Below are 144,179 nucleotides of genomic sequence, written 5' to 3'. Positions count from 1 at the left end.
AAGGTGAATTTCGTCTCTGGGAAAATAAACACTTGACCACCACTGACAACCGTTGCCCTTTTCTCCACTGTAGTATGATCTCAGAGTTGTAATATTTAAGTATGGGGGTATGGGCTGAAGGCCCCACTTCAGTGGGTTTAATTCATTTAGTTTCATTTTTATTATCAGTGTTGGCCAAGTGGTTAGTTTCCCGGAGGTGAAATTTGCCATTCCTGGAGTTTGTTCATTTGAACTTAAGTTGTTGTCGTCTCGCTGTTATGCAAGTCAACATTATGGGAAATCAATGATGTAAAGTAGAACCCTCCTGGGTAGGTTTGACATACTGCAGTGTGTGTGAAGGTTGAATGTTGGCCAACTGCTTTTATTCCCTGTGTAAAAATCCTCTGATGTGAATGTTCTCTTAATTGAACGTTTGCTGTTTTCATCTTGATGAAGAGAGTTTTGTGAAAGTGAGCATTCAGTTATGTGGCATATGTATATCTTAGTGCCTAATGCACTAAACTGCCTTTCTAAATCAGCTAAACCCTGCATGAGATCTTAATAAATAATACCCTTATCTCTCACCATCAATCTCAGTATATTTCTTTGTATGACTATACAATTACTCAAGACACCATTTACTCAACAAAGCAAAAAAACTAATCAAATAAACACACACACACACACACACACACACACACACACACACACACACACACAAATGCATAAATAATGGCAAGAATGACTGAATTCTTGAAAAAGAGGTTTCCTCAATTCTTGAATATTCATAACGTAACTCTCCTGATTAACAGCACATGTTAGTATATTGCATTTTATGTTTCCTGGCTCAGAATACAATATTCCTGAAGGTCAGTTTTGTCCAGGATGCTTCATTTGTAGAAGAAAAATAAGAAAAAAACACACAGGGTCAATGGCATAAAATTTTACACTCTAAACAGATACCAATGTCATACCAGTCATCTGATAAATTGTCTCAGATCTTGTTGCTCAAAGTTTTATTTTGGAAATGCAACTTAAAAAAAACAGAGTTGTGGCAATGGAGCATTTAAAAGCATAGTGGACAATGTTGACAGCAGTCCTTTGGCAGAATACTTTTTCAAGAATGACAAAAAAGGGGGAAGCAGACCATATTTGTGTAGTCCTCATTGAAACAATGAACACCATCTTTGCTGTTTAACACACATTTTATGTAACTAGAGACACATTTCATTTTTAAATAAATTATACTAGAACTATAAATGTTGAAGGGACCATAAGGATAAATATCAATTATAAAATTACACCTGGACATTTAAATATTGATTTTTATATCTTTATGATTGCATGATTCATCTGTTTTCAAGCCTTAAAATAAATGCAACATGGGAAAAGTAGCTTTTGTTTACTTTATTAATCTTTATCTAGTCAAGTTTAAAGTTTTTGTACCAATTTATCATTCAGCTGGATCTTATATAAACAGTAAATGTACATACTATGCTTGACATATCTTTCATTTAAATATAGATCCAGTTTGTTGTTAATTTGTTTTTATATTCTATGAGGAGGGTTGTATCACTCCTATCAGGCTTCATTTATTTATTTTATTTGTTTTATTTTACATTTATTAACTGGGAAGTGTCTGGGCAAGTAGTCCATTTTCAGTGGAGACCTGGGGAGAAAACTTCCATAACAATAGTACAAAAAATATTTAAAACATTTTACAAAGATTTACAAAGAATATATGAAAAGTTTAACGGTTGCCTATAATCACAATTTACAAAAAGAGAATATAAACAGAAAACATTACATTTCCTAAGCCTTACTGTTGTTTGTCGTTCGGCTTTTCCCGGTTAGGGGTCGCCACAGTGGAGCTCCGGTCTGCTAATGATTGGCAGTTAGTTTTTATGGTGTCAAGTTGCCAGCCCGACGCCCAACCTTCAATGAAGGCACGCCCATTCAAAGTATGTCTTTTGAATGCCCACTCGACCGTGGGGAGGACATGCAGACTCCACAGAGAAGGTACTCCCAACCCAAGCCAAGAATCGAATGGGAAAACCTCTTGCTGTGAGGCAACAATGCTACCGCTGCACCACAGTGGAAGTAGTTTTCCTAAGCCTTACTAAAGACAATAATATGAAGCTCATTAGATACATGACTAAAATAAACCACTGTGGTATTTTCATTTGGTAGAAGTAAGACAAGGAGAAGATAGCAGAAAATAAATATTTGATTGAAGGCATGAGAAACTAGCCAGGAGTATTACAGGAGCATAGCCATTGTTGAGTATGGTATTCCTTTAGGAGCTGTTTGAAGCTACGATTATCTGTGTTTTCTAGGATATTTTGGAGTACTAGATTCAACTGTTTGGCTACTTTATAGGAGAAGAGAGAGTCAGTAAAGTAATTATGGGATTTTGTTACCTTGATTATAAGCTTATAATATAATCCTAGGGTTGGTATTTAGTTGCAGTAGGTTGGACAGTGCAGGGCAGTTTTCAGGTTTGTGGGTGATGGAGTGGGCAGTGGTGAGCTGATTGAGTGATAACAGAGTGGGAAATTCAAGTGAGTATAGTTATTGAAGAGTAAGACAATGCTGGGTCCTGTTGGGTATATTAGCAGCAAATGTTGCTATTTTATTATAACAGGAATCAAGTAGATGTAAATAAGACATGCACAGTTAGTGAAAATCTGAGAACAGTAGAGGAGAGTAGATAGAAGTGGGATCTAGCTGTGGCTAGTCTGCAGTTTTGAGTGAGGTAAGGTTTGGCCCTATATAATGCAACAAGTTTGATGTGAACTTTTTTAATTGTGAGTGATATGTGTTCATTGAATGTTAGGTTGTTGTCTATTGTGACACCAAGTAGTTTTCTTTGGTTAACTGGTCCTGTTATAGTGCCATTAGTGGAGTAGATGGAGAGAGGAGGGGAGTTTGCTTTGGATTTCCTGTTGGAGAAGATCATTAACTTTGTTTTGTTTGGATTCAGATGAGTTGAAGTTCATTTAGGTAATTTTCAATATCTAGAAATGATTTTTGCAGTTTATTTTGGAGTTCTTAGGGTGTGGGAGCAGAGCAAATAAGAATAGCATCATTGGCATATTGAATCGTAGAAGCAGATTTAGTAGTAGTATTTAGACTATTTGTGAATATAATAAAAAGGAGAGGGCCAAGGATGGCACCCTGAGGAACCCCAACAGAGACTGGGAGGGGTGGTGAGTTTATTATCCCATTTAGTTGCCTGTTGTCAATTAGTAAGGTAGCTAAAGATTCAATTGAGAACTGTCAAGTTGAGGTTGAAGGAGGCTAGAGTGCTGAATAGTAGTTGGTGGGACACCATATCAAAAGCTTTGGACATATCAAGGAATATAGTAGAGACTAGTTGTTCATTGTTTTTGTGGAGGTTGATGTCAGTGAAACTTATTAGGGCTGTGGAGGTTACTAGTAGTGAGGTGGTCTAGGAGCTGTTTATGGATACATTTCTCTAAGATTTTAGCTAAAAGTGAGAGAATGGCAATTGACTGATAATTAGAGAGATCTTTAGATGGCCACTCTTGTGGAGAGGAATGATATGGGGTAATTTCCAGAGTATGGGGCCATATTGTTCTGTGATGGACTGATTGATTAGGATAGACCCGGTATAGGCGATGGAGCTGGCAGCAGTTTTTAAGAAGTCACTAGGGAGATGGTCAGCTGCTAGACAGGTAGGTTTTAGTTTTGGTAGGAGTTTTTTGATATAAGAGTTTTGTATGTGTTTAAAAGAGAAGTAGTTGGGTTTAGAGTTAATGGAGGTAGGCACTGTAAGTGGTTGGTTAGGTTTGTTGTTGTTTAAAAGTGAGGTGATAGTTGTGATGAAATAAGAGTTAAATTGATATGCAGAGCATTCATTGCTATTTTTTGTAGATGATGCAGAGGAAGAGGTTTTGCCAGGGTTGAGGAGGTAGTTAATGTTTTGCCAACAGTTTTGCGAGTTATTTTTCTGTTTTTGCTGACAGGTTAGAAAATACAATTTTTTGTCAGATAATATTTGCTTCTTAGTTAGGTTTCTTAGTTGTTTGTAAGAGGTGAGGTTTTCTGGGGTTTTGGATGTTTGATAAGTAGCTCAAGCTCTACCCTTTGTTAAATGAAAGATTTAACATCTTTGGTTATACCAGGTAGGTTTTTGGCTTTGGGGCATATTTTTCTTGTTGGTGCGAGGTTGTTAAGGATGTTGAGGAAAGTATCATTAAAATATTGTACAGCTTGGTCTTGGTGGAGCGATTTTAGAGGTGACCAGTTTCAGTTTTGAATAGGGAATTTAAGATGGTATGGGAAAAGTTTATTTTGTTGCGTATGTGTTTGAAAATGACATTACAGGGGGGATTGGATGTGTTTCCTTAGTAGAAAGGTAGGAGAGTGATCACTGAGAGAATTGGGGAGGCACCCAGCATGGTGGGCAAGTTTGGGCTTATTGGTTAGTATCCAGTCTAGAATCAATTCTTTCTTAGTGTGTTTATCAATTCCAGTGGGGAAGTTTACAGCTTGGGTGAAATTGAATAGATTGATAAAGTTGGAGGGATTGTCAGATGAGCAGGATAGTCAGTCCAAGTTGAAATCGCCTAGCAATATAGTTTCTTAGTTGAAAGTAGAGGATGCCCAGGATATGAGACTATCAGTGGTAGGTAGATTATTTTCTGGTGGTAAATAAAGTCTTGATTAAATGTCCCTGTTTTTTGTGTTGGGCTTGGCTGATGATCTGACTGTATTCAAACAGTGCAAGGTATGGGATATATTTGGCCATTGAAGGTCAGCATGGTCTTGGTACCAGTTTGATAACTGGTTGCATTATTGATTTGTCATTCAACAACTTGACAGTTTTGTGTATGTACGTGCATCTTTCAGACAGCTTATTTTTCTACAATTGTCTCTAGATCTTTAATGATAGTATATATCTTTTATGATCTGACATATATTTTCTAATTATAGCTTAGGTTTATTTCACCAAGTTTCATCACACTATATTTACTGAAAGTAAATCTGAGCCTGTTGTTACTACAGCAAGTGTGGAATTTTTGTAGAACACATTCAGCATCTTCTTTTGAAATAATTAAATTACATACTATTGAGTCATCAGCATATTTGGTTATCCAAAGTCATTTTACCACTTTTATATTCTGTGAAGAATAGTCTGGAATGGAGTAGTCATAGAACAACATCCTGCAAGAAACCAGTGGTCACCCCCTCTTTGGATAAACATGAAGCCCCCACCCTTTAACTTGTGTCCTGTTGCTTAGCCAAAGTTGTACTCATTGAATTACACATAACACCTTTAGTGCCTCAGTTATTCCCATATGTTGAATGACATCAAAAGCCATAGAAGGGTCAAGATAAATTGTATGCAATCTTGCTTCAATGGGAAAGAGGTATAAATCACAACTCTTTTCCAAATGACCCATGTTTGACTAGGGGAGCAGGCTAGGAATATGAGAGTGAATAGCTGCTCCCAGCTCACCCATCCTGGTAGGAGTAAGACAGCTTTGATCTTCCCACTTGAGTGGCACCTAGTGATGACACAAGGTGTTACACCTATGTAATTTGGGCCTGTTGAGCAAGTGCTGCTTAACCATGAAATATTCATATTGTAAGCCTTAAACATGCTGTATATATGGCAGCTTTCACATATCCTGTGTCCAAACAGCTATTGTGGAGATCTAGGGAGATGCTAATGGGGATAAGAGCTCCATGGATGTTCATTTGACTTATTAACTGACTGACAAGCAGCTTCCGTACTCTCACCTTTCATAGGGGACTAGGCTGGTGTGCATGTTCTGGGGAATAAATGGTCTACAGTTCTCATCATGAGAATGGAGGTAGACCACACCTCCACCTTGAGCAGGGAAGCCAGTGTGCTCAGACGGAGAGAATTAATGAGTCATATGACCTTGACCCTGCCTTATGACCCAATTATGACCCAATTATTATTAACACTTTGTGTTTTTGCCATTCTACCAAGATAGAGGCTGACTTGGTTCCTGGAGTACCACACATAGTCAGTTAGCAGATAATAAAAAATAATGAATTAAACAGAGAGAAACAGACAGACATATAAATACTGTGCATGTAGTGAACATATGTAATGGCATTTCATGGACAATTGTCACAATATGTGGTCCCTGTACCTACAGTACAAGATATTACACATATAAAATATCAGTCTTCAATTGCAAAGACACACACACACACACACACACACACACACACACACACACACACACACACACACACACACACACACACACACACACACACACACACAAAATATACAGTATATATTTCATTAAATCTTAGATGAATTGGATGAACACACTATCGCATAATACATTGACCGGCTACATGTGCATCCATTTACACAGAAAGACACGTATATCTGAAACACCTGACTGGAAAAGTAAACAATCATTTTTATCAAAAAATGCACACAAATACCAATGAACTCCAAACCACAGCATATCATCTCTATCACAAATGCATGTACTCGGCCTAAGCAAATATAGAAAACATCAGTTTTAATGCTTAACGTCTCTAACTGACCCCTGAAATAAAACCACTGACAGTAACGACTTCTTACATCAAAAATATGCATCTATCCTGCATAACTTCTCACAGTCTTTTTACTATTACACAGACACGCACACACACACACACACACACACACACACACATATATATATATATATATATATATATATATATATAGTCACCATATATCAATACTTCACATGCAGCTGTTTATATGGGTGCTTCCCTTACACCAGCTAGCACTGTAGCTGTATTCCTATACCACCAGAACTTACCTAGACTAACACTATAGTCACACAACTGAAAAACAAGACAAATATCACAGAATTCTCTTATACTCAATGTTCACAACTTGACTATAAAATAAATCAATCATCTTTAACCATAGGTGATTATAACATATAAACCTGTCTGTAATGAAAGAAGGCTTCAGCCAATGCTATAGAAACCTCAAGATACACATTAGGGAAATTCACTCAAGGACCATACATTTTCCACCATTATTCTATTATTTTACTGTATAATGCACATGTATTACATATCTATGCCTTTCACAGAACTCAGAATAGCTGCATTTATAAATTAAACCATGCTTATTTATTTATTTATTTATTTATTTATTTATTTATTAACATTTGTTAACTGGGTTGGTCCAGCTGGGATTGTGGCCCATTTTCAGTGGAGACCCGAGGAGAAAAGCTCCATTAAACACATAGTTTACAGAAAAAGATCTTTACATGACAAGAAAAGAAAAATCTAATCTAATTAATAAAAATACAAGTAGAACATATAACAAGGTGAATGCAAAAACTTACAGTGTAAAGGTAAATAATTTACAGAAGTAACACTGTATTTACATATTTACAAGAAAAGTTTAATCATCAGGAAAAAGGTATCAGAGTATAGAAAGTCTCTGTGGTAGAGACATACAAGTTGTATGTGGGGTAGATTAAGGAGGGGGGGTGAAAGTTTAGGTTGCAGCTTGGCAGGGACAAATTTTAGTGTTAAGTAGGTGAATTTTGAGTTTTTCTTTAAAGTGGGATGGATGAATGATGGAACGTATGTCTCTGGGAAGATTTTTCCAAGCTTGGCTAATGGAATATTTATAGAGGAGCTTACCTATTTTTTGGGGGGGTTGGTAAGTATGTAGTAGTAGTAATTGATTAGAGCAGCAGAGAGTACAAGAAGGAGAATAGCTATAGATGAGGGAAGTGAGAGCAGGGCAGGATGAAGGTTTGTAGAGAATGGTGTCTAGCATCTGAAGTTGAGATGCAGCAGTACATGGGGGAACTCAAGCCAATTTAGAGTATTTAAGGATAATCAGTGATGTGCATTATATGGGGCGTAAGTGACAAATCTGGCTATCTAATGGTATGTTTGCTGGAGTTTATTTAAGGTTGTAGTTTGAAAGTTGGTAAACACCAGGGCTGCATAAGTGAGGGAGGGTAGGAGAAAGCCTTGGGCAAGGGAAAGTCTTAAGTTTGGTGTTAGGAATTTTTTTTATGGTAAAGTAAACCCAGTTTCCGGTGTGTCTTTTTTATACTTTGAAGTATATGCATATTGAATTAGAGTTCATCTTTGATGATTAAACCTAAGAGTTGAGTGTGAGCTTCAGCTTTGATAATAGTGTTATTTGAGGAACTGATGGTAAAGGTGGATTTGTGGAAAGCGAGTACACGGGGAAGAAATAGTAAGAGTTTGGTCTTTTTAGGGTTAAGGATGAGTAGGTTACTGGTTAGCCATTGTTCAGTAGATATAAAGCTCTGTTGAGTATGAGTGTGGAGTTCCAAGATGTTGTCAGAGATGGAGATGAGAGGAGAATCTTCAGCATATTGGGTGAGGGAGGATTGTTGGTAGGATGCATGGAGGTCATTGGTAAAGACATTGAACAGGAGGGGACCCAGGATGGATCCTTGGGGTACTCCTTTTGGGACAGGTATGAAAGGAGAAGAGGAAGAGAGCCATTTAACAGATTGCTGTCTGCAGGATAGGTAGCTGGAGAACCAGGCAAGGAAGAAGGAGGATAGATTGAGATTAGCAAGTTTTGATAGCAGAAGGGGATGGGAGTCTGTATCAAAGGACTTGGAAATGTCAAGGAAGAGACAGGAGATACGTTTATTATTGTCTAGGGCCACTGCAATGGTATGTGTGAAGGATAGGAGGGCAGTTGTTGTGCTATGGGTGGGACGGAAACCATGTTGAGTTTGAGTGAGAAGACTGTGTGTGAGGAGGTGGTTTAGAACTTGTGAGCGGATGCATTTTTTGAGAATCTTGGAGAGGGGTGATAGGATAGCTATAAGGTGATAGTTAGATGGGTCAGTAGAGTTGCCACCTTTATGTAGTGGGATGGTGAAAATGGATTTCCAAAGGGTTGTGACAGTAGATGCCTGTATAGATTGATTGATTAGTATGGACACTGGATAAGCTATGGTGTCTGCAGCTAGTTTGAGGAAGGTAGGAGGTAGATTATCTGTGGATGGAGAGCAGGGTTTGAGCTTATAAAGAAGAGATTGGATGTAGGAGGTAGAAACAGGGTGTAAGGAGAAAGGAGAAATATTAGTTAGGTTGAGAGGGATAGATAGAGGAGTAGTATTAACGTTTGATGGTATGAATGTCTGGATGGCATCTATGAAGCATTTGTTAAGTAGAGTAGCTGTTTCTAGAGGGGATGTGTTGGGGTAGGGCAAGGGTTTAAGGGACAGTCATGGAGTGGACCAGAACTTTTGAGGGTTGTATTTGCTGTTTAGCTGGGCAGAGTTGTAGAAGGACTTTTTATCTGCATTGGTTTGTTTCTTAGTAAGATATCTGAGATGTCTGTGGCTGTGGAGAAAGGGTAGTTCTTTGGTTTTGATCAAGGTTTTCCAGTCTTTATCTCTTTTGAGCATAAGAGACTTAGATTCTTTAGAAAGCGAGGGAGCAAAATTAGATTTTATTCTAATTTGCCTTGTAGGAGCAAGGGAATTTAGAGTGTTCAGGAAGATGCTATTAAATCTGTTTACAGCGTCATTAAGTGGGATTAGTTTAAGGAATGACCAGTCAGTGGAAGATAGTATAGAGTTAAATTGGCTTAGATTAAAGTTAGTAAGTTTATGGCAGTCTCGACAAAGGTGAGATTTGGGAGGTAGGGTGGGGTATTTGAGCACAGAGGTGGGGAGGTGATCACTAAGTTGGTCTGGTAGAGTAGTGGGGTTGTGGTAGAGGTGAGGGGTGTTAGTGAGTATCCAGTCTATTAGGGAGCTAGAGGCTGAATTTTTGTGGAGCCGGCTGTGGGAAGTTATTAGTTGATGGAAACCATGTAGCTTGATACTGGTTTGTGGAAAGTTAGTTTTAACTTTGGCCCAGTCTAGGTTGACGTCTCCTAGTATGAGGGTTTCTTAGGGTATATTAAGGGAAAACCAGGCTAGTATATTTACAAGTGTGGATAAGTTGTTCCCGGGAGGGATACAGATGGAGGCAAGAGCTATTTTCTTGGAGAGGTTGAGGTGGTAGTTAAGGATGATGAGTTCAGCAGGGTGAAAGTTGGGGATGGGGGTGGGGAAGGGTGAGAGGTTGAGATTGTTGGAATGGAGGAAGGCAATGCCACTCCCTTTCTTACGGAATTTATCTGAGTGATAGATATTATACCCAGGTGGGAGAATTTCATTGTTGGTGATATGTGGCTTAAGCCAGGTTTCAGACAAGATAAGGATATGTGGGTTTATGTGGGCAACCGAGGCATGAAAGCATGCAATTTTGTTGGTAAGGCTTTGAATATTCATGGAGTAAATTGGTAGACGTTTGGATCTAGTAGAGTTAGTTATAATAGGCTGTGAAGGATGAGGAGTAATTGGAGATAGAGGGGCAGTAGAGGATAAGGAGTGAGGGTGGTTAAGAGAAGAGGAGGGGCCAAGGTTGGGGTGAATATCTCCAGATATAAGTATGTTATAAGTGTATGCATTTGTCTTAAAACAGCAATTATTATAAGCATTTTGTTTTTGATTGTGGTTTTGTATTTTATGCTCTATTTTTTTTTTAGTGCTTTATTTTAAGTTTTATTTATTCGGTTTGTGAATTAACTTTTTGTTTGCCTTTTGGTTTGCGTTGTTTTTTTGCGTTTTTGCTGGACCCATTTTGTATTGGTTGTTGTTTTTTGGTTTTGTATTCTCAGGTTTGACTTTTATTTTTGCCTGAAGAAGGTGGTGATTGTATTCTCAGTTTTTTTTTTCAGGTATTGAGCTTGACAGGTGCAATTTTGTTTAATTATGGAGCTTTCAGCAGGTGCAGATCTTGGGTCCAGGAACTCTGAGACAGGCAACTCTGCTGAGCTGATTGAATAACCTAAGCGTGTTGGCCAGATCATACCAGACTCAGACAACACACAGAGCTAGTTTGCGCTCTGACCGCTCTGATGATTTAGCTTGTGTGGGGCTTGTTCTATTGCTGGACCAAAACAAAGAGGTTTGAACAGTTCTAAGGTGGTGGATATTAAGTTTGAGAGGGCAACGATGTGGATGACAATATGATGGGAGATTTCAGTGACAAATTGTGATAATAACAAGCGCTCAATTCACATCTGTGAGGGATAACCAAAAAGACAGCTCAGGTACCAAGAGACTTGTCTCGGATATTCTCATTAACAAAAGAGAGACTCTAGATATTTATTGTAAAAAATATTACTCTTTACACTGCATTGTAAAAATATCTAATTTTTCAAACATTTCTTAAAACATTGTAATTTTTTGAATTCTGTTTAAAACATTTTATGTGATTTAAATTTTTTAAAAAGATTTTAAATTCTGCAAAAAACAATGGTTAAAGGTTTATGATTGGTTTTAATAATGAGCTTATTGTTTTAATTGAAAACTGTGGTAATGAGGCCCTAATGGCACAATTAAAAAATGTTTTTCCCCTAATGAAAAAAAAAATAGAAAAATAGAACATGCCCTAATGGAAAATTTTAGAGTGAAATAATGAAGATTAACAAATGCAGAATCAATGACCTTATGAGTTATCTGCAAGAATGAAAGAGAAAATAAATTGAAAAATTTAAGAATGTAGAAAGAAAGAATAAAAAGAGAAAAAATGAATTTAGGAATACATTTAACAAGATTAACAAGATAAGAGAGAAAAGGATGACACAGAAAATAATTCCCACTAAAAAAATTTATACATAGAATTTAGAAAAACACAGGGAGGACTTGATTGAAAATTGGTATTGACAAAGAGAGGGATGAAACAATGAATTCACAGAGGGGAGAAAAGGTCAAAAATCAGAAGGAGTGAGAGAAAAAAAAAAACTAGGTGAAGAGCCCAAAGGAAGCCAATACTGAAACTACAAGTGAGGACTGCCATTAGAGGGGAGAACATAAAGGGAAGTAAGAATGCTACAGGAATGAAAAGATTTGGTTATTTTAACATTTTTTTCATTTCTATTCTCAATCCTTGGTTTAGTTTATTTTCCAAAAATTTTTGGTTCATGACAAGACTTCATTTAGTTTATTTTGTTTTAAAATCAAAATTTTTTAAAGAAAAAGTTGAAAGAAATGACAAAAAGGCATTAAAATCAAAATTAAAAAAAAAAAATAGCAAAAAAAAATATTACCATAAATTTAAAACTAAAACTTTGAGCAAAAACTTGAAAATGAAAAACGTAAAATGAAATTAGTTCCTTCCAAAAATTAGTATTTCACATAATTTGAATGCTGAAAAAAGTAAAGAGAAATAAGCTAGTAAAGTAGTTTAAGTGAGGATTGAATGGTAAAGACAAGTATTTTGAAGGAGATTAGTAATAGTTCAAGACGAGATAGTAATATATGAGGATTGATGATGAGAATGGGTAATGATGGAGGCGATTCAATACTGGAAAAGATATAATTAACTAATATAGCCAAAAAAGATTTAAATAAATATTTTTACAAATATTCAAGAGAAAATACATGATAATTGATTGACAGTAAATAACATAAAATTGATGGATCAAGAAAGGTGACCCAAGCAGCATATGGATCCATGCATTCCACCCAAACAAAGGTGCATAAAAAATTGAGTGGGCAAAGGTTCAAAAACCATTTGTTTTGGAAGGTTCTTTAACCAAAGTTAAAAGAAAGATTCATTTTAAAAATTTTGGAATTTTCAAGAAAGGATTTTGGTTTTCAAGGATTGTGTAAAGAAAGTGGAGCCACCTTTATTTGATGTTTTTGATCTTTTTTGATATCCACATTGACTTTGGTTACAATTTTTTGTGGAAGTATTAATTTCCAGTTAGGTTGGTTTTAATTTCCATTTAGACTAAAGCAGAAATGAAGATGATTATAGACTTTCTGATGGAAATTTTAGATTCAAATGAAAAATATATTTTAAAAAAGAAAATTTGTTTATGGAAAAACATTATTAAATTTTTTATGAGAACATTTGTTGCCTAACACCAACATGGCAATGTAATTATGTCACACTGGTAAGAAGTTAGTACTCCTTTATACTTTCTTTTTTTCTTATTGGGTCTATTTCTTTTAGTGTCTATGTTGATTTATCTTTTGTCTCATTTGATTTTTGTTTCTTTTCAGAAGGTAGTCACATTGAAGATCATTTTTGAAGTTCCACTTTTGATTTTAAGATATTTGTTTAGAAAAGATTTAAATAATTATTTGATAAAAAAAAAAATACATAGAAAGTCTTGCATGTATACATAGAAATACATTTCTTGTAATTAGTAATTTACATCTAAAGAAAAGGACTGCTTGTCAAAAAAGGGAAGGTAAGAAGGACTGCTTAACCCGTTTAAGGAAGGTGTTGATTTTTGGTTATTTTTCATTTTTTGACCTTTTTTCATGGTTTTTTGAGGGGAAGGTGTTATTCACTGGAATTTTTAATAAGATTGTGGAAAAAGTGAACATTAAAAGAAAAGAAATGGAAGGAACAGGATTGACAAAGAATAATTATGGAAGAGAAGGGAATAAAGGAAAGGTGACAAATCAACACATATTATAAACCATAACATATTTATAAAAACATTTAATGAACATAAAAAATATTATTTTTAAAGAATTTTCTGATTTGAATCTTTTTTTTACATTTCATCATATTTTCATATTTTTTTTACATTTCGCATTTGAAAAAAATATCAAGAACATTTTGGAAAGTGGTTATAATAATAAAAGTTAGACCAAAAATTTTTAGAAAAAGAAAGGTTTATTCACTAAAGGCAAAACACAGTGTCTAGTGTCTGTGATATTTTCAGTCCAGTATAATAAAAAAGTCTAAATTTAAAAAATTTGCCAATTAAAATGTTTTGCCAATTGTGACACACATTTAAATAATTATATTGTAAAAATGTTTATAGCAGTTTCATTTTAATGTACATCAAAAAGCATATAAAGAAGTGTGAGAGAAGGACAAAGGAGCATCTGTATGATGTATGAATGAAAATATAAAATAAACAAAAAAAAAAAATCAATGTATTGTATCAATAATTGTATATATCAATTTTGTTATTGGGAGGTTAGGCCCACTAATTGGGGGTGGTGAATAACCCTAATTGAATACAGAGAATTGTACTGGCAACTGCTTTTGAATGCAAAGCAAATGCAAGCAAAAAATGACATGGTATCTATAGCACCTTAAAGCCTCTTAGAGCTACTTTTTAAACTATATATATATATATATATATATATATATATATATATATATATATATATATATATATATATTTATATATACAATTTTCATAGGTCTATTGAATACAATTGTCAAATGAATTTCAAATGAATTTTTAAGTACACTTTACAAATTCATACAAATTCATTCATGTATTCAAACAATTTAAACAATTGTTTATATCATTTTATGATTTACATTTATTTTAGAAACATTATTTAGAAAAACAAAGAATGAATGATTTTTTTTACATTTTACATTTTTTTTTAACAAATTTAATTTTCAATTTTATTTTTTAAAGTTTTTATTCAAAAGAATTAAGTTTTTTAAAAGAGTGTTTTAAGTTGTGTTTAAGTAGGAAATGGTGTTAGTTACTTAAAAAAGCATTCATTATATGTGAAAATTCATACATTTGTTTTAAACAGCAATTATTTTTTAATTCATTGAATTTTGATTGGGCAGTTTGTATTTTTAGGCTCCTATATAAGGTATGAATTTTCCAAAATGGAGTTGTAACTGAAGAAGAAGTTTAAGTTTAACGTTTGGTGTGTTTGCTATTGACTGCTGCTGTTTTTTTTTCGTGTTTGCACATACCGTGGTTTGCTTTGAGTGGATTAAAGCTTTTAAAACCCTTGCTGGACCAGATTTATTTGTGCCTGAAATAGTGGTGATTGTATTCTCTATGTTATAAGTGTGTAGGGGGTGTGTAGGTATACTTAGAAGAAGTTTGCACAGTTGGGTTTAGATTTGTAGGTAGAAGGGAGTGTTTGCATTCTAAATAGTTTGTGAGGACTTGAGTTGGGGAGGTTAAATAGGGTAGGAGAGATATTATAGAAGGAGGGTGTTGAGTGAGTTGTAAAACTATGGAAGGTTGGCGAGTGGAGTAGAGAATAAGGAAGGAGGAAATGGTAAGAAGTAAGGGTAGCAAGAGTGTAGAGGAGTGTAGTGTCATAATGAGGTATATCATTGTGTGTGTAGGATAAGCAGTAGAGGTGTCAGTATGGAGGTAGCTGGGAGGAAGTGATGTAGATAAGACTTTAGTTTGGATAATGGGGAAAGGATGAGAAAGGAAGTGTTGTAAACAGAATAGAGAGAAAGTGTTTTGCTAGTGGATGTTTGGAGAGGAAGGGGAGGGAGTGGATGGTATAAACGAAATTATAATGGGGTTGGGTGGGAATGGGGGTAGGGTAGGAGAGCAGAGAGAACCCGAGCGAAGCGAGGGTGAATGGAGCTGGGCTAACACTCAGGCCAGATCTAGCCCACAGAAAACAATCAGTAAGAGAGAAAGTTGAACTAGTTAGGGAGGAAGCTGGAGGGGTACAGAAAAGCTGGAGTAGATGTAGAAAAAGAAAAAAAATAAGACTTGGCAGGAGCAATTAAAAGGAGAAAGTGGTAGGTTTAGGCTGTACAGATAAGTAACTTTAAAATGGATTATCCATGCTGTACAGTAGTTTAAACTGAAGAGAGTAGCTAAAGAGATGGACAGGGGAAGTTGCAAACAGGAGAAGAACAGGGCAGTAACAGTGGCAGTGATTAAGGGAGATAAACTAAGTAGAACAAAAAGTCCCAGGGAAGGGTAGGATATAGGAAGGAAAAAGACACTGAAATGCAGATTGAGGTGTTTGGAAAATGAGGAAAAAAGAAAGGTTTTTACTGAAATAAACTTATCACAGCAAGATGTAGCATTGGTAACTCGTTTAGATACTTTCCTATAATAATTCTCAAACTTAAATGTTAATTGAAGTGCAATAACTCAACATTCTCCAAAGTTTCATTAATACTAATTGCCCAGGCATTTCATGGCTGTGTTTTTGACCTCCCATCAGGCTGTCCTCCTTCGGATATCCTGGCAAGTCTGGTTTTGGACAGATCTTTTACTGTATATTTGGCTCCTGCCAGTACAACTCTGTTGACCAGCTCCCACTCCAGTCCCCCCTCCCCTTAATCCCTCTTTCTGTTAGAGGCAAACATCTCTGTTACTTTCATCTACCCATTTTCTTTTTATAACATTACTTTGGATCTATCTAGACGCCATTTAAATTTCATTTATGTTTATAGCACCTTTTCATCGCATTTTCTGTTGTCATCTATAACAGCTTATGGAGTCATGCCATTGCTTGTTGTTAATTTACTAAAATAAGTAAACAACTAGTGATTGTTAACATGTTAAAATTTGAAAGGGCAGATTATAGGAAATAAATGAGGTTTGGTAACAAACCAATTTTTCCATGGACATCTTCAGAGGGGGTTAGTTAAAATATATTAGTGGGATCTAAGAGGGTAAGGGGAGAGGAAAGGGTTAAATGGTAATGAGGGATGATTGGGAGGAAATGAGGTAAGGGCAAGGAGGGACTTAAGGGGATTAGGCAAGTGTAACTGGTTAAGGAATCACATTTTGCACTCAACTTGCTATATTGCAGGCTCACGTCTGTGATGGCCAGTGGGTTCTTTGGTTAGGTAGGCCTTGGTTTGGCAGCGGTGGACATGAGAAGGTGAGTAGTAAGGGGTGTATGGTATGTATATATAAATGATTTATTTATTTATTTAATTATTTATTTATTTGATTCTTCTTTCTGTGGAGATTCATGGTTTCTTGAACCTCAACTGGTCTTGGGGAAGCGGGCTTGGCATGCTGGTTAAACCTGATGCCTCTTAAGCACAGGGTACAGGGGTTGATTTGTGTTGCCAATCCACGTTGTGGAGGGAGTACAGGCTCCTCAGGTTCAAACATGGAGCATGAGTGTGTTGCGGGCATTTGTAGGTGTTGCTTGTCTTACCAAAGAGCTGGTTAGGCAGAGCTGGTTCTTGGGTTGACTTTAGTTTATTCGTTCCAGCACTTGTTAAGCAGAGTTCCCCTTTTAACCCACTTTTTTCCCTTTTCTCTCACAGTAATTATGTCCATGGTGGTGGTGGTGCACTACTTGCAGCTTCTGTGGCAGAGGTGCATTTAGTGGAACATGGACTGTCTGTAAAAGCATGTCTCTAGATAGACTGGAAATGCTTATAGAAGTGTTGTGAAATTAACAGAGATTACATTAGTGGAGGGAAACTGGCCTCTTATTCTACTGAATACAAATATTTAAATGTTTGCCTCAATTAACACAAAATTCTATATAAATGGGTCTCAAGAAACTAATCCAGTGTATTGTTTTGCTGTTGCCGTTATACTATTTTATCTTTCCTCCCAAATGCACTTGTCAGGGTTGTTGGAAGCTGTTTTCCTGGCTGGTTGCTGGTTTCCATATCTGTGCAGGTGCTTTCGTGGTCCATGAGGCACCCATGAATAATGAATCTTCACTTCGCATGCGTGGTGAAGCTTTAGCTCTTACTGAAAATTACAAGCCCATTCTGTTTTATAATTGATCAGTGGTAGTGAAAGGTATGGATGATGTAACTTGGTTCCGTGTGGTTTTTGCTGCTCATGCAAGGTGCAGCATCCGCCTGGTGAAAAGGGGACTGGGCATACATCTCATCTGTCTAGATTGTCACAGAATGTCCTCATTTGCCTAATATTTTAGTGTATTCTGCATAATGTTATGATTTTCTGGAACATCCCTAAGGATTGAAGGAATTAAATAGTGACTGTACTCGATTTTCAGGCTTGATATCCTACAGAAGATGCATGTTAACACAAATCTGGTCATTCTGGCAACCTCTTCAGCTTGTAAGAGCAATATGTAAAATCTAGCCTGGTGTGTTGGGATGATGTCCCCAATTATTTTAGGTTTTTGTTCAGATTTCTTGAGCTGTGAAGTTGAGAGGTATGGGACCAGTCCGGTTCAGAACTATACAGGTCATCCTGTTTGATTCACTCAGCTCTTAGAATTGTAGATTAAGTTGTGCTAATGGTTTGAGAAAGTTACAGTGGTCCCTATTCTGGATATCAGTACCATTTTACTTTTTCAGGCTGGAGTGCAATGTTCTCGGAGGTTGAGATCAGTGCATTGTAGTGCTTACTGTGTGTTTGCCATTTATGGTGTGTTCTGGGGTGCATTTTTGAGCTTGAAATGCACTCTGGTGGTGGAGGGTCACACATCTGCTTGAGATGAGTTGGGCTTTCTAAAAAAAAAGTTTGTCAGTGGTTTTATCCATGGGGGATTGCAAGAATGGCTTTGGGATGGCATGCTCCATTGGCAGAGGGTACGGGTGCCTGCTTAGTTGCCTACTGAAACCATTAGTTATTGATGGCTGAAGTAATAGTGGTGAGGATGGTTTGTGGGTTTTTGGGTTTGTGGTGTTGGTGGTGTTTTCAGTTGTTTTTGACGTGGTTATGATTTGTTGGGGGAAAGGTGGATGCTCTGTGTGTTTCGTGGGTTGTGTCTGCCCACGAAGAATGCCTGTCATGAGTGCATGCCTGTTACACATTTAATGGCCATGGGAGAGGATTATGGCAGGTGCAGTTTGCAGCCTGGGTTACTTACTTTTGTGGGGCCATTAGTCTTAAACCCGAGGCATTCTTCATGTAGTGTCCAGTTTCCATCCTTAATGTTATACTTACGGGAGAGATAGAAGGGAAGGAAGAAAAAAAACGTTTTCTATTTCAAAGGGATTCACTAACAATTTCTATGATGCAATCAGATCTGGTTGCTTCTAACGACCAGCGCACATACTCACTAGCTATTTTATCTCTGTGCCCTTCGGTTTTTGCTGCTCACAGCATTTTCTGACAATGGCAGGTCATACATATCAACAGCACTATTTGAGCAAATTGTTTGGGTTGTATTGGAAGAATTTAGGCACTGAAGTTATTCCATAGGGCAGTCTTTTGAAAACAGCCTGCCATTCAGATAAAGGGAAGAGAAGGAGGGAGTGAAGGGGAACAAGGGGGAGAAAAAGAGGAAAAATAAAATCCTCCGTCAGTTTTTAGCTTTTTTTGTCTAAAGTATTTGTGTTATGGCACTCTGTGATGATTGTTAACTGTCATACGTAGGATGGATATCAAGCTTGCTCTGCTAGGGGTATCCCTCAACAGTATAGTAATCTGAGTTTTGAACTGGTGCAGCTGCTTTGTGTTGTACAAAATGGTGGCTGGGACCTTGTGACACAGTTCTAATTTGAGTAGCTGCATGCTGTTCCAGGTTGTCAACTGATATACATCGTCATTCACTTGGTGCAGCAGAAAATGGGCTGCCAGTGCAGGTTTGATCTTAGTGTTAGTCCCTCTGCTTGGCATACCTTCCTTCTGTTACCATATCTCTCAGCTTTACACAGTTTTTGAGATGGAGACCACTTCAGCCGCATGAACACTCAGCCAGACTTTTGATCAGGTGGTCTATATGAGGATATAGAAGTTTTTTGTGGATTAATCCTTGTCCTTGATAATGCAGATATGAGGAGTCTATCAGTTCAGAAAAGACCTTCCTATCTGGTCTGCTGCTCAACATTTGTGTTTTCTGGAAAATCACTGGGATGATCCAAGGACTGTTCTCACCAATGGCTTGCATTTGCATTATGTGAGAGGTGGAGAGGTGTGACGTGAACGCTCTTCAGTTGAGGTGTGGAATCCATGAGTAGGGGACGCTCTTTAACAATGCATGGAGTGACTTTAACCATTATGTGGGGGGGGGCTCCTTTGACATGCATTTGTGTTTCAGTTTTCCTATCTTTCAGGAAATGTCCATTAACACAAAACTTCTACTTATGGCACTTTCTAAGTTTCCATGAGCAACTTTGGGTAGCTTACAGCTATCACCAGGTCTTTTAGTGGACTATTGAGCACCTGCATTCAAAGTGCCATGCCATTCCTGTGAAAAGAGGAACTGTTATAGATCAGGTTGCATTTGGGTCAGTTTTCGTTCTGTATAGATCTCTGTAAAAAAAAAAAAAAAAAAGGAAGGGGTGTGAATTGTGTGTGCTTTGAGGTAGAGTGTGTGTCTCAGTGTCCATACCCCTGAAAGTACTCAGTTTCACTGAAATGTCCATATTTTGGTCCAGGTGGCTTAAGATCAGGTTTTCTTGCAAATCAGTGGTTAATCATTTAAGATTGAGGGTATCCAGTATTGGCAGACATTGTAGGATACTAGTGTTACACTATTACCTCCTTTAGGGGATTGTTTTGCATTTTCCAACTAAGCAACTGGTTTAAGGCTTTGTTTTGCCAGAAGTGGGTTGGTATCATAGTTAAGACATTTGCTTTAACCCAGACATAAGGTGTAAGGTTTTGATTCTAACATGGCTGAATTGGCTAGACTTAAAATGCCCCCAAAGGGCAGTTAGTTCCTAATTATGGATATATGCCCAGGTTACCTAGCTGTAGGATGTGCAGACTTTATTGTAATAATTTCCAGAGGGTGGGATGGTTGCTTGGACCTGTTACTTCTCTTTGGTTTTGGGCTTTCATTCTACTTTTATTTATACCTACTTCAGTTTTTGTTCTCACAGTTTTCCTTTCTTTGTAAGTGGGAAGATCAGCATGGGGTCTGTTCAATGATCTGAAGGAAGCAGGCTCAAAAGGTGATGGACACATTTACAGTGGATGCCCTGTTCAATGGAGCGGTGCATAAGGAGGTCTCAGATGAAGGAGTGCACAGTGTGCATCACTCAGTGGCTTAAAGGAAGTGGATTTGAAAGGTAACTGATTCTACTGGGTGAAGGTCTGGTTGTTGGAATGGCGAACAATAAGGTTGCAGGTTATCTTACTTCCTTCGGTATTCATTATAGCACACCAGAGTGGTGCAGTTGGGATAATGTAGGGGCAAGTGAGGAGGAGGTCTGTTGGGGACTGCAAAATGTAGGGTGTTGATTGTTTATGGGGAGTCTGGGGTTCCCACTGGTGGGGTGGAGGTTAAAACAATTTCAGGATCATAGGAAGTTACTAGGCTAATGGTTGTAAGGCTCTTACAACCTAGCAAGTTCAACCCTTACTTTCACATGAAGCCTCTGTTCCCCTTGTCCAAGAGGGACATGGGTGGGACCCCTGGGGTGAATTTATGGCTACCTATTCAGTCATTCAAATTGTATTTGGAGAGGGCCAGTGAGGTGCTTTGATTGACAAAAAATGAGGTTTATTCCAAAGGAGGGTATCTTCTGGGGGACAAATCTGTCCTTCAAGCAGGTTCCACTAATGTCACACACCAGATTATGGTCTTTAGAGTGAGTAACATAGGTACCAACTGACTTGCACATTGGACTGATAGGAGGTGGTTTGATACATGTCAGACTGATAAGAGTAGGTAGGGTTTGATGGAGCATTCTGGACATGCAGGTGTTGGTGGTATGTGAGAAAACACTTGCCTTGTTGGCTATGCAGAAGTCAGACAGTTGAAGCAAGGCTTTGTTTTCGGATTTCTTGCATATGTAGGCTATGTTTAATTTGTTACCAGACACAGAGGTAACACATGGTAAGTAAGCTTTTAGGGGAAGGCTAAGGACGAGTGGTTAAAAATTGGGTTGCAGGACTTTGGGGCACCTTTTGGTTAAATTTGTTGTACAGTTGCTTGTTGGCAGGAGTTTAATGAGAAATATTTGGTTATTTCTCTGGTTTGGGAACAACGTTAGGCAGTTCAGTCGGTCAAGGAGGAGTTAGCTGTGAGTAGTATAGTTACATGAGAATCATGGGGATAGAACTTAATCCTGGTTGATGGTTCATTTGTTTGAAGAGTTGGGGTAGGTTTGACAGTGTAAAGATTGACAGACATTGGCTATTGACAAGATAGCTTGTGTGTTGAAAGTTGGATTTGGTAAGGGAGGTTTATAGGGCTACAGTTCGTATGGCATTGCATTGCCTCTTATGGATGTATTGTAGTCATTCAAAGGGTGATTGTTGGTTGCAAATGCTATGATGTCATTAAATGATGTCATTAAATGTTTTATTTATATCAGGTAGTAGCTATGGGCTGGATTACTATTATATTGATTGGAAAGTAAGTTTCATTTCGGACATTAATAGGTACATTAGGCAGTAAAATGGTGGCAGTTAGGCTTGATGGTGCAATTGTTCTTGCGTGATTTTGCATGGCATGGGGTTTTAGGGTTTGGTGGTACATTTGGCAGGTAATGACGTGGGAATCATTGTGATGATACTATTCATAGTTAGGTGAGTAAGAAGGTAGCTAATAGACAGTGGTTATACTAGATTATGAGGTTATGGTTTGTCATTGTAGCACTGGAGAGAGATTGGGGTTTAATTCCAGTCATTTAGGCAATTGGCTACTTTGGCTATTTAGGTGATAAGGCTTTGGGAGGTGATGACATGGATCCAGTTTGGTTAGAGGGGATGGAGTATACCAAATGATGCTTGGCTTAAGGCCTTTTTATGAGTGGTTAGGTTGTTGGAAGTTTGGTATGGGAAAAGGGGAACAGCCTAGTCAGGCTGGTGGGCATAGAAGAGGGACAGACTTGCCCACTTCTGTTCCCCCTCTGGTTTGGATGTTCATTTCAATAAGCTGGGAAAGGAAAGTGAGACATTTGGATGCTGCTTGATAAATAAAATAAACGAGTGGAGGTAAGGACACTGTTTATTTGGTTGGATGTTTAATTCAATAAGTGGTAAATGAAGTGAGTGATAGGACACTGCTTCATAAGTATAATAAGTGAGCGGAGGTAAGGATGCTGCTTATTTGGTTGGATGTTTAATTCAATAAGTGGCAAATGAAGTGAGTGATAGGACACTGCTTCATAAGTATAATAAGTGAGCGGAGGTAAGGACACTGCTTATTAGGTTGGATGTGTGATACAATAAATGGTAAATGTAGTGAGTGATAGCACACTGCTTCATAAGTATAATAAGTGAGCGAGGTAAGGACGCTGCTTCTTTGGTTGGAGGTACAATACAATAAATGGTAAATGAAGTGATTGATAGGACACTGCTTCATAAGTATAATAAGTGAGCGGAGGTAAGGACGCTGCTTATTTGGTTGGAGGTATAATACAATAAATGGTAAATGAAGTGAGTGATAGGACACTGCTTCATAAGTATAATAAGTGAGCGGAGGTAAGGACGCTGCTTATTTGGTTGGAGGTATAATACAATAAATGGCAAATGAAGTGAGTGATAGGACACTGCTTCATAAGTATAATAAGTGAGCGGAGGTAAGGACGCTGCTTATTAGGTTGGATGTTTAATTCAATAAGTGGTAAATGAAGTGAGTGATAGGACACTGCTTCATAAGTATAATAAGTGAGCGGAGGTAAGGACACTGCTTATTTGGTTGGATGTGTACTACAATAAATGGCAAATGAAGTGAGTGATAGGACACTGCTTCATAAGTATAATAAGTGAGTGAGGTAAGGACGCTGCTTCTTTGGTTGGAGGTACAATACAATAAATGGTAAATGAAGTGATTGATAGGACACTGCTTCATAAGTATAATAAGTGAGCGGAGGTAAGGACGCTGCCTATTTGGTTGGAGGTATAATACAATAAATGGTAAATTAAGTAAGTGATAGGACACTGCTTCATAAGTATAATAAGTGAGCGGAGGTAAGGACGCTGCTTATTTGGTTGGATGTTTAATTCAATAAGTGGTAAATGTAGTGAGTGATAGGACACTGCTTCATAAGTATAATAAGTGAGCAGAGGTAAGGACGCTGCTTATTTGGTTGGAGGTATAATACAATAAATGGTAAATGAAGTGAGTGATAGGACACTGCTTCATAAGTATAATAAGTGAGCGGAGGTAAGGACGCTGCTTATTTGGTTGGATGTGTACTACAATAAATGGCAAATGAAGTGAGTGATAGGACACTGCTCCATAAGTATAATAAGTGAGTGGAGGTAAGGACGCTGCTTATTTGGTTGGATGTTTAATGCAATAAGTGGAAAATGAAGTGAGTGGTGGGATGCTGCTTCATAAGTAAAGTAAGCGAGTGAAGGTATGGACGCTGCTTAGTGGATCAGAATGAGTGAGGTCACGCTGCCCTGATTAACATTACATGGATGTTTATGCTGTGATTAAAATCAACTATACTATGTTTCAGTTGTAACTAATATTGGTTAACAAAGTTATGTTTATGGAACTTTAATAAAGGTCATCAAAAGTCATTCAGTGTGATGTCTTTATTAAACGGGACTGGGACAAATGAGGCTTGGTAACAAACCAATTTGTCCAGAGACATCTTCAGAGGAGGGTTAGTTAAATATATTAGTGGGAGCTAAGAGGGTAAGGGGAGATGAAAGGGTTAAATGCTAATGAGAGGTAATTGGGAGGAAATGAGCTAAGGGTAGGGAGGGGCTTAAGGGGTTTAGGCAAGTGTAACTGGGTAAGGAATCACATTTTGGCGTGAACTTGCTACCCTCTCTCCTTCCCCTTTTGGTGGAATAGTCGGGATTGTGGTGATTTTATGTCTGGGTAGGGAGAAGAAGATGGACAAGCTTGCCCTCCTCTGTTCTCCCTCTGTTTTGGATGTTCATCTCAATGAGCTGGGAAAGAAAAGTGAACAGTTTGGGCACTACTTGATAAATAAAACAAACGAGCAGAAGTAAGGATGCTGCTTATTTAGTTGGATGTCTAATTCAATAAATGGTAAATGAAGTGAGTGGTGGGATGCTGCTTAATAAGTAAACCAAGCAAGTGAAGTTATGGACGCTGCTTACTGGATCAGGATGAGTGAGGTCATGCTGTCCTGGTTAACATTACATGGATGTTTATGGTGAGATTAAAATCAACTATACTATGCTTCATTTGTAATTAATATTGGTTAACAAAGTTATGTTTATGGAACTTTAATAAAAGTTGTTAAACGTCATTTGGTGTGATGTATTTATTGAAGGGGACTGAAACAAAACAACATTGTCTGTTTATCTAGAATGTACTGCAGGGTACATATAATAAACCATTGTCTGTCATATGTGATGATTATTTTCATATTTATGCTCATATCTTTTAATCATGCTATCTGTTCCAGAGGGAAAAATATACAAAGTCATTGCATGAAATATAAAAACTACCATTGTCCATATAGACTGCACTGTACAGGAAACTGGCAAATGTTTATTAGTCATTATGAAAATGCAGTATTTCATAGGTTCATAGGTTGGTACTAGGCTATCAGCCCTAGGGCCTATACAAGCCTAGCCATAACAATTCCCTGGCTATTTCTTCCCACACTATTTACTTCCCTGGACCCCTGTCTAGCAGGGCAACTGATGTGATCCCCGGGGTGAATTTCCTTTCTCCCATCCAATCATCAAGGTTCCTTTTGAAGAGGGCCAAAGAGGCACACTGCTTGACATGTATGGGCAATCTATTTCAGAGTCTGGGGAGTCTCTGGGTCAGGAACCTATCCCTCCAGCATGTTTTGTTTATTGTGATGACAAGGTTTAGATTCCTGGAGCATGTGGCTCTGAGCGATTGGGATTTCTTTAAGAGTAGCATATCCTCTGTATACATATATGTATCCTCTATACAGCTCTGGGTTTGACATGGCCTTGTATGTTCAGCAGAGATCGCCTCTGAGTAGATGATATGCGACAGAGTATAGCTGGAGTTTTTTAAGGCAGTCAGCATATGGCATCTGCTTTGGGCCTGTGATTCTTTTAGTGAGGTATTTCTGTGGCCTTTCCAGTTGTTGCAGATGTCTTGAGAGGTACATACCAAAAAGGGCACTGTATTCTATTATGGGTCTAATGAGGGATGAGTACAGTGGGACAATGACCTCCTTTTGTCTGGATGAAAAGCCCTTAGTGATGAGGTGTGCCACATAGAAGGATTTCCTGACTGTTGTGGTGATGTGGTTATCGAAGGTGAGACCACTGTCCACCTGTGTGCCTAAGTCTCTTATCACACTTTCTGTGTTTAGTGTACTGCCACCTATATGGTAATTCATGGATACATGTTTTTCCCAAAGGGAATAACTATACATTTCTTGGCATTGAGCCTATGGCTCTGGCACCAATCATCTGTTTCTGTAAGGCCCTTTTGTAGATTATCCACATCATTTGGGGATTCAATAATGGCTCCCAGTTTGCAGTCATCTGCGAACTTTGTTATCCAGAGTCCCTTAGTGTTTGCTTGTACTTCAGAGAAGTAGATGCCAAACAAGAGCGGTCCCAGGACTGAACCCTGAGGTACTCCACTTGTCACTTGTCAGGACCAAGTGAATTATATAACTGAATTCTTATATGATGATGATGGAGAAAAACTGTAATTGATACTTGGACTGGAAATTGTACCATTGAAAGATATTGAGTGTAGTTTTGATTATCAATTATGCAAATAGAGCTAATGTCTTATATTTCTGCAAATATTTTAAAAGCTAAGCAAACAGTAACAATCTGCATATTATCACAGGCAGATCAGGGCTGGCTGAATAAAAATGCTTTGGATACTAAGCTAAGACTTTATGGTCTCTAAAATATGAAATAGTTATTTGTGAAAATTTAGAAAAAACATTTATGTCAGGATATTTTTTTTGTAATTATACTGTGTTATAATATTGATATGAAGACTTTTGAACACGGTGACACACATACACACACAATCACAGACAGTTTTACTATTTACACTCTCACACACACACACACACACACACACACACACACACACACACACACACACACACTTCTTTTTTTTTAATAGTTTTTATTGGTTTTCAAATAGTAAAAACAATTACATACATTTCACAAGTAATGTAACACAGTGTATTAATACAAACTATATACAAACTATATACAGAGTCCAAAATAGTTGCTAAGACTCCAATAAAGATTACATTTTGTCTAATAATCTTTTGAGCTTTATCCATACAATTTATTTATGAGTCACATTTGAGGTACGTACAAAGCTGTTTGTAATTCCCTACTACAAATAATCTTAATAAGAGATATAAATTCATTAAAAAGAGAGGATATTCCTACATTTCCAGTTTCTGGTAATGATTTTTCTTGCTATAGCAAGAAGGGTCCAAAGAAGTTTCATTTGATTTAATGGAACATACCTTGGCATTAGTGCATTAAAAAGCAACAAAGATTTAGAAATTTCGCATCTGTCTAACCACAAAGCTTTAATAAAGTTTTTAAACTCAGTCCAAAATGGTGTTACTGTTCTACATTCTAGAAACATATGTGCCCAATCAGCATCCAATAGCTCATCACATCTCCAACATCTACAAGAGTCCTTCTTGTTTATTCTAGTGACTTTTATGGTGTAATAAAACTTCTATGGATAAATTTCCAAGTGAATATTTTCCAATATGTAGATGAAGATGTATAATGAACATATTTAAGAATTAATATTTTATCATTTTCTGATAATTGTGTGTTATTGAAATTAATAATGTAGTTCCATAAATTGTTTTCTGATATTATTGAATCAGATCTAAGAATACTATAAAATCTAGATATTGAAATATCTACATTATATCCTAAATGGGAAAATTCAAAAAGGATAGATAACTTTTTGGGAAGGTCTGTTATACCAGAAAAGTGATATCTCTTGAATTCTGCTAGGATAAACTCTCTAAAGATTTGTATATTTAACCAATTATTATGGGAGGCATTATATCTAGCTAAGAGATAAGTGATGTCATGAATATTATTGTCTCCTAAAAATTGGTGCCAAAATATTAAACCATTTTCGTCCATAATTTTTATTTTCGCCATGTTAAAGGAGTCCAAACAACCATTGGTTAAGATTATTGGGAACATTAAGATGGACAAATTATTAGTTAGTAGATTTTTATTTATTACTTTTTTAAAATTTTGCAAGATATAATTAATTATAGGAATACATCTAAAATTTTTCACCTCACAATTAAAAAATAATTTTTTAATTACTATGAAAAATTTAATATTTTCAGAGCAGTCTATACCCTTAGTTACAGATTCAATATTACTTAATAGGACTGCTTTATGTAAATATTTCCAATTTGAAGAGTATTTCGGGCTTAACCATAAACTTGTTATATTAAGAATAATAGCATCTGCATAAAGTTCAAGATTAGGAAAAGCAATTCCTCCTTCAGTCCAATTTTTATAGTGCCAGTCATATTTAATTCTCGGTTTTTGGGGATGTCATAGAAATTTAATTAATAAAGAATTTAAATATTTTAGTTGCTTCCTAGAAGGAGGAGCTACTAGCACTTGAAGAAAAATAGAATTTTTGGTAATAAAATCATCTTTATCAGGGATAATCTTTCTTCCACGGTAAAGAGCATTTTATTCCATTTAATAATATGCTCTCTAATTTGCTCTAACTAAATTTCATAATTTGTTTTTATAGTGGGCTGGATTTACGAAAGTTTGCATGGAGTTTTAGAGCAGAGTAAGACGTCAGACAGGCAATATGTCTGCCGAGTGATCCAGCAACAGCCGGCAGGGGCATGCATGACAGCTTCTAAAGCTAGTCTTGCAGGGACAGTGTCATGGTATGCAAATTACCTCATTTGCTGCTGAAAGCTATGCAAATGAGGTAAATTTGCAATCCAGAAAACACTAACCTGTCCATGGAAGAGTAGTATTATCTGCAAAAATGTACTCCGTTGGTAACGGAGTACCGTTCTACAAATAGAAAAACGGAGCTATGACAGCTCCAAATAAAGGATGCATCCAGTTGAGGAAGCATGCCAATGGTGAAATATAAGGCCATTGGCATTTTTAAATGTTTAAAATAATTAAAATCTAATTTTTTCCTCGAGCTCTGATGTTTAAGCGTAGCGCAGCACCGCGCAAATGTGCGCCGCTTTAAAAAACAGAAAATAATTTAAAAAGAGCCAAAAATAGCCATTTTCACTAAAAAGCTTATCCTGCCATGCAGGTGAATGGCAGGCTGAAGACAACATGACCACTGAGTAGGGGTTGCTAAGGGGGGAAGCTCAGTGTGAGAGATGTAACCATGCATTAGTAGGCAATCCTATGCAAATGAGGATAAGGATAGTGAATCCCAATTTTCCCCTGCATGTGAGCCATGTCCCAAGAGTGTAAATGTAGGAGTAGGGGAGTAGTAGAGTAGAATATAGGTAGCATCATGAGGGGGTGTCAGAAAGGCTGTAAGCTAATTGGAGCACAGTGTCTTGTGTTTGCCCTGAGTTGCTCAGGATAGCAAGAGGCGTGTCTACAGTTGTCCTTTTTGAAAACCAGAAACCAAAGGTCTACACCGTGAATATATCTGAAATTTCTTGCAAACGTGCACACAGCTTGTCTGTGCATGTGCGGGCGTGTGTGCTCGTGTGCGCGTGTGTGCACTTGTTTGCGCGGCGCTGCCCTGGGTGGAAACAGAAAGGGAAAAGGAAGGAAAAGAAGTAGTTGGAAGTTAACCAAGGAGAACTAGCAGAGCTTCTTGGTGAAATATATCAGAATCAGCCAATTACACATGCTTTAAAGTCAGACAAAATGTTAGGGGCTGCTATTGCTATCATAAATCAACATGTGCAAGGTGGCTGAGGGTGGTGATGTTGTGAATGCTGCTGAGCAACCCACAGTGAGGAGACGGAGAAGAGTGTACAGACCCAGGGTAACCTACCAGGGGCTACATGAGCTGGAGATAGTGGAGCGCTATAGAGTGGACAGAGACCTCCTGCAGCAAATTGTTGAGCTGTGCCGGCCATGCCTCACACACAGAACCAACAGAGGGGAACCCATCCCAGTGGACACCAAGGTATGTGTTGGCCTAAGAATACTAGCTACAGGTACCTTCCAGAGACCAACTGGTGATATGATGGGGATTTCACAGGCATCAGCATCCAGGGTACTGCACCAGTTCCTGGATGCCATGTCAGCACATGTCGGTGAGCACGTATATTTCCCCAATTCCGGTGAGGCATTGGCCAGCAATATGCGTCTTTTCCACCAACTAGCAGAATACCCTGAGGTAGTGGGTGCAATAGACTGCAAGCACATACACATCAAAGCACCACCCGGTGAGCGGGGTAGGGTCTACATCAACTGCAAGGGCTTCCCCTCCATCAACTGCCAGGTCATGTGTGATGCCCAGGGCATAATAATGAATGTGTGTGCTGGCTGCCCTGGAAGCTATCACAATTCCCACATCTGGAATCTGACACAGCTGTATCAGAGATTTGCCAATGGGGACATCCCTGATGGTCACTTAGTGGGGGATGCTGGATACGCACTGGAGCCATGGCTGATGACACCCATCAGAAATGCACACACACCCGAACAAGAACTCCATAATGAGGCACACGCACAAACAAGAAACATTATTGAGCGTGTGTTTGGGATGCTCATGTCACGGTTCCAGTGCCTGGACACATCTGGTGGAGTCTTGCAGTACTCACCAACTACATGTACCCAAATTGTCATGGTATGTGCCATGCTACACAATATGATCCTGTGAAAACATCTGCAGCAGGAACAGCATGGGGCAGGGCCAAACATCCCCCCCACCATTGCCAAGGCCTGCATAGGCACAGCATGACTCGGAGGAGGAACAACCTGAGCCTGCCTCAGTAGGCAGAAGGAGGCTAAGAGGCAATGCATAGCACAAACACTGACTCAGTAGGAACCCTGGAAATGACATCTATCTCTGTCTCGCACATACAGTAAAAGGGATGCCTAACTTGACACTACCTGTTTTCAAACATGTATAAGGAGTGTACTATATGCATCCAACATAGGCAGCCCTGCAGCACCGCCTGAGGCATAAGTGCCCTATTTTAAGCAATATAAAGCACTGCTAAGCACATTTTTACCAGTATTGAGCATATTAAATACAATTGCGCGTAGCTGTGCACCGCGCTAACCAGCGCAACGTCGGGCAACATGGAGCAATGTCGGGCAATGTTGGGCAAAGTCGGGTAAACATGCTCGCACCTGCTTTACTGTTCCTTAAGCAGTCTGGTCTGCCCAGCAGGAAAATAAAAAGCAGTGACAGGGCTCGAAGTCAGGATACTGTGCAATATAGTCACAATACAAAACCACTAAGCCATGACAGCATTTCACTGGCACAGACACAACTTAACTCACTCACACACACCAGTTGGGGGGGGTCACATACCTAACAGTCACAGCCAGCAAGACAAATGTAGACAAACACAAACAAATGCTGCATCATGCCCTCTGAAGAGGCATATGAGTAACCTCCTCCCAGGCCTATGCAGACAGATAACAGCAGGCCAGGCAGTGTGATGTGGGTTGGGTAGGCTATGAAGCCACAAACTAATATGAGTGTAATTGGAAGCTAAGGTCTGTAGTGCAGTGGTATGCCTCAAGCCAGTATGATAGGCAACAGTACAGACTGAAATGGAGTACCTGACATAGCAGTGCAGGCCTAGCAAATGTGTATAAGTGTCAGGTGAACCCTTCATCCTATGTACACCCACAGTAACAATCATGTGTGCCCCCCCGGGTAGAAATGTAAAAATAATAGCTGTCCCCACTGTATGTAGAATGACTCATGGAAGCCCTGCATGCACACTGTGCTTCCTGTCGATGTACAACACAACGGTGAGCCCTGAAGTAAAAACCAACTTGATTTTCACACACATATAGTATATATGCTCATACCGGGCATGCTCACACACTTAAACAAATTTAGCAAATTATGCAAATTTCAGTCAGCAACATACTGAAAGGTCATACTGGGCATGCTCAAAGACTTCGGCCATGTCTGAGTACAGCAGTGGGCCACACATATCTGGCAGTTGCAGTTCTTACTCCAGACACTTGTCACTATTCACCAATCCTGCCTTCTGCACACACTGATATGAAAACAGACCCATATAATATATTGGACACCTGTCATAATCAAACTATGCACTCCAAGTGCTTAAGTTGTTCAAAGAAAGTGAAAAACCAAAGAAGATCAATAATTCTCCAATCAGTATCATCAAGAAACAATTAGCACTCCTAACATTATCCAAGCCATGGTCAAAGAGTCCATAGAGAACCATGAAACTTTCTTTCGCTATGTCATAAATATCAATGTAAACTCATATATGTTCTGAGTCAGTGCAAACTGTAAATGAATACATGTACATGACTGACATTGCCAACATCTTGTCAGACAGGTTCATACATATTTACTCCCTCTCACTGACACAATGGCCCATTATCATACCTGGAAATTGTGAAAACCCAGGAAATCACATATACAATGGATAAACAGCTCTTTCCAAACCTAAAAACATGGCGTGTATGGGATAACATGGTTTCCCTGGCTGTGTCATATGTGAACTCCAAAACAAACAGACCCTGCACCTAAACAGCCTGTTGAGACTCACCGTCTGTACAGGATATGAAACTTTTGAATGGGTTACAGCAACATTTGGGATACTCCATGAGTGTTGGTGCACAACAGACCATGGGAACTATTGTCTTATAAGCCTAATAAGCCTGATGTGCAAGGCCACAGAGTCCATCATTATGGAACTCATAAACAGAGCTATTGAGAGCCTACAAACACTCAACCCTACCCATTTTGGTTTGGTCAGGGGCAGATCATGGTTCCTAAACCTGCTAGACAGTTTTCAAGGCAGTTACTCAGGACATGCATCAATGAAATGAGCTACACATAGCCTACATAGACCTTGAAAAGCCCTTTTCCAACATCCCACACACATGTTGTATCCACAAAATCAACAACCTGTGCATAAACATGTATGTCATCTGATGGATTGCCAACTGGGCCACAGATAGATCCCACAAGGTAAGAATTGTGGTCTCCTGTTCAAGCTGGTAACAACTGCTGCTTCCCATGGCTCAGTCCTGCGACCCCTCCTGTCTGGTGTATACTTTTCAGAAATACAGTCAAACATGAGGGGTATGTTTAGCAAGGTTTGTGGATGACTGCAAAAAGGTTGTCATAATTGATGTTTGGGACAACAGAGACATCCTTAAAAAGGGTCTCAGTCAGACAGATTTGGTGTCAAACCTATGGGCTCGAACTACAGTCATACAAATACCACATAGGTGCCAACATCCTAAATATGGAGGTAATAATAAGGGATCTATGGACACATGTGGATAGTCATCACTACTTCCAGAAACACATTTACAAAGTGGTTAGAAAATTATGCCATATGTTCCCTCAAACTGCCAAGGTTTTTGCATGTAGGTCAAAGGAGGTTCCCTCTACTCATCAGTCATCAGACCCATCATAGAGTACCACAACACACTTGCAATGAATCTGACTAGGCACCTTCAGCAGCTGGAAAGACCACTGACGTACCTCAACAAGAGCATTACTGGCATCAAACAGTTGCCACATGCAACAAGACTGAATTTAACTCAATCTGTACTCTGTTGCATACTTTCTACTCAGGTGATCTCTGCCCAACAGACAGGTCCATGTCCAATGCAGAACAGATGTACATGTGCTATCTGAAGTAACCCCAAGCTCACTGTACTACATGCTCTAGGGATATCATCATCACAACAATAAATAGAACATGTTGGAGGGATACATTAATTATTCACAGACTTCCCTTCCTTTGGAACAGGCTCCCTCCCAACCTACATTAAGCTGAGTCCCTCACTGACACTCTTCCAGGGGAGCCACACCATGGATCACTTAATAAGTTCTACTACACAGAGGCCTAGGTAACTAATTCCATGGGTGATGATAGCTGCATACTCTGGTAATCACTATATTATGCAGCCAGATAGCCCTACCTACCTACCTACCTGTATACATATATATATATATATATATATATATATATATATATATATATATATATATATATATATATATATATATATGTAGGAGGAACACAGTATAATAAGCCAAAGATGGATGGGCAGAGATGTGTGTAAGAGGGTGACCATGACAGGGAGCCATCCAGGACTGTCCCACCCAGCACACATCCCAATGGCACAAAAGACATGAGGTGCACATCTCACTCTGTGTACATAACAGCCACCAGTATCTGTAAGCATTACAGTGTATGTGGTTCATGTGCCCACTGTACAACATGATGGTACAATGAAGTACACATCTACTATCTGTAGATATGTACCTGTCACATAGTCTACTACATACCTATGAACCTATCTTCAATAAGGCATATGTTAGCCTAGGCAAGCTGTGCAGCTTTCACCACCCCATTGGGTAGTCTCGCAAGCCCTCATTCTAATAGTTAGTACCCTAAGCCCCTTCCTAGTGGGGCTGCTGATGTGATGGCTGGCATGAATTGTCTGTTTCCTATCCACTCATCAAGGTTCCTATTGAAGAGTGTCAGCGAGGGGCTCTGTCTGATGTACATTGGGACTCTGTTCCACAGTAAGGCAAGTGTCTGAGATGGTACTCTATCCCAATATAATGTTGTATTCATTGTTGTGATGAGGTTCATTTCCCTGAAGTGTGTAGGGCAACTCAATTTTGTTATCTGTAGATGGAGCATGCTCAGCAGTTATGTGTTGGACATGTCTCTGTATGTTAGGCAGAGTGTGCCTCTGAGTAGGTGGTACACAATGAAGAATAGATTTAGTTTTACCAGTTGTGTTGCATAACACAACTGTTTGAGGCCAGTAATCCTCTTGGTGAGGTACCTCTGTGGTCTCTACAGCTGCTGGATATGCGTAGTCGAGTACATTAAAAATGGTGCATTGTACTCAATGATGGGTCTGATGACTTAAGAGTAGAGGGCCACCACTCCCTCTTCAGATCCTACATAAACCTTTTGTTGATTATGTGGGCCACATAGGATTTCCCAATCATTTTGGCAACATGGTTGTCAAAGGAAAGATGACTATCGACTTGTGTCCCCAGATCCATTATTACCTTGTCAGTTTTAAGGGGGTAACACCTATGTGGTAGTCTGTGTGTACTTTGTTTCCACCAAAGGGGATCACTATTCATTCCTCCACATTGAGCTTAAGGCCATGATTCTGACACAACACATCTGTCTCATAGAGTCCCTTCTGGAGAATATTTGTGTCATCCGGGGAATCTATTATGGCAAACACTTTACAGTTCCCAGCAAACTTAGTCAACCACAACCCTCCTGTGTTGGCATGTACATTTGAGAAGTCTATACCAAACAGAAGGGACCCCAGGACTGAACCCTGGGGGGGCACCAGTTGTTATCGGTGTAAAGTCTGACATGTAGCCAGCAACTCTTAATTTGTGGAATCTATCTGTGATCCAGTTTGAAATCCATCTTGTGATGTATGGCTTCATGCCCAGGTTGGTGATCTGTGATCCAGTTTGCAATCCATCTTGTGATGTATGGATTCATGCCCAGGTTGGTGAGTTCATCTATGATACCTGACTGGGGAATGGTGTCAAAGGCTGTAGTGAGGTATAGGTAAGCTGTGTTGAGCTCATTTCAATCATCTGTAGCCTGGGTAACGGTCTCAAAGAAATTCACCCAGTTCAGGAGGCGTGATCTGCATATGATGAAGCCAAACTGGGTGTGCTCAACTGTGTGAAGGTTCACAATCTCTTTATTGTTGACTTCCATTATGATTGGCTCCATTGCCTTAAAGAGCAGACTTCTCAGGCTCATAGAGCATGAATGCCAAGGAGTTTTTGTGGCCCCACCCATGTGGAGTGTGAAGAATGTTGCTGTGCAACATTATATGGGTACATATCTTGTACAGAGCATGTAGAGAGATGTGTAGGTATCTTTGATGAATACGGATACATCCTCACCCTATGTACTATGATCCAGGTCCTGATGCTGAAAGGTATGGAATGAGTAGTATCCTGGTTGTGCTGGTATGCTCTCTGGAGGCTTGAACTAGGTTTCTGTTACTGCACAGATATCGATATTCTCCATACGATAAGAGACTTAGGGACACAGGTGGACAGTGGTCTCACCTTCGATAATCACATCGCCACAACAGTCAGGAAATCCTTCTATGTGGCACACCTCATCACTAAGAGCTTTTCATCCAGAAAAAAGGAGGTCATTGTCCCACTGTACTCATCCCTCATTAGACCCATTATAGAATACAATGCCCCGTTTGGTATGTACCTCTCAAGACATCTTCAACAACTGGAAAGGCCACAGAAATATCTCAGCAGATGCCCTATGCTGACCGCCTTAAAAAACTCCAGCTATACTCTGTTGCATATCGTCTACTCAGAGGCGATCTTTGCTTAACATACAAGGCCATGTCAAACCCAGAGCTGTTGGACATGCTACACTTAAAGAAATCCCAATCCCTCAGAGCCACACGCTCCAGGGATCTAAACCTTGTCATCACAATAAACAAAACATGCTGGAGGGATAGGTTCCTGACCCAGAGACTCCCCAGACTCTGGAATAGATTGCCCATACATGTCAAGCAGAGTGCCTCTTTGGTCCTCTTCAAAAGGAACCTTGATGATTGGATGGGAGAAAGGAAATTCACCCCGGGGATCACATCAGTCGCCCTGCTACACAGGGTTCCAGGGAAGTAAATAGTGTGGGAAGAAATAGCCAGGGAATTGTTATGGCTAGGCCTGTATAGGCCCTAGGGCTGATAGCCTAGTACCAACCTATGAACCTTTGAACCTATACTGAGATGTGCCTTGAATGTGTGTATCTGGAGGCTGAGACTTCTGGCAATGAGTGGCGTTTAGCTAACTTTGTGGTTATTTGTGTTGGTTATGGGGTTTGGTTTGTCCTGATTGACACACCTGAAGTCAACATCTCATTGGTCTCATCTGACCATAAGCTAATTACCCTACATATCCACATTCTGGACTCACCCCCCAATTAAGGAAACCATGTTACAAAATTTCTCCAAAGCCAAATTCTGCTTCTTAAGACAGAAGTGCTGAACTTCAGGACACCCATGCAGATGGACAATACTGTTACGACTACTGAATCCTTCACAATTGCACTTTATAAGCACTTACATGAGTGTATGCATCGTACTATCCCAAACAGAACCAAGATGCTATACTCCAAGAAAAGGAAGCCAATCTGGTGGTCTCCTGCCATAAACAAACTGCACAACAGAAGGAAGAAACCTTTGCAAAACAGGGTAAAATCTCATGAGTGGAGGAGCTTCCTCGTCAGCCTCAGGAAGTAGCTGTGATCCCTGATAAAATCCTCCAAAGCTAGTTATAAAAACAAAGTCGACACTGATTCTAAAGACAACCACAAAGCATTCTATAGCTATGTCAATAATCTCAATGGCAACACTCAGATCTGCTCTGAGTTACAGCACAATGGCACTAAATATACAGACCCAACTGATATTGCCAACAGCCTGGCAGATAGGATCAGTGCTAACTTTACCCTCCTCTCACCCATGAAAGAGCAGGTATCTATCTGTATGATACCCTTTTGGAGGATGTGTGTGTCATCTGGAGAATAAAGTATAGCCCACAGTATGCATTTACATCAAATGTGGGCAGACATATCCCTACTGTGTTTGCTTGTACCCATGAAAGCTATATGCCAAACAGGAGTGGTCCCAGGACTGAGTGCAGGTGAATACCACTTGTTACTGGCATAGAATAGTACATGGAGGCTGCAAATGTTACTGTGTGTCCTACATCTGTGCATCAGTTGTCAAGCCATCATCTAACAATCGTTTATGGTCAGTCTGTTGAGGTTATGTCTAATACCAGTATGTGGGATGGGTATGATTTGCTGGTGAGCTATAGCTTGGCTGTGTTGACCTCCCCTCCCTCACCTATAGCCTTGTTGACTGGCTTGAAGTCTACTAGCTGTAGGAGCCATGATCTGGCCTTTAGAGAACCTAAGTGGGTATGGTGCAGTGTTTGCAGGTTCATAATGTCTCTGTTAATGAGTTCCATAATGCTGTGCTCCATAGCCTTCCAGATAACATTGGTCTGGCTTATAGGGTGGGAGTTTCCAGGACCTGTTGTAGTTCTACCCTTAAACAATTTATGTTAACATTTGCACTGGGTGTGATGAGGGTGGACAGGTTTAAGAGTAAGTATATTAAAGGGTCAGGCCAGGTTTGAAGGTTAGTAGACCATGCCAGATAGGCAGGATTAAGTTGGTTTGTACATGTGTTGAGGAGGAATGCAGAGTATATTGTGAAATAGATGCTAAGGAGGAAGCCGCCAGGTAACAGGAAAAGAGGAATGCCTAAGATGAGGTTTATGGCTGTGGTGAGAGAGGACATGCAGGTGGATGGTGTGACAGTGCAAGATGCAGAGGGCAGGAAGACATGGAAACAGATGATGTACTGTGGCGACCCCTAATGGGAGCATCCGAAAGAAGAAGACGTTGTAGCTCAACTCTTGTGGACTGTGAACACCATTACCTTACGTCATTCCACATGTATGTAACCTGTATAGAGGCTCCATCTGGACAGAGCGTTTAGGTGAGTGGTGACTTCATATGTCAGCTTGTGTATGACACAGCCAGGGACACTGTACAGTACCATTGCCACTGTGGTGTGGACCTTGTTAAAGAGATGTTTAAACTAGAGTGTCTGTGAATCATCAGGTATTATGTTCTGCAGGTCAGGAAACGTGGCCCTTGTATAGTGACATGGTGGTGAAATCCGCATTCACACTGTCTGACAAGGAATTGGTAATGTCAGTCAGATAAGTGTACTTTGTGACCATTTACATTAACTGTGACCCAATCTGAGATTTCCCCTGTAGATTATGAACAACAGTAAATAAAGCTTTAGTGTTGTCTTTGGAATTATTACCATTTTGAATTTTGAAGCTTGCCTTGTATGTTTATTGAGGGATTGAATTTTCCCAATGATACTGACCAGAGAGGTTATCCCTTCTTGGTATGTAACTCTTTTTTGGTATAACATCACACCTTCTATTATATATTTAGTTTATGGCAGTGGTCCATGAGACTAATGCACTTTTACTGTATAAGTGAGAATGTCTTGTGTTTGTGTTAGCACAGTCCATGCAACCCTGTAGACGAACAGTGTGCATTAATACAGGATAATGCAGCTGGGACAGTGTTAACCTTAGTAAAGCAAACAAATGACAGATAGTAACAACAGCATCACCCGCAGCACAGTGTCATACATACACATGCGTACTCAAGTTCCAAAACGTGTGCAGTACAATGCATAATAGCCATCAACAGAAACTATGGAGTGATAACACTGGCCAATACAGGGCATGTCACCCTGTCCATGTGTCCAATATGCACATACATGCAGACAGTGCACCTCCACCATGTTCACAAATGTAGACCTCTAAACCTGTGCTGCACACACCCCACACTTACTGTCCACTGTATAACACATGCTGACACAACTACACACATCAGCCAAGTGGCACATGGGCAAACAAAACACAATTGGAATAAACACTGGTGGAAACAATACAACATTGCTAATTACAGCTTTAATGCATCATGCCTGCTCAGCTACACCTTCAAGGATATCATTATACTTTACTGCTGACAACATTCTACACATTCAACCATTGCTATACTTTATCAAAGTCACCCTGTGCATCAGCACCATGTTAGCCTGTTCCTGCATCAATGTTACAGATGACAGGAGGTGGCACAGGTTTCATCATATGCACAGGGTGTGTTGGTTTGCCAGAGGCCTACACTGAGCCATACAATCGACATGTGTGTGTGAGTGTGTGTGTGTGTGTGTGTGTGTGTGTGTGTGTGTGTGTGTGTGTGTGTGTGTGTGTGAGGGCCATGAGTACTGTTATTGGCCAATGTTGATGTAATGTGTGCGGATATGTGTTTGCCCTAGATTTATGGTTTATGTGTGTGTATCTGCATGCACACAGTTCCACCATGTGGCTGCCATATACGGGGATTTGTGGGACAGCTACAGACTGTACCTGGCAGGCTTTACAGATCATCATCTCTAGCCATGGATACGGAACCTGTGCCTGGTAGGGGTGCTACAGGCAGTATCAGGTACTAATCCAGACTGGGTACTATCCTTAGATGTTGACATATGTCCACTGGATCCAGGTGTATGCTGGGACTGGCCAGAGCCACGTGCACGTGATCTTCTAGGACAGTCTATAGACAGCCCCCCCAACATTGCTGGGGCTGGTACTGGCACTATGGGAGCGGCTGTGACCTGCTGGATGTCCACGGCAACCTCCAGATGCTGATGTTGCTGGCAAATGTCCACATCGATGCCTCAACCATCCCGCACTGCCCTGACACATAGACATGACATTGTGGAGGACATCCAATGTCTCACCCCGTCTATCAATGACCTCAGTGTAATTAAGTATGGCACCTGCTAGGTCATGAATACTGTCATTTACAGAGGTGTTATGAGCCCTCTGTGCCTTTAGTCCCTGTCTGGTGTACCGCTCCATTCGTGCCTGTACCTCCATGACAGCCTGGAACATGCATGTGGTTGAAAGAGTTGTGGCATGTCTGCCAGGGGCATGATGACCAGTAGTGCTCTGAGGAGAACCCCTGGGCATCTGTCTATGTAGTACCATTCCAGACATCTGGCTATGGCTGATGTGTCCTGATACATGTGCCATAGATTCCACACTGTCCTGGCCAGTGCCAACTGTACACTGTCCCTCAGCTAAGGGCAATGGTAATGATGGATGTACAGGCAGTATGACTGTGTGCATGGATGACAAACCTGCCTGTGCCTCAACACACCTATTCTCATGATCACTGTCTGTCTCAGTGACATCAGGTTCCCTGCTGTACTGAACCAGCCCCACCTCAGCACCTGTGAGAGGAAAACAGGAAACACACTTTAAGACCTGAACATGATGTCAGACCACATGCACACATGCACACATGCACACATGCACATGCACACATGCACACATGCACACATGCACATGCACACATGCACACACACAAATACACTCTTCCCTAAAGCGCGCACACACACACACACACACACACACACACACACACACACACACACAACACCAGCAATCTCAGAACATACACAATAGCAGGTGATGGTGGGGTACAGTATCACAAGCAAAACAGTCACATCACACATGTCAGCATGCAGGACATGTCTTGCTCAACAGCATGCAGTGCAAGTGTAGACAGTCCTTGTTACTAACAGTATACATGGCTTTGATGCATGTGTTTTGTTATTAGGTGACTGGCCTCCCCCTAGAATGCAATGCATACATGGACACAACATTGCTGTGCAAGTATTCAAAACTCTGTAATGTACTGTGCAGCATAACTCACAGGTCTATATACCATGGCTGGATGTGTATCTGTGTGTCACATAGGTATCCAATGCTGATTATAGCCTCTGTGTCTTTAGCAAATAATTGTGGACACAGTTTTAGCACATGCATGATGAGTATTCACACAACATCATCAGTGGTATATGTATAATTGATGGAATACCATTCGTCCACATACCCAATGTACAGTAGTTATGGTGAGTGTAGATCATATTGTGGACATGCCAGTGTCATCCATGACATGGCATGATAAAACACAACTGCATATTTAAACATCACACATACCCAATGTGTGTCATATGACCTAGCCACTCAATAGCATCACAAGACATATATGTGTCAGTTGTGCAAATGGTGACTGGTATGCATACTGTATAGAGGTGCATATGTTTTTACACAAACAAAATTGAGGTGTATAGCAATGAAAGCTACATGTAGTACTGTGGTTAAAATAACTGGATGGGGTATAGTACCATAGGACATCATCATGAAGCATCATGTGGTCACTTAAGGCTACAAATGTTTCCCAAACCAGCACTAATCATGCTGTAATGGAACTGTACTACCCTGGCTATATTCACCATTTCACAATCAGTTGTTACATGGGTTTGTAAGGAGGCCAATAAGGAGCATTCCCTGACATGAATGTGTAGCATGTTGCAGAGTGTTTAAATGCCCCATGATAGGCCTCTACCCCTCAGGTATATTATGTGTAATGTGTGGATGAGATTTTGGATACTGGAGTGTGTCTTTAAAGAGGGTTTGTGACTCCTTTATGTGTAGCATGCTAAAATGCTCTGTGTATGACATAGTTGTGTATGTTATGTGCATGTTGAGTATCAACTTTGGCTATCCAATGGTCACTACAGTGTAGCCATATTTGTTTGCGATGATCTGGGTATTGCATGTGTTTGAGGCAGCTAATCACATTAGTGAGATGTGCATGGTCTTACACCAAACATGCACAGCATGTATTATGGGTAGGTGTGTTACATGTGTACATGGCCTACACCTTAACTATGACATGAACTTTTTATTTATAATAATAAATGTAGAACACACTCACCAGCATCTGTCTGCTGCTTTGATGTCACCCCAGAGGGACCTACATAGAGATGAGACAGTTTGTCAGTGGCCACAACTCTGGCATTGCTACTGTGTGTTTGCAATCTTACAGTAGAACAACAGTTTACATTCACAGACCTACAGATTATGTTCCAAATGATCAGTATTGCACAACAACAGGCTCCACATCTTCTAATTACACACTCCACATCTCACATACCAATAAAGATAACAGTAGTCTACAGATATGCCATGTTACCTGCATGCTCCATGTGTGCTTGCTGGGTGGCTCCAACCTTCATCATGGTGTATGTCTGCTGCTGTTGTTTTTGGGCAGGTGCCACAAGGCTCAGGGGCAGCTCCTCCACTCTGGTGAGGGGGGATGGATATTAACACCACCTCCTGTTGCAAGCTGTTGTCTCCGCACATCAGAAGCTTGCTGAAGGACATGTCTGAGTAGATCACTGCAGTGGTGGTGTACCTGCTCATATGTCCAGTTATGCAGGCCTACCTCATTTACCCTCCGGACAACATCTTGTCACATTGCAATACGCTCCTGCTGGTTCTTGCTGGTTCATGAGAACATTAGACTGTAGTGCTGAATCATACAGCTAGTAATGATCTCATCTTCAGCACTACTATAGCTGGGATTTCTGTGATGTGCCATTATCCCTGGAAGACATAAAGAAAAAATATGTCTGAGCAAGTCATACAGCACATTTAACATTATACAGAACAGATATCACTGAACTGCCATATATAGTAACCTATTAGCTAACTGAGAGTGAAAAACTTTAACTACCACTTATCACTGCTCACCCCACAACTGCTTGAAAGTGCCTGGCTCACTCTATCTAATGAACCATGTTCTGCACAGCAACAAAATAAAATCACTATATAAGACTATACAAGAGTACCTGACACACTGTATACAACACAATGCACCACCTAGCCACAGCAGATATACATCAAGCTGATGTGTAAAGAAATATGTCATCCATCACAATGAGTGTAAGGTCCAGTAAATTTATTACTATTATACCACACAACTTGTTAGTGGCAAACCCGTGGCCAAAATATGTGCACAATTGGGAGTATAGGTCCCATACTGCTGTAGTCCACTATAAATGTTGCTAGATACGCAGTTATATGTTTTACCACACATGTGACAGAGGACATGTTACAGACATACCCACACACACATCAGACATAATTACAGGACATAAAGGTATAACAACCCAGATAAGCTTTACATGTGTACTATACAGTACTGTGTGCCAGTACTTACAAAACCTTAATCTTGAGGAATGTAATCTGTGATGAATACAGGGACCACACAAAACAGTGGATGCAAGCAATGTGGATATACACCATACTTTGCTGTACAGGCCCAGAGCTTCAAGTAGTACTACAGTACACACAGGATTTGGATTCAACATCAGTACCAATCAATAATCATAGATGTGGTGCTTTAGCCTCCAATGACACACCCCAGTTAAAACCAAGGGACTTAATCACACTGTATGCCATAGCACTTTTTCTGCCTAACAACAGAATACACAGCTTTTGCTGGGATCAAAGCAAGGACCCATAATACCATGACATAAACAGTTTCCCACTAAGCTATCCCACAAATACATATCTTTGATGTATTCACAAACACATTGACCATCACAGTCAGTCAACAGTACAGAGAATCTATTGCAACAGGTAGATGTAGGTGTGTATGAGTATATATCACTCTCTCTCTCTCTCTATATATATATATATATATATATATATATATATAGATGTATATATACATATACACATGCATTGGTGTACATATACATATATATGAAGGCACATATACATTTCACCTTTCATAGTGGGAATATCAATTATACAAAGGATGTGAGGTGTACAGTAATGTAATAGTATCACACAGTCTTGTGATAAATGCATTGAACGTGTTCACAGCCCAGGTAGCTTTAGCAGGCCTCACTGGCTTCAACATTGCAAACTGAATAAACCACCCACACTGTTTAACCACCACATGTCATATACCAGCACGGTATGCTGTCTTGTTTGTCACACACTAAAACCTACATACAAATATGAGCATACTAACCTTCACCAACATATATATCTCCGCCTTCACAAACAGTTGCAATATGTACCCTGCTGTCTGCACATATACAGATGTGAATATATATGACACATATATATTTCTCCGTATGTGTATGGCATACACACACAAGGTCCACACTGTTGTAAGTCCCTGGACCTCACAGCTGAACTGTTGGGCCTTGCTGCAACACAAACAGGTGTCACATGTGAACACACACTAACATTAGAGAGGGTATATAAAGCTGCAAATGCTAGATAAGCATACTAGACTGCTACAGCAGTTGCCAATGCTAAGCTACACTTTAATATGACTATCACACGTATTGCTCTGTCACACCCATGTTTACATAATGGCAGCACTAATCCCCCCAACAGCCATTGACCACACTACTGTACAGAACACAGATAACATGGATCAGATTTTTGACATTTAATGCTGAGCTACACATTTCACAGGTATGTCCCACTGCCCACAGGTACACACTGTACTGTCCATAGCAGTAGTTAAGCAGGACATCTGTGCATAGATAAGTACTGCTGCCACACACAAATGGTTCACATTATGTAGACTACTCTTCATAAACATCTACTACATGCCAGTAAATACATATGTGTCACATACCTTTCCTTTGTATGATTTGGTATTATTTATTTTTCTTTTTCCTTTTCTCTGTCTGTCTGTCTCTCTCTCTCTCTCCCTGTCTCTCTTTCTCTGCCAGTCTCTGCAATAGAGTGATTGAGTTTGCTGGCAGCGATTGCAGCCTGCTTTTGAAGGTATTTGCACATGAGCATGTGATGGCCTCTGCACCAATTAGTGGCCACCATTTGCTAACTGCTTGCAGTAAACACTGTCATAGCAACCCAGTACTATAAATTGCTAACTCAGGTAGGCGTGGCCCTTTCAGCTTTCCAAGATGGAGATCATTCTTGTTTGCTGTGGACATCATTGTTTCAGACAGAAAGTTGGTATAGTTCTTATATCAGAAGCCAGGGGTGTAGCCAGTGATTTACATTTTGTACTCAGACCTAAATGTTGCTGCTCCAGTACACACTTGTTAGTGTAGAAATATACTCACCCCTCAAAATGCTAACCCAAGATACATGGGAGGATGTACTTTCTTTTCAAATTTTACAATTAACTGCCATACAAAGCTAGTTATTGAGATGTATTCCTTTGGCACAAGAATTGTTTGTGAACTGCTATACTGTGAATATTCATTTACTCAGTTCTAAACAGTTTGTGATTTTTTAGTGTTGACATTAGCACAAGCTGCTCAAGAAAACTGGACACATTTCAGTACTGTGAGCATGCTTACCTACATCCTTGGTAGACCCTGTACACACAGGTATATTCTACATTTGGGTAGGGGTGCAGACGTACAGAGAGCGTATGTATTATTGTGTGAATTTTATCTTGCTGGAATTACAGGGTTGCTGTGTACATGTTAGTTTATCAAGGCAAGTAGTCTGTCTGTGTAACTCCCAACTGTGGACCTAGCCACATGGTAGCCAGAGATTTGCCTGTTATTCTTTGTCTGTGCACCACACAGGTCTTTTCAGCACTAGAGTAATGGCATTGTTACAGTTGGTTGCTACCAGTACATGGCTACATCCTTTTGTATTTCAGTGTTGTATTCCTACATAAGGGTATGCTTCCGGAACTCCTTCCAAAGCTATTTGCACAGTGTGTAACAGCAGAAAGGCTGCTATGCCTCTGTGTTTCTGCCTCTGCCAGACCTCTCAAACACTCAGATACATATTTGAACAGACTCAGGGAAAAGTAGAGGCTGTGCTGGGGGCTGTGTAGGAGGGGCAGGCTGACCCGGGAGCTGCGCCACTTGTGCCTCAAGCTGGCGTAGAGGTTCTGCAACAGAACGTTCAATCTCTCTACGCACCACAGCCCGGACCATTTGACAAGAGATAGATGGCCCTCATCTGCCCACGCTTGCACCGCGGGGCCGAGCCCCATCCACTGCAGCGCTTCCACTTGAAGGTGGCACAGGGTCAACAGGGGAGGAGGTCCCAGGCTGGGCATTGGACCTGCTGGTGCCAGGTGCCATGGCCAGCTGAGGTGGGATAGGTGGGTCTGCTGGGACCGGCCTTCCCATACAAACTATGTTTTGGAGAATTTAATAAAGATATGGGTTAGTAACAGTCAACAGCATTCCCAGTTAGTTATAACAGCATGCAGAAGTATTCCCATTAACCCAACACACCAGAGGTACAGCAGTTGAAAAGCAAGCATAACACAGGCATATATAGAACAACAGTGGACATTACAACAGAATGCAGGTTTAATTGATGGCAACAGGCCACCAATATTGTGGTATTTGAACAGGGCACATGCATAGAAATGAATGCAAATATTTATAAACCAATAGGACATATGTCCCAACAAATGTTTTGAGATAAGACATACCCATTGAGGTGTGGAATTGCACTTTTATTCACATACAGTAGGTTGGAAAAGATAGCTCAATTAACAACTTATATATCCTTCTAGTTTACACTACATTCCTATTAACTGCAGTTATATGTCCCTTACATGTATTATTACACTACCCAATGTCCTTCTATTGTGCAATTGGATTTTTCTAGATCATTATATACATGAGCTGTATCTGACATACAAGCTGTCCAGGATACAGATGTTACTGCTACATATTTTGAGAGTTGCTCACACACACTACTGCTGAGATGGTACACTGACAGCTCTACTTTCATATAATTATCTAGATATGTTCAGGTGAAATTATCAGTTATATGTTATCAGCTCCCTACATTTCTGGCAGCACACTGACATTTCTGGGGAACAAAATACCAAGCTACTCATGTGCCAGCTTAACCTGTACATGCTGGGCATGAACCAACAGTTCAGGGCTGTAAATATGCATAAAAGATACTGGCACTCCCTTCATCCACTTTATATGGGCCTACCCAACTGTGGGTTAACTAACACTGCTTAATACAACTGTACTATTTCTAAAATGCAACAGTACAACAACACATCAAAGAAAATCACACAGACGCACTCCAGGAATTATACCTTTATTAAAGATTTATTACACCTTTATTTATTGTGTTAAAACACTTTTTTGAAGGCTCTCTCATTTATTTTATATAACAGTACATGCAGAATAATTATTAAAGAATTATTATACCTTTATTTATTGGGTTAAAACACTTTTTTGAAGGCTCTCGCATGTATTTTATATAACAGTACATGCAGAATAATTACTAACCTGCCTGGTGACTCAGCATTTGCAGCCTATACTCGTGGGCTTGCTGATTCATAGCCCGGACACCTGCAACTGTGAAATAAATGCAGTGATAATGAAACATACCTATCCATAGTATAGACAAGAATAGCAATTCTTAAATACTTAATACAATGGCTACTTACTCAGTACTTGGCATTTGCCATCCCATGGGCCTCCTGGATCCACTGGTCCAGTTGATCCTCCTTATGTCGCTTCAGGTCAAAGTAATGTTGCCTGACCTGCTCACCAGTCCAAGGAATGCCAGTGGCACTGGTGAGATCACAAGCTAAACAGTTCCAGACCTCAGTTTTTTATTGAGTGCCCTGGTACTGGCCCCACAGGACTCTTTCCTCATGATTGTGGACAAGGAGCCAAACCATTACTTTAGTCTCCTCAATGCCCCAACGTTGCGCTCGAAATCGAGTGCCTTTTCCAACAACAGCCATGATGACTGCAGAAGGGAGCTACAACCAGTTATCGCAAGTATTCCCACCTGTGGAGCTTAAATATGCCTCATTTCCCGCACTTATTTGTGATTGGCCAGTTTTGAAAAAACTCAGCTGTAGGCACACCTGCTTAGCTGATGTTATCAATGTTTAATATTCCTTTGATAGATATGTGTCTGTTGAAAGTGCATGGTTATGAAATGCTGTCATGGCTTAGTGGTTATGTACTGTGACTATAGTGCACAGTATCCCGAGTTCAAGCCCTGTCACTGTTTTTTATTTTCCTACTGGCCAGACCTGAATGGTTAAGGTACAGTAAAGGAGGTGTGGCCATGTTTAGCCGATTTTGCTCAACTTTGCCCAACTTTGCTCAGCATTGCTCGACGCTTCCTGATGTTGCCCAATGTTGAGCTGGTTAGCACGGTGTGCAGCTACATGCAAACATGTTCTATTTGTGCTAGTTTGCATGATGCGCAGCTCCACGCAAAGACATTGTGCTAGTTAACGCAGTGCTCAGCTATGAGCAATTAAATATAAATATGCTTGGTACTGGTAAAATATGCTTAGTAGTGCTTTACACTGCTTAAAATAAGTTAATCATGCAACAGTATGCATAACCATTTCACCTTCCTATATATATATATATATATATATATATATATCATGCGTTCACTACTACATATAACAATACAATGCTTTTTACAAAACTTTAAATAATACATGTCAGGAAATATTTTTGTATACAGATTTCCAACATTAAATGAAAAGTGTAGTGGTGGGACTCAAACCGGGAATGCCTCTTCTCTGTGTGAAGGCTCCAACCACTATGCTATCGCTATTTCTCTTAATTTGCATATATTTTTCTTATTATCCTCTTTGGTGTCTCAACTGCTAACTGTAGCTAAGCAATGGGCAAACCCACGCAAACTCGCACAAATACGGGCAGCTATATCGGAAATGAAAAAAAAAAACATTTCTTTTACTTTTTATATTTGTACGGGGTTTACTATATGGGGGAGTTTAGTGTTAGAATCTACACATGTGAGCGTACTCGCTCATGTAACTAGACATTTCCCGAGTTTCAAACTTGCAGGGGCATGGAATTTTGGACTGATCGGCAGTCCGACATGCCCCCTACACTCGTCCACACCCCATGTTAGTTTTAGAGTTGAGGCAGCATGCCCTCATTAATATGCATGGCGCACTGTCATTTTACTCTTAGACTAGCTCTTCCGTGTAAGACTAATTTAGTCTTACACGGAAGATTAGTGAATCCTGAGGAGTGTCTTTCCATTTAGTATGAATATTAATTCCTAGATATTTCAATTTGTCATTGGTCCAATTAAAATTATTATGAATAGATAAGGAGTTACTTAATTTTTTATTTATAAGAATAGTTTCTGTTTTATTCTGATTAAAACTAAGACTTGAGATCTCTTCGAAGAGTTTTAATGATCTAATAACATGGTCAATCGATAAATCAATATTGCCAATTGTTAATAAGATGTTGTCAGCAAAAAGTAGAATTTTAGAGGAATAGTTAGCATCCACTTCAAAACTTCTTATATTGACATTGTTTCTTATAAAATTGGCAAATGGTTCTATTGATATTGCAAATAATAAAGGAGACAAAGGGCAACCTTGTCTAGTGCCTTTTAGTATTTTAAGTGGGCCAGATAAAAAGGCACCAATTTTAATATAAGCTATAGAACATTTGTATAGTTTCTTTAATAAATCTATAAAATCAGAAGAAAAATGTAATTCTTCTAGTACCATGTATAAATATATCCAGTTAATAGAATCAAATGCTTTATCTAGGTCTAGGCTAATGACTGAAAGTTCTTTTTTTATTATTTGCAAAATCTATTAATGTTTGGAGTCTAAAAATATTATCATGAACTTTTCTGTTTAATATAATACCTGCCTGATCATTGCTTATTAAAGTCGGCATCATTTGATTTAGTCTGTTAGCTAATATAGAAGTGAATATTTTATAGTCAATATTTAACAAGGAAATGGGGCGATATGAGGAAACAAGTTTAGAATCTTTACCCTGCTTTAGAATGGGAGAAATTAATGAATATTTCCATGAAGGAAAAAGTTTACCACATGTTCGAAATTCTTCAAGTGCTATTACTAATATTTTCAAAACATTATCAGGGAAGATTTTATATAATTCACCTATTATACCATCAAGACCAGGGGCTTTATTATTTTTAAGATTTTGTATTCTGTCTTTAACTTCTATCAATGATATTGATTTAAGTAATCTATTGTTTTGTTCCTTAGAAAGTTTGTTATTGATATTATTTCTAAAAAATTCTACTTTTGAATTACTTTTAGTAAAGTTTAAATTTGTTTTATTCATGGATTCATGATAGGAACGAAAAATCTCCAAAATTTTTTTTAGATCTGAAAAGTGTTTTGATTTGTGTTTAGAAGTATCTATTATCTCTGTTATATGTTTATTTTTAGTCAAATTTTTCGCTTTAACTGCTAGTCTGCGCATATGTTTGGGGTTGGAGGAATATGTTTGTAATTTTAATCTCTCTAGATTAATTGCTACTTTATGACTAAGGATTTCTAAATAGTCAAGGTTTAGTTGTTTTAATTCCAAGTTAGAACCCATATCTTTAGGGTGTAGTTTCATTTTTAAAGTGTCAATTTTCAATTGTATGGCAAATAGTTCTTTGTCCCATTCTTTCCTCTTATGAAGATACCACACACACACACACACACACACACACACACACACACACACACACACACACACACACACTTCTAATGTTAACTGTTAGGTTATTAGTTGACTGTTTTAGTATGCTGTTACCTCAACCATGGAAGGGAAATTGAATAGCTTCAACCATCTGTGAATGTATGGGACAAGAGTTTTGTAAATGCTACAGTACTGCTGGAATTACCCAGTCCATGTACAGAACAAGAGGTCAAAATGGCCTCCAGAAACCAAACCATGGGCAGCATGGAGGCTGTATCATCTGCTGACTGTTTTTTTCTGCAATTCAAGGATATGTATGTTACAGAATGTGCACTATGGTAGTCACACACATATTGCACAGAACCGATGATTAGTACAGACTATCAGGATATAGGGGAAATGCAACAGCAAGTTATAGACACACATATTGGGGTTTCTTGTTAAAATGCAAATTTTAATGTCAAATAAGAAAAAAAATGTATATCGAAGAAGTGTGTGGTATTTTCATTTAACTATGCATGAAAAGATGATGTGCATAAGTAGTTTTATTTTTACAAATTTGGCCTATGTTCACCATATTAGTCATATAATGCCAACCCTCATTGTGTACACTGCTGTTTAATGTATGATCCAAATTAAATGTTTTTATTAAATCAAGTACACAACTGTAGAACATAAGTGTCTTTTTTTGAAACATTACAATGCAGACATATCAGCTTTTAATGTATACCTAGAGAGCACAACATACCAGATTGGGGGTGGGGGTACACTTCTGTCCCCAAATCCTGACAGTATTTCTCATGAGGCAAATATATTAGACTATAGATTACATGACATTTCACAGTAATATGCAGCCCAAAAACAGGGTGATATTTAATGCGTAAATGTGACAAAACAGAACCACATCATGGCTCACTGTGTGATCAGTTGTTTCTAATCAAACAATAGCCCTGTACCCTTCTTTAGGTTAGACAAGTTTTAGCTTCACAAACCTTAACTCATTACAGTTGAGAGCATCTCCAGTTGTTTCTGCAGGTGATAACTTCATTTTTTCAATGGCTCAAGCCACACCCACTGGGAGTTAAAGGTACACAATTAAAAGAGCTGTACTGAAAGGAATTAATTGCTGAATTTAATGTCTTTGTTGAAATGTTTTTCTTGAAATTCATTAATCTAAACCTATTTTAAACCTACATAAACTGAAAAACTTATCTAAGTGTAACAAAGGATGAGACTACTGATACTAATGACCTCCACAAAGAAATAAAGTTAAAGATGTTGAAAATTTTATTTGTCCAGGGGAACAAATACCACTACATATAACAGCTTTGCCATTTGTGACACCCTTCACCTATGAATTGCAAATCCAAGATCATACACACAGAGATAGCAAAGGAGAAATTTAAATGGGCCAATATCCCACACTCTGGGAACTTAGAGTCATATTCAGAGAGAGTGTGCGAGAAAGAAAAGAAAAGGAGGATTTGCTTACTCCAAAAGTGTATTCTTCAAGTATATGTTATATTTCTGATTACACCAAACTACATATTTATTGGCATTCCAATGCTTTGCTAGGTTTCTGATGTTTCTGATCATAGCAGACTCAGATTTAATAAGGTAATGAAAGACAATGAAAAATCAATGTCCATATGGTATTAAAAGGAGTTTATTGATAAAAGAAGTTGAATATAAGGTTTGGGGGTTATGATGTCAAGCACATTAGACTTCATGCAACAATCTAATGAGATTGTAAAGAAATGTTACTTTATAATTAGGTCAACATGAAGAATAATACCATGAAAACATGAAAAAATACTTTCACATTCTATAAAACAATGATAAGACCTATATTGAAATATGCTTTTTTTTGTATCCACTCCTCTAGTGATATAGGCAGACTGAAGGACATTCAGCAATTTTATTCTAAGATAAAATAATATCAAAGTGCAAACCATATAAAGAAAGTTTTATGGCAGTAATATTCTGGTCAGTGCATTACAGCTTAATAAGAGTGAAATCAATATGGGCAATTAATAGCAAAGGACAAAATACTGAGATGTTCATTAGGCTTAGAACTTTTGGAATACTAGATGGAAGCAAATAATACAAATTGTTTATTGTATTTGGAAAAATTCAATGCCGGCATCAAAATGGTTTATATTGATACACTCTTAATATGAGACATATTAGGTCTCTTAACATAAGGCTTTGGATCATGAGCCTAGACAAACACTGAAACATTGAAATTTGTAGTATTTATGATGATTTGCTCTAGAAGTAGTATTCATAATGATCAAAGATGACAATAACTAATATTGCTGTCACTGTAATATAAATAAGTTGTATTCTGTCTTGTGATCTTGTTTAATAATCCTCCATTAGTAATGCAATGAATGTGCTTTCCTGAGCCAACACTAGTCTGCTGTGTTCCTTTTCTCTTGCATAGGTACTTGATTTCTTTGATATTTTCTTTGGCAGTTCTATACTGGTGGATTTATAATAGGGAAATACTAGCTTATGATGCTCCAGATACATGTTGCTTAATTTGTGAGCAGCAAAAGGTTAGACTTTTGTAAAACAGGATTCTTGAGGAAATTAGAAACAAGATCATAGTCTTAAGGAGAACCAGGGAAACCTGGTAAGTATAACAGTCAGACAGACCAGTCACATTAGAACTGAACCGGAGGAGTGGAAAGCTGTAGCACAAGGAATCAATATCTTTTAACATGATCTCAGGCAATAAGCCATGTCTCAGCTGAAGAACCTGGTTACTAGCTGTGCCACAAGACTTACTCACAAATGTCTTTAGTGGGTTTTAATTTCTACTTTAACCTCCATTTTTTTTCTTTAAGAAAAAATGTTTTCTCTATTATACCTAACTTTGTTTTCTTCTTTGAAATTCTACTCTCTCAATGAGATACCCCATTTGAATTTCTTAATTTTTATTCATAAATTGAATAAACACAATTCTTTTAATGTACTCATAAAATATCTTTTGAGCAATTCATTGCGTCATACTTTTAAGTTATATTTAATTAATTGTCCATGTTATTGCTGAATTTTTTATCTAATTTCATATGCTTTACTGAACTTTGTATATTTTTATCAGACATAAATGTATCATTCAATTGTTTTTCATAGCATAAACACTGTCCTAATAACAGAACTATTCATTTGCATTCTTCAGTGTAGATTTGCTTCCCAAGTCTCCCAATTGCACTGGAAAAATCTTAAAAACTCAAACACACAATTATATTTTTTTCTGTTCTGTCAACATTTGAAAAACTAATAGAAACGATAATTGTATTTACATAGTCACTCCCTTTCATTGTCTTGTTAATATTCATGTAATGTACATATATGTTATGCTGCTTTGTAATCTGCCCACTCAAATGAGGTAAGAATTCTGTGGGCAAATACCTAACTATACAGTTCATAAAGCTGTACCTTAGTCAAAGTACCATTTTACAATGTTTACTTCCAATTTAAAATATAATACTGTTCCTGAACTACAAATGTGACTCTATTTTCTATTGTCCAACATCTGAGATTGCACCTTACCCATCCTTGCAAGCCACTTGATAGAACTATATTCCCTTCTTCTCATATTGTCTTGAATATCCTGCCCATCTCATCTTCACTTCCTGTATCAGCCATCATATCAATGCAAAAAACTTTCTTCCACTATTAAGACCCTACTTCTTTTATTTTCTTTAAGATACATATTTTATCTGCACTGTTACTTTCAACTGTTCTGAATTTTCTTTTCATGACAAACACTTCCACCCATCTTCCAGTGCAATAGGCAAAAGGCCCAACTCTTTATGGAAGTTTCTTAAAGATATGTTCTCATTCAAGAAATAAAAAATATATATTTCAGTGCTGTTTCATTGACTTGCACTTACAAAATATAAGTAATAACTCTAGTCACTTCATGTGCCCCACTCTTCCATCACTAAATTGTCTTTGTTCTCTCTCTTTTTCTGGTTTGTTATATCTCTTGTTTATTATCCATATTTGCTGATCTCACACTGAAATCAATATTTGTTTCCCACTTCCATTTTATGGCAATACTCCTTTAGCCATTCTTCCTATTAGCCTCCTCCCCATAAAAAGTCAGCTGCCTCTTTTCCTCCCCTTATGTACATTCTTTGCTGCCATTTTAAAATATCCACCATGCCCACTGTAGAGCCTATTGATTTCTTAGTTTACATCATCTCAGTCACCTCTTTACTTTCTTCTGATCAACCGTCATCTTTTTCTGCCATATCTTTTAAGCTGATAACAGAATTGTTAATCTGCATTCATTAGTATAAATTTCCCCATAAACCTTGCACACACCTGAAAATTATTACAATGCATTTTGGTTGATGTATGGATAGTTGACCCATACCTACAAAATCACAGTTTCGCTAACTCAAATGAGTGAAGAAACATGGACCTACCCCACCCACAAGCATTTCAGTATAGCTGTTATATTTTCCATGAATCATATTTTTTTATGATGTTTCCCTACCCTTATTATTTATTTATTTATTTTATTTAACAGTTTGTTTACCGGGATAGTCCATTGTGCCAAGAAGAGCCTGTTTTCAATGGAGTCCCGAGGAGAAAAGCTCCATGAACAACAATATAATATGAAGACAATGCATTTACATTTATGTAATACTATTGAAAAACAATAGTATTACATAACATGATAAAAAATCTATGATTGCAGTGAAAAGGCAGTTAAAAAAGTAAAAGGTAAAATTACACACACACACACACACACACACACACACACACACACATAGACAAATAGGTCAATTAAAATAAGAAAAATCTATTGGTGCATATTCCTGTTAAATTTGTTAAAATGTGAAATAACACAGGGTTGGCATTGCAGCTTTACATTTATTATGTTCCATTTTGATTGTTTTGTTTATAAGCTATATGTAAATCCTTTATATAGAAGTCTTTGAATGGGTGATCCAGTAGCACTGTTTGGTTAAGTGACTGTCATATAAAGACTGAGGGACTAAAAACAACAACTACATAATAATGTTTCGTAATTCAACATATTCTCAGCCTATGTAATAAGTTTCAGATATATATGTCAAACAAAGTACTAGTTTGACTAACTTTAAGAACAAACTTGATGATTGTCTGGATTAACACAATGTTCTGATGCCCCCCCCCCCCCAAACGCTTTGACTTTCTCAAGTGTGAAAAAAAAATTAAATTTGAAAAGTTCTGTAATGTTTTAAGAAAGCATTAGTTTCAGCACACTTTAAATAGAATAGTAATATTGGTACATTCTCATTTTAAAGCACTAACAGTTTCCCGTGTGTAATATGCTGAACGGGTTTTGCAAATAGTAGTATAAATATACCTATTGTACTGCAATGAAATTTACCTGATACTTGAATTACATGTCCTTTAACATTAATAAAGGAAAATACATTTATGCATTTACATTGATGGCACATGTTATATTTAAACATACTTCTTTTTTATTTTTGCCAAACATATTATAACCATGAAACTCTAGCTTCCTCTTTACCTATACTCTCTTCATATAGATAAACTATAGACTATTTCCAAAACTGTAATCACGCCCACCAGTATCTAAAATCGACCAATGATTTTTCACAATCTGATTAACAGTATTGTTATTAACTATAAAGAAATCTAAAACCATACTGTTTATGAAATCATTTTTCAAAATGATCTTTACATTGTTGTTGAATAAATAGTTTAGATAAAATGGAAACAAATAGATTGTCCATTTTACTAGGAACTACATCAAAACATTCATCCATCAATTTAATTAGATATTGTCTATCAATAAACATCTGTTTCAAAACTTCAATATCCTTGTAACAAAGTAATCAGAAATTAAATGTGAAAGTTAGATTAATTGACCTTTCACAATGTTCTTTCTCATCCTGTATTGATATTTATTATGAAAATGTACATATCACTTTGCAAAAGTAGATTTCGTAAATACTATAGATTCAAAATGGCATTTAACATTGTTTTTCTCATGGCAGCATTCAAAAAATAAGTATCAGAATGGTGGAATACCAACTTTAGAAAATTAGTACAGTTGTCCATAAAAACATTGAAAATGTCATCCAAAAACCTAAGATAGGTATGGATGCATTCACAAAATGTACCATTAAAAACAAAACTTTTTCCCCAGTAAGACAACACCATATTTGCAAATATCATGTTTGAGAGTGCAGCAGTAGCCACACCAGTATCCTGTTTAAAAATCTATCCCTCAAAAAGAAAAAAGGGAATGTCCTGTAATACAATTTCCATAAAAAATATCAAATCTATTTCCATGTGACAAATAAATCCTTATACCACACTAAATATGTTAAACCATTCTTGTATGGGATGAAAGTAAAGAAGTCTTGAATATTAGCTGTAATGAGCAAATAATCAGTTTTTTAGTTGGCAGCCCAAGAAACATTACAAAGATGCCATTAACCATGGAAAATGTTGGGTAATTAATTTAATATTCCCTTCAGCTTCTATCAATAAAAAAGAAAATGGACAAGTCATTCCACCATCAGCAATAGGTCTCATAGTTGGATAAAGAATATTTTATGTAAATTGCTTATACCAAATGATTGGTGTAATATGATGGTTCACTGTAAGGCAGACAATCAGCATCAATAGACTGTTCCAGTAATGCATCTTGTAACCACAAATCAATATTTTTCCTGTAGGAAAGACTATAAAATGCGTTGGTGTTAATAAAATCCAAGCCCCCCTCCATTAGGTTGCATTATCTGAATTGACTTCTCATGTGCCAAAGAAGCAAACATGTTCATTCGCTGATAAATTATAAAATCTATTTAAGAGTTTATCTCTTTCCTTTATCTTACCCTTGCGTTCCTATCCATTGATTTTGTTTATTGGAGGATTTCTCACAGAACTCAACAACAGAGAAGTATGCAAGGTAAATCAAGACTGAGATATGATATCCAAATGAGAAAACCCACAGTGATGCAACTGGTTGTGTTGACACCTAAAAAAAAAATCTAAGCTTGTTTCCTGCCTTTCCTGTAATTAATCATGTCCAGATACAGACTTGCTGCATCCAGGACTGTTGGTAAGCTTCTGAGCCCCCCAAGCCTTTCTGTGTTGGAGGGAAGCCTTCTAGCTTATCAGTGGGAGTGGTAAGCACTAGGTAACCTATCTACCACAGGAGGAGTGGTTTCTGGCCCAGAAATTATAGTTTATTGGCCATTTGGGAAGCTTTTCCATCTCTTTCAACCTTCTGATTTAAAAGCCTGTGTTTGCACTTGTTTCCTGCCTTTCCTGTTACTAGTCTAGTCCAGGTACATATTTGCTCTATCCAGGACTCTTTGTAAGCTTCTGAGCCCCCCAAGCCTTTCTGTGTTGGAGGGAAGCCTTCTAGCTTATCAGTGGGAGTGGTAAGCATCAGGTAGCCTATCTACCACAAGAGGAGTGGGCCCTGGTCCAGAAATTGTAGCTACTGGCTGTTTGAGCAGTTTTTTCCATCTCTTTCAACTTTGTGGTTTGAAAGTCGCATTTGTGCCTGTTTCCCACTAACTAACCTAGTCCGGTTACAGAGTTGCTGTATCCAGAATTGTTAGTAAGCCTCTGAGACCCCCAAGCCTTTCTGTGTTGGAGGGAAGCCTTCTAGCTTATCAGTGGGAGTGGTAAGTACTAGGTAGCCTATCTTCTACAGGAAGAGTCAGTTTTGGCCCAGAAATTGTAGTTTATTTGGCTGTTTGGGCAGTTTTCCATCTCTTTCAACTTGCTGGCTTAAAAACTTACGTTTGTACTTGTTCCTCACCTTTCCTGTAACTAGTCTAGTCCAGGTACAGATTTGCTGTATCCAGGACTCTTTGTAAGCTTCTGAGCCCCCCAAGCCTTTCTGTGTTGGAGGGAAGCCTTCTAGCTTATCAGTGGGAGTGGTAAGCATTAGGTAGCCTATCTACCACAAGATGAGTGGTTCCTAGCCCAGAAATTGTAGCTATTGGCCGTTTGGGCAGTTTTTTTCATCTCTTTCAATGTTCTGGTTTAAAAGCCGCACTTGCGCTTGTTTCCCACCTTTCCTGTAACTAGCCTAGTCCAGATACAGAGTTGCTGTATCAAGGACTGTTGGTAAGCTTCTGAGCCCCACAAGCCTTTCTGTGTTGGAGGAAAGCCTTCTAGCTTATCAGTGGGAGTGGTAAGCACTAGGTAGCCTGTCTACCATGAGAGGAAAGGTTATTGGCCCAGAAATTGTAGTTCATTGAATATTTGGACAGTTTGTTCATCTCTTTCAACTTTCTGGTTTAAAAGACCACATCTGCGCTTGTTTCCCATCTTTCCTGTAACTAACCTACTGGGTAGCACTAGAAAGTCTTAAACTGATGCAAGCCTTCTAGCTTAGAAGAGAGACTTTGGAGTGATTAAGTATCAGTTTTCTGTACTTTCTTGCTGTACTTAACTGTTTTCTGCTTAAACGCAGATTTTCCAGCATTTATTGTGATTTAAAAGCTTGTTTTTTAACATATTGTACTTGTTTGACTGCCTGCACTTTTAAAAAGTTTTTTTTTTTTAAATAATTTGTTTAACTGTTGTAGGCTACACACTAAAGTGCGATAGCCATTTCTGATAGTTTGTAGTCATTTAAAGCTGTTTTATGTGTATTTTTTACTGTTTTTGCCTTATTTTTTCAAAAAAAAAAATTCCTTGTTTCCCGCCTTTCTAAGCTAGTATAGTCCAGTTTTCAGGTTAGTGCTGAATTCAGGGCTGTGATACTAGTTTCTAAGATGCCCATACCTTACTTGGATAGAAGGAGGTTTCGCTGTTCACCTGTGAGAGAGGGGAGCTTTGAGCAACCTATCTGTCCCTGGAGGAGTGGTTCCATCCCAGAAGTTAGTAGTTTATTGGCCATTTTGGGCTAATTTCTATCTCTTTCATTTCCCTACTATAAAAACAGCATTTGCATGGTTTTGTGCACTGGGCAGTGCTGGTTAGCTACGGTTAAATTATTCCCGGCTCCACTAAGTCTCCTCTTCAGTTTTTCCCTTGAAACTAGTCTAACTCTCAACCTAAGCACTCAAAAAGCATCTTACAGCCCAGCACTTACTCAGACCTAATAGCAAGCACTAATATACCCTGACACTGATTGCCCAGCAGGACAAGGCTCTTTATTCATTTATCACCAACCAAGCGACTAAGCAGCTCACCCTACTATTCAGGCATGACCAAAGGGCAACTTCAGGTGCACTCTCCAGTCCAGCTGGTGAATCTGGGTATCCTGAGGCAATGTTACAACTGCCTCATGTACAGAAACAACCAACTCCTCCTACCACAAAACACTAACATATGCGAGAGATGCAATTATACAGCCAAACTGGAAGCTAAGCTGTCTCCACCCAAGACTGGAACAGACAGTCAAGAGTAGAAGGTTAACACTTGCACCACAACTCCAGCCACACACAGACCTATTAATACAGCACTGGCAAAAAATACACATAAATACACAAAATCATACTTGGAGGCTCTAAATAAAACCCTGCAAGAGCATCAGAGACCTCCAAAGCAGACACCCAAATAACCTGCACTTCCCGCTACAAACCAGACAACACATAAAACACAATCACAGCCCTTAAGGTGAAATAACATACCTAACACACAAGTAATAGGTGACTCTATAGTCAGGCACACCGATGTCCCACTCACTAGGCTGGACAAGCAGAAAATAACTGTTAGCTGCCTGTCGGGAGCCAGAATCTGCCACATAACACAAGCACTCAGGTCACTTCAGAATAAGTACAAATATGACTCTGTCATTGTTCATGTTGGTGTGAATGACCTGAGACGTACCTCCCTGGACTACATGAAAAGAGACATGGAAGAGCTCTCTGATCATGTAGCCCAGGCTGGTATGACCCTGACCCTGAGTAGCATCCTGCCCTCACCAAGAATGATACCTCGGTATAAAGAAAAAAATTATCAATTTCAACAACTGGCTAAGCTTCTGGTGTCATTCAAAGGGGTTCCAGTGAATGTCAGCCTGGGACGACATGCTCGACAAGCCACGATGCTTTGCAAGAGATGGCTTGCACCTGTCACCCCTAGGCTTTCGAATAATGGCCAAGGGTCTTGCTGCCCCCATAGTGCCTTTTTTAGGCAAGACTCAAAAGTCAAACCCACCTCTGTAAACAGCACAATTAACAAAAAACTGAGGGTTATGCTACTCAATGCCAGGAGTTTAAATCTCAAAATGCATGTGCTTGAAGCACTCCTCAGTATGGAGAATGTCGACATCTGTGCAGTAACTGAAACCTGGTTCAAGGCTCCAGAGAGCACCCCAGCACTACCGGGCTACAACTCATACCACACGTTTTGGCCACAGAACACGGACTGAAATACAAAAGGAGGGGGGTGTATCTATATTCATCAAGGATACCTACACCTCCAGGTTACTGGGGCAGTATGATACCTCTGAGATCATCCATGTGTAACTAACATCAGGCAAATCTGCATTGCAAATTGTGGCCTGCTACAGACCACCCTCCATGACCAAGGACCACCACTCCATCTTTCTGGAGACACTGGAAAACATGAAAGTCCTACCGAACACACTGATATTGGGCAATTTCAATTACCCTACCATTCACTGGGAAAACTACTCGAGTACAAATTCCCAGGCCCAGCGCTTCCTGGAATTCATCAACTCAAATACCTTGGATCAGCTGGTAAACTCCCCTACCAGAGGTGAAAACATATTGGACCTGGTCATCACCAACATGGGCAACAGGTGTTTGACACCGGAGGTCAACCCATGACTGGTTAGATCAGACCATAAACTAACCACTCTGGATGTCCACACCCCACCACCACCCCCGACTAAGGAAACCACAGTAAAAAACTTTTCGAAAGCAAACTTAACCTTACTTAAGACAGAGTTGGTAAGTTTCACAGCCCCCACTCTAAAGGATAATACTGTCCAAGATGCAGAAACCTTTACAAATGCACTTTATGAGCACCTACAAGGATGCATGGATTGTGTCTTCCCTAGCAAAACCAAGACTCACTCCTCTAAGAGAAGGAAACCAGTTTGGTGGACCCCTGCAATAAACAGGCTATACAATAGAAGGAGGAAACTAGTTCAGAAAAAAAGCAAATCCCAAGAAGGAAAGACATCCCTGATCAGTATCATAAGAAACTAAGGTCCCTCATGAAATCATCCAAGGCTAACTTCGAAAGAAAAATAGCCAAGGATTCAAAAGATAACCACAAAGCCTTCTTTAGCTATGTTAACAATCTAAGTGGCAACTCGCAGATATGCACTGAACTAGTGCAAAATAGCACAAAATATACTGAACCTACTGATATTGCCAACATCCTGGCAGATAGATTCAGTGCAAACTTCAACCCCCTCTTAACTCCAAAAGGGCCCACAGCAATACCGGAAAAGTGTAGTGCCCTGGAAATCACAGATGCACACGTGAAAACAGCCCTTTCAAAAGCCAAAAACACAACGTCAATGGGACCAGATGGTGTCCCAGGCTGCATCTTGCATGAACTACAGAACGAACTAACCCCCCACCTAAACATGCTGTTCAACCTCAGCCTCTCCACAGGCTACATGCCCAAAGAATGGCACACAGCAACAGTTATTCTTCTCCACAAAGCAGGGGCCATAACTGACCCTGGTAACTATTGCCCCATAAGCCTGACTAGCCAGGTCTGCAAGGCTATGGAGTGCATCATCATGGATCTCATTAACAAAGACATTGTGAACCTCCAAACACTTGACCCAACCCAGTTTGGCTTTGTTAAGAGCAGATCATGCCTACTAAACCTGGTTGACTTCTTCAAGACAGTCACCAAGGCCATAGATGAGGGAAAGGTGGTTCACACAGCCTACCTTGACCTAACCAAGGCTTTCTACACCATTCCCCACTCAGGTATTACAGAAAAGCTCACTAGCCTGAACATAAATCCCTACGTCACAAGATGGGTTGCCAACTGGCTTACAGACAGAACTCACACGGTAAGAATAGCGGGCTCCAGGTCCAACTCTAAACCAGTCACAAGTGGTGCCCTGCAAGGCTCGGTCCTGGGACCCTTACTGTTCAGTATATACTTCTCAGAAGTACAGGCAAACACAGGAGGACTATGGCTAATCAAGTTCGCCGATGACTGTAAACTGGGAGCCATAATTGACTCTCTGGCTGACATGAACATCTTCCAAAAGGGCCTTACAGAGACAGGCACCTGGTGTCAAAGTCATGGCCTCAAGCTAAATGCCAAAAAATGCATAGTCATCCCATTTGGGAAAAACAAAACACCCTCAAATTGCCACATAGGTGGCAGCCCCCTTAACACAGAAGAGGTAATAAGAGATCTGGGGACCCAGGTAGATAGTCATCTCTTGTTTGACAGTCATATTGCCAAAGTAGTTAGGAAATCCTTCTATGTGGCCCATCTAATTACTAAAAGGTTCACATCTAGAAATAAAGAGGTTATAGTGCCCCTCTACTCGTCACGCATTAGACCCATCATAGAGTACAATGCCCCATTTGGGATATACCTCACGAGACACTTCCAACAGCTGGAAAAAATAGTAAAGTACCTCACCAAGAGGATTACTGGCCTCAAACATATGTTCTATACAGCCCGACTGAAAAAACTCTGGCTGTACTCAGTGGCATATTGCTTACTCAGAGGTGATCTCTGCCTGACTTACAAAGCCATGTCCAACTCAGAATTGATGGACATGTTCCACATAAAGAAATCCAAGTCATTGCGAGCCACATGCTCTAGTGAGCTAAACCTCCCCACAACAATAAATAGAACATGCTGGAGGGATAGATTTCTGTCTCAAAGACTCCCCATTCTTTGGAACAAAATTCAAAATTACATCAGGCAGAGCCCCTCACTAACACTCTTAAAGAGAAACCTTAATGAGTGGATGGATAACAAAAATATACCCCTGGGATCACTTCATTGGCTCTGCTTGACAGAGGATCAGTTAATTAATCAATGGGGTGGTGAAAGCCGACACACTCTGGCTAGGCTTATAAATGCCCACAGGCAGATAGCCTAGTACCTACCTATGAACCTATGAACCGCAATAGGTTCCTCGGTTCAGTTCTTGGCAGGGTGCCTTCTGTGTGGAGTTTGTATTCCCTCCCTGTGTTCCCTCCAGGTGCTCTGGTTTCCTCCCACATTACAAAGACATGTAATAGGTGGATTGGACACTCTAAAATTTCCATAGGTGTGAGCATGCATGCAAGTGTATGGTGTGGAAAAACAACCATGGTAGGGCTAGCCACCCAGTGCTGGATTTAGATGACTGAGGGATTGTGGATGGTTCAATTTAAGAGTTTAACTACACAGCAAGACTAATATCCTAGTCATACAAATTCTGAAATGTCAATTAAATAACGGAGTGAGAGGAGTTGATAAAGTTACTTTGCTCTGCAAATAAAATTAGTACCAGAATTGTCAAAATTTGAAGTTAAATGTAACTTTGGTACAACAAGATGTATTTCAATGAGGGTTTTAGCCACATTTACACATTGGGCTTGAACAAATATATTCCCTTTTTTAAATAAATTAAAAACACTGTCAGTCATGACAAATCAACTATAAAAGAAAATATTTTGACAAGCAACAGTGCTGGAATAAAAATCACTTACTACAAAACCAACATCCAAGTCTTGGACAAAATCAGTGTTATTTCCAATAGAATTATTCATACTAGGACATTTTTCATTTATTTTAAAGACCTAAACAGCATTTATCAAATACCAATGATGTTTTGTCATTTAAAAAATGTCAGACACTGCTTGGGTATGACTAATATAACTCTGCTTGCCATAATATTCATGGACATTTTTACATTAGCAGTCACTAATGGAAGAAGTGTGTAGTTCCCTAGGGTCCATAACCATTATGCCCAATGGGAATCAAAACTGCCGTTGCTTTAGACACTGTGCTGTACAGTTTTGTACAGGCATCTACTTTCCCAAATGTCTGAGTATGTTTCACCTGGAAATCTAAAAAGCATGGGATAGCTATTACCTGCTGCAGCTTTCCTCCTTTTTACTTCCATAGTTTACATTTTCTGTTTGGATTCTCCTTATAGCATTGATTATTATTTTCATCACCCCAAGGACAGGGTCTGCTTTTGACAGAAATTCTTTATCTTCGTTTCATTTACAATTGCTTTCCTATCCATTGCCCATCGTTTATTGGGGAATTTCTCACAGAACTCAAAAACAACTTCGATCTTTCCCTGTTCTAACATACCAACTATCACATTATGTTTTCTAGGTATTTTTTTCTGTGAATGACATTTGTCTACTTATTTCCAAGTTTGTTTTCCTGTTTTTTATCCATATTCCATTGCATGTCTTTTTTTAATGTCTGTTGCATTGCTCCACGAGAATGTCAGTTACATTACCGGGTTTCTCATTTAGATGCCATATCTCAGTCTTAATTCACTTTACATACTTCTCTGTAGTTTTCTCTTATAACTTTCTTCCTTAAATTCTGCTCAGTTTGCCTTCCAACTCCCTGTCTTTGTGTCCCATTTTTCCATCCTGTCCTACATATCAGTTTTCCTGCCATTACATCTTTCACCACATCCCAGCACTCATCTCCTAATATTCCCTGCCTTACAAATTAGATTCTATACCTTCCTATACCTTTTTTGTTAACTCCTTCTTTTCCTTTAAACTCCTACTGCTGACTTATATCCCACCATCATTGTTTTAAACCTCCTATCTTGCCTTCTAATGTTATTTCTATACTTAGTATAGTATGGTTTCAGAGCACATTAACCCTGGTCAGTAGAATCTGGCAGTTTTCACAATTTCTTTAAAAAGTCACCCTGGACACTAGAATCCTACAGTTCTCACAATGTGTTTAAAACGCCATCTCATATATGATGAAACAGTAAATAGTATTTGCATTATTTCTTCCCCTGCAGTGTGTCTTAAACACTTAGGATGACTGGTTACCCTATCCTCAAAAACGTCCAAGCAGTTAAAAACTACCACTACCTACCCCTATCCATCAGGCTTTAGGAGATCACTCTGGCAGTCAGACTACAATGAGTTATTCTACATAAGATATTCAAGTCACTTTTGTAAAGACTTCACTCTGTTACTTTATGTAACACTTAAAGCTGAAGGATTATTTAGAATGTTCCTGTTGTATATAATTGGAAATCCACTTTAGGCATTTTTCATACTAGAATACTTAGGCCTTAATGTACATGAGTGATGTTTCATTATAAACTTTAGAACTGTAACAATTGTGAGAAGACTGTAGTTATAATACAACCATAACAGCCTGTTTCTCAGAGTTACAATTGTCTCATTGTTGTGCTTGTTTTGTACTTCAGCAGAGTAACTGTCTTGCTTGCTCAGACTGCCAAGACACCTAGCTGTCTGGCCATATAAAACTACAAAGCATATAAATAGATGTCGGTTCGTTACCTGACTGTTGGAGTTACTCGTTCTCTTTTACCATGTTAATATAAGATACCCCATATTTAAACATATTATCAGTGTGCTTAAAACAATTGCAGCTGTATGAAAATCAAGTTAAAATAGCTGTTTATTATGAACTTTGTTGGTTGCTCTAGGTGTAGCCATACTTATGTATCAAAACTTAAATCGTGAAAAGGAATTTTAATTAAAAAATACAAAAATTGTATTCAGGCAGTCATTTTCTTTTGTAGATAAAGATCCATAAACCATCTCTTTAGGGGTTTATGCACTGCACTCAATAATTCTTATAGACTTGACAGCAGTGTTTGAAAACCGCAGGAAAAAAAATAATTTTCCTCCTCACATCGACAAGTTTTGACCAAGCTGTTGTTCAACAAACTGGAAAAAAATGCAATTTGAGCAAATATTATTGACCTATAAACATGCCCAATTCTAGGCACTAAATGCAAATTTTGTATGCAGGCAAAGAAGTCCTTAATTTAAATGTGTGTGTGAAAATCATTTTTATTATTTAGGACGGAAGCTGTGCAAAGTGTATCTACTGTGGCTACATTAAAAGAGGATTTGAAGAATGCTCTTCTCTCAGTATTTTGTCCAACTACAAATCAGTCTCTTGACATAATTTCTCTCTATTTATTTTGTCACTATCTAAGTGGTACTAAAGCATCTCCTTGCACCTGCTTTTCCTAGTGTGCCCTTCCGTATTGAAGTAATCCTGATTAACGATTACTTCACCATAAAAACAGAGCTATAAATGTTTTTGCAGCTCATAAACTATGCTTATCTTCAAGAAAAGCAAAAATACTTTGTAAGTAGTATGCTACAGTACAAAGATCAGATGTTTGATGAGACTACATTACAAAAATAATTGCATTTACTTGCATTTCTTTGTTAAGTGGCAGATGAACTTATTCAGAAATTATCCATTTAGAGACAGAACTTTTTACACTGCCAAAGTAATTAACAAAAAGCATGTAATATATAGTGCAGGGAAAAACTTCACAGGTAATTTGTAGCACAGTGTGAATATAGACATACATTATGTGGTACGTGTGTATATGGCATTCATTGCAAGCAAATTTCCAATGGCAGGATAAAATGAGCAAAACTGAGATGCCCAGGGCATCCAAATTTAAAACACAGAGAGCATACAGTGATTTAGGAGCAGCTGCTACAAGTTAAACAATAACTGACATATATACAAAATATGTACATGCCATATATTTACATGGTGTTTTATTTTTATTTATCTGTTTGCCTGTTAATCAAGTGAGTGAACTAGTACAGGGACTAATTTTAATCATAGCCTGGATCTTTACTGAGGAAACAGCCTATTAACATAATCATAGATTGTGGAATAACATAAGACTTCAACATTAGGCAACATTCCATATAAAATCAGCATATAATACTCAAGTCAATTTCTTTCAGGCAATGTTTAAAATAGTCAGATCAAATGAATCAACAGGACTTCCCATAAAATGAGTTTGGCATTAGTCAATAAATAACTAAGAAACTACACTTGTACTTTGTTTACCATTAGTTACACTCTAGCATTAGTTTAGGCCAAAGTGGCATTACTACTATAACAATGACAGAGCTTTTGCATAAAACGAAAGCATGCAGCTTACCTTAATTCAATAAAACAACATAATTTAATGCTAATTATTAGCTGTAATTCAAGCTGTGCTGTAAACACTGGCAGCTTGTCACTCTCTTGATTTTTTGATTGATGAAGTTCTGACGTACAGTAATGTTTAAAAAGGCTCTATCAGTACTTTGTAGTCTGACTGTATGAATTTGCAGTTTAATTCTATTATGATTTCTTAGTGCTTGTGGTGTGTATCACATTTCTTTATGGAGGTGATTATTATTTACAGATAAGTTGGAATGTCAGGGTGTTTAGATTTTTTGACGGATGAAGTTCTGACATACAGTATTAATGTTTGAAAAGGCTTTTTCAATATGTTGTAGTCTGACTGTATGAATTTGCAGTTTAATTCTATTATGATTTCTTAGTACATGTGGTGTGTAGCACATTTCTTAATGGAGGAGAATATTATTTACACAGTTTGAATGTTAGGGTGCTTAGAAGAAATGTAGTCTGTATGATTACCAACAGCCAATTTGTCCTTTCCAGTATGTGATAGTAATAATGTCTGCTGTTTGGCTGGTGAAGTTTTCTTTGAATTTTGCCTTCTGTAGTTTGAATGAGGATTTTATTTTGTAAAGATATTAATGCTATTACAAATAAAGTTTATTCCAGTGTAGCTAAACAACTTTAGCAGCAATATATTTTTTAAGCTTTGGAGGTTAGTAAATGTGAAATTTCTTTGGATGACCACTAGCAGAGTTAGAACTTTTTGGACTCTTGTTTTGTTATGGATATAAATAAATCAAGCAACACTACAAACAGACCCATAGTCAGAATATCACTGAATGGTTTTGTTTATTACAAGATTTCTTCATTATATGAAATGATGTAACACACTTAACTCAATATTTACTCTATTGTGTGACTCTGGAGAGGCAGACCTTTGTCTTCTGCCACCAAAACTACCATTTTTATATTTTATTGTAATACTCATTATACAGTTATCTTGCATAAGTTTTTTCTTTTTTTTATATTTATTTTTCTCAAATACATTTATCTTGTGTCTGTTTATATTCTTCAGTTACTGTTGTACATTTTTTGTGAGTGATATTGATCTGCTATTGGCAATTTGTATTCTGTGGAGCTTTTCTCCCAAGGCGTCTGATATATTTTTTTCTTTTTTGCCCAGTCAAAGTTTCCAAGTGAACAAATATCACTAAATAAATAAAAAAAGAAAAAATAAGCAAGCAATAACACCCAACAGGGTATGTGTAATTAACACCTGCCCAGAGGTGTTATTAGGCCAGACACCACAGACTGAGCACCTCTACACCCCTGAAAGGGCATTAATTACACATTAACACACACTCTGGAGGGCATTATTGCATTTAGAGAATGGGCAATTGTTGTGCTTTACTTACTTATTTTTGCTTTCTGCAAAACTGCTGTGCTTTACTTACTTAGTTTTTAAGTGCTATATAATTTTTTTACATAGTTTTGACGTAAAATAGTTCCTCCACCTAATGTTTCAAACTTGCTGTAGTATATGTTAATGGTGTTGCAGGAAGCATTTTATATCAAAAATATATAAAACATATTTCCCAGAAAAAATGTGAACTGAGACACGACTGAAGAATCCAGTGTACAAAATATTTATTACCAATCCAAACACAACATAAGCGCTATTACAGTAACTCTCCTTCATCAGATGTAATTAAAATACTACTGAATAATTTTTAAATAGCCCATTCAATTAACTTCTTAGCCAATGGCAAGCTCATATATAATTAAAAGCACTAACACTCTAAAATTCAGAAATAAAACAACCCTAAAACATACATGCATCAAACACACACACACACCCACACACACACGCACACACACACACACACACATATATATATATATATATATATATATATATATATATATATATATATATATATATACATACTTATAAGAAACATATGCTTGATTCTCAGCTAGAGCGTCTTCTGTGTGGAGACATGCATGAATGAGCGTACCTTCGTTGAAGGTTGTGCGTCAGGATGGGCAACTCGGCACGTAAAAATCTACTGCCAATCATTAGCGGATCGGAGTTCCACTGTGGCGACCCCTAGCTGGGAAAAGCTGAAAGACACAACAACAACTTATAAGAAACACAAAAAACACATGAGAGCACTTAATACAACCTTCACCAAAAATATGAACATTAAAAACTTCTAAATGTATAAAACATAATAATACATAGACAAGTCAAACCTCTATCTAAATAATGGTCTAGCTTTAAGCATTGGTTTAAGGGGGATTTTGTCATTCAAACCATGACCAAAGTAACCCCTTAATCTAATAATCCACTTATCTTCTAATTGCTCTGTGACATTCCGAATGTCACCCCCACATTTGTCTTCATAAACTCTCCCAATGACTAAAAACTTAAATGTATGTGATGCTGCAGTGTCTTTAACATGCTTAGCCAGAGTGTTGGTCAATATACCATTATTAATATTATATATGTGTTCTCTAATCCTGTTCATAAAAAGCCTATCTGTTTTTCCTATATAAAGTTTTGAACAGAACACAATAAGCTAAGTACACCACATTCTTGGATTCAGAAGTTACAGCAACATTAAACTTGTAACTCTTATATTAATCCAGATGAAAAAACATGCCAGTGCTATCTAAATAGCCACAATAACTACATTTCGCACATGGTCTAGTACAACTAACCCCATCAGATCTAATGTCCTTTTTAGGATAACAAAGTTGTTTTTTCAAAGACCTCATATTCTTAAACATGAACTTTGGTTGACCTCCTAGTATTTCTCTTATTTTAGCATCAGTAGTTAGCATTGGCCAAAACATCTTTAATATGCTAATATAAGAATTAACATTACTAGAATAGTGTATTGGAACTTTCAAAAAATCTCTTACCACATCCAGTTGACTTAGAAGTTTTATCCCTCCTGCTATGACATGGCTTTCTATATGTTTTAGTAGAAGTCTATACAATTTAGCAGACATGTTGAAAAGTCAAGTCTTTAGTGCTTCTTATTTCGTGATAGCGATAATTTTTTTATTTCGTGATTGCATGCATCCATCACATATTTTTAAAAATGTGTTGAAAACTCAAGCCTTTAGAGCTTCTAGACTTAATGCTAATGACGATGATTTTTATAGGCATACTAATGAGTTAACTAAATCTTTCATGAAGAGGAGATATACTGGGCATGAAATATGCCAAACAGTTAATGAAGTCACACAGCTAAGAGAAGGGTTAGTTAAGCCATATTTTTCAGTTGGTTACTTAAATAAAAGTTCTAAGTCAACTGGATGTGGTAAGAGTTTTATGAAAGTTCCAATAGACTATGCTAGTAATGTTAATTCTTTTATTAGTATATTCAAGAAGTTTTGGCCAGTGCTAACTACTGATGCTAAAATAAGAGAAATACTGGGAAATCAACCAAAGTTCATGTTTAACAATATGAGGTCTTTGAAAAGACTCCATTCTGTTGGTCTGGGTAAGTAGTTAGGATTTTGTGTTTGAAGGTGAATTTATTGTAAACAATTGGTGGTTCCTTCAAATAAATCCTGGCTTGGGTTAAAATGTAGTTTACCACTTACTACACATAGACCCATCATACATGCAACTGCACTGTACTACACATAGACCCACCATACATGCAACTGCAAACCCCACACATAGATACAAAAAGACATATTCAGAGGCTCTAAATAAAAATCTGCGTAAACAACAGAGACCTCCAAAGCAGACACGCAAGCAATTTACACACACAAACACACCGCAATCATCACATAAACACAATAACCAGTGTGCCGCACAACCACAGCCCCTAAGGCAAAACACCATACCTAACACACTTGTAGTAGGTGACTCCATAGTCAGGCACACCAATGTCCTTCTCATCAGGCTGAATAAAGAGAAAGTCACTGTCAGTTGCCTGGCGGGCGCCAGAATCCGCCACATTACCCACACACTCAGGTCACTCCACAACAAGTACATATATGACTCTGTCATTGTCCATGTTGGTGTGAATGACCTGAGATGTACCTCCCTGGACTACATGAAAAGGGACATAGAAGAGCTCTCTGATTAGGTAATCAAGGCAGGTATGACCCTAGCCCTGAGTAGCATCTTACCCTCACCAAGTATGATACCACAGGACAAGGATAAAATGATAAATTTCAACAATTGGCTAAGTTTTTGGTGTCATTCAAAGGGGATCCAGTATCTGTCTGCCTGGGATGACATTCTCGACAAGCCTCGATGCTTCACCAGAGATGGCTTGCACCTGTCGCCCCTGGGATTCAGGATACTGGCAAAGGCTCTTGCCACTCCCATAATGCCTTTTTTAGGCAAGGCTAAAAAAACAAATCAACCACCATAACAAATACTAGCGATAATAAACTGAGGGTCATGCTGCTAAATGCTAGGAGTTTAAACCTCAAAATGCACTCTCTCGAGGCACTCCACAACATGGAGAACATCGATATTTGTGCAGTAACTGAGACCTGGTTCAAGGCTCAAGAGAGCACCCCAGCGATCCCAGGCTACAACTCATACCACACATTTCGGCCACAAAACCCGGACCGAAATACAAAGGGAGGAGACGTATCCATATTCATCAAGGATAACCACATCTCTAGACTAGTTGCAAAGTATGATGTCTTGGAGATCATCTAAGTGCAACTGACAATGGGCAAACCTGCAGTACGGATTGTAGCTTGCTACAGATCACCTTCCCAGCCCCAGGACACTCACTCCACTTTCCCCGAGGTATTGGAAAACATGACAGTCCAACCAAACACCCTTATACTAGGTGATTTTAATTACCCAAACATCAATTGGGCAAATTACGAAAGTACAAATACTTTGCTCAGTGCTTCCTGGAATACATTAACTCCAATGCTCTGGACCAGTTTGCAAACACCCCCACAAGAGGTAAAGATATACTTGACCTGGTCATCACCAGCATGGGGGACAAATGGTCCACACCAGCGGTAAATTCTCAGTTGGTCAGATCTGACCATAAACTCATCACCCTAGCTATCCACATACCACCCCCATCCTCCGTCCCAAAAGAAACCATGGTTAAAAACTTCTACAAGGTGCACTTTATGCTACTCAAGACAGAGGTGGCAAACTTTGTTACTCCCACACAGAATGTCAATATGACTGAATCTGCTATATCCTACATAAAAGCACTCTACAAGCACCTATATGAGTGCATGGACTGTGCTATCCCAAACAAGACCAAGACACACTCCTCCAAAAAGAGGAAACCAGTCTGGTGGACCCCAGTCATAAACAAGCTCCATAATAGAAGGAAGAAATTACTGCAAAAAGAAGTAAAAACCAAGGAATGGAGGGGCTCCATGACCAACCGTAGCAAAAAACTAAGAACCCTCATAAAAAACTCTAAGGTGAGCTTTGAAAGAAAAATTGCAACAGACACCAAAGACAATCACAAATCATTTTTTTAGCTATGTCAAAAACCTTAATAGCAACTCTCAGATCTGCTCCAAGTTACAGCATAATGGTTCAAAATTCATGGAACCAACTGATATCACCAATATATTGGCAGATAGGGTCAGTGCAAACTTCACCCCACCCTCTCTCCCCCAAAGGGCTAATATCCATACCAGAAGATTGTGCTGCCCCTAAAATCACAGAAACCCAGGTGAAAACAGCACTCTCCAAGGCAAGAAACACAGCATCCATGAGACCAGACAGCATCCCGGGCTGCGTGGTACATGAGCTCCAAAATGAATTAACTCCTCACCTTAATACCATGTTTAACCACAGCCTCACCTCAGGCTATGTGCCCATAGAGTGGCGCATGGCAACAGTCATCCCACTTCATAAAGGAGGTGCAACCACTGACCCCGGGAATTACTGCCTCGTCAGCCTGATGAGTCTCGTCTGCAAGGCCATGGAGTGCATCATCATGGAACTCATAAACAATGACATTGGTAGCCTACAAACCTTAGACCCCACCCAGTTTGGGTTCATAAAGGGAAGGTTGTGTCTCCTAAATCTGGTTGACTTCTTTGAAATGGTCACTAAAGCAATAGATGAGGGAAAGGTGGTTCACACAACATACCTTGATCTTGCAAAGGCCTTCGATACCATTCCCCATTCAGGAATTATAGACAAACTCACCAACCTAAATATAAACCCCTATGTTACAAGATGGGTCACTAACTGGCTCACTGATAGAACACATTCAGTGAGAATAGGAAACGCTAGATCAGACTCCAAACCTGTGACTAGTGGTGTACCACAGGGCTCAGTCCTGGGACTCCTCCTGTTTGGTATCTATTTCTCTGAGGTACAAGCAAACACGGAGGGACTATGGCTCACAAAGTTCACAGACGACTGCAAACTGGGTGCCATAATCGAGACTCCTACTGACATAGACATCCTTCAAAAGGGTCTTACGGATACAGATATGTGGTGCCAAAACCATGGCCTCAAACTAAATGCCAAAAAGTGCATTGTTATCCCTTTTGGGAAAAATCAAGAGCCTATGAACTACAACATCCCCCTCTACTCATCACTCATTAGACCCATTATTGAATATAATGCCCCGTTCGGGATGTTCCTAACAAGACACATGCAACAACTGGAGATTCCACAAAAGTACCTCACAAAGAGGATAATGGGCCTTAAACAGATGCCTTATGCCATGAGGCTAAAAAAACTCGGACTGTACTCGGTCGCATACAGGCTACTCAGAGGTGCTCTCTGCCTGACATACAAGGCTATGTCAAACCCCAAATTGCTAAACTGGTTAGAACTCCCTAACTACCTTGGCTACCTCCAACTAACTACCGCTCACAAATTAATATTTTATCCAGAAAAATGCTCTGCCTTATCTAACATCCTTCCCCCTTACATCCCTAACCAATCTCTGAGATCTGAACACCAAAACCTAATCTCCATTCACAAACCTAAGCATCCCGCTGGCCAGCTCCTACTCTCATTCTCTCTTGGTAGAAAATGGAACTCCCTCCCACCTTCTCTTAGGACCATGCCTAACTCTGACTCTTTCAAGACCCATCTTTTCTTACACTTTTCCTCCAAATGGAAATGTCCTTGCTTTCACCCAGTATAAATCCTAGAAACCTTTTCCACCTTGACCTCTATTCTCAAGCACCAATCTACTATATACTCTCTTAATTTCATTCTATGTTCCCCCTATATGATTATAGCTGACTTTCAGTTGACTGTAAGTATGTAAATACTGTAAGTATGTAAATACCGTTCATATGTTAAAAAAAAAAAAGTTTTACCTTTTTTACTTTGCAGACTCTACATCTTGGACATTGTACTTTTATGATTGTATTTTATGTAATCCTTACTGTATTGCCTACTACTGTATCTCACATATTCCTAACTGTTTGTGACTTTGTATTATCATCCATTACTGTATTTAACCTTGATTGTACTGTTTTTGGAGCTTTTCTCCCCAGGCCTCCACTGAAAATGGGTACTTCTTGGCCCAGTGGACTTCCCCGGTAATCAAACTGAAATAAATAAATAAATAAATCAATAAACAGGACGTGTTGGAGGGACAGATTCATGTCCCAGAGACTCCCCTTGCTCTGGAATAAGGTCCCCATATATGTTAGGCAGAGCTCCTCATTGGCACTTTTCAAGAGAAATCTTGATGAGTGGATGGGAAACAGAAAATTCACGCCGGGAATAAATTCTGTGGCCCTGCTCGACAAGGGCGCAGGTAACTAAACCACTTGGAATATCACAAAATTTTTGGCTAGGCTTAATTATGCATTAGGGCCAATAGCCTAGTAACTACCTATGAACCTATGAACCAGGTCATTCCATCAAAATATCAGCTCATTCCAGTATGATTCTTGCTGGCCCCAAACCAGTGTCCACTTGTTGAGCAGGCCCATTCATGCATCTCTGAGTGGTTGGTGAAATGCGTTCAAGTATGAATGTCAGTTCCAGCTTCATGGTGTCTACATCTGACACCAGTCTGTTAAAATCCATTGTGCTAACAGGGATGTACTCCATGAATACACCAGGCATTTATGTGTGTAGTCTAAATGCTGTTTATATTTTCTCATTTCAAGAAGTTCAGTCACTAGGGTTATATTGTCAGTGGAGCAGAGTCATTGATAGAGCTATGTTTATGGATTTTTACAAAATGAATAATGAATATGGGTTTGAAGATAGGGGTGATGCCTGTAGTGAGCAAAAATAACAAAAATATGCCATAGTGGCACAGGAAGAATAGAAATGCCTAAGTAATATTTTTCAGTGAAATATGTAAAAGTCTCAGTTGTAGTGGTAATTTGTGGTACATAAGAACTTTTTTATACCTGCTTTTTAATGGTTTTGCAGTGGATGCAGAAAGTAGTGATGAGTTTGTGGAGTAGCTATAAGAATCACTGAGTATTTTTGAACTAGTTATGTTGACTGGAAGAATTTGGAATAGTATTTTTAACATTATTTAGAAACTCTGTATTTCTTGCTTATGGATGCCACCTTGGAGAATACTTTGTGTTTGTATGATTTATTCCACTCTGTTATTTTAGTTCAATCTAGATTTGCTACTACATTTTTGGGTTGTATTTAGAGTTGCATTTGTCAATGTTTTCTTGAAATTTTGTCTAAGTTGTAATACTGTACATTTTTGTGTGTGTTATTAGAGTTGCTTTACAGTTCATGCAAATTATATTTTACATTGTATTGTTTTATGTTTAAGATCAACAGTCAGCCATGGGATGTGGCATTGTTGTATTTTCTTGGTTGCTGGGAATAGATAATCTTGTATGGGTATAAGATTATTGATGAACATAGAGAGAGATGAGGTAGGGTCAGTACAGGAATTTAACTGGGTCCAGTTTTGTGATAACTCAGTCAATAAAACACTCTGCTGTTTTGGGTATGTAGTAAGAAGGGACTGAGTCATGGCATAGTTTAGCTGCTTTCAGAGACCAAGTTGATATGAATGGATGGTGGCATTTTAAAAAATTGGAAGTGTTTTAATTAATTTTATTTTTTCAGGGGCATTTGCATTTAGCATGTCAAGAAGTTCCATATCTGACTCTTTATGTGAAAAAATTTAAGTACTAGAAATTTGCTAAATCATGTACTAGGTACTTTTTGGTCAACATTAAAATCACCATCACTAATTAGTTTGTTTTTGGCTGTTAGTAATATTCCTTTATTTTGGTATATTGGACTAGGTATGTGGAAAAGAGTGGTTGGATATACATAGAAGCTATATGTATTTTGGTGTGGTCAGCTTTTAATACTTGGAGCAGGATCCATTCGACATCCTTGACAGAAGTGGGATTGCTTTTGATAATCAGAATAAGAAGTTTAGCACCGTTCTTTATAATTCTTAATGTCCTAAACTGTTGTTCATGAAACAGTCATAGTTATGGTTAATGTGTGGTGATAACTCTGACTTTTCTTTCAGTATCATGCCTTTAATACATGTGATAAAAGATTTGAGTTTTGGTAGTGTTAGCTATGTGACAGTGGATATACTCGTTACAGGTTTGCAATTATGCAAAATGTGGTCAGAATCATTATTAGTGTACAAAAAAAGATAAGTTAGAAACAATGAGACAGTTTCAATGTATTTAAATATAATATCAAATAAGTTTGATGTAAATGATTATTATTATTTTTTTTTGTCTTGGTTACCATTTCTTTTTTATTATATTTTAGGAATTATTTTGCAAGTTTAATTGCTTAGATTCTGACACAAAGTGGATCTGCTGAAGCATTCTGTGAAAACTCCACAGAATCTAATTATATATTCTCAACCTATCCACCATGGATATAAAGTAGTTTAATAGATTCCCCCCTTTTTTAACATAGATAGATAGATAACATTCTATTGTTTTGGCCATACTCGAAAAAGGTGTGTGGGTACATTACAACTATAAGTTTTAGATTTTTTTTCAATTTTATTCTGATTTTTGTGGGAAATGTTACTTCCTTCTATTTCTCCACTTGATACCTCATTAAGTAATTGGATCAGTCCACCATGAAGTCATACCACCGATAAGTTACTGGCTGTTCTCTGGACCCCAACCCAAACCAATCAGAGTAGGCTCCACCCTCTTTCTCTGAAAATTGGGTATAAAAGTAGCAGCATGTTAGAGTGTTAACTCATTGAGCAGAGCTTATCCATCCTGTTCTAAGAACTGTCAATCTTCTTCATTCGGCTGCTCCCATTAGGGGTCACCACAGCAGATCAACTGTTTCCATTTCTTCCTGTCCTCTGCATCTTGCTCTGTCACACCAACCACCTGCATGTCCTCTCTCACCACATCCATAAACCTTATCTTAGGCCTTCCTCTTTTCCTGTTACCTGGCAGCCTCATCCTTAGCATCTTTTTCCCAATATACTCTGCATCCCTCCTCAGCACATGTCCAAACCAATGTAATCTTGCCTCTCTGGCTTTGTCTCCAAACCTTCCAACCTGGGCTGACCCTCTAATATACTTATTCCTAATCCTGTCCATCCTCGTCACACCCAGTGCAAATATTAACATCTTCAACTCTGCCATGTCAAGCTCTGACTCCTGCCTTTTTGTCAAATCCACTGTCTCCAACCCATATAACATAGCTGGTCTCACTACCCTCTTGTGGACCTTCCCTTTCACTCTTACTGGTATTCGTCTGTCACAAATCACTCCTGACACTCTTCTCCACCCACTCCATCCTGCATGTACTCTCTTCTTCACCTCTCTTCCACACTCACCATTACTCTGAACTGTTGATCCCAAGTATTTAAACTCATCCACCTTCGCCACCTCTACTCCCTGTATCTTCACCATTCTTCTATCCTCCCTCTCATTCACACACATATATTCTGCCCTAGTCCTGCTGACCTTCATTCCTCTTCTCTCTAGAGCATATCTCCACCTCTCCAGGGTCTGCTCCACCTGTTCCCTACTCTCACTACAGATCACAATGTCATCTGCAAACATCATAGTCCACAGGGACTCCTGTCTGATCTCGTCTGTCAACCTGTCCATCATCATTGCAAATAAAAAAGGGCTCAGAGCTGATCCTTGATGTAATCCCACCTCCACCTTAAACGCATCTGTCACTCCCAGCGCAGACCTCACTGCTGTCACACTACCCTCGTACATATCCTGTAATCTTCTTACATACTTCTCTGACACTCCCGACTTCCTCATACAATACCACAACTCCTCTCTAGCCACCCTGTCATATGCTTTCCCTAACTCTACAAAGACACAATGCAACTCCTTCTGACCTTCTCTGTACTTCTCCATCAACACTCTCAGAGCAAACATCGCATCTGTAGTGCTCTTTCCTGGCATGAAACCATACTGCTTATCACTAATCATCACCTCCCTTCTTAACCTAGCTTCCACTACTCTATCCCATAACTTCATGATGTGACTGATCAGTTTAATCCCTCTGTAGTTACTACAGCTCTGCACATCACCCTTATTCTTAAAAATTGGTACCAAAACACTTTTTCTCCATTCCTCAGGCATCCTCTCATTTTCCAAGATTTCATTAAACAATCTAGTTAAAAACTCCACTGCCATTTCACCTAAACACCTCCATGCTTCCACAGGTATGTCATCTGGACCAACAGCCTTTCCATTCTTCATCCTCTTCATATCTATCCTTACTTCCTCCTTGCTAATCCACTGCACTTCATGATTCACTATCCGCACATCATCCAACCTTCTCTCCCTCTCAGTCTCTTCATTCATCAGCCCCTCAAAGTACTCTTTCCATCTGCTCAACACACTCTCCTCGTGTGTGAGTACATTTCCCTCATTATCCTTTATCACCCTTACCTGCTGCACATATTTACCAGCTCAGTCCCTCTGTCTAGCCAATTGGTACAGGTCCTTTTCTCCCTCCTTAGTGTCCAAATTTCATACAACTCTTCATACGGCATATCCTTAGCCTTCGCCACCTCTCTCTTTGCCATGCACCTAATCTCCTTATACTCTTGTCTACTTTCTTCATCTCTTTGACAATCCCATTTCTTCTTCGCCAACCTCTTTCTCTATATACTCTCCTGTACTTCTTCATTCCACCACAAGGTCTCCTTGTCCTCCTTCCTCTTTCCAGATGTCACACCAAGCACCTTTCTAGCCATCTGTCTTACTAGCTCTGCTGTAGTTACCCAGCTATTCGGTGACTCTTCACTGCCACCCAGTGCCTGTATTAAATCTTCCCTGAACTCCACCTCACAATTGCCCTTTTTCAATTTCCACCATTTGATCCTTGGTGCTGCCTTCACATTCATCCTCCTCTTCTTGATCACCAATGTCATCCTAAAAACCACCATCCTATGCTGCCTAACTACACTTTCCCCTGCCACCACTTTACAGTCTCCAATCACCTTCAGACTGACCCTTCTACATAAGATATAATCCACTTGTGTGCATCTTCCTCCACTCTTGTATGTCACCCTATGCTCCTCCCTCTTGTTAAAATACGTATTCATCACAGCCATGTCCATCCTTTTCGCAAAATCCACTACCATCTGACCTTCTGCATTTCTTTGCTTAACACCATACCTACCCATCACTTCCTCATCCTCTCTGTTCCCTTCATCAACATGCCCATTGAAATCTGCTCCAATCACCAGTCTCTCACCCTTGGGTACAGTCATCACCATTTCATCCAACTCACTCCAAAATTGTATTTTTATCATGCATCGCACACCCAGCTTGTGGAGCATATGCACTAACAACATTCATCATTACACCATCAATTTCCAGCTTCATAAACATCACTCTATCCGACACTCTTTTCACCTCCAAAACACTCTTAGCATACTGTTGTTTCAGGATAACCCCTACGCCATTTCTCCTCCCATCCACACCATGATAATACAATTTGAACCAGCCTTCGATACACTTAGCCTTGCTCCCCTTCCATCTGGTCTCTTGCACACATAATATACCAACCTTCCTTCGGTCCATCATATCAGCTAGCTCTCTCCCTATACCAGTCATACTTCCAACATTCAAAGTTCTGACCCTCACTATCACAGTCCTAGCCTTTACCTGCCTTCAGGCATGCCTTCCCCCTACTCTCCTCCTTCGGCCAACAGTAGCCCAATTTCCATCAGCACCCTGTTGGCCAACAGTACTGGTGGTGGTCATTGTTAACCCGGACCTCGACTGATCCGGAATGTATATCTGTACTGTTGTCCGCATGTATGATTTGGCAAAATGTTATGCCGGATGCCTTTCCTGATGCAACCCTCCCCATTTATCCAGGCTTGGGACTGGCACAAAGAAATGCACTGGCTTGTGCATCCCCAGCGGCTGGGTTATTCAAAGAACTGTCAATAAAACAGACTAAAACCAAGGTCAATTTGTCCTGAGAATTTTTCCTTTTTACTTTCTAATTGTCTGGATCTTTTATTTCTTTTTTGTTGTTTTTATTGTTTTTGTTAGCTATAGTTGCATGACAAGGTACTTCAGTGACATAACATAAAAAAAAAAAATATGTGTTAAGGTAAGAGAAAAATGTCAGAAAAACCAGGGATCATTCACACATAGTCTAGCCTACATTTAGGAGATGTGCAAAACACCTTTTACTTTCACCTAATGTGAGTAAGTGTGACATTTGTGTTAGCTAGTTAGAATCAACCTAAACAAATACAGGTCAATGTTTTAATTCAAAGGGAAAAAATTATGAAACTATATAAATATATAAATAAAGGAAGGGTAGCTAGGACACTTTACAAAAGTATACATTTCATCCCTGTAACAGTACTGTTCAAAATCTCAGGCAATTGTGAAAAAGAGTCTGTACGTGACATAAGACTCCCTGACCCAACTGCACTGGAAGTAGTGCATGTGGTAACAGAGATAATACAACTGGAAACAGGATCTTTAGAAAATAGCAGGAGCAAATTACATAGAAAAATGGGAACTGTGCCAACAAAATATACAAAATAAAACTCTAGACGAGGATTGAGGCCTGAAAGAGGGTGAGATCTGAATGAGCTATGTAATGGTTGACTGACAATGCCTGGATGGCTCAAAAGAGATCTATAATATGTCCAACTAAAAATATGTCAGTATGGTTTGTTTTTATTTATATAAATGTATGATTGCTTGTGTCATATGTGATAATTTAATAAAGGTATTTCTTGTTTAAAACAAAGATTACTAGTGATCAACACTATTAATGCTCTGTGCTTTACAACTTGAATGTAGTAGTACACAAGTTTTCAAGGAAACACTAATAAGAAAATTGCAGATAAGTAGCCTGCCATGTAAACAGACACTGTTGAAACTTCACCCTTACAACTTGACAAATGATGATATTTTTTTTCTCTGAAGGCACAAAGTATTATGTATGCAAAATAAAATAATATTATGTACAGTACATCAACAAAAAACATACATTAAACCGATAAATAACTGCATAATGTAAAAAAAAAAATATGATATATTTTCATTCAAATGCAAGATATGAACTGATGGTAAATATTGAATTAACAATTTTTAATAATCATACCATTTAAGGACATTCATTACATGAATGCTTAGATAAACCATCTCAGCAGAATGTATTGTGGAAAACAAATAAAACTGTGTTTATTATGTATATAATGGTTCACCACATTACTGTCTAGGAGTCAGTGAGCACTCCACCATGACTTTTGCAAACAATAATATGAGTGATTGCTCTGAAATAAAAAATAAACTATTTTAACATGAGACAGAATGTCAGATGAACAGTGACAGCAAACCATGCACCACACAACATATCCTTCAGATATCACCGGAAGTATGAATTATAATCAATGTTTTTTTTTTTATTTTTAGTACAAAGGAAACACTAACCTGAATATTGTGGTTCATAGCTCCAGACTAGATGCTACTTCTTTACCTATGAGCCTGCCAAACTGGTCCCTTTATTATTGCTGCCTGCTGGTCATCATTGCTCATATTTGCAGTGGAACTGGGAGCTGTAGTAAAAGCATGGGCTGCTTCACCAACAGAATGCTGCATGATAATGTTGTGCAGAATGTAACATTCAGTAAATATCCTGCACTTGATACATGGGTCACACTGAAGGGCACCCTGGGTCTCATCCCAGCACCTGAAATGACTCATCAGGAGGCTGAAGATTCCCTCAATGACAATACAGGTCTGGGGCAGTAATGTCATGAGCCATGGCTCTAGTGGATATCCAGCATCACCTGAAAGATAAAAAGCCAAAATAAAACAAAGGGGGAGGAGGGGAAAAAACAAAGGAAAAGTTGTTTAGTACTCAGCAATTCATTTTGCCATGAATAACTACTTAAATACAGAAGAGAAAAGAAACAGAATTTTTCACTTACCAACCAGAAGACCACTGGTCATCTTACCATTCAGGAAGATGTGTTAGAGTGAGATAGTGTGCCAGATATGGAAATCATGTGCATTACCAGGTTGATGAGCAGAGATGCTTGAGATGCACCCCCCATACATCACACAATATCTGACAAATAATGCAATGGTAGCCCTTCATATTATGGTGCTTCTTTTCTGGTGGACCAGAAAGGGGCCATAACTGTAACATGGGTGCAGTCTATCACACTGAGTACCTCAGGGAAATGCACCACTCCATAAAAGGCACATATAATCTTGGCCCAGTCCTGAGGTGACAATGGGAAATAGATGTTATATGCCAAGAGTACATCCAGGAATTGTTGCATTGTTCTCAAGAAAGAAACCTGTGAGATCCGCAACATGTCCCAGTCTGTGAGTGGATGATCCCTTAGCAAGTATAGTGAGGCTGTAAATACCTTAATGTCCACACATTCCTCCAGTACCCCTTTGGAGGTCACCGAGTCTCATATAAAAAGACCCTTATAATGTCCCTGTCCACTCTGAACCATGGAAAGTTATCTGCTAATTATCAAACTTACAGTGAGGCATCCTCTGCCTGTATCTCTGCCTTTTTGGTCAGTAAGTGCTACTGGTTGAAAGCAGTTTTGACTTGGCCAGGACAAGCAACTCATATCTGGACATAGCAAGGCTAATAGCAAGTGACACCTTTTTTCTCCGATTAGAAAGTAGACAGATTTAGCGAGACTCCCTTTTACATAATGTATCTGTGGAAATCCCTCCTTGAATCACATATAGATGAGAGAATATTCCATTAGCATACTCCGGGTTACATAATTTCTCATTTACATCTCATTTCCTATGCTCATTCGAGGTCATCATGTATTAGTGTAAGTGGCTTTGCAAACAGCCTTAACACATCTGCATAATAACTATGAATAGCAACTCAAATAATAAAATATACAAGACATGCAACTTCATCAGGAATGGGATTCACATAGCTGATATTTATACAAGCCACGTTAACAAAACAGCTTTACCTACTAATAGTTATTGTCTAGTTATAATCCAATGAGGTATGCTGTGGAGTGAAATTGTAGATTTTAACTTTAAATATACATTTTCCTTTTTTTTTTCTTGACCAGAACTGTATACCATATGTATGTACTCCTTGCTATGCTGATTTGTCTTATTATTGTTTTCTTTTAAATACTTTTTGATTGGACCTCAAATGGACTTTGACTGATCCAGCCTTTCACCAGTATTACCATGAATGCATATTTGCTTTCCATTTCCTCTTGCTTATTCTGCTTTGTGCTTACAATACCTGGTATTTATGTCTGCATATTTATATGCAAAACATGAAAGTTCATGTAAAAAAACATAGAAAATCATTAGTAAGTGATGTAGAAAAGAAGGAAGCTGTTATATGCATTGGACACTTGGAAGTGCGAAGTGACAAGGAAAAAAAACTGTTAGAATGGTGTCAACTTTTGAAAACCCACATAGTATACCAAAATCATGTGTGAGATCTTTTCGGATAGGTAAAGAGATTTTTCAACCTGCTAAGCACTCCAAATAAACCATCCCTAAAAAAATAAAATAAAATAAAAATATAAAAAATAAAGAAATATATCTATATACAGAGCTCCAGGTATGATTATAAAGTGGCCAGAATGTTGACTCCCACAATTTCCAGTTCTAAACATTTTAAAGTCAGTACATCAAAAACAAAAGGAAAACACACAAAACACATTTTTCCAGGTGTGCAACCCCCCCCCCCACCCCTGCAACCTCCACACTCCCTGATAATTGTATATACCAACTTTGAGACTGAACTACACCTGGAAAAGAGCAAAATTCCATTCCCCACTGCACCAAGATCTCAGACCACAACCTACAACCACATTTCAATGTTCTGTACTTTTGATGTTTAGAATTTCATTGTGGGAGGGGAGTCAGTATTCTGGATTCTCAGTAATATTAACTGGACCCCCCCCCCACACAAGCACACACACACTCACACACACACACACACACACACACACACACACACACACACACACACACACACACACACACACACACACACAAACGTATATATATATTTAGTTTCCGTTTTCACTTACCCAAAAATGAAAAGCACGAGATGACTTCATCAAAATCTTAGTTTCATGAACACCCAGATCACCATAATTTTTCTCCAGGAAACAAACCACTTGGTCATCATGACAAAATAAACAAACAGAAACAAATCCACCCAGATCACCATAATTTTACTCCAGGAAACAAACCAATTGGTCACCATGACAAAACAAACAAACAGAAGCAAATCAAACCCACCCAACTAGTGGGTTTTGCCCCCATACCCGCTAACTAAATATATCAACTCCAAGATCACACTATAGTGAGGAAAAGGGCAAAATTTACCATGGTGGTTAAGGGGATTATTTCCCGGAGTAAAACTGCAGTGATCCAGGTGTTTGTGAAACAATCAGGACTTTGGGTTTTTTGAACCTATTTGTTTTGTCACCAATAGGCCCTTCAAGATGTTTATTGGACAATGGCTAGTCCAATCCAGCTAACAGCAGTGAGATGCTGGAAGTCCAATAGTCAGATAACAATTACAAGCTTGGGAGCTATACTACAGAAACACTTCAGGTATATCATATATTCTTTCAAGGGTACTATTTTAATTGACACTCTTCTAGACCAATGTAAGGCTATATTGAATTATATTGAGGATATGAATTTCTAAGTGTAATCAATGTCAATCTCTGTAGTTGTTCTTGTTTTATTTTATGATTTTTTTTGGTGTGCTGGACAGCATGTGTCAAACAGCTCTGAGCTCTGTAAATAATGTGCATATGCTTTGCATATAGATATTAACTTGTGTTAGCAATATCAAATGGTTTGCTTGTTTAATGAAGCTCTTGTTGTCACTTCTCTACCCTTTAATCTTTAAACTTAATAATGCAGTTAAAAATTGTATATATATATTTACAATTAGTGTACTGTACATGGGCAGTCATGCTGTATTCTTCAGACTTTACTTCTCAAAAACACATATCTCTTTCAGTTATAAAGTATAAACATAGATATGAAAACATGAGTAACAGGTGACAAAGAATGATAGTCGTGGTATGACATTCTAGAATAACAATTTTAGTGCCATTTTTTTATCTTACATGCCGTACTTTCTTATGCTGCCTATTGTTGATTGGTAAGTCACTTAGTTAAGGAACCCCACTCCAAAAAGTATCAGGATGCCATAAGGAGTTATGGATATTAAACAGGGCTATACAAAAAAAGTACTACAAACACAAATAAGTAAATTATTTGAACTTTCCTTAAGTCAAAATAATGTGTTGAAGCTACAGAGATTTCACTTTTGTAGAAGATGTTTGAGATCAGTGACTTTCATAGCTGGGGTGAGGAAGTGTGTTCTGCTCTATCTGCATCGAGGAGGAAGGCGGTCGCCACTATGCACTGAACACTAGGGGAAGTGATCTTCTTGAGAAATGGCAGATTAAACCTTGAGGAGCTACAAGTCAGTAAAGCACTCCAGATAGCTTACACACAATGATAACTACAATTCACTTCTGTCCTTGCATGAGTAACTAACTATTATATATCTCTCAATAGTGGTCTTAAACCCAGTACTCAGTCTATTACTCTCAATGGCAATTACTTCCATATTTCATCCATTATGGCCCACAACCTGTACAAACTATCTCACATCCATCTTTTCCAAGAAGTGTATATACAAGTAATTAACCCAATGCACAAATTAGTCACAAAACACTAGTTTAAAATCAAAGAATGGCATGCCAACAAATACTTGGAAAATTTTTACACTACAGACAGATAGGAAATAAAACCAAACACAATATAAGGCCTGACAAAAAACTCCACTGCTTTAACTGACAACATGCACTCCAAAATAATCTTAAAATATTCTGGTAATTGGTCTAAAATCTACTAAATCCAGGCCAAAGTCAACAACCCACTTCCTCTCCAGAAGATACTTCATCAACTGTCATTAATAACTTTAACAAATAATTCCTTAACACTCTAGCCCCACTTATCAAAGACAACCCCACCACCAAACTAACCCCTCCACCAGAAAAACTACATAGAAACTCAATTCTCACTCAAAGCTGTCCCTACCTCCACCAAGAAAAAAATATCTCCCAAAACTAAAAACTACAAGCTCTGCTGCAGATAGCCTTCCTCTTCAGCGGAAGCTCTCTCATATCCAATCTCTATACTAGTAAAAAGATTAATTCCAGAATCTCATGTCCCAGCCATTTGGAAGAAGGCATACATTCTTCCTGTTCATAAAGAAGGACCCTCTGCTGACTAGTCCAACTTCTGACCATTTGCCATCCTGTCATCATTGCCTAAATTACTAGAAAAGTGTATCCATTCCCAATTACTTTAATATCTTATCATAAACAATCTCCTCTCCCTCCACACAACATGATTTTGCCCTCACCATAGCACCATTATTGACCTGCTTTACTTTTCTGATAAAATTAATAAAAAACTGAAATACCAGAAATCTAGTACCTTCCCTATTCCAAGAACTGTCTAAAGCACCATCATAGACCTGCCCACCATCTCTCACTACAAACTGTTACTAAACCTCTCCTCCTTGGGTCTCCCCCCCTCCCTCTTCTGGTTTAACAGCTACCTAACATAGATTCCAAGCAACTGAATGGCAGCAAGAACACTCTTTACTTGTACCGATTACTGTAGGAGTGCCACATGGCTCCATACTTGGACCCCTCCTGTTTAACGTATTTATAAATGACCTACACACCACTTCCAATTATGCCACTCGTATGATATACAGATGACTCTGCACTCACCTGCACAACCTCTAACCTACAAAACTTCAAGAATTGCTCAAGTCATATGTGATAATTTAATAAAGATGTTTTTTGTTAAAAAAGACATATTCATAGAATACTAGCTAGACAATGCACAATTCTGAATTAACCCTCAAAAATATAAAATGATTTCTTTTCACCCCAAAAATATTCTCCCAAAGCATAACTCAAAATTGCTTCATTAAATAACACCCCAATTGAACATGTCCTTAACACCAAATTCTTAGGAGTCACAATTAATGACAGCTTGAAATTTGACCTACACTTCCAAACTATTATAAACGAATCCACCAAAAGCTCAGCCTCTTGTATAGAACAAAATTATATTCCTTATAATCTGTTTGTTTTTTGCATGTAATATATGATATGTCACTGCCTATGATTGGAGCTTTTCTCCCCGGGCCTCTACTGAAAATGGATATATATCCAGTTAGACTAGCCCAGTTAACAAATGTGAAATAAATAAATAAAATAAAATAAAATTCTACCTAGCAGGCAGAACAACAAAAATCATAGCTAAAGCCTACCTTCTACCTACCCTACTGTATGCCTCTCAACTCTTTACCAAACTGCAAATGTCCACACAAATAAAACTGGAACAATGCTACAATAAAATAACTCACTTTGCTGTAAATTTCCCCTTTAGAACTCATCACTGTTTTGACATTAACCAACTAAATTGGACTAATTTCATACATCAGCTCCAGTACAGTCATCCACTACTAGCTCATACTCTAATATACTACCCGGATAACTATCTAGCACTAAAAGGCATGCTCAACACTAACACCCTACCAAAGCACTTGACTCTAAAGACAAACTTTTTTCTGTCACTGAAGCCCAATGTGCATAAGGAGCTTTGTTATACTCAAATTCTGCAGGTCCCTTCTGGAATGCCCTCCCACATGCTCTCAGGCTTCTTGAAAACCAAAAGGCATTCAAAACAAATTGAAGAAAACACCTCTCAACCTCAGGCTCTGTAGCTGTACATCTCCAGGGTAATTATAAGATCTTTGCTTTCTTCATCCTCTTCTACTGTACTTCTGCTGTCCTCCACTCTGTTACCAACTATTGCTCTGTCTTCACCCACCCCACCCTCTACTTATGCCTCTCTTAACTCTTTTACCACTCACTTCATTTATATCTTATAATTAAATAAACCTTTTTCTTTCCACCGTTTGTAAATAACTCACCTGTTTAGAACATAATTTGCATAAAAAGCCTTGCTGGTGTATGTATAGTTACCATCTTCTCTATTTTACAATTATAAAATGTATCTTAATTGTCTTCTGCCTGACATTGTTGATATTGTCTAACCTGTTTGTAGTGCATGTACTGGAGCTTTTCTCCCCAGGCCTCCATTGAAAAGAGGCCTTTATGCCCAGACGGACTTCCCTGGTCAACAAATGTAAAATAAAATAATAAATAAGTAAATAAATAAATATACTTTATTGTTACAGTTTCATAATTTCAAAATTGTAAAGAACTGTTTCATATTATTGCAAACTATTTAAATTATTAAAGCATGAACTAATGTCACCACAATGTGACTCGAATATGCTTTTTAATAAGCTTTTAAGTTGTTTGTTGTATTACTTAGCAGATAGATACTCTGTGGCAGTCTGCAGCATTTTCAGTACATTTCAATTCCCATACAAAAAATCAGATATGCAGATAAACTCATATAAGTAGAAATCCAATGGAAAAAAACAGAGCCAGACAGCAACTTGAAATAAAACTAATGTTAATACATAAAGGACATATATGCGCTTTCATGATCCAAGGTGGTTCCTCAGACAAAAAATGCATACAAATTCACATATTTATATGAAATAAAAGCAACATGTTATTCAAACAATTAGTGTTTGAGTGGACTATTAGATTACAATCTACATCATACCCAGGTTTGAATGGCTTTTTTTTCTTTAAAACCTGCTCTTAATTCACAGATACACCTAATTATATTTTTTCATTATATTTCACTTCCTGATACCCAGCTATGTAGCAACAGAGCACAGTGTGTGTGTCTCTTATGTTAATTGAAAAAAAATATATGCAAATGGAAAGGGGGTTTATTTTATCAGTTTTAGTAAGCTTATTATTATGCATTGGCAACAAATTCCAAGAAAAGAAAGAGAAATGCATAATTTGCTCACTCTCCAAAGCTTGTGGAAGTAATAACATTTGAGCTGTACATGCTTCCTGTTTTGTTTGTTAAGTCAATTTTCTATAACCTAAAATGATGAAACGTATCTCTCCTTAAAATGATTTCAGAAATACCTTAATCAGACATGCTAGAAATGGATTGTTTTTGAGCTATTTAAATGAAAGTATAGCCTTTATAACATAGTGTGCATATCCTACAATAATCCCTTCAGAATTAAAACTGCACTAAAGCTAAAAAGAAGCAATGTCATGTCTCAGAAAAGGGTATGCTTTAATGACTACAAACATAAATGAATGCCAATCATTATTCATCATTTCTGATGTGGACTTATCAAAACTGTTAAACAACACCATTTTTACTGAAAACAATGATCTACCCTACATAGCAGTATACAGGTAGGTGCATGTCTTTGCAAACAAACACATTTTTATCTTTATTGTTTTGCCCTGTGGAACTTATCTAGTTGTAGTTTCATTTTGATTCTGATTCCAAGCTTCTATTGGAAAGTGATTAGTGGGTCTTTTATGCACAGCTTTTCTGAGGAGGTCACCGCAAGCTCCTCTCTCAATTCAACAGTGAGTACCCCAACAGAAGATTTTAGACTGAAATAGCATTCCTGATTTTTTCATAGGTTCATAGGTACTTAGACTATTGATTGATTCTTGAGGATCTTTGGAAGCATAGCCCTGGATTTCCATGAAGTTTTTAGCCCTTGTAATTTAAGTAGGAATAACCCAGAGCTAGGTAGAGCATTTACATGTTATTCTTATCCATAAGCAACAAGGGTGATAAACCATGGGTGTATTTCAGGTTTTTCTATCCATTCATCCAGATTACATTTGAATAGTGTAAGGGAAGTACTTTGCTTTATGTAGGGAGAAAGATGATTCCAAAGAAGTGGTATTCTCTGTGCTACAGATGTATCTCACCAACATGTTGTACTTATGATGAAGCAGAGAGTGGGTATTTATTATTCCACTACTGGACTTGCAGATGTGCAGTAACTTAGAGAGGATAGGATCTGTTGAGGGTCTGTATGTGAGGCATAGAGATTGCCAATCAGTAGTCCATATGATACCAAGAATACTGACAAGGTTTTGAGACTGTCAGTGTAGTATTTATAATTTAGGTCCTTGATTTTCTTGGTGAGAAAGAGCTGTAGATGTCCAAGTTTTGTTAAGTGTTTGGACAGTTACATACTGAAGGGGACATTGTATACAGTGAACAGCCTAATAAGCGCTGAGTACAGTTGAATGATCACATCCCTGTACCTAGATGCCATACCCTTATTAATAAGCTGTGCAAAAACAAAATTCTTACAATAATGGATACAAGTTGATTAAAGGACAGTTGGTGATACACATATATTCACTACTCCCTAACGAATGAATCAATTTTCAGGGATCAGTTGTCATTATGATAGCTACAGAGGACATCATGCTTGCCAAAAGAGATTATTATATATTTCTTGGCACATAGTTTTAGTTCATGGTTATGACACCAGGTATTTGCTTGTGAAAGGCTCTCCTGGAGAATCTTGGTGTCCTCTGAAATGTTTATGATAGCACCAAGTTTACAGACTTGGTCAGGCACAAGCCCTTTATATCAGATTAGACCTCCAATAAGTAAATGCCAAAAACAGGTGGCTCAAGGACTAAATTCTGGAGTACTCCATTGCTGAAGATCATTTGGAGGAGGTAAAACTGCCTACCCTAATTTCCATGGTTCTATTTGTGTACCAGTTTGCTATCCAATGAGGTACATATGAATTCACATTTAGCTGGGGCAGTTAATCAGCAGTAACTGAGTCTGCTATTGCTGTGAATACCATTTCAAGGTCTAGATATGCAGTGTATACTAATTTTCCCCATCCATTGCTTCAATAACTTTCTCAAAGAACTTAACCTTGTTAAGAGGGCAGGCTCTACCCTTGACAAAACTGAACTTGCTTGGGTCAAAGTCAATAGGTTACCTATATGTCCTTATTTATTAATTCCATTATCATCTTTGTCATAGCCTTTTAGAGGTGGCTGGTCAGACATAAGGGCCTATAATAACCTAGGTCTGCTGATACCCAAACTTTGTGCAGGGAGATGACAGTTCATTATTTATAGTTGTTTTCAGTTACTGTTACTAGCTGCAGAGCCTTTGTTCTGTTTGCAGGCCCAGTTTTGCTATAACCAGTTTAGTGAAGAAATATAATGGACTAGCAGTCCAGAATACTGAACATTTAAGGCTTCACAGAGTCAGCAGAATGATACTCACAATAGGAAATGAGTTGTTTTCTCACTCACTTACAATAACAGTATTAGACATTTGCAATCTCCTTCCCTCACATGGCCTCTAAATCACAGTGTCACTTTAACACTTTGCCACCATAACTGATTGAGTTAATTTGTGACTGGATATGCATAATCAAAAACATGCATTCCATTAAGTAGCCTGCACTGTGTAATACTGACTGACCAAACTATTTATTTGAAATTAATTGAGTGACAAATTTAAACTTGTGTGTACTAGGTTTAGTATTATAGTCCTGAAACATACCATCATGAAATTCAAAATCCCAAGACTGTAATATCAAAAAGATCAAACCACTGAAAAGCATGATACCAATTCCTGTACTTGTCCCCTTGTAGGACCCATGTCAGGACTTGTTCCTGGATCCACACTGCTAGGGGGATATGGCATAGAACCCATGTCAGGACTTGTTCCTGGATCCACACTGCTAGGGGGATATGGCATTTGACATTTTTAGACATTGTGATCTTTATTATGTTTAGTTCAAGATTATGATAGCAAACCATTGACTCTGTACAAAAAAAAAAAAACAAAAACGTGTTATTCCACACTTCCACAAATTTGACAAACCCTCAGACCCCCTATACAACAGAGAAAGACAGAGGAACCTGGTGGTTACTGCAGCTATCCACACCACGATGGCATAGACATACAAAGCATGTCACCATTTAGCAATATACACAATATTTCCGTTCTTTGAGGAGCTAATATCATTATAGACATATTTGAACATATTGATAGCAAAGGTAGTTTAGGAGTAGGAAAAAATCAAATGTGTACCCTTGATACCACATCGATAAACCATCTTCCCCAGACAGCCCCTCCCCAATTGCATCACAATGGAGAGATGGGGGGGGGGGGGAGAACTGTCAATGAGCAGAGGCCGAGAGAGAAGAGGCCAGCAGACCATCTACAGCCAGGACCTACATAAAGAAATTATGGCAAGGGAACAGAATCATTAATTTGCAATATATCCAAGAGAACACTTTTCCTTGATGAATGTTATGTATTAGAGAAAAACATGCATTCCTTTCTCAGAAAAGAAAAGGATATTGATAATATCATTGATCTTCTTAAATTTACTACTCACAGATTTTAAAGATTAATTTTGCTGGTACTACATCAGAGAATTACATATTTATAAACCTAGAGCACATATGTCGAATATAACCATCCATTGATAGAAGCTTTTTCAAAGTTGGTGGAGAAAGATCCAAATGATGGTAGCATTATGTTAAAACCGGGACCCAGGGGCCCCATAGTAGTGATGGACTAATACTAAAACCAAAAAATGCATTTGATGCTTAGATACAAAATTTTTTATGAGAAGACACACACACATTTAATATATAATTATGAATAGGTCACAAAAACTTTGAAGTCCTATTAATTGAAGGGAAAAATTAATGAAGAACTTTAATCCAATCATACCTTGTAAGGGATGCCCAAGATCCATAAAGATGGGGGACCAATTGTGGCCTGGAGGGGGTGGGTAACGAACCCATACTGCTATCTAGAATACACTGAGGACCAACCAACTAATAAGTATGAACACATATTGAGAGACACAAAACAGTTCCTACTCATGTTATGACAAGACACATGTAGTTAAGAAGGGCGAGAGGGATATACTAGTCACCCTAGATGTAACACTGCATATCAGAATTATGTGTCATTTACACCTGCTTTCTGATGACCTTTTATCATTTGAAAGGGAGACTAACAACCAACATTGTCAGAGGACTTGAGGATATCTAGATTACACACTGCTAGGGGATATAAGCATAGAATGTCTGAATTGAGGAATATGTTCCTGGATCACCTGATGAAATAGATGCTGACATGAATATATAAAGCTGCTGAGGAGGTAGAGCCGCCTCCATACTGCTAATAGAAATGATGGATGCAAAGAATTGCATGATAGTAGTGATAGACTTAGGATACCACACACAGGATGTTAGATATGGGGACATTCTTCTCACTGATATAGATATAGATATCATCAGATCATATCATCACTATCCTCATATATATAACAAATTTAAAACTAATATAATGTATGTGTTGAACCTACCGAGCTGTGAAACTGTGAGTTACAGAAAGCAGTGATGAAAGCAATATGGAATGTAATTATTATTAAATTGTCAAAGAAACAGAGAACACACCACACAACACACAGGACTTGTTTTTTACAACTTTGACCTCCTGTGACCTGACCACACTACACATGTATTCTATTTAGCTTTGCACACACATACTGCTTTATTTTATATAGTAAAACTACCGCAGTTAAAAAGAGAATCAGAGAACACATATATATAAGATCAGAGTGGCCTCACCATGCAGTGCATTGTCGAACCCACATTGAGGAGAGGTGACATCCAGAAAGGGTATCCATTAAACCCATGCTGAAATCTAGGTCACTACCATTGAGCAGCACCATATATCTCATACCTATCTACTTATACCTTGACATTTTATTTGTTTCATCACTCCCCCTTTTTCCCTCACATTTATTCCCTCCACACTTCTTCTAATTTGGTCATCCACACTGCCCCCTGTTTTTGGCATTTGACATTTTGGACATTTGATATAACATCACATAGTCTTATTGTCAACTGTCTTTATATATGTGTACATTCTACACATATAGACATACATATATATTTTTATGTGTTATCAGCTTACATATTATTTTTTTATGTAAAAAACATGTTATAAGATTGATTTGCTTTTAATACAGCATGGTTGACTATATATATATATATATATATATATATATATATATATATAAATATATATTTTTATTTTTTATATATATATTTTTATGCTTTATTTATGATTTTTAGAGTTTGCTTACAACAAGCTATGTGACATCATTGCATTTTAATGTTTGTATATTTAAATGTTCAAGATTAGTTGTTAGCAAACCACTGACATAACCTCCCTTAGCAGCTTGTATTTACTGGCTTTGGATGTCAGCAATCTGAACCTGATTCGTATTGTATTTGGAACTTTACAGTGAACTACTTGGGATATAAAACTTACTCTGCATCTGTACAAAAAGCTGAAACTTATACTATCCAATTAAAGCTAGTGCATTTTAAATTTGGAGTGGCTGTTGATGTGTTTGAAGTTCTGAGATATTACTTTTGAATAATGAGAACAAGTTAATATTTTAAGAAAATGATCTGGGCAAAATAGCATTTTTGTCCAGTTTATGAAAAATGTTAATTGTTCTAAGTAGATTACAGAGTGGGTGAGAATAGCAGCAGCAGGGGTACATGAGGTGTAGTAACGTGCATGAAGAGGATGCTTTCACCATGAGAAAAGAGAATCAAGGCACAGCAGGTGATCTGATAGTGAAGGGATCTGGCCCAATGGAAGCTGATGCTTGTCTTGGCTCTAATATGGGGACCTTTTGGCCTCGCAAGTTAAGGAAAACCCACTAATTTCCACTTATTATTTATATTTTCATTTTTGTATTCATATCTTCATAAACACCTATGTGATGTGGAATGTCACACCTATCATTGCCTACACACATCCTTACATTCGAAAGCATTTTTTGGGAAATCATAATGCAAAGAAATGCAAATGTTTTATGAAGAATAAAATATATTACAGTGGTAAAAATAGAAATTGTATCAGTAAAAAGTCTTCTTTGTATTGGTAATAGTCAATATAGTCACAGTCTTTATAACAATGCTATAATATAGTATCATGCATACAAATGCAGAATTATATTTTTTCTGTAACAGTTCACAAATTGCCATAGCTTGGAACTGTACAATGTAGTTTTCTCAACTTACTTTTGTTAGACAGGCACAGATTTAAACAGCAAAAAATTCACTTCTGCGAACAAGCTTACTGTGATATTTACAGAAAAAATGAAGAATTACGATTATTTGCATAATTAACACTACAAATAACCACAAATGCCTCTCAAGATGTGCAATATAGAGTCAAAATATCAATTGCAATTTTCTTCAACATCACCTAAGGTTTCATCTCAGCTCACATAATAGTTTGAAAATTACCCAGTTTTAGAAATATTAGGTAAATATAGAAACAGTTCATATTTTCAGAATTACTAGCACATAGCTACTAATATCTCATTAAGGTGTACTGTAATTGAATATTTGCAATGTACTTTTCTTTTCCCCACCAGGATATTTCACTCTATGCCCTTCAATAAAACGTAGGTCTCTCAGTTATAAAGATATGAATGCAAATATGTACAATAAAGGGAAATCAGTGGACAATTTCTCTACTGCAGAACATCTGAGATTAACAATGTTAGCAATATTTTATTAATTACACCTTGCATTTACTAATACTACCAATTATTAATTTGTGATTCACTGTTAATTACGACAGACCGAAAAAATATCTCAATGCCATAAGGAGCTATGGTGTTAATTGGAAGAATACAAAAAGGGCGTTTTAGGTTTGAATGAATTAATACAGAATATCTTATACAGTGGCATAGCACATTAGTAGGTAACATGCTTTGTGCTAATAGTCTCAGCATCTGAAGCTCTGTTGCTCATGTGAAAAGATGTGATAATGCTTGTTAATCTGCACTACACCCCACATTTACCCAGTATGCAGATTCTTGCTCCTGCCAAGACATAACCACGTGGAGCATCTCCATTTGATATTCTGGGTGCCTGGGCAAACTCCTTAGCTATATCCAGGACATAGTGTGAAACCTAGAGGTGACAGGACTTCCAAGCAGAGAAGCCTGGAACTTCTCAATCTCTGTTAAAGGTGGGTGACTCGATGGACTATTTTGTGCTGATTTCTGCTCCTGTACCAAGTGGGCACAAGCTTTAGCAGACTTTACAATGTTAGTGGGCCAGAATTTCAATGGCTCATAGTTCTTAGTCTGGTTGCCAACAGCACTGATGTCATTAACCACATCTGGCCATGCATTATTATGAAAGAGCTGGTTTTCAATGATCATAGATGGAGATCCTGCAACAAGCTCTTATTGTCTGCATGGGAGAACTTGCATTTCCTTGTTTATCATATTCAGGTATACAGCAGATGAATGGAAAAAGAAAAGGTAAATGAGGCCGTTCACATCCCTACCTTACAAATGACTACCCTATACTGTGATGTGACTGTATGATATGAGGTATGTGGTTTTAATCCATCACTATGGGAAATGTTACACACATACTAGGTAACCAGAGACAGATGTTTTGCCCTACCTTGACCACCTAACCTGGACCAGAATACCAAAGACAGAGGTGTGTCCATATTCATTAAGGATATCCACACCTCCAGGCTAGTTGCTCAGCATAATGCATCCAAGGTTATCCAAGTGCAACTAACTCTGGGCAAAAATGCAAAACAAATTGTAGCTTGCTATAGATCCCCCACCATACCCCAAGATTCCCACTCCTCTTTTCTTGATATACTGGAAAATATTAGGGTTAAACCAAACACCCAAATAATGGGTGATTTCAACAACCCCACCATTAACTGGGAAAACTATTCATGTACCGACTACTTCACTCAACACTTTCTGGAATTCATAAATTACAATGCCCTGGATCAACTTATCCACACCCTCACCAGTGGCAACAATATCCTAGACCTAGTCATTACCAATATGAGTGACCGGTGTTCCACACCTGAAGTCAACTCCTCGTTGGTCAGATCCGATCATAAGCTAATCACCCTAGATATCCACCTCCCACCCCCCATTAAGGAAATCATGGTAAATAATTTCTCCAAAGCCAACTTCATGCTTCTTAAGACAGAAGTGGCGAACTTTATGACACCCATGCAGATGGACAATACAGCTGCAACTGCTGAATCCTACACAAATGCACTCTATAAGCACTTACATGAGTGCATGGATCGTGCTATCCCAAACAGAACCATGACACTATCCTCCAAAAAAAGGAAGCCAATCTGGTGGTCCCCTGCCATAAACAAACTCTACAACAAAAGGAAGAAACTGTTGCAAAAGAGACTAAAATCCCATGAGTGGAGGAGTTCCCTGGTCAGCCTCAGTAAGAAGCTGAGATCCCTTATAAGATCTTCCAAAGCTAGCTACGAAAACAAAATCACCGCTGATTCTAGGGACAACCACAAAGCATTCTATAGCTATATCAAGAATCTCAATGGCAAAACCCAGATCTGCTCTGAGTCACAGCACAACGGCATAAAAATTACAGAACCAACTAATATTGCCAAAGTCCTGGCAGATAGGTTCAGTGCTAACTTTACCCCCTCTCAACCCCTAAAGGGCCCATATCTATACAGAAAGAATGCAGAGTCCCTGTAATCACAGCTACACAGGTAAAAGCTGCACTCTCTAAAGCCAAAAACACAGCATCCATGGGACCGGACAACATCCCAGGCTGCATTCTACACGGACTTCAGAACGAACTGGCTCCCCACCTAAGCATCATGTTCAATCATAGTCTCACATTAGGCTTTGTACCCAGTGAAAGGCACAAAGCAACAGTTATCCCACTCCACAAAGAGGGAGCCAACACTGATCCCAGGAACTATTGCCCTATTAGCCTGATGAGCCTGGTCTGTAAGGCCAGGGAACGTATCATCATGGAACTCATAAACAAAGACATTGTTAACCTCCAAACTCTGAACCCCACCCAGTTTGGGTTTGTGAATGGCAGATCATGCCTCCTGAACCTGATCGACTTCTTTGAGGCAGTCACCAAAGCTGTAGATGAGGGTAAGGTGGTTCACACAGCCTTTCTTGACCTTGCCAAGGCTTTCAACACCATCCCCCATTCTGGAATTATAGCTAAACTCAATAAACTATGTATAAATCTCTACGCCACAAGATGGGTTGCCAACTGGCTCACTGATAGAACCTGCACTGTAAAAGTTACAGACTCCAAATCTGACTTCAAACCAGTGACAAGTGGACTACCACAGGGTTCAGTCCTAGGACCTCTCCTGTTTGGTAGCTACTTCTCTGAAGTACAGGCTAACACAGAAGGCCTTTGGCTAATGAAGTTCACAGATGACTGAAAACTAGGAGCCATAGCTGAATCCTCAAATGATGTGGACATCCTACAGAAGAGCCTCACTGAGACAGATGACTGATGTCAGAGTCATGGCCTCAAGCTCAATCCCAAAAAGTGCATTGCCATCCCCTTTGGTAAAAACTCTGTACCCATGAATTACTACATAGGCGGCAGTCTACTTAATGCCGAATGTGTGATAAGAGACCTAGGGACCCAGATGGACAGTAGTCTCTCCTTTGATAATCACATCACCACAGTAGTCAGGAAATCCTTCTACATGGCACACCTCATCACAAAAGGCTTCTCATCAATGAAAAAAGAAGCCGTTGTTCCCCTCTACTCGACACTCATTAGATTCATTATAGAGTACAACCCCTTTTGGAATGTACCTCACAAGACATCTGCAGCAGCTTGAAAGGCCACAGAAGTACCTCACAAAGAGGATTACTGGCCTCAAACAGATGCCTTACACTGACCATCTCAAAAAATTCCAGCTTTACTCTGTAGCATATCGCCTACTCCGAGGTGATCTCTGCCTAATATATAAAGCAATGCCAAACCCAGAGCTGTTGGACATGCTACACCTAAAGAAATCCTAATCCCTCCAAATTACATGCTCCAGGGACCTAAACCTTGTCACCACAATAAACAGGACATGCTGGAGGGATAGATTCCTGTCCCAGAGACTTTCCATACTCTGGAAAAAGCTACCCATCTTTGTCAAGCAAAGTTCCTCATTAGCACTCTTCAAGAAAAATCTTGATAAGTGGATGGGAAGTAGGAAATATACCCCGGCGATCACTTTGGTGGCTCTGCTCAACAGGGGCACAGGAAAATAACTTTCTTGGGTGGCATAAGCCAGTGAACCTTGTTGGCTAGGCTTATTTAGGCCCTTGGGCTGATAGCCTAGTACCTACCTATGAACCTGTAGTCTGACAATATCCCATTCCCACATACATGGCACAAAATACCAAACATAAAATAACACAATGCAGGGCAATTAATTAAATAGTAGCTACAAATGATAACCACATGGAATGGCTTCTGATTGTATATCACTGATCAGTAATACCCATGTTATACCTTCCACACTGGGTGACCATATATAGTCCATATGTATAACAGAATCACTTTTAAACATTAATGCATTCTTAATGCACATGCAGAATGGTGTAACATAGTGACATATAGTGACTAGACCCTGTTAAGGAAATATATACATCTGGGAGTCAGCACTTTGTACAGTTTGTGTAACAAAGGTCTATATAGACAGACTATATTCCGCCAAGAGTCAGACACACATAGCACTTACAGATACAGCTAAATGTCACAACCTCATTGATTTCTATTAAGGTTCCTTCCTGCAGGTGTATCACACATTATTAAGTCCATAAACAGCACACACCTCCAGTATCTATTAGCACAAGAAAGTTGTATATCAAGTACAAGAAGTGTTAGAAAGCATTACATTACATTATCTAAAGCAACAATAACAGTAGACATGGCAGACCTCAGTATTTCTAGTACAAGTATGGCCACATAACATATGCTAACAGAAGCAGAATATTTATGCATTAAACTATACTGACCTACTGAACATTGTTCCACATAGGTTAGTAAACCATACAACAGGTAACCATTTGAAATATCAGAACCCACTACAGCGAGTCCTGAAACACGGGGATAGAATGGCCAAAAGATCAGGCTTGTATATACTAAGTCCAAGATGCCATTTCTCAAAAATATTTCCTTTTCTCTGAGATATGTCAATCTCAGAGATGGTATATATATATATATATATATATATATATATATATATATATATATATATATATAGGCAGCCCACTTCACTGAAACCTCCTTTGACTGAAAGCACATTTGGTTGAAAATGGTATTTAGCCCCTGCCCCACTGCAGTGCGACCCTGGAATGAGAATATAAAGTTAGGGGAGGTGTGGGGGGTGTAGCTCCCCCACATAATTGCAGTTTATGCACTATTATATACATGTGTATCCCTTACAAATACATTAAAACATATAACATCAGTAAAAACTGGTTACAAAATGTGGGGGGCTATGCCCCCACACCCCCAATGTGGGAGACTGTGCCCCCCACACCCCCCCAACTTTATATTCTCACTCCAGGGTCACACTGCAGTGGGGCAGGGGCTAAATACCATTTTTGACCAAATGTAATTAGACCAAATGTGCTTTCAGTCAAATGAGGTTTCAGTGAAGTGGGATGCCTGAAATCATTTTCAACCAAATGAAATTTGAGGACTAAAAGCAGTAGACTCATATACATACATATATATATATATATATATATATATATATATATATATATATATATGGTTCTACCTGAGATAGTCGACACTCCAGAACACCGACAAGCGAATCGCGAGCGCCAGAAGATCGACAATGCAGAAGACTGACGCGACAGATTAAAACACCGACGTCGAGGATGCCGACATGGGAAAAGGCTGTGTAAGTATGCGGTAGTGACGGACGTTAGGGTCAGTAAGGTAAGTGTGGATATTGATGGTCTGTGGGGATAGGGGTGGGTTAAGTGAGTTAGGGTTAGGAGTGGGTTAGGTAAGTGTGGTAGTGATAGTATTTGGGTTAGGGCGGTTAAGTGAGTTAGGGTTAGGGAGTGGGTTAGGTAAGTGTCTGCAGTGATAGTCCTTGGGTTAGGCGGGTTAAGTGAGTTAGGGTTAGGGCGGGTTAGCTGAGTATCGATAGTGACGGACCTTAGGTTTAGGGTTTGGGTTAGGGTTGCAGATAGTTGTGTATGTGAGGTTTAGTGTGGGTTTGTAGGGATTTTGGTGTGCTTGTGTTGTGTGTGTGGTTTTTGGACAGCGGATGTGTTTTGTATGTTGATTGTTGTTATTGTGGTGTGTGCAGTGTATGCGGTTTCGTGTTTGTGTACCGTCGGTTATTTCATTGTCGGGCATGTGAGGTTTCGTGTTTCTGCACTGTCGATTATGTGGTGTCAGTGATTGCGTTGTCGGTGTTCTGGGGTTTCGATTATGTCAGGTAGAACCATATATATATATATATATATATATATATATATATATATATATATGTATATATAAAACCCAGCCACTTGTGATACACAAGCCAGTGTATTTCTTTGTGCCGGTCCCAAGCCTGGATAAATGGGGAGGGTTGCGTCAGGAAGGGCATCTGGCGTAAAACCTCAGCCAAACATTACTGATGCAGAGAAGTTTTCATAATTACATACCAGATTGGTCGAGGCCTGGGTTAACAACAACCACCAGTACTGTTAGCCAACAGGGTGCTGGTGGAAATTGGGCTACTGTTGGCCAAAGAAGAAGAGGAGGGGGAAGGCATGCCCAAAGGCAGGAAGAGAGGAGGAATGTTAGGAGTGTAGCACTGAGGGTGGGAACTTTGAATGTTGGCAGTATGACTGGTATAGGGAGAGAGCTAGCTGATATGATGGAGAGAAGTAAGGTTGATATATTGTGCGTGCAAGAGATCAGATGGAAGGGAAGTAAGGCCAAGTGTAGGAGGCGGGTTCAAATTGATCTATCATGGTGTGGATGGCAGAAGAAATGGGGTAGGGGTTATCCTAACGGAATAGTATGCCAAGCGTGTTTTGGAGGTGAAGAGAGTGTCTGATAGAGTGATGTTTATGAAGCTTGAAATTGATGTTGTAATGATGAATGTTGTTAGTGCATATGCTCCATAAGTTGGGTGTGCGATGGATGAGAAAGAAAAAGTTTGGAGTGAGTTAGATGAAGTGGTGGTGAGTGTACCTAAGGGTGAGAGACTAGTGATTTGAGCGGACTTCAATGGGCATGTTGGTGAAGTAAACAGAGGGGATGAGGAAGTGATGGGTAGGTATGGTGTTAAGGAGAGGAATGCAGAAGGACAGATGATTGTGGATTTTGCGAAAAGGATGGACATTGCTGTGGTGAATACGTATTTTAAGAAGAGGGAGGAGCAAAGGGTGACGTACAAGAGGGGAGGAAGATGCACACAGGTGGATTATATCCTATGTAGAAAGGCCAGTCTGAAGGAGATTGGAGACTGTAAAGAGGTGACTGGGGAAAGTGTAGTTAAGCAGCATAGAATGATTATCTGCAGGATGATGTTGGTGATCAAGAAGCGGAGGAGGAGTGTGAAAGCAGTGCCAAGGATTAAATGGTGGAAGTTAAAAAAGGGTGATTGTGAGGTGGAGTTCAGGGAACAGTTAAGACAGGCACTGGGAGGCAATGAAGAGTTACCGAATAGCTGGTTAACTACAGCAGAGCTAGTAAGGGAGACTGCTAGGAAGGTGCTTGGAGTGACATCTGGACAGAGAAAGGACAAGGAGACATGGTGGTGGAATATGGAAGTACAGGAGAGTATACAGAGGAAGAGGCTGGTGAAGAAGTGGGATTGTCAAAGAGATGAAGAAAGTAGACATGAGTATAAGGAGATGAGGCGCATGACAAAGAGAGAGGTGGCAAAAAGGCTAAGGATAAGGCAAATAGAGAGTTGTATGAGAGATTGGACACTAAAGAGGGAGAAAAGGACCTGTACCGATTGGCTAGACAGAGGGACAGAGCTGGGAAAGATGTGCAGCAGGTAAGGGTGATAAAGGACAGTGAGGGAAACATACTCACAAGTGAGGAGAGTGTGTTGACTAGATGGAAAGAGTACTTTGAAGGGCTGAAGAATGAAGAGAATGAGAGAGAGAGAAGGTTGGATGATGTGGGGATAGTGAATCAGGAAGTGAAGCAGATTAGCAAGGAGGAAGTAAGCTATGACGAGGATGAAGAATGGAAAAGCTGTTGGCCCAGATGACATACCAGTGGAAGCATGGAGGTGCTTAGGAGAAATGGCAGTGGAATTTTTAACCAGATTGTTTAATGAAATTTTGGAAAAGTCAGAGGATGCCTGAGGAGTGGAGAAAAAGTGTTTTGGTACCTATCTTTAAGAATAAGGGTGATATGCAGAGCTGCAGTAATTACAGAGGGATAAAATTGATCAGTCACAGCTTGAAGTTATGGGAAAGAGTAGTAGAAGCTAGGTTAAGAAGGGAGGTGATGATTAGTGATCAGCAGTATGATTTCATGCCAGGAAAGAGCACTACAGAAGGAATAGTTGCTCTGAGAGTGTTGTTGTAGAAATACAGAGAAGGTCAGAAGGAGTTGCATTGTGTCTTTGTGGACTTAGAGAAAGCATATGACAGGGTGCCTAGAGAGGAGTTGTGGTATTGTATGAGGAAGTCGGGAGTTGCAGAGAAGTATGTAAGAGTGGTACAGGATATGTACAAGGGTAGTGTGACATTGGTGAGGACTGCGGTGGGAGTGACAGATATGTTAAGGTGGAGGTGGGATTACGTCAAGGATCAGCTCTGAGCCCTTTCTTATTTGCAGTGGCGATGGACAGGTTGACAGATGAGATTAGACAGGAGGCCCCGTGGACTATGATGTTTGCAGATTACATTGTGATATGTAGTGAGAGAAGGGACCAGGTTGAGGAGACCCTGGAGAGGTGGAGATATGCTTTAGAGAAGAGAGGAATGAAGGTCAGCAGGGCTAAAACAGAATATATGTGTGTAAATGAGAAGGAGGGTAGAGGAATGGTGAGGATGCAGGGAGTAGAGTCGGTAAAGGTGGATGAGTTTAAGTACTTGGGATCGTTCAGAGTAATGGTGAATGTGAAAGAGAGGTGAAGAAGAGAGTACAGGCAGGGTGGAATGGGTGGAGAAGAGTGTCAGGAGTGATTTGTGACAGACGGGTACCAATAAGAGTGAAAGCGAAGGTCTACAAGAGGGTAGTGAGACCAGCTATGTTATATGGTTTGGAGACGGAAGCATTGTCGAAAAGGCAGGAGTCAGAGCTGAATGTGGCAGAGTTAAAGATGTTAAGATTTACACTGGGTGTGACTAGGATGGACAGGATTAGGAATCAGTATATTAGAGGGTCAGCTCAGGTTGGGCAGTTTGGAGACAAAGCAAGAGAGGCGAGATTGTGTTGGTTTGGACATGTGCTGAGGAGGGATGCTGGGTATATTAGGAAAAGGATGCTAAGGATGGAGCTGCCAGGTAAGAGGAAAAGAGGAAGGCCTAAGATGAGGTTTATGGATGTGGTGAGAGAGGACATGCAGGCGGTTTGTGTGAAAGAGCATGATGCAGAGGACAGGAAGAAATGGAAACAGATGATCCGCTGTGGCGACCCCTAACGGGAACAGCCGAAAGAAGATGATGATACACACACATATATATATATATATATATATATATATATATATATATATATATATATATATATATATATATATATACACACACACACACACACATATATATATATATATATATATATATATATATATATATATATATATATATATATATATATATATCTCTACACACACATATATATACACACACACACACACACACACACATATATATATATATATATATATATATATATATATATATATATATATATATATATATATATATATATATATATATATATATATATATATATAGATATATATATGTTCAGTGGAGAGGGACTTGCTCCCCACATGGGAGAGTGCAGGTGGAGGGCTTGCCCCACAGCAAAAAGAAGTTTAAGAAGAAGAACGGTTTTTGAGATTTGCTTTTCTCCTGGGTTATATATATGGGTCTCTGTTAGAATGTCGAAAGCATGGTTCATCGAACCGTACTTTGACAAACACACTTTAGCGAAAGTTCCCAACATCGAATATGCACTTTTGCTAAAGGATACTTAAAAAAGGAGAAAACATGCTGTTTGCATGTTTTGTTAGTTGTACATCAACATATATTGTTGCTGTACATCTAACACACCTCATGTGGAGATCGCGGTATAGTGAGGATGAGGGAATATTCCGTTTTCCCCAATGTAGTGTGATGTCAGAGTTAGAATATTAAATTAGGTGGGTAGGGGGTGCAGGGGGGCTTGCCCCCCTGCAAAATACTGTTTACAGGTTGTTAGTCTGTTTTTTGCCTGTTACGAAAACTGGCTTTTGTGAAAGTGCACGTTCGATATTGTGCACTTTCCTTTTATAGGCTTCGATGCTGTTAGATTGATGTTGTATGCTTTCAGTCTAACAACATAGACCTTATATACATATATATATATATATATATATATATATAGATATGTATACATACACACACACACACACACACATATATATATATATATATATATATATATATATATATATATATATATATATATATACATATATATATATATATATATATATATATATATACATACATATATATATATATATACATATATATGTATATTTATTTATTTATTCAACATTTGTTTACCGGGAAAGTCTGATTTCGAACTAAGCCAATTTTCAGCGGAGGCCCGGTGAGAAACATTCCAGTATATAAATCTAATTGCATGGACCAAAAACAGGCAGTGCAAGGTGCACAATAAATGCCATAAGGCACCCCTTCGTTAGTCAAAAGACACATTTAGTCAGCTGTAGGAACATTACTCTAGCTTTTCCATAATGTTGCAACATAATACTTGTGCATACACTAAGGTATGTATGTATTAAATTGTTGCCTGCTTTCTTTGCAGCAGTCCTAAGCACCATTAAGATAGTTCTTCTTAATTTGCAGGTCCTGTGATTTTTGTGGGCAGATTTAATTTTTATTTTTGTATTAGCAGTGGTAAGAGCTGTGACTTTCCACGTATTTAACTGATAATTAACTTCAGGCCATATTTCACTATAAGCCTTAGCTATGGAAGGAATATTGCAGTTGCACTAGATATGTTTCTGAAGCCCAGAGCTGCATTGTTTCTAATACAGCACAAATACTAGCATCTGATATCCTTTTCCAAAAGGATCATTCACCTGCTCAGTCATAAAAAGCATATCTTTAAGTAAAAGTAATATTACATTAATTTTTTCACTGTGTTTGATTATTCTTCTTAGAGCGGCATCCAAGCACTGGCTAAGCGAGAGGCATCTAAGCATTGGCTAAGCAGCAGTTCCCCTATGTGATAACTCTGACATGCCAGAAAAGTGAAAGTAGTCTCAAAGTAGTCAACTGCAATGTATCTAAGTACACATTTGGAAATAAAAGCATGGAAAACCAGACCAGAAATAGTCACGGACACCAAATACCTGCAGGTTAAGAAATAAATATTCCAATTATAATGTGTCAGTTGATTTTTCTTTAATATAGTCAAAGGCGAACAAGCTAACAACCATTTTTTAACCACATGAAATCTGTGCATGAGTGTCACTTTTTTAATGGTCTTAAAAGAACTATTTGTTACTTGATGTGTTTAGATTCACACGGCTTGCAAATGGAAACTTGGGAAATCAAACCTAGACATATTGGGTGAGGAATGTTATCATTTCATAGCCTTAATTTTCTACATTAAAGGTTGTTCTTAACAGTTTGAAATATATGCATTTATTTTGTAAGGGGCAAACTGGGCAATCATGCAGATATGTATCTGGCTTACACTGTAAAAGCACAGCAAGAAATTTGTTTGGTTACAGCAGAAAAAAAAAGTAATACAACGTTTATTGAAAACCATCCGCTTTCAAGCTATATTGAGTTTTTTGTGATATTACAAGTTTTCGGACACTTTCATAGGGGGCCTATCTCAAACCACAGAAGACTCCAATAATATAAGGCTTTCCATTTAAAAAGCTCTCTCTATAATATGTAGACACATAAAAATTATGTTATGTTTATGGCTGATTTGAAATTACTTGCTCACACACGCAATCTATCTATCTATATATATATATATATATATATATATATATATATATATATATATATATATATATATATATAGTATTCTTCAGTATTTAGTTTGATGCCACAAACCAGTTAAATATTTTAATGTGCAGCACTTTCAGGCTTATTCAGGCCTCTCCTAAAACAGGCACGTGCCTCACCTGAGGATCAGAACTCAACATCTGAAATGCTATCCCAAGGATACATAAATGCTGTCCCAGCAATTGAAGACAATGCAGTTTTATTGACACTGTCTGTTTACAGCAAGGAATAATGCTAATCATATATGAATATTGCCAGGCCAGTGTGCACAGAAAGGAATCTCTTGTCATAGCTGCAGCGCAGACTTACAGCTAGATTGTGGAAAACCACCTCATAGCCACATTGCAGTACAAGCATCTGAGGTAAACAACGGCAGGGCACGAGCACTCCCAGAAGTTGATGTGAGCACATGCACACACTCACAGAGTTGTATAATGCTTATGTAATCAAATACAGAATAATTATATAGAGAAATGTGCAATGTCAGCGAAAGAGCCTCTGATGGCTGTGGGTGGAGTAGAGATTAGACTATGGCAACATATTCTACATAGATGAACAGCATAAAGTGCTAAGGGAGTTGTGGAACAAAATAATTGTTAGAAAAGCAGAGTGAAGGTGCTATAACAATACGTGATTTTTGAAGAACGTGAAACCTACACAGTAGAGGTAGGATACAAAGGAATAACATGACATGCAGACCAGCCCCAGTCATGACAACCTGTTCTACACCGCTAAGTGCTATTAAATACAAAATATATGTTACCCTGGTGTGAATCAATCCATCTGTTCAGTCTTCATACCAGTATTACCACAGATTACTGGCAAGATGTGCTACTGTAGCAGTCAAAGTAAACATTGTCATAAAACATACATTTCATGGAATTGTAGCACAGGTGCAGGCAGATGGCCAAAAAAAAGGCTCAATGGAATTGAACCCATGGCTTCACCAGTAATGTTATTATGCAAATGCATTAACAAGTCAAATCACTGCAAAGGTTTAGCAAAAAGAGTCATAAAATGCATATGGTATAGAAATGTAGTACATGTGAGCAGACCTGCCAAAAAACACACACAAAATGATAGGCCTCAAGAGAACCAAGCCTATGACTTTTCCACTGAATGATGTCATAGCAGTAGATTAGGAAATTAAGCCACTACAACAGTTAATGTAAAAAGAATTCATAAAACACACATCATGGAAATGCAGTGCATGTGCAGGTGAAAGCCTACAATTTAAAAAAAGCGTACAATCCCCGGGGAATTAAAAACCCGCAACTAGTGCATGGGCACAGTAAGAATAATTGGATTAGTACAATGAGTCATGAAAAGGTTTTGAATAAGGACAGTAACTGTATTTTATTTAAAGCTGGAATGCACATTGAGGCTTAGCTCATGTACATGGCCAGCTAGTGCATGCCAAGGGTATTTCAGTTGTGTGAGTGCTCTCTCCTTTATGGTTATATATACAACCACAACCCATGTTTGGGTATTGTGGGATTACAAGAAAGTTATGGTTTATCCCAGGACCAAACAAAAAGGACCAAACAAAGACAACCATTAAACAAAACAACCTAGGTGGTTATTGCTGTTATTGCATTATTATAAAAGATTTAATTATAATAATTGTAATATCAAATTAATGGCATTGTATTTTGCTGCCCCGCCGCTTGGTATCCGAAGGGTAGTTCTGATGTTCCGTGTACCGCATCCACGCGCATTTCATTTTCTCATAGGATGTTGAGTGCCATTTGGAATATTAATGGGGGGTCATGGTATAATGCCTTTGATTTTCTCTGCAGTCACTGTTATGCAATGTCTGAACAAAGGAATAAAATGTAGGATTATATGCCCATTCTTGGTATGTCCATAGTGGATTTATTTTCTGAGATTACCATAGGTTGAAAATGGCAGTATAGACTGACAGAGATGAAAAGGGGAAACAGTTAAATGGTTCCACAGTAGGAGTGCAATTACAAAATGAGCAAGATGGAGGAAGGAGAAATCTGATATCTCCCAAATTCCAAAGTCAACAGTAACAGAAGTATACAGAAATAAATTAGGTTACAACGTGACTGCGACAGAATACGGAAATAAACTAGGTTACAAAGTGACAAACTCTTCCACCTAATTTACACATTGATGGTAGAAATGTATACTTTCAGGGGAACTGAGCACATGATAGCAAGAAAAGATGATAAGTACACATTAAGGGAAGTGAATCCCTATGTCACTAATAATCTGTACACCAGTGCATTAGGAAGGCATGCCACAGAAGCATTCACAAAAATGTGAGTGAAAAACACAATTCAGAAGAATAGAACACATTACAGCAAGACAACAAAACTATACCTTAATTGGTTTAAGCTGCTGCCATTAGCAATGATATTCTGTATACAATGCCATTAGCAAGGCATGCCTATACATGGAAGCTTGTATAGAAACAGTGAGTTAAAAACACCTTTCAGGGAAATGGAACACGTAATAGCAAATTAACAAATTTACACTAAAATGGATTCAAGCCTCTGCCCTTGACAATGATACCCTCCAGAGCTAGTAATGTATACATCAAACAAAGTCACAGAAGAGCTTATCCTGAAGGAATCTCAAAAACACATCTCAGGAAAATGTTAGAACAGTGTTGAAAACTGAACACTGGAAAACAACATACCAACTATCAGGGGATTAACATCATTCTGCCAGTGTATTGACAATGTACACATCACTGCAGTAGTAGACTGAAACATGGACGCTGTCGCATACATGTATTATGTTATCTTAAATCATATTTTCATGTGACTTTATTAGCAAGTGATACATATTATTTAGTATACTACTTCATGGTAGACTTCCATTGATTTAAACACTACTTGTCTAGTCGATACTCTCTAGGATCATAAGATCATAGGATCAAAGGAAGTTGTAGGCTATTACCCCTGAGGCCCTTACAAGCCTAGCCAAGAATTTAGCCCATGTTCCAACAAGTCAGCACCCTATGCCACTGTCCAGCAGGGATATAGGTGGAATCCCAGGGGTGTATTTTCTGTTCCCCATCCAGTTATCCAGGTTGTGTTTAAAAACATTTAATGAGGTATTCTGATTTACATGAAGAGGGAGTCTAGTCCACAAAAGGGGGAGTCTCTGGGATGCAAATCTGTCCTGCCAACAAGTTCTACTGATGTCACAGACCAGGTTGAGGTCTTGCGTGTGGGATACTCAAGTGGAGCTTGACTTGCAGATATGTTCATTATCAGTTGGAGTCACAAAAGATTTTAAGGGAATGATAGAACAGTGTGGGACACTGAAAAATGAACATTGGTAAAAAGTATACAGTAATCAGGTGATTAAAACCCTTCCTTTACTGCATCTATAATATGCACATCACTACCAAACTGTTACGTACATGTACTATGTTTAGCCTTATTTCATATATGTGCTGTAAGCGATTAGTGCATATTACAGATTGTTTGTATACTGTTACAAGATAGATGTCCATGGATTTGACCCCCCTGCCTGCCTAACAGGTACACACTAAATCAGTGCGTTATCAAGTGAAAACACAGAAGAACTTATAATGAAAGGGTCAAAAAGCATATACATCAAGGGAATAGTTGCGGAAGAATAAAAAAAAAATGACTGACAGCATGCAACACTCAATGGATCAAAAACTCACATCTATGGCATGGACAATATAGACCTCAATACAAAACTGTTACATTTTCTATGCTTAGCCTCATTTCCCGCATGCTTTGCAAGTGATTAGCAGTTTATACAGATTGTTTTAACAATAGCTATGAGGAATAACTTCAGTGAATCTGAATCCTTGACTGCTTAATCGATACTATCTAGATCAGTGCATAGTCAAGTGAAACCACACAATAACGAACACTGAAGGTTGTCAGAAAACACACATTTGAAGGGAATGTTAGAATACTATGGAAGATGCAAAAATGAACATTGGTAAACAACATAGAACCATCAGAGGAGAAAAACCCTCTCCACAGTATATAGACAATGTACAGCTCACTTCATGACTACAATGAGCCATGGAAGCTGATAAAGTGAAGCTATTAACTGGAACTTATTTCAGTATTGTCTAGAATCTCACATCAAAAGTTCATTCATGTGTATGGTAGGATAATGTTTTGGTTAAGACTAAGCAATTCATACTTAGTATGTTGAATTTCTTTTTTTTTTTTTTTTTTGTATATAGTTGGTTTTGTAGTTACAAGTCTCTACTGAGCATTTTGTCAAGTTTACATGTACAGCTCTTATTTTTTTTTCTATACATTGTTATTCCTTTTGGTTGGACATCCATCATATGACTGTTATTTTCTTATGCAAAATAAAAAGGTTTTTTTGAAAAAAAAAAAAAAAAGACTAAAGGTGCAATAAAATGAGATAAAAAAGTAGCAAGAATCTTGGAAGGTAAAACGTGAGGAAATAAAGACGAATTGGGATGGAGGTGGATGAAGAAGACAAATACACATTAATGTCTGTGAATACATGGACCTGATATTACTATGATACATATTATTGCATTAGAAAGGGCAGCCACTGAAGCTGTCTGACAGTAAGGGCTCATCAAGAAGACACATATTAGGGATATGTAGCATTTGTAGAGTGGAAACCAAACAGTGCATAAGAAACATTCACTTATATGTACTGAGGTTTTGTGTGTGTGTGTTTGTGTGTGCGTGTGTGCGCGTGTGCGCGTGTGTGCGTGTGCGCGCGCGTGTGTGTTTGTGTGTGTGTGTGTGTGTGTGTGTGTGCGTATGTGTGTGTGTTTTGTGCTTATTTTGGGACTACATAGGAGTTTGGAAATGGGAATATAGAAATAAAAGTAAAATGGTTAGCACATAGAGGGTACAACTCAAGAAGAGCTAAAAGAGATAAACTGGACAAATGGGGATTTGGAGCATATTTCACAACTTTTAAACTCAAAAATGCTAGATGATGCCAGACTTACATTTCATTAGACAGTGAAAACTCTATGACAGAATGTACACCTGATGATAGGACTGTTTAATTTCAGGGGAAAGTAACACATGATTAGCAAGACAAGATATTACAACTGCATGGCTTTTAAACCATAAACATGTCACTCACATTCAACAAAACAGCATTAATCAGGTACGTTACAGACTAACACATAGGGAAGGTGTTTCTACAGCATTTATCAAGGTAATGGAACATAGGATAGCAATACTAGAGGAATACTGCTGAATGTATTTGAACCTATGCCTGAGCTACTTCTATCCCTGAACCTGAGCATTAACAAGGTATACAACTGAAGTAGTCAGAGCAAGGCTGTTAACAAAAACAAAGATGAAAGGAATAGAATATGGGAATGGTATGCATCTGTATGATGGAAACATAATATTGTAAAACAACATCACTTCCTCAGAGGATTAGAATCCTGTATCCAGTACACTGAGATAGGATTCATGAATGTAGTCAACCATACAGGCCTTCAAATGGAAGGTCTCAACTTTACCATATTTCAGTATTGCTTTATGATACACAATCATGCTTGGCTCATTTGTGTGATTAATGGCAAGTTCTTAGCATGTTTCTTCCTATGAGCTCTTTCAACGGTTTACCTTTACAAAGCCAAATCACAGTGGTGCGAATGCTCATATAAGCGACTCATAACCACGAACGTGAAAACAGTGGCAGTTCGTAATCTTCGAAAATCAGCAAATGGAAAAGCAGATTCACTGATTTTCGAACATTAATGATGAATAAAAAATGTAATAAAGTTTAAAGCAGGGGGCAAGCCCCCCTGCACCGCCCATGTGGGGGGCTGTGTCACCCCCACACCCCTACTTTAATATTCTAACTCCGAGATCGCACTACAGTGGGGAAAGGGACCATTTTCCGATCCCCCTATAGGGCAATCCACCCCAAAATGCTGAATGTGCAATAAGCGAATGTCAATGTGCATTCACTCATTGCACATTTGATCCTTTTTCCGTTCGGCGTTTGCAAACTTTGCAAACTGCCGTTCGGACAATTGCTGTTCGCCCTTGTACAATATGCAGAAATTAAGGTAAACCCTTTCAACTCTTAAGAGGTGACATAATTGCTACCGCCACTTGCACTATTACTGACAGATATTGTGCACCATTGTTAGGTGTTCAGCTACCTGCAGGCTTTGCAGGTAGTGAAGTAGATGTTGAGGCAACTCTGTCAGGCTGGGACCCGGATGTGCTGGGAGCCTCTTGTGATGGTGGTAGTTGTCATCTCCATGGTAGCAATGCTGCTACCACATGTGGGGAAATGATAGGCCATGCCATTGTGTTAGTGTAGGTCTCTGTGCTGTCGCATATAATAGTAGGAAAAATGGAAAATATTAAAAAAATGCTTATGGATAAAAGGGTAGGTAAGAGATGCACAAAAGTAATGAAATAGTATTCTTAATTACATTTTATTTTTCTGAAATACAATTAAGGAAAATAATCTAGTAATAATATGACCTACACTGTTATTTTAACTATTTTTTATAATTTTATGGATATAACTATTTTGACACTTGTGCCATGGCAACACTATTTTTTTCTGATCATGGGAATTGAACCCGCAATCATACTAACATCTCAGTGCACATAGACTTAACACAATGAGCCATCTATCCAGGTATACAGGGGGCTTGCAAATTCAAAATGTTAACTTTGCACAGACATTCTTATTCAGTAAGAAAAACAAGTACTAATAGATGTTGTCCTGCTGTTTAAAGGTTATTTGCCATAATTTTAATTGTTATTGTTATGCATATCTTTCACAACAACTATACTTACCCTGACACGCTCTTCAGTGCTCTAATCTGTTTCTTTGTAACTCTTTATTCCTTTCAGCCACTGTAGGGGCTGTAGATAAAGAGAGAGCAGAAGAAAAAGATGTATGGTACCATGCATTGGCAGGGTGTATGGATAGGAAAATTATGCTGTACTTACACTATGGATGTTGTGATCCTGCCTTAACTTCAGCCTCTTTTCAGCTAAATAGGTCAGGCTTGTAGCACCTTGAGTCATTATAGTGATGACAGCAGTGTTACCATGTGGGTGAGGTGCCAGTGGTGTGGGAGACACTTCTGGCCATGCTATTCCAAGCATCACCTAAAGTAACCTGTTTGTTCTACTTATGGAAGATGTCCATAAAAATCTTGAACTCCTCCTCACACCACCTCTGTGCCACAATAGAGGCAATACCCTCACCTTCTCCAGCAATATTTGTCTCACCTTCAAATATCTCAGGAGAGATGGCAGTGTCCTCATGCCCAAATGACTACTCACAGCTGTTGAGGAAAGTCAAGCACCAATTGGCACCTCATTTTTTTATGACAGATGGTAAAATAATAAAAGATAGGCATTGTATTATTATGGTTCTAATTACATTTTAATGTGTGAAATATGACAGTCATCCATACCTCTACTTAATGCTGAGAATAAATGCCCAGTAGTAACTCTATCTTCAAGTGGTTAAAAGTAAAATGATAACTTCCTCAACACCATCTCTCATAAAAATGTGGAACAAATGGCAAAATGTGAAACACTTACTAAGAAGTTTACAACAACTTCACAGCAAGTTCTGTTTAATATGGCTTAGTGCTTCCACTCAGATGCTTCCCTGTGAAAGGCACAGACTCCTGCACTGCCTTCCCCAGCTGTATTATAATGATGATTATTGTGCCCTCCCTTTTGTAGATTGCTGCTTGGGTTTCCCATGTCTGATGCACAGTGTGGTCATCCTGTGCATGGGAAAGCATGGTGTAGTGTTTTTTTAGGCATCATTTTTCTGTATGTATCTACTTAGATGTTGTATAATTATGCATGGATTCCCTTCCCCACCTGTGCAAATGGTGATAAATGTGTCCTGCCCTTTGTACATTGTTACTTAGTTTTCTTGAGTTGGATGCATAGTGTAGCCAGCTGATGAATGGAGAGGCACAGTCTGATGTTTTGGTTGGCATCATTTTTACTGCATTCATCCTTTTAATTATTCATGCATAGACTAACTTCCCCACCAGTGCAAATGATAATAACTTTGTACATTATTACTTGGGTATTCTACGTCTGATGCATAGCAAGACCAGCCTATATATGGATAAACAAATGTTGGTGTTTTTGTAGGCATCCTTTATACTGTGTGTCTGAGTAGCTCTTGTACTGTACTGGTGTAAAGCTATATGCAGTCCTCTGTGACTGGTGGAGTATTCTTGAGACTGATACCTGAGAAGCCTCCCTTGTGTCCCCTGTATGTCACTGAAAGGTCTGTGTAGCAAATATACATTGTCTCACACATCTTTGTGTCCACTGGGATGGGTACTCCATGAGTCCCATGGGGAGCAGATGAGTCCAACACATGTCCTCCATTTGCTGTAAGGTGCCACTGTCCACATGGTATTGCTCTTCTATTTCTATGTCTTGGAGGGCTTCAAATGTTAAACATGGTTGAAAGACCCAGAACTTCACTGGATCAACATTGTGCACTGTTGGCTGCAGTGGCTGCTATAATATCCTCTTGGAGATTCAGTTTTGCAATAGCTGTGGCAAACCCTAACATCGTTCAGAACTTTACATTGCCTGAACACAAGCATCTAGTAATACACACATTTAAGGATGGTGCAGTGTTGCTGTGTGAAGTTTAAACATTTCTGAATCATTCCTCTGTTTTTTGCCTTATCTTCATACCTGGTACTTCATTTTGTGGTCATTAGTATATAACATGGCCAGCCCTGTTATTTTTGCTGACCACAGTATATAGCTGTGGTTAATGAATTCGACACACATACTGCTTATCCCCACTCATTGGCCAAATTCACTTATTGCAATGCGGCAAAGTTTTATGAATTCAGCTAACTGTGTTAGAGACTTATTGATTTAATAGCAAGGACCTTGACAACAGCCCCCGGGAACTATCGCCCTATAAGCTTGACTAGCCTGGTCTACAAGGCTATAGAGCGCATCATCATGGAACTCATTAACAGAGACATTGGGAACCTCCAAACTTTGGACCACACCCAGTTTGGCTTTGTTAAGGGCAGATCATGCCTCCTACACCTGGTGGACTTTTTTGAGACAGTTACTAAGGCATTAGATAAGGGTAAAGAGGTCCACACAGCCTACCTAGACCTTGCAAAGGCTTCTGATACCATTCCCCATTCTGGTATTATAGACAAACTCACCAACCTGAACATTAACCCCTACGTCACAATATGGGCTGCAAACTGGGTCATAGACAGAACCCAAACAGTGAGAGTTGCAGACTCTAGGTCCGACTCCAAACCGGTTACAAGTGGTGTCCCCCAGGGCTCAGTCCTAGGACCCCTCTTGTTCGGTATATACTTCTCAGAGGTACAGGCAAGCACAGGAGGACTTTGGCTGACCAAGTTCACAGACGACTGCAAACTAGGGGCCATAATTGATTCTCCGACTGATACAGACACCCTCCAGAAGGGTCTCACTGAGACGGATACCTGGTGTCAAAATCATGGCCTCAAGCTGAATGCCAAAAAGTGCATAGTCATACCCTTTGGAAAAGACAAAGTGCCCGTGAACTGCCACATAGGTGGTAGTTGCCTAAATACAGAAAAAGTAATAAGGGATCTGGGGACCCAAGTAGATAGCAATCTCTCCTTTGATAATCATATAGCCAAGGTGGTTAGAAAATCCTTCTATGTGGCCCACCTAATCTCAAAAGGGTTCGCATCAAGAACAAAGGAGGTTATTGTGCCTCTCTACTCATCACTTATTAGACCAATTATAGAATACAATGCCCCATTTGGGATGTACCTTACAAGACACCTGCAACAGCTGGAAAGACCAAAAAAGTACCTCACCAAGAGGTTTACTGGCCTCAAACAGATGACCTATGCAGCCTGACTAAAGAAACTCCAGCTGTACTCGGTTGCATACCGCTTACTCAGAGGTGATCTCTGCTTGACATACAAGGTCATGTCCAACCCAGAATTGATGGATATGCTCCACCTAAAAGAAAATAAATCCCTGAGAGCCACACTCTCTAGGGATATAAACCTTACCACAACGATAAATAGGACGTGCTAGAGGAATATATTCCTGACCCAGAGACTCCTCATGCTTTGGAACAAGATTCCAATATACATCAGGAAGAGCCCCTCACTACCACTCTTCAAGAGAAACCTTGACGGGTGGATGGGAAACAGAAAATTTACCCCTGTGATCACTGCAGTGATTCTGCTGGACAGAAGTGCAGGGAACTAATGGCTCTGCTGGTCAGAGGCACAGGGAACTAATCCAAAGGGGTGGCGAAAGCCAACACACTCTGGCTAGGCTTATAAATGCCCTTGGGCAGATAGCCTAGTACTTACCTATGAACCTATGAAAGCAAGAGACAAATGCATTTCCTATATAATTGTTTTGCTACTTTTTTAATCTTTTCAAGCTAACATCTTTTAGTTTTTGTGAGGGATACCTTTGAGTTCATTCTTTGCATCCATCTGAAGCATTTAACACATTTGTATAGCTGAATACTTACTTGCTTTAATAAAATGAGGAATTCTTATAACTGGTTAGTTAAAAGCACTCATTTTAGGTTCAGTGGTTTGGCTGACAAGTTTATAACTTCTGCCTGTCATTCTTGTCAGTTACTATAGCCCTAAACTGTGACAGTCAAAGGGACAGTCTCACAATCCATATCACTTCTGCCACTAAATACAGAAACTGTAAACAAAATGTAAATATAAATAAATAACAATACAATTCAGCATAAATAACTTAAATAAATGTCAGTGTGTATAGTTTTAATGGTACAACCCACAGCAAATACAATAAGGATCCACACTGGATATCAACAGAGTAGAATTGTAGACCATGGCCTTACAGAGATTCACTCAACTCTCTCTCTGAGATCAGTTCCTTCCAGTGCTATCATATCCATGGTAACTGTAATTTGGCTAACCTATTTGCACTCATGCTCTCAGCAATTTCCAGGAAAGTTTAACCTACCTTCTACTATGGTGACAACTGCCTGTTTCTGTCATAGATAATGCCACCTGACAGATTAGTGGATCGGTCTGACGCAATAAAAAAAAAAAAACACTTACTGCACCACTCATAGAGAATGAGGGAAATGAAATATAAATGTATATGATAGCTTATAGGTAAGCATGTCTTCGGTTTATCTTAGAGGTGAAAGTCAGCTTCCAACATCAGTATAAAGTACTTTTATTGTAGTAATTAAGGCATAATCAGCCACAAGATTTTGGAATTAAATATATATGTTAATTAAATCAAATTAAACACTACAGTGAGAAAATTAGATATACATACAGGAAAGTAATAAACATAAAATAAGGTTCCAACACATACCTTGCACTACAAAAACTCAACAAAACTGAAATAACCATGTATGTATTATAAATGTACTGTTATGCTGAAACCTTTGAACTTTTTAACACTGAGATTGCTGAACACAGAGAATTTAGCAATTTCTCATCTTTATCTCTTATCCCATCTGCTGTGTGATGTCTGAATTAACATATTTTGAGATGGGGTTGGGGGCTGAAAGTGCACCCCCCAAAAAAAATCCAGTTTTTAATTTTATTTTGTATTATATTTTTCAGCATTTAATGATTTTCTTTCTTTGAAATTATTTTTCTAATAAAACATCATTCATCATGTTGGATATGTGTGTGTGTGTGTGTGTGTGTGTGTGTGTGTGTGTGTGTGTGTGTGTGTATATATGTGTGTGAATGTTTCTTTTTACTGAAGCTAATTTAATTGAATCACAAAACACTGAAAAAGTTTTTATAGAAAGTCTTTGCAGAATTTTTTTTTTTTTGCATGGGAGCAAGGTTTTCTGTACCTTCCTTGGGGGGCTTTGACCACGATCCCAGTATCCCCTTACTTAAACACACTAACTCCATTGTAACACAACCAAAGGATAAAGAGAAATGCACCTAGAATCACTAATGGTGCACAAACATAAACCACACAGGTAATGATTGCCTATGGACTTTTACATTTTTCTATGAACTGCTGATCTGTGAAATGTGATTTCAGTGACATTTTTTTTTATTGAGTTTTTCCAGTAATTTCTGATATAATGACACACGATTCATGGAAATGAACTGCATCTATATGTGTGTATGCTCGTGTGTGTGTGTGTGTGTGTGTGTGTGTGTGTGTGTGTGTGTGTGTGTGTGTGTGTGTGTGTGTGTGTGTGTGTGTGTGTGTGTCTCTCTCTCTCTCTATATATATATATATATATATATATATATATATATATATATATGTAGATAGATAGATAAATTTGGATCTGTGATTTAATAAACAGAAGCACATTAGCCATCGCATTACAGTTCAGGGGCAGACGTAACTTCTAGGTAACCATTAACAATTGGACTATGTTGACAATTCCTGAAGCCTTTCTGAATATTTTCAGATTTCTAATCCTATGATTTTTTTTTTGGATTTGAAATTATAACTGAACATTTTCTTAGTAGGAAAATGATAGAGTATACCTAAAATATTTACAAAGAATTGTCACTGTATTCTAATTGTTAAATGATGTTTCACATGGCTTGACTGAAGGCTGCAAAATACAGCACTAAATTCAGTAATGCTTCAAATTAATGAAATATAAAGTGGTGGAAATATTTTCCTTTGATGACTAGTCAAGGTATTTAGAATTAGCTTAGCTACAGGTTTTCTAACTTTAGTTGATACATACAAATTCAATTGTACATTAGTGTCTGCCATTGTCTCAAAAATCTTTAATGTAGATGGCATATGTTTTAGGATTTGACCACTTATTTACTCTGCATAACTTATTCCATTTTTTTCCCAAGCCTCGCAAAGCAACATATACTGACATTAAATGTCATTTTGTTACTACTAAACCAAATATATATTTCTGCAGACCATGTTAGAAAATGACATATTTTAATGATGCAGTTATATGAATCATTTAGCAATAATCAGCACATGTATATCTGTAGCCTATTTCCCACTTTCATATCTTAGGAGAGTAGTCCAAAAAGGATGTGGCCCTAGTACAGAGACCTTTCAAAACATCATAATTACCTACCATCTCTGTAGACAGATAACTCCATACTCTAATTTTTGGGTACGTGTATTAACTAGTGTTTTAGTCAGCAAAAAACTTCCTGAAAGGTACTATTCCCAAACTTTTAAACCTCCATGAGGTTCATTAATTGTAATAGGATAATTTTACTGGTTTCTTTTATTTTATGGAAAATATTTTTAATCTTTATCAGAAGGAAGCATATATCCATAAACCATGAAGATTTTTACCTGATTAAAGAACATTGTGGCTATAATTTCCTTGTTCCCTACTCAGTATTAGTTTACTCTGTCCATGTATACCTTGACCTGCCTACCCAAATCCCATTATTTTATTGTCAAGACCTTGTCCCTGAGCTGAGACACAAGTCCCTCTGGCAAAACACAGAATGCTTACACTCAGAGAAATGATTAAGTGGCTAGATTTTGGGAAAAATAATGGCTCCTTCCAGGTTTTTCCCAGTGACTGTGGATTGTGTTATTGTTCCCAGCAGTCAAACCAGTCATGAATATAGATTTCATACAGTAAACAGGTAATGCTGTAAAATGCAATTGTTAACACTCATATCTTCTGAAAAAAACATTAAATAATACATATGATACATATGTTTATTTAAACATTTCAGAAAGCATTCAGTACCACCCTTCTTGGATGATATGCTATGCCTCAAAAGAACATATGTTACTAAAAGTTTCCACATACAATTCTATATTCCTCAGGCAAGTCCATAATGTAAAATAAAGAAGTGTACAGAAAAAACTCAAGGTATCATGCCTTTTCCTTATTAGACGTCATTTCAGTTCTAGATCATTCAAAAGAAAAATAAATAATAAAAATAACACATAAAATATCACTGCATCGGTAAGCTCCAATCATCCATATTATTAACATTTTTATTCCTATCCTATCATTTTATTCATGTCTATGCTTATTAGAGTTCATTCACACTGTGCATTTATCTATGCAAAATTCGATACCAAGCATCAGACATATATATCTTCAGCTTTATACTTACAAAGCTTGGATTGTTGAATCATAATATGTTTATATTTTTTACACATGGAAATAAAAGGATACTTATCTGAGTAAGTGCATGTCATTGCTGCCCCCCCCCCACACACACACACACACACAGCCACCACTGTATTATGTGCACAATAACTTAGCTGCAAAAGAAACAGAAGAGTATAAGTAGACCTGTATCTACTGAATTAATTATTTATTTAAAGGACAAAAGTTCCAATAACATCTTAGTCTAAAGGCTGCTTAAATTCCAAATTCCTTATTTTACAAGATTCTGAAAGCTATTTATTATATTAGTCTAACTCTCTTCTAGTTAGTACTTTCAGTAAGTATTTAAATAGTGGTGAATGTAAAGAATAACAAACAAAACTCCCAATTTTACAATGTAAATAAATTCATTTTTTTAAATTAATTGTAACTACTTAGGTAACTGACTAAAATGACTGCTACTGAAAAAATACAGCTAGTGTGTACAGCATTCTACAAGAAGCACAAAGACAAAAGATGTAGAGAGGGAACCAGATATATGTTTAAATGCATAATCAATTATAAGCTGTTATCATGGGTTCTCTGACATCATTTTTATAAAAATGATATATTATAAAGACAACAGCTGAATACTTCTGGCTCATAATTTGCAATTTACTCTTTCAGCCTGGGTAGAAATGGCAGATGGTCCAAGCTGCTTTGCCAGGGATGGATATTACTGCACCATATATTTTGGCTAAGACCTTGTCTGCCCCCATAAGGACTTTTTTTAGGCAAAGTCAGTCTTCTAAAGCTTCCAACAAAACTAAACAGGATCAGGACAACATAAAGGTATTGCTATTTAATGTTAGGAGCAAACTTGGGCATATTGTAATGAATTAAATATTGCATACAGAAATATAGACTTGATTCTAGAGGATTTATATTTAAACAATGTAATTTAGAAAGATTTGTTTAATTTCTTGACTGTTAAATGCCAGTCATTCCAGGTATTTTTGGTATACCTAAGATCTACAAATTTGTTTATGATCTGTCTATGTATCCTATAGTGGATGCCAGTGGAGTAAGACACAGCTAGATATTCTTATCGGTTTAAACTGAAAGCTTTTATGCATACATTGCCGTATTTGTTGAAAGATTCTTGGCAGTTTAGATGTTAATGATGACAAATTTTAAATGTGTTACTATTGATGTCATTGATTTGTTCTCAGTTATTCCTCACATCACAGGTTTAACACGGTTCAGCAAAGTGGTTCCACAACTAGATAATGATATTATTAATTTTAAATGAATTATTTCATCTGTGGAAACAGTGTGCCATGATAATTTTATTTTCTTTGAAGACAAGTACTACTTACATTGTACAGACATTGCTATGAGGCAGCTTCTGTGCCAGTTTATGCAAATATTGTACTTAGCTTTTTGGAAAACAAGTTTGGTTTCCCTCAAAATTCTCCAAATGTCAGAAATTTTACAGGTATTACCTTAACTGCATCTGCTTGTTTGGTTTGGGACTGAAACTGACTTAAAAATGTACAGACTTTCTTAACAGTACAGCATCCTTCGTATGGGTGACTTAAAAAATTAATACAGATTACTTAGAGTTTTTGAATGTCAAACTAATAAAAAATATTGGTAAATTATTTTCAACAATTTTTCATCAATCCTTTAATTCTAAAACATTTGTAGTTTTTAACAATGGCCACCCCTTACAACTAGTGAAGTTAAGGCACAATTTGTTATGATGATGGGAATGATTTAATTTGAAAATATATTGCTTCAGGAAATTTCTAAGTAGAAGCAGATGTTTATGGAGAAAGCTTACCACAAGTCTCTCACAGAAATTATTTGAAATGGAGTGTTTGGCAAGTATAAAAAGGCTGTATAGGTCGAGTCTAGGAGTCAATGACAGCATTTATACAATGGCAACAACTCATAGCACCAATAGACATCGTAGCAATTTCATTATCATGTTCTCTACTAGCAGTAGGGCTGTTACACACATTGTAAGGAAGAAAAGGGAAATATTTAAAGCAGACAACAGTGTGAGTAAATCACATCCCCACAGTAAGAGTCATTTTCTGGCAAGGGGCAGATATTAAGAATTTGTTGGAGAGATCATTCCCCATGGAAAAGTAAAAGACGGGGACATTTAGATGCAATGGCTACTTCGTCTGCTGGTATATAATGCAGGGCAACACTTTTAAATTAGAATAACTTATGGTTAAACTCAATAGATACAAAAGTTGTCAGTCAAATGGAGTGAAATAGGTAGCTTTATGACACTCTTGTTTGGCCTTTTATATATATGAAGAACAGAGAAAGCATTAAGGGAATGTAAACATGAGCACATATATGATATAAAAAGAAAATATGTTAAGAATGTTTTGTACAAACACTCTATTGACTGCACTGGTTTGAAAAAGTTTAATTTTATTATTTTGGAAAGAATAAGCCCAAATCTGAGAGGGGATCTTTGGTGGAGATAATGGAAACTAAGAAACATTTATGGCAAGTGAAGCTTGATTCCTGTCACTGCCTGGGTATAAATGAGAATGTGTCTCTTGTATGTTACTTGAAAATGAAAGCTGCCAGGTTGTGATTTTGAATACAATTTTAGAGATATATTTTTTTCACATATCACTTTAATTTTTCAGTTTAATGTTTCTACATATGAATATGTTACTCAGTATTCCCTAGTTTCAATGTATTTATTGTTTTTTTCTAATGTGCTTTTCTTCAATGTTTTTTTCTTTTTCATGTACCTTCAAATGTTATGTGTGGTCTGTTCAGAAGTCACATGATCAAGCAGGTCATGTTATATAACCACTTGGCAATGGAACAGCTAACCTTATGGTTGTGAAGATGTCTGTACATTTTGTGAAAGATGAAAGTGCTTAACCATTAAATATCTTTTTATTGCTACAGCTGTGTTGCTTACTCAAGGGAATGCTGACAACTAATTCTGAATGTGGTAACTTTGCATGTTTTTTGGCACACCTGAAGTGGCTTTTGTTGATTACAAGGTTAAATAAATAAGGATATAGGTTCACAGGTTCATGGATAGGTACTAGGCTATCAGACCTAGGGCCTATATAAGCCTAGCCAAAAAAGTTCCCTGGCTTTTGCCACCCAAGAAGTTATTTTCCTGTACCCCTGTCGAGCAAAGCCACAGAAGTGATCCTCAGTGTGAGTTTCCTAATTCCCATCCAATTGTCAAGATTTTTCTTAAAGAGGTCCAATGAGGAGCTTTGTTTGACATGAATGGGTAGTTTGTTCTGGAGCATGGGAAGTCTCTGGGATAGGAATCTATCCCTCCAGCATGTTCTGTTTATTGTGGTGATAAGGTTTAGGTCCCTGGAGAATGTGGCTCAGAGAGATTGGGATTTCATTAAGTGTAGCATGTCCAACAGATCTGGGTTTGACATGGCTTTGTATGTTAGGCAGAGGTCGCCTCTGAGTAGGTGATATGTGACGGAGTACAATTGGAGTTTTTTGAGATGGTCTGCATATGGTATATGTTTGAGGCTGGTAATCCTTAGTGATGTATTTCTGTAGCTTTTCTAGCTGTTGTAGGTATCTTGTGAGGTACATGCCAAATGGGGGTGTTGTACTCTATAATGGGTATGATGAGGGATGAGTAGAGAGGAACAATGACCTCTTTTTTTCTGGAGGAGAACCCCTTTGTGATGAGGTGTGCCACATAGAAGGATTTCCTGACTACTGTGGTGATGTGATTATCAAAGGAGAGACTACTGTCCACCTGTGTCCCAAGGTCTCTTATCACACTTTTGGTGTTTAGTAGTCCACCGCCTATGTGGTAGTTCATGGGTACAGTGTTTTTCCCAAAGGGTGATGACAATGCACTTCTTGGCAATGAGCTTGAGGTCATGTCTTTGACACCAAGCATCAGTCTCAGTGAAGCCCCTTTGTAGAATGTCCACATCATTAGGCGATTCTATGATGGCTCCTAGTTTGCAGTCATCTGTGAACTCCATTAGCCAAAGACCTGCTGTATTAGCCTGGACTTTTGAGAAGTAAATACCAAACAAGAGAGGACCCAGGACTGAACCCTGTGACTTACATACTCTCAACCCATCCCAATCTGGATTCATCCAGGGTAGTTCCTGCCTTCTTAATCTTGTTGAGTTCTTCTGAAAAGTCACTGAGGCACTGGATGAGGGCAAATTAGTTCACACTGCCTATATGGACCTTTCAAAGGTGCTCAATATAATCCCCAGCTTAGGCATCATATTAAACTCTCCCAGCAAAATGTTGAGAAGACAAATACAGGCAAAGGCATCAGGATATGGAAACATAAAGGGAAAGAGAAAATAGAATTAGTAATGAAGAAGTTAAAGAAACAGAAACTGAAGTTATGGATTACCTACAAAGTTAAAGATTTAGTGTGGAAAATCCAACTCAGGTAAACTCACAGCATTATGGAACGAGTCCCAAAATGAAGGAAAACAGGTGGAATGTGAAGCATTTGATAATTGCCACATGAAGATACACTGGAGCCTTCAGTAGGAAACCAGTTGAAAAGTTCTTTTGGAGTTGTAAAGCAAGGGCAGAAGCTGGAAACAGTGGCAACTCTGACACAGTCAGTGTTGTGCAGTGATAGGCCAGTGAATTCCCATATTAAAGTTTAATGGATGATGCAGGATGCAACTGAAGGCAATAGCTCACAGGAAGATGTTCTGGAACTTCCTGTAGTATGCCTACAGGAACAGAGAACAAAGGATGTGCCCTCAGTTTAGAAGAAAATGATCTAAGTGAAGAGTTGTTTGATTTAATAGAGGTAGATATTAAGATTGATTAAAGAAATAAATTACAGAAAGTAAATAAGACTCAAAAAGTTAGAAATCTGATAAAAAAGATGAACACAGTAATCAAAACTATTAAAAGAAATGTATGTGATACAACAGAAGTAAATAGGATACATTACTATCCAACTAAATTAATAACAAATAACCTTACTGCAAAAACACAAGGCAATAAGGGAAAGGAATAGAAGAAATCAAATGTCATTGTGGAAGCATCAAACAGAGAAAACTGTAAAGCTATTAAGAACAAGAAGTGTGACTGATAGAAGAGTATAGAAGAAGGAACAGATCAACAAAGATAATTATAATGATAGATGTGATAAAAGCAATGTGCAATTGTTTTATCATGGTGTGGATGGGAGGAGAAATGGCGTAGGGGATATCCTGAAGGAACAGTATGCTAAGAGTGTTTTGGAGGTGAAAAGAGTGTCAGATAGAGTGATGTTTATGAAGCTGGAAATTGATGGTGTAATGATGAATGTTGTTAGTTCATATGCTCCACAAGTTGGGTGTGTGATGGATGAGAAAGAAAAATTTTGGAGTGAGTTGGATGAAGTGGTGATGACTGTACCCAAGGGTGAGAGAGTGGTGATTGCAGCAGATTTCAATGAGCATGTTGCTGAAGGGAACAGTGGGGATGAGGAAGTGATGGGTAGGTATGCTGTTAAGCAAAGGAATGCAGAAGGTTAGATGGTAGTGGATTTTGTGAAAAGGATGGACAAGGCTGTGGTGAATACGTATTTTAACAAGAGAGAGGAGCATGGAGTGACATACAAGAGTGGAGGAAGATGCACACAGGTGGATTATATCTTATGTAGAAGGGCCAGTCTGAAGGAGATTGGAGACTGTAAAGTGGTGGCAGAGGAAAGTGTAGTTAGGCAGCATAGGATGGTGGTTTGTAGGATGACATTGGTGATCAAGAAGAGGAGGAGGAGTGTGAGGGCAGCACCAAGAATCAAATGGTGGAAATTAAGAAAGGGTAATTGTGAGGTGGAGTTCAGGGAAGAGTTAAGACAGGCACTGAGTGGCAGTGAAGAGTTACCGAGTAGCTGGGTAACTACAGCAGAGCTAGTAAGGGAGATGGATAGAAAGGTGCTTGGTGTGACATATGGAAAGAGGAAGGAGGACAAGGAGACCTGGTGGTGGAATGAGGAAGTACAACAGAGTATACAGAGAAAGAGGTTGGCAAAAAAGAAGTGGGATTGTCAGAGAGATGACGAAAGTAATCAGGAGTATAAAGAGATGAGGTGCATGGCAAACAGAGAGGTGGCGAAGGCTAAGGATAAGGTGTATGAAGAGTCGTATGAAAGGTTGGACACTAAAGAGGGACCAAGTTAGTAAAGATGTGCAGCAGGTAAGGGTGATAAAGGATAATGGGTGAAATGCGCTTAGAAGCGAGGAGAGTGTGTTGAGCAGATGTAAAGTGTACTTTGAGGGGTTGATGAATGAAGAGAGTGAGAGGGAGAGAAGGTTGGATGATGTGGGGATACTGAATCATGAAGTACAATGGATTAGCAAGGAGGAAGTAAGGATAGCTATGAAGAGGATGAAGAATGGAAAGGCTGTTGGTTCAGATGACATCGTTTTGGAAGCATGGAGTTGTTTAGCTGAAATGGCAGTGGAGTGGAGTATTTAACTAGATTGTTTAATGAAATTTTGGAATGTGAGAGGATGCCTGAGGAATGGAGAAGAAGTGTTTAGTTACCGATTTTTAAGAACAAGGGTGATGTACAGAGCTGTAGTAACTACAGAGGGATTAAATTGATCAGTCACAGCATGAAGTTATGGGAAAGAGTAGTGGAAGCTAGGTTAAAAAGTGAGGTGATGATTAGTGATCAGCAGTATGGTTTCATGCCAGGAAACAGCACTACAGATGCAATGTTTGCTCTGAGAGTGTTGATGTAGAAGTACAGAGAAGGTCAGAAGGAGTTGCAATGTGTCTTTGTGGACTTAGAGAAAGCATATGATAGGGTGCCTAGAGAGGAGTTGTGGTACTCTATGAGGAAGTCGGGAGTGTCAGAGAAGTATGTAAGAGTGGTAAAGGATATGTTCGAGGGTAGTGTGACAGCGGTGATATCTGCGGTGGGAGTGACGGATGCATTTAAGGTGGAGGTGGGATTACATCAAGGATCAGCTCTGAGCCCTTTCTTATTTGCAATGGTGATGGACAGGTTGACAGACGAGATCAGACAGGAGTCCCCATGGACTATGATGTTTGCAGATGACACTGTGATCTGTAGTGAGAGTAGGGAGCAGGTGGAGGAGACCCTGGAGAGGTGGAGATATGCTCTAGAGAGGATAGGAATGAAGGTCAGCAGGACTAAGACAGAATATATGTGTGTGAATGAGAGGGAGGATAGAGGAATGGTGAGGATGCATGGAGTAGAGGTGGCGAAAGTGGATGAGTTTAAATACTTGGGCTCAACAGTTCAGAGGAATGGTGAGTGTGGAAGAGAGGTGAATAAGAGAGTACAGGCAGGATGGAGTGGGTGGAGAAGAGTGTCAGGAGTGATTTGTGGCAGACGAGTACCAGTAAGAGTGAAAGGAAAGGTCTACAAGAGGGTAGTGAGACCAGCTATGTTATATGGGTTGGAGACAGTGGCATTGACAAAAAGGCAGGAGTCAGAGCTGGACTTAGCAGAGTCAAAGATGTTAGGATTTGTACTGCATGTGCCGAGGGTGGACAGGATTAGGAATAAGAATATTAGAGGATCAGCCCAGGTTGGAAGGTTTGAAGACAAAGCCAGAGAGGGAGACTATGTTGGTTTGGACAGGTGCTGAGGAGGGATGCAGAGTATGTTGGGGAAAAGATGCTAAGGATGAAGCTGCCAGGTAACAGGAAAAGAGGAAGGCCTAAGATAAGTTTTATGGATGTGGTGAGAGAGGACATGCAGGTGGTTGGTGTGACAGAGCAAGATGCAGAGGACAGGAAGAAATGGAAACAGATGATCCACTGTGGCGACCCCTAACAGGAGCAGCCAAAAGAAGAATAAGCAGTATAAGCACAGACCAGGATCTAAAGTACACTTTTGCAAATAATAATCTAAAGATGTCAGTGTAGGCAGAAAAAATATAAGAAGACATGCAAATAGATATGAAGTAAAAGTACAAAATAAGCAATTTGTTGATGACCCAAAAATGTTTTTATGCAGAATTGGGAAACAAAGCAAAACAAATAGAAACATCACAAAAAAGTGAAGTAGACACATTTGGAGAAATATTTATTAAGACCCTGTGGAACATAACAAAGATGCTGAAAGGACAGAATAATTAAAAGAAACAGTAAGAAGTTCAAATGCACAGGATATGAAATGGGATGAAGTAGCATCCAGAGAAATTGAAACAAAATTAAGAAAAGCCGCTAACTGAAAAACCCCAGGCCCAGATGCCGTATCTTAACTTCTGGCTAAAAGTATAAACATCTTTACACAAAGATTTAGCCCTGAGTAAGACTTACTTAAATGTGCAAACCCATTCAGACACCAACCTTGTTAACAACAGGAAACACTATACTCCTCAAGAGTGAACATGCAAGCTATTCTGAAAACTATAGACCAATAAATTGCCTTCCAACAATGTTTAAGCGGATTACAATCAAAATGTTACACAGCAATGTGAGAAGGTGTAATCCTGAAAGCTAGCTTTCAACATTTTAAATCTCAGAAAAAAAATTTTGAAGTCATAACAATGAATGCACACTAGCATTTTCTGTTGTGGATTCAACATTTTGAATGCAGATCGCACTATAGTGGAGATCACTAAATGTACCTTTTCTCTCACTGTAGTATGATCTTGGAGTTTGTATATATAAGTAGCATGGGGTATGGGGGATGCAGGGGGGCTTCCCCCCACCCCTGCAAAATGTGTATTGTATGGCAACAGATGTGGAGGTAAGTTCAAAAAATGTCAACAATTCAATTTTGAATTGTTGACATTTTTTTCATTCATTATTTTGGTCAGTCACTATTGTAACTTTCGACAATGTTTTTTGAGTGCATCAGTACTTGTAAAAACATTTTTGAAAATATGATAGTAAACCTGTTTAAGCTATATACTAGAATTGATGTAGACAGAGTTTATAGTCATTTAGAAGAAAACTCAATCATGGAAATTGAGCAAATGGGTAACAAAAGAAAGTCATATTGAGCAGTGGATCATTCCTTGTTAAAGAAATTTATAATTGAGAATTGAAAAAGGGAAGAATCTAAGTATGGCATGGATAGAGTACAAAAATCATTTAACAGCATTCCACAGTCATGGATAAAGGAGTGCTTACAGATGTATAAGGTACACTCTACATTAATCAATTACATTGCTTTGACCATGAAATAGTGACAAACCACTTTGCGGCCAAGCCATGATAAAGGGAACATTATTATTCCAAGGATAAAAATTCAAAGGGGGTATTCCAAAGTGACTCTTTGTCCCCACTGCTCTTTTATCTTGCCCATAACCTATTAAGCTGTCTACTTAACAGATTAGGTCATGATTACAATTTGGCTCCCAGAAAACAACCAAGTGCAAAGAATTTTCACCTACTTTTTATGGATGATTTAAACATGTATAGTTCATCAGATGAAGAGGTAAAGCACAACTGCAAGTGGCTGAAACATTCACAGATAAGAAAAGAATGTAATTTAGTCTTGATAAATCAACATTGAAAGCAGGAAAGCTGTAGCACCAAGAAAATATCCGTCTGTGACAGAAATGTGATATAAAGAAACTTGAGCAGGAGGGAGTGTGTAAATATTTGGGAATTAATGAAGGACTGACAATTAAACATGAATAAATGTGAATAAAACTCATTAAGGAACATTTTAGAAGACTAAAATTCATCCTGAAAACAGCCCTGACATCTAGGAAAGAAAGTCTAAACTATAAACCAATCTGCTTTTCCTGTTCTAACTTACAGTTTCGGGGTGATTAATGGGCCCCGAAAGGTATTGGATTAGTTTGATGGAAAACAAAAAAAAAGTTGCATTCTTAGCAAATGATATATATAAAAAGTCAGTGAATAGAAAGATTATATACTCCTCATTCTGAAGGAGGTATGTGCCTACTCGAAACTGGTTACATGTATAGATCTGCAATTGTAGGGCACAGATCCAAACATAGTGAATGTTTTAAGTCATTGTAGCGGAGTGACAACTCCAGATGTTTCTGCAGTAACATTATGGAAAACACATAAATATAGTTGCAAGTACAGAAAAATCCTAGAACAATTTCAGGTCGATCAGGATATGACACAGGAATGGTTAAGGAGAGGTGAATTTAAAGCAAAACTTGAAAGGTTAATATTGGCAGTTCAGGACAGAGGACTACATACATGATGGTTTACAAAGTCTATTGAACTTTTGAGAGAAACAGACTAATGCAGATTCTGTAAACTAGAACTGAAAACAGTGGTACATCTTCTTGCTGGGAATGATACTGAAACGCATAATAACGTGGCATGACTGCTCCACTGAGAATTGTGCAGACATTACCATGCTGAAGCAGCTGTGAAGTATTGGGAGCATGACCCACAAAGCACATTAGAGAATGAAGAATTTTATACCACACAAAATCACCCAATATCAGCAGTTCAGAAAACAGATGTGAGGAAACCAGACATAGGAGTCCATGTAAAGAAGACAAAAGTAGCATTAATCATTGAAATTGCTACACCCGGAGATTACATTTCCTTACCTAGAGAGAGACACAAAGTCATAAAATACCAGAATTTGTAGGCAGAAACTGGGCAAGGTAAAAGAAGTATACCCAGACAGTTCCAATAGTAGTAGGAGCAATGGGCCTCATAAAAGCAATTTACAGTCATATTTAGATATGCTATCAGTACATGTTAACTCCACATGAATTATAGGAGTCAATTCTGTGCACATTACGGATGCTGCTAACAGCACTTTTGGGTTACATCAAAGATTAAAACAATACTAATTTCATGAACTATAATTGAACTTTCACTTAGGAATGGGATCCACTTCCATGATGGTACTAGAAACCCAAAAGACTAGGAGAAATTATATTGACTAAATTTTAATTCTATGCTACTTGTTAGATAGTACACTGTCTCACAAATAGAACACAGAAACTATATATGGATGGCTCTACCTCCACCTAAAGACCTGTCACTAGTGGACAGCCCCAGGCTTCAATCTTTTGATCACATTTCTTTGGCACTTACTTCTCAGATGTCAACTCTTTTATAAAAGAACTTTGGCTGATCACGTTTGCAGATGATTACAGACTTGCTGCCATCATAAACTGCCCTGAGGACACCAGGATCCTATAAGAGGGCCTATCCCAAAATAATTTTTGGTGCCAAAACCAAGGACTGAAACTACATGCCAATAAATGTATGTGTAAGAAATATTTTCTGGTAAGCATTGACAACATCCCCCCTGAAAATTGGTCCTGTAGTTAGAGATATGGGTACCTATGTTGACAATGAACTGTTCTTTATCTTCATGTATCCACTATTGCAAGGAAGTCAATTGCTATTACAAAGTATATGTCTAAATGTACAGAGTTAAGCTCCAGGGAGATAATACTTTCTCTGTACTCAGCAATCATTAGGCCAGTTATTGAGTATGCCTTTTGGTATGCACCTGAATAACCACTTGTTATAACTTGAATGAACACAACACTGCCTCACTTAAAATCAAGGGCCTAATTCATGAAAACAATGCAGACCATTTCAATATCATACAGGCTAATGACAGGCAATGTTTGCCTTGCATATGGATACACAACAGATCCTGTTCTGTCACAGCTATTAATCATTTGAAAGTCAAATGGTATCAGAAACATCCATTCAAGGAACCTCAATCTCTTTTTCAAGATTAATAGGACATGCTGGGAGGAAAGGTATGTATCACAGAAAATACTACTTCTGTGGAACTGTCTTTCTAATCACGTGAAGCAAAGTACTTCTTTTACTCTGCTGAAATGTAACTTGGATGAATGGATGAATAACTGAAAATTCACTGCTGGTTTAGTACCAGTGACTCTCTTGGATAGCAGAAACATAATTATCCCAACATACACTTCTTCAGCCCTTCTGTGGTGATTCATATTGCAAAATATAATGATAGTAATATTAATTACTATTGGAATGTAGTGCTAGGTTTTTTACAATCCTCACAGATCATTAGCCTATCAAGTACAGATGCATCTGTGAACCTATCAGTAATTACTGTGCACTCATCCCACAATTTATCACCAGTAGTATTGTATACACATATAGTCGCTGTCAGTAATTATATTTAGTATACATTTGTTTATCATATTCCCTCCTTCTTCCTTCCTGTTCCCAGCTCCTATTCACTGCCTTACATGCATACATATTCGGTCATTTTTTAAAAATGTTTGCAGTACACTGCCTTTACATTGGCACAGGAACCATGTTTCTTTATAAGACAATCAACATGCCCATACAGTTGTGAATTAAATACAGATTATTCTACAATGGAGTAGAACTATATCTTTTTGCATGATGTATCCTCACGTATTACAGCCTAAGATATGAAACATTTCTCCCTATAAAGAGGATTCCATAAAAATATAATCATGAGCTTTATCAGGAGTCCATCCCAAATCTACTCCTACTAAAACCCAGCAATTGCCCCTTTCAGGTTTGTCTTTCACTAGAGAACATGTAAGGAAAACAAAAAGGTTATTTCACAGATCCATACTCATATAGCACTGCAATGTCTATAATGCACAGTTTTTCCTCTCACCAATAGTTTGTGTAATATATAACATGTATTGAAGCAGTCAAGCCTTTTTGATAATGAATTACAGACCAGTCTTTGAAGGCCTGACTCAGATCAGCATTATTAATCCCGTGAGTGTGACTCTTCATGTCCTTCTGTATGCAAAGTTTTTGTGTGGAGAGTGGTACCACTGCAAGTCATCCAGTAGTGTACTGCTAGGGACTCTCATTCTGACATTTGGTGACTCTTCCTTAATCTTCCCATCTAGAAATTATATTCCTTACCTTACATAGCATAGTCTAGATTTAGACCTGCTGAATCTAGACTGTTTGGTTTCACTGTGCTTTTAAACCTGCCATCTTACATAAAGAGGACCTCCTGCACCCTTGTGGCGGAAGTGTGCAGGTCAAGACCCATCTGAGTTGGGGATTGCTGGAAAAAGCCTCAAACTAGGGCTTTTCCATTGGAAGTTGTGTTAAAACTGTTTAAATTTGCCTGTATATTAGCCTTGCATTTCCACAGTTTTTCAATCAGTTTCCCAGACCTGCTCAACATTTGGAAACTTTAGCTGGAAGTCTCAAGTGCATCTGCACTGAAATCCAACCCATCCACTGAAAAAAAATGAAAAATAAGTTTATGTTAAGCCAGCACTGCACGTTATCTGTATTTAATTGAATTACTGCTTTATTTCTGATTGTGACTAAGTCCGGCTAGTCCACTTCCTTCCCAAATGCCACATTCAGAAAAATCCTGCCACAATGGATGGGCAGTTTTTCATCATTTCTCTTGCCAGCTTGATTTATATGGTCAATTTGAGGCAATGTAGCAATTGCCACATGTATATTGATAACCATTTACTCCTAAAGCAAACTAACAGCCTATGTGAGAGATGCAAATACACTGTGGAATTAGGGTCAATTCTCTCACATAAAATCAATCTTGACATCAACAGGCTATCAGCACAAATGCTTCACCTCTCATGCAAACCTCACCTCTCACATAAAATAAGGTCATGACACATAAACCCACTTATGTAGAGGCACTCAATAAAAGCCTACCAAAAAAGCAGTGACCTCCCAAATGAACAAAACCCACACTCACCACTAAACAAAACTAAATCACAGTACATAACAACACACACATGTGTCTCAACAAATAAGCCCCTAAGGCAAAACACATCAAATATCTTGGTCACAGGTGACTCCACAGTGAGACAAACAGATGTCCCTCTCACCAGACTGAACAAGGAGAAGGTCATGGTTAGCTGCCTATCATGTGCCAGGATCCAAGAAATCATGCATGCATGCAAGTCCCTAAACAAGTACTATTATGACTCTGTCATAGTCTATGTTGGAGTTGGAGTGAGTGATTTTTGCTATTCCTCTCTGGACTATATGAAGAGAGAGATGATGGAATTCTCTGATTAAGAGTCCCAGACAGGTATGCCCCAAACCCTAACAAGTATCCTACCCTCACCCAGGCTGATGCCACAATATAAACAAAACATGATTGACTTCAACAATTGGCTCAGCTTCTGGTGTCAATTCAGGGGGATCCAGTATCTATCAGCCTGTAAAGATATGATAGACAGACCTCGCTGCTTTGCTGGAGATTGTTTGCAAATGTCCCCCCAGGCTTTCAGATAGTAGCAAATGCCCTTGCCTCCCTCATAGTGCCTTTTTAGGCAACATCAAAACAATAAATTTCCCATAGTAACAAAATCTAATTGTGAGAAACTCAGGGTTATGCTGCTTAATGCTAGGAGTTTAAACATGAAACAGCAATCACCAGAAGCATTCCTCACCTTAGAGGATGCTGATGTCTGTGCAGTTGCCAAGACATGGTTAAAGGCCACTGACAGCACCCTGGCTGTGCAAGGCTACACATTCAGACCTCAAAATGAGCATGAAGGAACCAAAGGTGGAGTTGTATCCATCTTCATTAAAACCAAATACACTTTGAGGCTGGTTAAACAGCATGACTCTCTTAAACTACCTCATGTCCAAGTAACTACTGAGAAAGTACCATACCACATTATTGCTAGTTATAGATCCCCTACCATGAACTAGGACAAGTACAACACCTACCTAGATTTACTGAAATCCTTCGCCATACAGCCCAGCACCTTAGTCATGGGAGTTTTCAACTATCCTTCCATAGACTGGGGGACATACATAAGCAAAAACATGCTTGCACAGAGGTTACTGTACTTTGTTAACACAAATGCTCAGAACACATACCCCAGGATTCAGCAAGCTCTGCATGGTGTGCAGGAATAGTGCAAGAGCTGCTGCACACAATATGGCCAACGAGCGATCCAGGAATGAGCTCCCGGGACGTGCATGAGTGCTCCCACACTATTCCTGCATGGACACAGCTCTTGTATGCTACTTACCCCATTTGTAGGTGAAAACCATGCAAATGAGGTGAATTAGTGATACAGGAAGCAGACAGGCATCTGTGCATGAATAGTGTAACCTGCAGAAATGTGTTCATAGGTTCATAGGTTCATATGTTCATAGGTAGGTGCTAGGCTATCGGCCCAAGGGCCTATACAAGTCTAGCCAACAAGGTTCCCTGGCTTACGCCACCCAAGAAAGTTATTTTCCTGTGCCACTGTCAAGCAGAGACACAAAAGTGATCCCCGGGGTGTATTTCCTATTTCCCATCCACTCATCAAGATTTTTTTTGAAGAGTGCTAATGAAGAACTTTGCTTGACATAGATGGGTAGCCTGTTCCAGAGTATGGGAAGTCTCTGGGATAGGAATCTATCCCTCCGGCATGTCCTGTTTATTGTGGTGACAAGGTTTAGGTCCCTAGAGCATGTAGCTCAGAGGGATTGGGATTTCTTTAGGTGTAGCATGTCCAACAGCTCTGGGTTTGTCATAGCTTTATATATTTGGCAGAAATCACCTCTGAGTAGGTGATATGCTACAGAGTAAAGCTGGAGTTTTTTGAGGCGGTTACTGTAGGGCATTTGTTTGAGTCCAGTAATCCTCTTTGTGAGGTACTTCTGTGGTCTTTCCAGCTGCTGCAGATGTCTTGTGAGGTACATTCCAAAAGGGGCATTGTACTCTATAATGAATCTAATGAGTGATGAGTAGAGGGTAACGATGACCTCTTTTTTCCTGGACGAGAACCCTTTTATGATGAGGTGTGCCACGTAGAAGGACTTCCTGACTACTGTGGCGATGTGACTATCAAAGGAGAGACTACTGTCCACCTGGGTCCCAAGGTCTCTTATCATGCATTCAGTGTTAAGTAGATTGCTGCCTATGTGGTAGTTCATGGGTACAGAGTTTTTACCAAAGGAGGTGACACTGCACATTTTGGCATTGAGCTTGAGGCCATGGCTCTGACACCAGGCATCTGTCTCAGAGAGGCCCTTCTGTAGGATGTTCACATCATTTGGGGACTTGACTATGGCTTCTAGTTTGCAGTCATCTGCGAACTTCATTAGCCAGAGGCCTTCTGTGTTAGCCTGTACTTCAGAGAAGTAGATACCAAACAGGAGCGGTCCCAGGACAGAACCTTGTGGTACTCCACTTGTCACTGGTTTGAGGTCAGATTTGAAGTCTGCAACTTTTACAGTGTGGGTTCTGTCAGTGAGCCAGTTGGCAACCCATCTTATGATGTAGGGATTTATGCCTAGTTTATTGAGTTTAGCTATAATTCCAGAATGGGGGATGTTGCCGAAAGCCTTGGCGAGGTCAAGATAGGCTGTGTGAACCACTTTACCCTCATCTACGGCTTTGGTGACTGCCTCAAAGAAGTCGATCAGGTTCAGGAGGCATGATCTGCCTTTGACAAACCCAAACTGGGTTTGCACTGAATCAGTGCTAGCTTGTACCCAACCGTGTAGGTGCAGTGTTCGGCTACTAACCAAATACATTTCTGCAAATTATAAAATGGAGGCATGACAGCTCCAAAGAAAGCATGTATTCAATGTAGTAGACATGCCAATGGCCAAAGGGATGGCCATTGGCATGGTATATAGTTGCAAAATTATAAAAAATAACTTTTATTTTTTTTTAGCCGATTTCGACATTTAAGCGTAGGGCAGTGGTGCGCAAATGGGAACAGACCAAAAATTAAAAAAAATAGGAAATAATGTTTTAAACCAAAATCAGCATTCTGCCATAATAGTTAATGGCATGCATAACACAACATGACCATGGAATAGTGGTTGCTAAGGGGGAAGGCTGAGTGTCGGTTTTGTAACCATGCATTAGCAGTCAATTCTATGCAAATGAGGGGAATGATACTGAATCAGTGCTAGCTTGTACCCAACGATGTAGGTGCAGTAATACCATGCTGTAAGCCTAAGAGCTAGATGACTTCATAAGGGGATGAGTCATGCATGCTTTAAGCTTATTGGAGCTCTGTGGCTCTTGTTTGCCCTTAGCTAAGCACAGCTAAGGAAGGGGGTGTGTCTGAAGCTGCCTAGCAGCATTTACCTTGCCTAAATGGGTATGCACACCACGCACCGGGTTGTAAACAAAAAACATAAATAAATGAAGCAGGAAATAGCAGCTGCATTCACATCTGAGCACTGTGTTTGTGCAGTGCACCTTGGGTATTAAACAGGAAGGCAATGGGAAGGGAAAACAGCAGTAGGAAGGTAATCAAGGAGAACTAGTATAGCTGGCAGGTGAAATGTATCCGAATCAGCCAATTACATAGGCAGCAGCCCAGCCCAGCACACTACTATAAACTATGCAAACACCTTTCACTCTGGTTTTTCCCACAAACTCTAACAAAAGCAACAAAATGAAAGGGGCTGCTTTCACTCTCATAAATCAATATGTGGAAGAGGCTGAAGGTGATGAGGATGAGAATGCTGACAACCAACCCACAGTGAGGAGAAGGAGAAGAGTGCACAGACCCAGGGTAACCTACCAGGGGCTACATGAGCTGGAGATAGTGGAGCACTATAGTGTGGACAGGGACCTCCTACAGCAAATTGTTGAGCTGTGCCAGCCATGCATCACACACAGAACCAACAGAGGGGAACCCATCCCAGTAGATACCAAGGTATATGCAGGCTTAAGAATACTAGACACCCAGTAGATACCAAGGTATATGCAGGCTTAAGAATACTAGACACAGGTATCTTCCAAAAGCCAACTGGAGATATCATGGGGATCTCACAGGGATCAACATCCAGGGTACGCCCTCGGTTCCTGGATGCCGTGTCAGCACATGCCGGTGAGCACATATAGTTCCACAACAGCCGTGAGGTGTTAACTAGCAATATGCATCTCTACCACCAAATAGCAGAATACCTTAAGGTAGTGGGTGCTATAGACTACGCAGACAAACACATCAAAGCACCACATGGCGAGCTGGGTAGGGTCTACATAAACCGCAAGGGCTTCCCCTTCATCAACTGCCAGGTTGTGTGCGATGCCCAAGGCATTATAATGAATGTGTGTGCTGGTAGCCCTGGAAGCTATCATGACTCCCATACCTGGCATATGACACAGCTGTACCAGAGATTTGCCAATGAGGACATCCCATAAGGCCACCTAGTGGGGGATGCTGATTACGCATTGGAGACATGTCTGATGACACCCATCAGAAATGCACATATACCCGAAAAAGAACTCCATAATGAGGCACACACACAAATGAGAATCATAACAGAGCATGTGTTTGGGATGCTCAAGTCACGGTTCTGGTGCCTGGACATATCCGGTGGAGGTTTCCAGTACTCTCCAGCTACATGTGCACAGATTTTCATTGTATGTGCCATGCTACACAATATGATACTGTGGAAACAGCTGCAGCAGGAACAGCATGGGGCAGGGCCAGACTGTCCCCTACCATTACCAAGGCCAGCACAGGCACAGAGTGACTCAGAGGAAAAACAACCTGAGCCTGCCCATGTAGGTAGAAGGGGGTGTGCCCAGTATGCCCAGGCTTTGGCAAAGAGGCAACGCATAGCACATACACTGACATGGTAGGAACCCAGGAAATGACACCGCTCTCTGACTCACACATACAGTAAAAGGGATGCCAAATATGACAGTACCTGTGCTTTATCATGTATAGGGAGTGTACTATGTGCATCCAACATAGTCAGCCCTCCAGCACCATCCTCAATACTGGCACAGCCATAAGTAACTCACTCTTCCTATCAACTGCTGAATGGAGCAGTATGTTCTGCTAGTTATGGCTATGGTATGTCTGTGAGCATGCAAGGGAATCAGGTGGCTGAATGGGATGGCAGCAGATAGTGGACACCTATATGGGCAGCATGGAATTCATAACAAATACTGGTGTCAACAAAGTAGGCAGTATTAGACAAGGTGATAAATTGCACTGCAGTACATGTGGTGGCCCAAATGTGTGTCCATAGGACATACACATGCATGTCAGTGAGGTTCACATACCCAACAACAGCCTCAGCCAGCAGGACAGGTGTAGATGACCATAAAGAAAGGCTGAGCTAAGGCCTCCAATTAAATCCAGACCTACACAGACAGACTACAACAGGTCAGGCAGTTGTATGTTTGTTCTTCAGGGTATGATGTCTGAAACTGAAATGTAAATCAATAAAAAGTAAGATATGTAGTCTACTGATATGCCTCTAGTCTGCATGATAGGTCAGAATACAAAACGAAATGGAAGCCAACAGAGTACCTGAAATACCAGTACAGTCAAAGCAAATGTTTACAGTTGTCAGGTGTGCCTCCCCCCCCACACACACACACACAGTCCTATGTAGAAATGCAGTAACATGTACGAGTGGGGTTAATAACAGTGGAGCACAGATTACCTGAGCTGGCCCAATTTACAGGATAGATTGTTGCATGTGCACAATATGCAGGGCTCTGTGTGTTAGGTTGTGTGTTGTACATTGTGTGGAAGTGGTCAGCATGTAGGCATGAATGGAGGATTGTGTCCCGGTGGCCTGTGGCTTGTACTGTCAATGACAAGGCCATGTTCTGACAACTGCAGTGCCAACCACAATGCATCCCAGCAAGACCCAATTCAGCAGTCATCCATACTCATTGTTCAGATGTCAATATCTGTCACCATCTGAAAGATGGACAAAACAGTGTAAGAAACTTCTCTGTGTGGAAGATTTTCAGTCCATGTATCTCTAGTTAATCGCAGTATATTAATCAGATCATATAAAAGTAGTAGAAGTAGCAAACTTAAACTCAAGTAAAAAAAAAAATAAAAAATATATATAATTGTACAGAATTACTAAGTATTTGAAAGCCTTTAAAAATTTTCGAATACTTAGTAATTCTGTACAATTATGTATTTTTTATTATTTTTTTTTTACTTAAGATGAGTTTACGTTCACTACTTCTACTACTTTTGTCTGATCTGATTAATATACAGTGATTAACTAGAGATATATGGACTGAAAATCTTCCACACAGAGACGTTTCTTCCACTGTTTTGTTTTTGGACCCACTATACTTGTTTAGTGGGTTGTTTCACGACTTCAGGGATACCAAGGAGATTACTTGTTTTTTCTCCACCTGAAAGATGGACATGCCATGAATGTGGGCCCAAACATACACACAGTACACAGGTGGAAGTACCCTAGACAGAGTGCATAAAATTTAACTGTCAGGTGCACATGACATTGGAATTGTACAGACAGGTTAGCAGCACATTAGTTGTCCGTGTAGTATGGAATACTGATGTAGTCTGGCCAATCACTGGCAGACCACAAAAGGTACAGTTATAAAGTAATGAGATACTGCCTATGTCCACACACAAGGCAGCATAAAGGGAATGTCCTAGGTATATCTGTGAATCAGCTGCAAGAAGCCTCCATATCACACATGCACTCAGCTCACCCCACCATCATACACAGGATTATCACAGGTCATATCCCTGCTGTTGGGAATGAGTACAGTATGACCCCCACTTCTGTATGGGAATACCCACAGAATGCAGCATGCTGAAGAGGCGTCCCATGCAGGTGTGGCCCTAGCAGTAAGCAGCACCCTGCCAGCATCCAGACCAATGGATTAATATTGACAAGAACTATTGCCATTAACACTCAGCACACTTACCCTGTCACGCCAGGGGAATCCAGTGGTTCACAGTCTGTGACTGTAGGAGTGACAGAATGCACTGGCCTGTTACAGATGGCCTGCATCACTACCAAATGCCCTACAGTCATCTGTCAAAGGCCTGTGCCTCACCCGTACTATCAAAGTATGTTATTTCATGGGGTACCAACTACCAGCATAACACAGTCCACAGGACACAAATGCAAGGCCATGTCAACAAATTCCAGTAGCATGCCCACCATGTCCTACTGCATGAACTGTGGACCAAACCCTAAATATTGCTGGGATGAAGAGACAACTATATGGATACTTTGCAGATATCACTTGCATAATGTTAGGAAGAGGATAGAATAACAGAGTGGGGGTGTAGAAGCATGCCATCAAGTGTGTGAAGTCTGAAACTCTGATGTGTGCCCATACTACCCCTGCCTGCAAACTCAGTAATGGGTGGCTACAAACCTGCTCATAAACCACAATGTGAAGGGGAACTGACCATATATATGAGCCCTGCCTCTGGGTAACCTGGGTGAATCTGTACAGCTGAGAGGTATGGCCACAGCAGGATATGGCCATTCTATGTCATTAGATGTTCATGCAGGGGATCCTCTGCCACCACAGTACCAAGGTGCTGGACCATTTACACAGATCCATCAGCAAGTGTCTGCAGCTACCCCTCCAGAATGGCATGAGTGTGCAAGTATATGTAGGCTGCAGACCACAATACTGGACACAGCTTCATTCATTTTGTATTTCCCAGGAAATAACTGTGAGCAAATAAGTATATCTGTTCATAGCTGATGACATAATACATCACAGTGTAGAACAGTACATGTCTGAATATCTCTGCTATCACCAACCATATAACACAAGCAGCACAGACAGCAATAGTTAAAGTATCCCACTATCTCTCGACCATTGTGACTCCATATTGTCAACCTATCTACAGATATCCTGCAGAAACAGGTTGCTAGCTGTAGGTGTAAAACACAAAATCCTGCACTGGAGTACAACCTACCTGGAATGGATTCACACACTCAATATAGAAGGTCATACTGGGCATGCTCCTACACTTATATAAATGAAGCCCATATCTGACAACAACAGTGAACTATACATATCTGTCAGTCACAGATGTCTGTGCACACACACACACACACACACACACACAC

Source organism: Protopterus annectens, chromosome 6.part0 (assembly GCF_019279795.1).
Source record: "Protopterus annectens isolate FY-2018-M chromosome 6.part0, PAN1.0, whole genome shotgun sequence".
In the NCBI taxonomy this organism is placed as follows: Eukaryota; Metazoa; Chordata; order Ceratodontiformes; family Protopteridae; genus Protopterus; species Protopterus annectens.
Note: the sequence above shows the minus strand (reverse complement) of the source record.